Source organism: Camelus bactrianus, chromosome 1 (assembly GCF_048773025.1).
Source record: "Camelus bactrianus isolate YW-2024 breed Bactrian camel chromosome 1, ASM4877302v1, whole genome shotgun sequence".
NCBI classification, from domain to species: domain Eukaryota; kingdom Metazoa; phylum Chordata; class Mammalia; order Artiodactyla; family Camelidae; genus Camelus; species Camelus bactrianus.
Window position 1 is genome coordinate 10,980,401 of NC_133539.1, and position 142,058 is coordinate 11,122,458.

At 46.2% G+C, this 142,058-nt stretch overlaps 3 protein-coding genes and 1 pseudogene across 6 annotated transcripts; 3 read left to right on the top strand and 1 right to left on the bottom strand.

Moving 5' to 3' along the window:
- Positions 1 to 335: 335 nt before the first annotated feature.
- Positions 336 to 62,720, top strand: URB1 (URB1 ribosome biogenesis homolog). Of its 3 annotated transcripts, XM_010956838.3 has the most exons (39): positions 336 to 583; positions 3,057 to 3,196; positions 3,925 to 4,076; positions 4,971 to 5,103; positions 9,738 to 9,834; positions 11,977 to 12,062; positions 12,852 to 12,977; positions 14,897 to 15,021; positions 18,168 to 18,363; positions 19,421 to 19,558; positions 22,093 to 22,263; positions 22,863 to 22,992; positions 23,734 to 23,850; positions 25,668 to 25,780; positions 27,625 to 27,744; positions 29,218 to 29,334; positions 29,789 to 29,927; positions 30,725 to 30,895; positions 31,915 to 32,108; positions 32,435 to 32,665; positions 33,327 to 33,506; positions 34,985 to 35,837; positions 36,784 to 36,985; positions 37,648 to 37,831; positions 40,163 to 40,221; positions 41,899 to 42,092; positions 43,102 to 43,212; positions 43,373 to 43,436; positions 46,205 to 46,376; positions 46,742 to 46,844; positions 54,037 to 54,197; positions 54,592 to 54,703; positions 55,652 to 55,758; positions 56,247 to 56,390; positions 57,403 to 57,512; positions 58,986 to 59,183; positions 60,373 to 60,614; positions 60,911 to 61,510; positions 61,951 to 62,720. In XM_010956838.3, exons 1-39 carry the CDS (start codon positions 442 to 444, stop codon positions 62,178 to 62,180), a joined length of 6,864 nt encoding a protein of 2,287 aa, XP_010955140.3. In that variant the 5' UTR covers positions 336 to 441; the 3' UTR covers positions 62,181 to 62,720. The 3 variants fall into 3 exon arrangements, with proteins under 3 accessions (XP_010955140.3, XP_074216765.1, XP_074216763.1); XM_074360662.1 differs by lacking the exon at positions 336 to 583 and having other exon boundaries at positions 3,181 to 3,196; positions 3,925 to 4,048; XM_074360664.1 differs by lacking the exons at positions 60,373 to 60,614; positions 60,911 to 61,510; positions 61,951 to 62,720 and adding an exon at positions 59,312 to 60,366.
- Positions 62,721 to 63,917: 1,197 nt separating this feature from the next.
- MRAP (melanocortin 2 receptor accessory protein) lies at positions 63,918 to 79,722 on the bottom strand. The gene is given in 4 exon segments (XM_010956839.3): positions 63,918 to 64,393; positions 64,395 to 64,497; positions 66,788 to 66,887; positions 79,198 to 79,722. Coding segments are annotated over 4 exon segments (555 nt in total). The 5' UTR covers positions 79,304 to 79,722; the 3' UTR covers positions 63,918 to 64,147.
- Positions 79,723 to 85,530: 5,808 nt separating this feature from the next.
- On the top strand, positions 85,531 to 86,440 carry LOC105070410 (non-selective voltage-gated ion channel VDAC2 pseudogene; annotated as a pseudogene).
- A 9,818-nt stretch (positions 86,441 to 96,258) lies between these two features.
- Positions 96,259 to 107,756, top strand: MIS18A (MIS18 kinetochore protein A). 2 transcript variants are annotated; one of them, XM_045517836.2, is made up of 5 exons: positions 96,259 to 96,677; positions 99,308 to 99,374; positions 103,705 to 103,866; positions 106,200 to 106,296; positions 106,906 to 107,756. In XM_045517836.2, the coding sequence occupies exons 1-5, from the start codon at positions 96,335 to 96,337 to the stop codon at positions 106,984 to 106,986; spliced, it is 750 nt and encodes a 249-aa protein (XP_045373792.1). In that variant the 5' UTR covers positions 96,259 to 96,334; the 3' UTR covers positions 106,987 to 107,756. The 2 variants fall into 2 exon arrangements, with proteins under 2 accessions (XP_045373792.1, XP_010954894.1); XM_010956592.3 differs by having other exon boundaries at positions 96,263 to 96,677; positions 103,744 to 103,866.
- The last annotated feature ends 34,302 nt before the right edge of the window (positions 107,757 to 142,058 follow it).

The window sequence follows — 142,058 nt, forward strand, 5'->3', positions numbered from 1 at the left end:
GGCCTCTCCCAGCTGAAAACAGAGCTGACAGCCACGGTAGCAGAAAACCGGCTCACTGAACAGCCCCGAGCTGACTCACATTTGGGACTCGATAAATACTTGTTGTGTGCATGAGCAGTACACTTATTTACTTCCTTGAAATTTCAATAAAGAGGTTAAGTGTCGGTCGCCTCCGGCCGCGAGCGAGCCAGCTGCGACCGCAGCATCAAGGCGGAACCGGGGACTCCGAGTTCCCGCATCCTCACTACCTGCTTCGCGACGGACCGCCCTTCCCACAGGCCCCGCCCCTTCCGCCGACCTCCCTCACGAGTCCCCGCCTCTTCCGCCAGCCCCGCCCCTTTCAGCCCACGTGTGGGTCCGAGACGTGCGTACGCTGTCTCTGCGTGTCCTCCAGCCAAGTCTCCAGTGTGTGGATCTCGGCGCGCCCCCTCCCTCTCGGCCATGGGGGTCCCCAAGAGGAAGGCCCCAGGCGGCCAGGACGGCGCGACTCCCCGCGCGGGCGCAGCCAAACGGGCCCGCACCGAAGAGCTTACTGGCGTCCGCTTCAAGGCTCAGCTGAGGGACCCGCAGGGCGCGGGGCCAGGTGAGTGCGGGGGCCCGGGGCGGCGAACGCTTGCGGGCGAGGCGGCCTCTCGGCCTCTATCTGAATGGCTTCCGTGTGCAGACACAGCCGCTTCTTTCTGCAGCTTTTCTTACTGAGCGTCAGAGCCTAGCCTCCCGATTTGCTGTCGGGAAACCGAGGCCCGGGTGCTTGGGAGTCCAGGGCCCCGACTTGCTGGATTGTGACAGCTCTATGCGAACACACACCTCCTTTGCCCGCGCAGCAACCCTCAGCAAGCTCTAAAACCTCTTTATTGCAATTTCAAGAGAATAAATAAGGGTACTACACATGCACACAACAAATATTTATCGAGTCCCAACTGTGAGTCAGCTCGGGGCTGCTGAGTGAGCCGGTTTGCTGCTACCGAGGCTGTCAGCTCTGTTTTCACTAGCTTTAATCCTCCTTCCAGTAGTCACCCTGACCTGGTAACATGTAATAAGCTACCACACGAAGCCACCACGGGACTTGTCAGTTGACCAAGATTAGTTGACTAATACGGAGAAGATTTTCTAATTTCACTTTTTGAAAAGTGTGACCATCCTTCACAACTCCTTGTAACCCATTAAAAAGTATAAAGGTTATGAAGACAAAACACAATTGAATATACCAGTATGTGGAAACACTAGCACTGTGTCAAAGTTAAAAAAAAAACAATGAATGTTTACTCTCAAGTGAAAAGTTAAGTTAATGGTCAGAATATCCTCAATTTCTAGGTTGTCTTCCACAGATTTTGTTTTTATTTCTGTTAATTCTTAAATTTTTAATTAATTAATTAATATTAAATGGAAGCACAGCCACAATGTGTCAATTTTTGGTGTACAACAGATTTTGTTTTTAAACATTTGATACCTGCAACTGTCTGCAACTGCCAGCTAGTGCTGGGAAGATAGTATCTGCATTAGCACAGAACTATACATTTCATTCATTCATTCATTCATTCGTTTATTATTTACAAGGGGCTGTTATTTGCTAGAGTAGGGATAAAATGGTGAGTAAGAATCAGATACAGGCCTGCCATTGTGAGCTTATGAATAGTCAGTTGAGAAGGCAGATGTAAATCAGTAAAGTTGCACACAAACTGTTTTCAGCACAAATCCTCTGAAAGATAGGAATAGGAATCTTTCTGGTAGAAGAAAGAGTATATTTAATTATTTGAAAGGTTGTATCCATAGGCATATTCATGGTTTTGCCCAGAGAGTTCCATTTCTTTTGGGCCCTGCATTTGAACAGGTTTCAGAAGAAAACCAGGGCTGATGGGTAGTGGGCGCAGGTGAAGGAGCTGGGAGATGAGGTGGAGCTGAAGTTAGTGGGTCAAAGTGGGAATCCCTTTAGGAGGCTCTGTTGGATTTGTGTTTGAATCTGGTCTCTATCTTGGATTCTCTCTCCATTTTGTTTCGTTCTCATAACTCTGTGTGGTAGGCTCACCTGACTGAAGATCGGGGAAGTGGAATTGGTAAGTGTTAGGGGGTTTCGTTTTCATCTAGATATTTGGGAAGGTTTTTTTTCTGTTGTGTTTTGTTTGTCCAGCTTTATTGAGATATTATTGACATATAATGTATGTAAGTTTAAGATGTACAGTGTGATGATGTGATACATATAGATAGTATGAAACAATTACAATAAGGTTAGTTAACGCTGCCATCCCCTTATATAACTACCACTTTTTTTTGTGGTGATAATGTTTAAGATCTACTCTCTTAATAACTTTCAAGTATATGATACAGTATTGTAACTGTAGTCACCACGCTGTACATTAGATCCTCAGAACTTACACATCTTAGAGCTGTATGTTTACACCCTTTGACCAACATCTCCCTATATCACCGCCCCCCCCCCCAGCCCCAGGCAACCTCCACTCCACTCTCTGTTTCAATGAGTTCGGAGTTTTTAGATTCTACATGTGAGTGAGAACGTGCAGTATTTGTCTTTCCCTGTCGCACTTTTTTCACTTAATGCCCTCAAGATCCACATATGTTGTCGCAAGAAGCAAGGTTTCCTTCTTTTTTAAGGCTGAATATTTTATTGTGTAGATTTCTGAATATAGATATAGATATACCACATTTTCTTTATCAGTTCTCTGATTATACCCCCTTTGTGGTAGGGGTGGGGGGCAGGTAAGCAGGGTTAGATTGATAAAGACCCAGAGGGTGCTTGGGGGTGGATCAGCGTCAGCACCGGGGAGGACCCCTGGATCAAGAACGGTTCTGCTCTGGGCCAGTTCCTTTTAAAATTGTTGCCCATGACTTAACTGGTGACAGAGAAGAAGCCGTGTCCTAACCCTCGGTCTCCCCGTCTTCACACTGCTGCTCTTTTCTCCAGCTCAGAAAGTGGCAAGTCCCATCACCTGGACGTTCCTGCCAGGACTGTCACTCTGTGACAGTAGCAGCTGGGTTTTGTTTTTTTTTTTTTAAAAGAGACTGTCTTTGTTAACATCTGATCATAACTCTTCTTTCAGCCTTGGAAGCATTTGTTTCTGCTGCCAAGAAGCTACCACGAGAAGACGTGTACGACGTCGTGGAGGGGTACATAAAGATTTCTGTTGAGTGTGCGGAGATCTTCCAGCTCCTGAGTGGGGACAAGCGCCCTGAAAGTGAAGTATGTTACTCCTTACCTGGCCTGACGGAGAGAAGAACATGCCAATGCCACTGTTGTGTTAGGTTGATGAAGAGAAATGTGATACACATTTCTAAGACGTTACCCCCTTCCTACAGAAAGTGATGCCTTGTCCCTGTGCTGTAGGAATACATTCATTTTGACATCATGACCTTTGAAAGCATTTTAGTGAGAAGTCCTAACTTCTTATTGGTGAATAATACTGGATGGAATGATTATAGATTCTTAATCTAAACGCACTTGTTTCACTGCGGTTTGCTCTGACAAAAGGGAAAAAGGTAAAAACTGTCACACAGTTTTTATGTCAACCAATGCAGACTTATATTGAGTTGACATATATATTACTGTTTTCTGGTTCCAAAGAGGTTCAGAATTTGGGACATTTATGAACCTGTTGAAGTCTCAGGATTATTGCTGTAAGGCTGTAGACCTGCGCATGCCCCAAAGTAGTGAGGCCCAAGCATTCATATAAATTTCTCTTTTCATTTCACTTTGTTTAATTGTCAAGCAAGCTGTTCTCTGTTTAGCTAAACTGTGGGCACAGGACTAAGCTGTCAGCTTCCTGCGTTTGGCTCAGAATGTGGGTAGGCCCAGGCCTGCCAGTGGAAGGTTTGACACCTGCGAGTGACTGCGGCTAAGACAAGAGGATGACGTATGTAGAGGAGGGAAAGAAATGAGATGACTCGTCAGCCTTTCCATTCTCTTTACAGATGCTTTCAATATTTCAAGTTTTCGAGGCCATATTGTTGCGGACAGCCGGTGATCTTTCCCATTTTCACGTTGTGGGAACCAACATTGTGAAAAAGCTAATGAACAATCACATGAAGCTCATCTGTGAGTCCCTGTATGCCTCGGGTTACAAGTAAGTTGCCTGCCTTTACGTGGCAGGACTGGCCTTGGGCTTGGTCTGCACTCAGCTCCCCACGAGCGCACTTGCCCTTTCCTCCACCTGCAGATAGAGCGGAGCCAGTTCCAAGGCCTTGACTGTGGCTCTAACCCCCCCTTCCTCTGTTGACCGGCCCGTCACTGTCACTGACTCCTCTCCTCCCACGTGTCCCTCTGCTCCCATCTGCTGCTCTCCTCACTGTCTTGGGAACACTCCAGACTTCCTTTATGCCGCCTGTCCTTTTGCCCCAAGGGCTCTTCTCCTTCAGGGCTTTGCAGAGGTGTCATCTCAAGGAGGCCTCCTCTGACCACCCCATCCATCTACAGTTTTATGTGTGATGTGACAGTCCATGTCAGTCTGTTGACTCTGTCTCCCTCCTCTTAAGTGCAAGGTGCATGTGGGTGGGGGCCTTGACCATCTTATAAAATGCTGTCTTCCCAGCTCCTAAACAGTGTCTAGTACGTAGTAGGTGCTCAGCAACCACAGATTATGAGTACTTGCAGGATGGAAAGGCAGCCCAGAGCTTGCTTTTGGAGATGCCCACCACGCGGAAGTCTTCTTCTGTGCCGTATAAAGGCAGGGGTGATGGGGGTCTCCCAGCTATGTGAGGATTTCCTGGAGACGGAAATTGCCATCTTCTTTGTGTCTTGTGTCTTGTGTTCTTGGATCCTCCTCAGACTCAGTTTTTTAGCTTTCGTTGAAGATCTTGTTAGGATATTTTAAAGAAAGCGTGTCTTCATGTCTCCTCCATTCTGTTTTCTGCTTTGGGGATAGCAGAGCACACAGCCAGGTGTGCAGTTGGCTCGTGGTGAGGTGGCTGTGTGCTCCTGCTGTCCTGACGTGCCTGATTTCCCTGTTGTCCCTGAACAGGATGGCCCGAGCCTGCCTGAACCTGATGGCCGCCATGGTGACCCAGGGTCCGGAGGCTGCCAGAGACGTCTGCAGCCATTTTGATTTGAATAAAAAGACCTTGTACACCCTGGTGACCAAGAGGGATTCAAAGGTGAGAGGCCAAGTGTCTTGTACCCCTTGAGTGTTTCCGTTGCCTTTGTGTGTCCTCTTCCCTCTGGCCTCGGTCCTCATGTGGATGGAAGGGAGGCTTCCCCGTGGAGAGTCCGGGGCCTTGGCAGCCTCTGGGGTCCATGAGGAAGGGAGGCCTCTCTCGTGGCCGGTGGTGGGGCCCGGCTGCCTACAGAGCCTGAGTGACAGGGTCACCCGAGGACGGCTCTCTCGGGGCTCAGCATCGCCGGGCCTTCCTGGCCCGTGAGGACGGCTGAGCTTGTGAGATGGCCTCCAGGTGCCTCGTGGTGTGAACCTCGTAGTGTCCTGGCCGCCTGCGCGGGTTCCATCCACTCTGCAGAAATCTGCTGCAAGGCTCAGCCAGTGACATCACCAAAGAGGACACTTACTGGCTTTTTAGTATATTTCTTGCGCCTTCCAATTATAAGTCTTCTAATGAGTAGGGGCTGCTTTGTGCCAAAGAGAATGGAAGTGTGAATGGCTGGTTTTCAGAAGAACTGTCGGAAAAAGAAAAGTTTCCTGGTGGCTCCAGAAGTTTCACTTGGGTTTGGTTCTTGAGGAAGAAGCACAAGCTTCAGGACTCCTGAGCTGGTGGAGGGGTGGCCTCTCGCCCACGTGCTGGCTGCAGGCTGTCCAGGCCTCTTTCCACGGGCCGGGCCGGGCCGGCCCTCCTTGCCGTCGCCCCGGTGCTATGGCAGCCCTGGCCTCATCCTCCACACCCTCCTCCTGAGCAGAAGGACCAGGCCGCCCGATGGCCGCCTGTCCGCCCAGGCAGAGAGCCATGTTGGAGTGGTGGACTTCTGCAGCCACGTGACCTTGCTCTCTGACTCTTCTTGGGAGTTGAGAGCTTCTGCGTGGCAGGGAGGGTATAGCTCAGTGGTAGAGCTTAGCATACACAAAGTCCTGGATTCAATCCCTGGTCCTGCCTCTAAAAATAAATAAACAAGTAAACCTAATTACATCCTCCCCCGAAAAAATTAATTAATTAAAAAAAAAGTTTCTATGTTGCCGAGTTGTAGACTAAGTTAATCATCCAGGTAACAGCAGGTAATCTTACAGCCCAGTGTTGAGAGTTTTCCTGGAATTACGAATAAGGTTTTCTCTGAGGAGGACATTTCCAGGTCCTAGTGTTTCATGGATACCGTTCTTTATTAATGTGTCAAAGGTTCCGTTTAATGAGTAATGGCTCCTGGCATTTAAATGCGTTATCTAACGAAAAGAATGTGCGTGCTGTTTGCACACTAGGGCCAGTATCTTGGCTCTTTGGTCTCACCTGGCTGTCAGCCTAGCAGTAATGACCTATCAGAATCCCTTCTCCTTCCCCCTGTCTCACCCCCAACCGGCCCCCAGCCAGTAAGTAAAACATCCGGCAGTAGATAGGCCACCCGCCAGGGCACAGCCAAGGCACAGCGTGGGAAAGCCCGGCCTGGACCCCGGCCCGGCCCCGGCTGCCGCTTCCTCTCATTATTTTACATCTTTCTTGATCTGTCAAACAGGGGTCATGGTCAAAATGAAAGCGCTTTTATTTTCTTTCATTCATCGTTTGTATCAAGTATCTTAAATACTCTGTAGACTGTAGGAAATGGTTTCTAGATGTTATAAAACAATTTTTTTTGCATATAGGAAATGTGAGGGACCTTGAGAAATAGCAGCACAATGAATCCCCACGTACCTGACATCCAGCTTCACAGGCTGTCAGCTCTCCCACATTTTGGTTTGTTGTGGGGCAGCCAGCCTAGCACAGCATATCCCACATGTGTATCGTATTTCACTGTGAATGTTTCCATGTGCATCTCTGATAGTGCCATCATTGTACCTAACACCTTGAATAGTTTCTCAGTACCACCTAGTGCCCAGCTCAGGCTCTGCTTTTCCCCGACTGTCTCAAAAATGTCTTTATACCTCCTGGTTCACATCAAGATCCAAATATGGGCCCCACATTGCCTTTGATTGATACCCTTCTTAAATCTCTTCTTATCTTTGAGTCTTCTGCCGCTCCCTCACCTTTTTTTTTTATTAATGCCACTTAGTTATCCAAGAAGCTGGGAGATATGTTTTTTTTTTTTTTATGAGTGTGTTTTTCACATTTTGAAAGGAGTTATTAAAGCCTCATGAAGAAAGAGGATTATGGATATTTTTTCATCCAAAGAAAGCATTGTTAAAAGTCTTGTGTCCAAGAGCAGTTTTACCAAATATGTTTTGGTCTATTTTAGACAGTGTTTTGCAGAACAAGCCATAGAGATCAGGACACTTTCTTCCTGGGATAATAACCCTGTGTCGTAACAGGGTAGGAATGAGGAGTAGGCGTGCAGCCTTCTTGCCTTTGATGGAGTTGCTGCAGCCGGGGGCGGAGGGTCGAGGGTAGTGAGGGACTGTGGTCAGGTGGCCGAGGCCTGGCGGTGGCTGCGTGAAGGAGGAGCAAAGGCTGTGTCTTGGGGGTTTTGTTCTCTACAATGTCAGGAGCCAGAAATTCGGGCTTCTCTGGGATACAAGATGGATGCTAGGAGGGGAGAACTAAATTCCACTTCAATTCAAAATTTGTTGCTAGAGGCACTTTTAAGAGGATCTGATCCAACCCTGCTGTGTGCACACAGGATAGAAAGACCCGGAATGGCAGGTCGGGACCAGCATCCCAGGGGCCTGACCCCCAGTACTTCAATGAAACCAAAAAAAAACCAAAACTGTGGAGCCTTTCCAACTCACTGGGAAAGGATAAAACGTAATTTAATTTTACTAGACAAGTTTTAGCATTTTGCCAGAATTCTTTTGCAGTACAGAGACCAAGGTAACAAGCTAACTGTGCTTGAATTAGGTGGCACATTTATCTGAAAGATGAGGTGTCTGGATAGTCTGGGAGCAGTGGTTACTCGAAGCTTCCTGAGGACAGGGACAATGTAGTAGTCATCTTTTGCATCCTCTCTATCTGGGGTTATGGCGTCTTGAGTGTAATTGCTGTTTTATTAACATTAAGTTGGTGCATGACGGCACCAGAGCACTGCTGAAAGTGCAGCTCATTTTCAAGACTTGAGCGATCGTTGTCCCTAAACTCCATAGTGTGAAGAGGACCACAGGCTGGTCCCCAGACAAGAGGATAGTGTGCAGCTCTTAGCGTATCTGGAGTAAAGCAGCGTCAGTCTCACAAGGTCTTGCTGAAGGGCCCATGGTTTGGCTGGAAGGAGACTCAGAAAGTACAATGAATGTGCAAGGCCCCACCAGGTGTTACAGAGCATGGGTCAGGTGTTCGTTCTCTTCTCCAGAAGAAACATACTCAAAACAAGACAGAACTAAAGACTCATGTAGATGCCTAAATGGTGCCAAGTGTGGTCCTTGCACCCTGAGAAGTGGTGGAGTGAAGATGCCGTGGGAGCCCTGAGAGGAAGGAGCTACTCTCTAGGCAGACATGTGGTCCAGAGTGAAGCAGTGTGTTTGTACAGTGACTTCTTACGTCCCAATCCCAGTGCTTACTCACTTAGTAGTTGTGTAACCTTAAGCCTAGAGTTTTCTAAACCTCGGTTTCCTCATCTGTAAAATGGGTATGGTGGGCATCTGTACCTCAGGTTGCTGTAAGGAGTGGCCGAGATAACAAATGTGCAGCATTTGACAGTGTCTGGCACGTGGTAAGTGCTCAATGAATGCTTTTAATGTCATCGTCACTCCTGCCACCATCTCTGCTGCTCCTCCTGAGTGGAGTGGGACTCTCTGGAAGGCAGAGTCTCCTTCATCTTTTCAGGCATTCAGGGCAATAGTTCTCTGTAGTATCAACTTATTTCTTGTCAGAAAATTAAAGTGTCTTCGGAATGACTGTGACATAGGAAGTTTTCGGTTTAAGCAGTGGAAGATCGAAGTGTATGTGCTGGTTCTGGTCCAGCTGACAAGAGACCTGCATGACCACATGCCGTGGGTTCTTTGGGTGGAAAACAGGAATGTTGAAGACACAGGTTTGTCTTAAAGTTACTGGGAGGGGAAACTGATCAGGTGGCCCAGGTGGCTTCCCCTGAAGTGTTGGCTGCTGGTCATGGCCTTTGGGCCCTGGTTGAGGATGCCCGCTGTCCTGGGTCACGGCTGATGCCTGTGGGACAGCGCAGACTGCAGCCCTGGGAGGGCTATGCCAGCTTTGTCACATGACAGCGTCTGTGCGTTGGTGTCAGGTGTAGATTTAGAATATCTAACAAAGACCAGACATCACGTCATTGGTGTTTCATCAAAAGCAGCACTAGACTTTCCATTATCTCTGGATTTTATAAAAGACAGATACATTGTTTCATTAAGTGAGAGTACATGGTATCTAGACAGGTATTAGGCACTTTACAGAAGTGGTCTGTGAGCTAAAAATGTGTATTACTACAGTTGGCGGAGGGGACACCTCTACTTATGTATTTAGAAAGAGCTTGAAAGAGAAGGAGAAATAGAGCAGGAGACTGAGGGGGAAGGAGCAAAGGAGAAACCCCTTTGTTTCTGTAAAGAGCTGAGAGTGGTGTTAGACTTAGACCCTCCAGTGGCACAAGCCCGGGAGGCCTCTGTGACGTTGGGATGGGACGGGTGTGCCTTCCCCCATGGTCCTGCTTCCTCGGGTTGTGTTTGGATACATCTGTGACACGTGTCTCCTTCGTCCCGCAGGGAGTGCCCGACGTCCGGCTGGCCTACATTCAGTTTGCCCTTTCCTTTTTGATCGCCGGCGATGACAGCACAGTTGGGCAAGTGCTGGAGTTGAAAGGTAGGTGTGCCTCTTGGTCTCGGGGTGAAGCCAGCTCATGGTTTTGAAAAACCTACTGCAAAGCATTTTGCAGGTTAAAAGAAGCCTGCAGCCTTGGTGGCTGCAGAGTGCGCCAGGACCAGGGGTGCGTGTGCGGCGGGCCGTGGTCAGTGTGGTCTTGATACCGCCGCTCAGCGTGGACGCAGGTGTCCCTGCTCTGCTCTCTGCGGTGCTGAGCCGCATCCTCACCGAGGAGAAACCCAAACCTCAGGGACTCATGCAAACACAGGAGGCTTTGTGTCTCCAGAACATACATGGATTCCTAGCCTGGCTACCTGGCTTTCCTTAGTAGTTGTGTTTTTAAAAAATAAAGTTTAACAACTTTGATGGCTTTGCCCAGTGTTACGAGAATGTCAGTAGTAGAGCTTCAAAGGTTTCCAACTGGACCGCCTCCTGGTGCCTGTCTCACTAGGGCAAGCTGGGCATGGCGTGGTTTAATCTGTTGGGGCCGCTTGCATTTTAGCAAGAAATTCAGGATGACAGTAAGTGGCAGCGCATAGACGGTGCTTAGCATGTGCAGTCATTCACTGAGGTCCCCCAGGGTCATACCCTGTCTGCAGGTGGGGAGGGGCTGGTGTCCTGGCTGTGCTCTGGGCCTCATGGGAGGAGGAACAACGTGGTGCTGCGATTCGGTCTCCAGCCTCCCCTTGCCTCCCCCAGCGTGGGAGACCCAAGCCCCCTCCACAGCCAGCTGCCAAGACCCTTTATGAGCAGGTGCGGGTGGCAGTTCCCCACATGTTGTCGGTCCTGATCCGCACAGGTTGCCCTGTTGCTGTCGGGGCGATGCTGCCTTTGCAGGTGCAGCTGACAGGTCTTCCCTGATGATTGCCTGGTCGGGGTGCCCTCTGCTGCCAGGGCTGGGTCTTTCTGCAGAATCCCCTTGGGTCTTCTCAGCATCTGGCCTTTTATTCAAGGAGAGTGGTTTGGGGTTTTCCGTCCACCCTGCTGCAGGGCAGGGATGCACTTCAGTCAGTGTTCCTGCCAGGCAGTTTGGCCAAAGGCATCTAAACATGTACAGTGTCTGATCCAGCCACTCCGCGCCTAGTCATTTATCCTAAGGAAATAATTAAGGATGTGAATAGAGGTTTTGTTAGGGGATATTTTTTCATATTAGCTGAAAATTGGACTCCTAACTACCCACCAGCAAGGGATTGATTAAGTAAATTGAGTGCTGGTCATAAGGAGTGATGCAGTTCTTAAAAATGATGTAGAAATGTACTTACTGATATCAGATTTTTAAAGGATGTATGATTGGGTGTAAACTCACTTATAAAACTGTAAAGTATGACCCCATTTTACTAAAAGTTAAATTTAGCAGAATATGGATCTATCAGAAGGTTGATGGTCAGCCGGTAACCCAGATAGTAACAGTGTTAACCTCCAGGTAGTGGAGGAATGGTTTATTTTAAGTTTCTTTCTTTCTTTCTTTTTTTTCTTTGATATTTTCTCATTTTTCTTTTTCTTTCCTTCTTTTCTTTTTTTTTTTTTTTTTTAAGAATAATGAACTTGCTTTTATAGAAATTATGTGTGCCTGTTAAGCATGTGTGGAGCAAGAGAAATTGTAATTGCTGTGACGCTGTTGACCAGTGTCACCAGCACATTAGTAGTGACGCAGTGCCAAGCCATGGTGACCGACTCCCCCGGGGTTGGGAGGTGAAAGCTAAGCAAACAAATCAGCCCAGATTCTCCTGCCGATCAATAAAGTGAAAACCATCCTTTTAAATACATCTCTGAGCAGGTCTAAGCAGAGAGAGAAACATGAGAAAACTGTAACCATACCATACATTCTCTTTCACACCGTGAATGTTATATTAATTTTACTTAAGTTAGTGTGAAAACAGGAAAGTAAAACAGAACTAAAGCACTGTTGAACTTTAATAATAGTTCAGTCATTGTTTTGCCTTTAAATATTGACTTCCTGTGTCACAGAAAACATTTTTCCTACTGTGAACTTGTATAATTAAAAAGAAAAAAACTTAAAAAAAAAGCAAGTAAATGGCATTGTTTGCTGTACTGTTGTACTGTTTAAAAAGTGATGTTCTCTTGTCTGTTCTCGTATTTGAAGTAATGTTGAGTTTAATGCTTTGAAACTTTTACTTTCAGAATTTATTCCTTGCATTTTTAGTTCAGGCATAAAGGAGGACAGGATCTCTACCATCAATATTTTGTTATCCACACTGAAAACAAAGGTACGTGTGTGGTGATGAAGGCTCCTCTCATTTGTTTGCTCTGACGTTTTGCAGGACTGTAGAGCCATGGGTTATGCAGGTTGCTTGGGAAGCCGGTCTGGCAGTGTGTGTCAGAGGTCTTAAAAATGTTAGTACACCCAGGTGGAGGGTGGGAGGTTGCCTCAGAATCCCCAGGGAACGTACTTGAAATACATAAACCCTCTCAGAGGTTCGGAGTTTGAGGGGTAAGTTTGGGTGGAGCTGAGAATTTGTGCCGTAATTCTGAGTCCATAGTCAGGGATGCAGTGTGGACTTTGTATAAGGATTCTGTCATAGCCAGAGTTTGGAAGGCACCTAACTGTACACACCCAGGGAATAATGGTTAAATAAGTTATGGTCACTCATAGGCTGAAGGATATCCAGCCACCGAATGAGGCTCTAGAGGAATTTTAATGATGTGGAGACAGCTCATGCTGTAAGTAAAAATAGGCACAAAACTATATGAAAGTATAATCCCAAAGAGACCAAAAAAAACCCACCCCAGCAAAAACTTAATACTACACACACATGTGTATTTTATGTGTGGTTAGGGGACAGGGAGGCTGAAAGGAAATATACCAAAAGGTGAACTGTGGGTGTTTTAGGATGGTGGTAATATTGGTGAGTTTTATTTTCCTTTTTATGTTTTATTTTGTTTTTGGCTAAGTATTTTGCCATAGAGCTATGTTATTTTTATAATGGCCAAAAAAATAAACACTATTTGAAAAATCAAATTCCTTGCAATTCATTTTTTTTTCCTGTTATTTTCAGGTAGTTCACAATAAAAACATCACAAAAACCCAGAAGGTGCGTTTCTTTTCCGGGCAAGTGCTGAACCACATAGCATCTCTCTACAGCTGGAACGGGATTGTCGACGTGAGCCTGGAAAGTATCGAGGTACGGTCGCCTCTGGTTTCACTTGGCCTCGCTGTTAGTGTGTGGTACCCACAGCTGGGAGACTGAAGAATCTGAACATACACCTGCCTTTAAAAAAGTCTCCGCATTTAATCTGTTTCTTTTTGGCTTGTGGTTACATTAATTCTCTGCCTAGATGCAATATGATTTTCAAATTTTGTTTTTTTACAGTAAGATTTTTTTTTCTATCTCTGAGGTTTCATGATAGTAAATTTTTTTCTTTTTTCTAAATGAGAACACTGTTATTCCCTTTGGCTGAGTGACGTCTTAATTTTCCCTGCCAGCGTGCCCAGTAGACTGACAGGGGTGATCCTGTCTCCCTCCTCCTCCTCGCTTTCCTCTTCTCCTCCTCACTTTCCTCTTCTCCTCCTCACTTTCCTCTCCTCCTCCTTCCATTCTTTTCACATCCAGCCGTTGGCATTTCAAGGCCTGTTGCTTTTGTTTCAGGATCCTAGGGAACCTCAATTTCCTCACCTACTGACATGTGTAGTTTGTTTTGTAACAAGTGCTAAATTGTGACAGTTGCTCTCACATTGACCCAAAGCCAGTGTACCTTTTAATTCTCCTTGTTTTGATTTTCCTCGGGTGTTTCTCAACATGGACTTGGCCGGAGTTGTGAAGGCTCAGACTTCTTGCTGATTTCATAGTAATTCACCTCTCAAGAGCTCACTATTTTACTCCCTTTTATCTTCATGCCTTGCCCACGTCCTCTTGTTTTGAACACATTTTGTTCGTTCTATAACCAGGAGGCCTCAGGGGCTTAATAAAAACACTCCCAAAGGTGGAATTTTATTCAAAAGAGCAAGAGAAATTAAGTCATTCATAAGCTTGTTTAAAAATACAGGTTTAAACCTGTTTAAAAATACAGGTTTAAACCTGCCCCTCTTAGGAGTATTTTTTTAATCTTTATTTTTTAATGATTCTATTTAATAGGTGATGACATTCAGATTCAGGGGGTTAAGTGATGCTCTCATTCCTGGTTACGTTGTGATGCCCAGACCCCATCCTGAAGCTCTGCAGGAGCCCCTTTAGAGTTGCCTCATTAGAACGAAAGATACTTGTGTCATCTGGGAAATCCCGAGGGATTTAGAGCTCCGTGTGAGACATGACTCTCATCCCATCACTCAGAAAATTATAAGGGTTTTAAGAGCTCTGTGCCAGGAACTGGGGACAACAACCAAATATTTATTTTTTAATTATGTCACAGTATCACAATGCAAAAGCAAGAAAAAGCTTAGAAAAACATTTTCTATTTAACGCATATGCTGTGGCCACTAATACTGATCTGCTCTGTACTTCCTAGCGCAGTGATGACTTAGCTGCCTGATCCAGTTTGCTCATATGTAAAATGGGTGTAATCGTGTCTGCGCTGCCAGACTCACAGGGCTGCCGTAAGACTTAAATGAGAACCCTTATTGTGAAGTGCTGGGAAACAAGAAATGACATAAAATCTCAAGTTACCTGTAGTTTCTTGTTGTTCCAGCAACTCCCTCTTTATTCAACTTTAAAAAGAAAAAAATTTTAATTAAGTTTGTTTGAACTAAAAAAGAAATAAACAAATAATCAAAAAACCCCAGTTGACTCATTCCCCTGCCCCTCTGACCCCCACCTCTGACAACCACCAATCTTCTCTCTGTATCTCTGAGCTTTTTTAAAAAAATTATTATTTTATTTATTTATTTGTTTCAGATTCCACATATAAGGGAGTGTTTTTTAAGTTTGATTGGTGTTTCTCTTTTGGCAGGCGGTGGGGAGTTGTTTGGTTTTGAATTAGAGCAAGTGTTTAAAATGTTGTGTGAGTTGCCATTAGGTGTGTGATTTTGTCTAGTTTTTACTCTGGATCTGTTGCTAAGGCTTATGAACTTGGGGTTTTCATTGAATTTTTTTTTTAACCCTCATAGACTTCTGCTGAAGACGCAGGGAAAGCCATGGTGCGGGAGCTCGTGCATAACTTCCTGACGGACCTCTGCTGTTCACTCAAGCACGGGATTAACTTCTATGACGCGTCTCTCGGTACCTTCGGCAGGTAAGTCCTGAGTGTGTGTTCCTTCTAGGGGAAATCTGTCAGATGATGGATTTGAAGTGGGTTAGAACTAGAATTTTAGACAGTAAGTCTAGTGAACCTTTGGGGACCCAGAGGACTGCTGTTCACTTTGTGCCCTCAGGGCAGAGTCTCAGGATAGCAGCTGACTTAGACACACAGTATGTGGTGTGTCACCCAGGGAGGTGCTGTGTGTGTTCACCTGGGGACAGTGGCGTCCACTGGATCTGCGAATAAGTCTGTTATGTCCACCTTCCCAGAGACGGTGGGCCCCACCATGGGCCTCACCACAGTCCTGAGGTGGGAACCACTGTTACCCCAGTTTTGCAGATGAGGGAACTGGGCACAGAGCAGTCAGGTCACTCGCCCTGTAGGTGGCAGAGCTCAGACTGGAACCTAAGAAATCTGGTTCCAAGTCCATGTTCATGATAGCTAGTCAGTCCTCCCTGTCCCCAGGGATGGCTGCTGAAGAATTAGAATTTCAAAGTTTTGTTTTTACATTTTGTTTCATACTTTACCATTATGGTAACATTTCGTCAGTAAGGAAACATTAAGTCTACAGCTAATGGTTTAGATTCTGTTCTTCCAGGCTTTCTCTTTAGAGCCATAGATCTATAATACATACCGTGTCATTATCTTTTAAACCAAAAAGGCCTCCAGTTGGATATATTGTTCATCAGCCTGCTTTTTTCCATTTGACAATAAGAAATATTGGACTTATTTCCTGGTCATTGTAAATGACCCTTAGTTTTAACCCCTTGACATTTTAAGGACAGAGATGGTTTGATTTCAGCCAGTCAGGAACCGGCTGATTCCTTCATCGTGGGGTTAATGTGGTGGGAACTTTTCTCTTTGCTTTTGTGGCTTTGAACTTGGTTCTGTGACTGTTGTGAATTAACTTGCCTCATCACTTCTTTTTCTTGTAACTTTGTTTTGGTCGTAGTGTAGCTTTTCTCCCGGTAAGAATAAGCTCATTTTCTTGCTAAAATGAATCCGCAGGCTTTGACGGTCTAGTGTACTGTAACACCATGCTTCAAACACATTTTTCCTGTTAAATAAACCCATATTGAATCAACTTGTGGGTGTGGGTCGTTGGAAATAAGCTGTGGTTTATGTAAAATTTTTCAGCCATGGGCAAAAAACAAATGTTTGTGCTGATGGGGGACGGAGGGCATTTTGTTTGTGGAGTGTTAATGGAAAGCTTTGAGACGATTGAAATGCGTGGTTTCCCAGCGGTTGTAAAGCTCCTTCCTTTCCTTCAGGTTTCTAGGTAAATGTCGCCTTCCCTGGCAGCCCTCTTCGGAGATAGTCCTTCCACTGTCACTGTCCTTTGGCCTGACCCTTGCTTCTGACAGGGACTTACCACCGCCTTGCGTATTTGTTCGTCCTTTCGTTCATTACCCAATAGGCAGGAGTCGGTGAGAACAAAGGCTGGTCTGTTTTGAATCCGCAGTGCGTAGGACAGTGCTTGGCACGTAGTAGGTGTTGAAAGTGAGGCATTAGTGTGTGGGCAAGGGTTGGCAAATCTTTTCCGTTTGGGGCCAGATGGTAAGTATTTTAGTCATGGTGAGCCATGTGGTCCCTGCTGTGACCACCCAGCTGGGCCATTGTAGGACCAAAGCAGCCGTGACATAAGTGAGTGATGTAACTGGTTCCAGAGAAGCTGTATTGACAGAGGAGGCTGGTGGCCAGAGCTTGCAGCCCGCCGTTTGGAGGTTCAGAGAGCAGTTTTTGGAGTGGCTGTGAGACCTCAGCAGGTTACTCCTCTCTGGCAGTGTCGCCTCGTCTGTAAAGTGGAAGTACGGTTACTGCCCACCCTAGAGAGAGGTGGTGTGTGCTCGCTGCCTCGAGCAGCGTCTGGCATGTGCTGCAAACTCTGTGGGTATAAATGCTGTTCATTTTATTAAATCATTTATTAAAATCGTGTGTGTGTATGTGATATTTTGGGCACTCTTTGCAGATTCAACATTCCATTTATTTGAAAGCAACAGGTATGTTTTGCTTATGAAATTTTCCTATTAAGAATTTTAAGCTTATTATAGAATAGCTTTCTGATCAAAATTGTGCTTTTTCTAATTCAGTTGTTGAAAACGTTTCTTATCTGTAAAGTGTCATACTGCATTTATATGAGACTACAAAACAGTGATTATCCTAGAAACCAGCAACATGACACGCCAGTGAGGCACGTTCTGAGGCTTTTCTGGATGTTACGATTTTCCAGGGACCAGCAGACAGGAAAAGGGACCTTTTCTTAAAAGGTAGCTGCGGGTAGAACCCAGAGTCCTGGGGGTTTGACCACGTAGATCCTCGGCTAGGTGCTCACTTTCTTTAAGTTGTAGTATCTGCAGGTTTTCCTGTTGTTATCATCTTATGTCTTTGAAAACTGCTCACTTTGGGACAAATTTTGACTATTTACATACAGTAGATCCCGCGTGCCTCCCTCCCATATTAGCTTCCTTCAGTGTCTAAGTGAAGGTGTAGAAATTTGAAATAAGCTAGAAACAGAGGAGGCAGAAGACCTGTGGAAAAACTGTGTGCCTTCTGGCTGAGTTCTAGAAATAATTTTGAGGCGCTCTGGACTGTGGCAATTCATCAGTACTTCATGGGAAAGAAAAACAATGTAATCTTTTCAAAAGCAAAATACATTCTCTATTTTTTTATACTTAACGCGCACATCTTTACATACTTGCTTTTTCATGTGTGGTTGGAGGAACGAGGTCAGGAAAATCACAAAAAGAAATTTTAAAATTCACGCTCGCCTTGACTTGTAGCAGACTGAAGGTGGCTGGGGAGAAGGGAGGCTGGTTTATTCCTCTTCTTTAAAAGTCAGGTGGAACTCGAGGTGGGGAAAGAGAGATGGGGAACAGGACAAAGTAGAGACTTTTCTAGCCACTCCGAGGTAGAGGAGTGAAGTTGAGGCTTTGGGGTGGAGAGCGAGAACCCCACAGACCACGAGAACATCCCACTTTCGTGCCGCGAGGGAAATTCACCGGAAATGAAACTTGCCCATCGCTGTGTTACAGCCGTGTTCACTGAGGCCAGTTCCTCAGGATGGAGCTGCCTGGCACCCTGAGCTCTCCGTGGGCCGTGAAAGCTCTCTACTCACCCTTTCTCTGCTCTCTCTCTGACAGAGGAGGGAACCTGACCCTCCTGCACTTCCTGTTGGGTTTGAAAACCGCTGCAGATGATGAGCTGGTGGCTGAGCTGGTGGTCAGCATCCTGAAGGTGTGCCCTGACCTCCTGAACAAGTATTTCAAGGAAGTGACATTTTCCTTTCTCCCAAGAGTGAAGTCTACTTGGTTAAATAATATCAAACTGCTAAACAAGGTGAAGCTCATGGGTGTTTTGAAGTCTCCTAGATGGGGTCGTGGGCGGGGTGTGTGGAGTTGGGGGTACAAGCTGGTGTGGGGGGTGACGTTCTGATAAACTCTGCGGGACGAAGACCTGGCTTCAGCCGTTCTTCAGGGGATGTGTTAGATGACACCTTTATCCTCCGAGAACGACTTGCTTTTCACTGAGCTGAATTTCGAGGTTTATGCTTTTGAGTCTGTTGAGCCAATTTCATCGTCTTCATCCAGACTTTGCTTGGAGTGAGATCTGGATGGGTTCCAGCAGTGAGGCTGGAATTAGTGAAACATCTGAACTGTAGGATGGTTTTTAAAGATTGCTATTTCAGGTACTTGCAACAGCCTGAAATAAGCTGTGAATCATTTCACAGTCTGTTTGACTGTGGTCTGTTTGTTTAAGTGGTTGTGAATTCATTTCCTTCTGATCACAGATGTCAGCCTCCCCTCATCTACCAGCTACACAAATTCTTTGGCAATACTGCCTCGATCAGTTCACACCTCTCTCTCTCCGCTCCTCTCTCTTGCCCGTTGGAGGGCTGGATGTGAGTCCTTCCACCTCTGCCTTCCAGCCTTCGGGCCCCAGGGAAATCTCTCACTCTCACTGAGGTCTAGTTTTGTCATCTGTAAACACTGTTTATTTTGAAATAAAGTTTCCCTACCCCAGAGCGTTGTCATGAAGTGTTAAAAGATGACATAATTTGTCAGGTGCCTGTCAGGGGCAGCAGCTGATGAGGGAGTAATCCGTTTGTCAGTTGTAGCAGTGACTCATTTGCCAGCAGAGGTTTTAAGAGGCTCCCGAGACCGCAGGCCAAGCTCTGCTTTGCAAGTCCTTGGGAACGCCAATCCTGTGACCTGACTTGATTTTAACAAGTGGGTTTTGGGGTTGATCTTCTGGATCCTGTTCCTTGTGGCGAGCCTTGGACCTTTATTACTATCGTTGTTTCTTCGGAGCAGCTCACTGTTGGGTGCCTACAGTTAGACTCGGGTCTGAAAGTTCACTTCCAGTGCCAACTCATTGTCTGTTCCCCTCTCCGTAGATCTATGATGCCCAGCCAGACATTTCCCGGGCATTTCAGACCAAAGAGTTCATCCCCTTGCCTCGGCTTTTGACGATGGTGATGGTGACCACCGCGCCCGTCGTGTGCAATAAGATCATGTTCACCCAGGCATTGAATGTGAGTGGGTACCCTGCTTCCAGACTCCCTCCCGCCCACCCACTGGCCGTGCTAGGGGGTGGTTCTGAAAATATCAGCCTGGATGTAATGGATCGTGTTTAGTGAGCCTCTGAGACTTTCCACATGTCCATTCATCTAAGAAAGGGGTCCGGGGGCCCGAGGCACATTCCTGCTGTGGGATGGGGGGTTAAGGGGTGTCTGCACAGCTCCAGCACGGAGCAGGACCGCTGGATCCCTGCACCTCGGCTCTGGGCCTTTCCGAGGGTAGGAGGGAGTCAGAGGAAATGTGTCCAGCTCCAGCCCAGTGTCATGCGTTAAAGTCTCATTAGGATTTCTGGACAGGATGGGACTGAAATTTACCTAGCAAATCCTTTCTTTTGTGGTTCAAATGAATAGTGTTAAGTTTTCTGGGGAACATTTACTTTGAAGACCAGCTGTTTTAGGAGTTTGAGGAAGGATGTGTTTGTGGAAAAAATGGATACCTGCATTCCATATCACTGTTTATTATAAAGGTCCCCAGGTCCCATCAGAAGGCCACTGTGAGGGACTCATGCATTTTTCACCATAGCATCCTGGCCTTAGGTGAACGGCTGTGAGGTGGGTCCTGGCCCTGCCAGCCCCTCCTAAACCCAGGTTGCCTCACTGCCTACCTGGGGGAGGCCAGGTGTGCAGAGGGATGCAGGGCCTGGGGTTTCCATGGGGCGGGTGGAGACCACATCCTGTGTTATGTGAACACAGCAGGACCAGGGTCTGCCGTGGTGGGTTGACCTTGTAGGACCTGGTGGCGATGGGGCCGTTTCTGCAAAGTGGTACACACTCCTCGGATTGTGCGGTGGGATGGAGCATATTTTTATACCTGTCCAGGGTTTGTGCTGAGAGCAGCTGGTGAGGGGGTGCAGGGTCAAGAGAAGGAGGCCTGGGTGGGACCAGGCAGGAAGGCCTTTTGTTCTGTTGCCAAACCCTAATAACCAAAGTTAGGTCCCAGGTGGCTGGACCAGCTGTTTTGTGAGAGACACCAAATATTTTATCTCAAGGGACCTGCAAGGAAGTGGAATTGAGAGGAGGTTGTCTGGTGCTGCCTCCTCCTGGGAGGAAGATAACTCCCCTGGCTGCATTCAGGGTCCCCTTCGAGCTGACGCCGGGCAATCTGGGCTAGAGAGGCTGTCTCGCCCCCTTGCACACTCCTGTTCCACGGGAGAGGGGTTGTGCCCCTAGGATGTGCTCCGTCCTCTGGGTAGAGGACACAGCCTTCTGTCCTGCGGATGCTACCATCCTGTGCAGGCCCGTGTGTGGCCATCAGAGGGGAAGCCGCAGCTCTGCCTTCCCGTCGGCGGCCCTTTCTGTGCTGACAGTGTGTTCATATGAGTGACACCAGTGACAGGTGTGTCTGGGGGTGGAGTTACGAGTGTGTGGGGTTTTTTTCTAATGACATTTTTCTTTTATTCTTTATGGTATTATCGGCAAAATTTTAATAGCATACATTTTAGAATCGGAAAGAAAAGAGTGAAGTTATTTTAGAAACAGGAAACAAGAAAGTGTTTGGAGACAGGGTCTCAGGCTGTTGGGTGAGCCTTGTGCTCTAAGCCGGTGGGTGTATGTGTGAACACCTGTTTGGGTCCTGCCTTTGAAGTGGTGATGGGTTGGGAGTCATTCCTGGTTTAGGACACTTAGCATAGTGCTTCTTTAGTGTACAGTGAACATGTGAAATGAGCCCCCAGCTAACTGGACGGCTGGAGGGATGGGTGTTATTAAACTAAAAGTACATCAGAAAACCTTATTGTTTCTACCTGGCTGTGAAGGTCCAGTATCCCAGCCGGTGCTCCCAGGACTTCCCTGCCCTAGGGAATCACCTGGAGCTGATGGTGTCGGTCTGGTTGGACCCTGAGATTGAACATGTCTCCAAATGCCCAGGAGATGCCCTCACTGCTGCTGGCCCAGGACACATTGCAACCAGCTGGGCCCAGCCTTCCCCCCTTTTGGTAGCAGCACAGGTTCTTGAACCTTATTCAGACTCTGCAGTGAGTTCAGACCTTGAAGGCCCGCCTGGCTGTCGTTCTGAATCCAGGTAGAGAGTCTGGATGTGGGAGGCCTGTGATGGGGCTGCGCTCCGAGCCTGGAGGCAGCTGTTCCTGCTCCGGTTCCTGGAGCCTCTGCCTGTCACCCTCCACCTGGTGTGAAGTGCTTCTCACAGGCTGGTCGGCTTCTGGTGGGCTCTGAATTGTTGCTGCTGCGTCGGGATAATCCGTGTGAGCTGAGCGGTTGTCAGAGGAGACTTCCCAAAACAAGCAGTGAAACAAAACTTAAGGCTGACTACTAGACTCCTGCTTTATTTAGTAACCGCCTTCAGGGTGACTGCTGAGGTCAAATCTGTAGGTCAAGGGGAAAGGGTCACCGGGCCATGTCTGCACAGTGCACAGTCCGCTGGGCTCCTGTGGCCTTCCCTGCGTGCGACCTGGGGAGGGCCAGGGCCCTGGCGACCTGTGTCCACCAGCGCGGCCGCAAGACATTGGTGGATTTAACTCTTTTTCTTCCAGTTGGACAGCAAGGCAGTGAAACACACAGCTTTATCCCTCATTTCCGTCATTTTGAAGAGAGCATTGAAAACTATTGACCACTGTTTGAATAAAGAGGCCTGGGAGTCGGGAGTGTACACAGCCGCGATGATGGAGGACTTCGTGCAGCTCTTCAGAGAAGCCCTGAGCAAGGTGGGCACGGAAGCCGGGCTTCCAGGGCTTTCCTTCCAGGGGTCCCAGCACACCAGGTGGGAAAGGTGTGCTTGGGGGCACAGAGGGTGGGTGCAAAGTGAGGTGAAGGGGTTGGGGTGCTCCTGGGACCCCGTCTCATCAGGAGCTGTTGTGCCCCTTGCTTCCCCCTACAGCTGCACACACGCGGGGCTGGGGCCGCGGTGATGGGGTGGCCTGCTCCCTCCTCCCCGGGCTCAGTCTGGTGAGCAGGAGAGGCTGGTTGTCTGCAGACTGGCTGGCTCCCCTGAAAGAGCCGAGGGCTTGCTGGCCAGGGTCCCTGTCGCCTGTCATAAGGATGAGTTTATTGGTTCCCAGTGTCTTGCTCAGGTAAACAAATGTTAAGGCATTTGTTTTAATAATCAATCCTTGTATTTTCACCAAATCTTACTGTGGTTAGTTCTAGGATTACACCCCAAACCGAGCTCCCAGAGGACCTGGGCCTCTCTCACGCCCCCACTGGCCCGCCCTTCTCCCTGTTCTGTGCTCCTCGTTCGTAGGTTCAGTCCATTTGTTTCTCTTCCTTTTAACGTGACTGATTTTCTGTTCGTTTTCCCTTTTAGATTTTACCAGACCTGAACACCATCGTCTGGGTCTGGCAGTCATTTAGAAAGCAGGAAACGAAACAGGACGACGAGAAAGGAAAGAAAAGGGACAGCGGGACCCCTGCCACCTGCGTAGCTCCCCAGAGCGGTGAGGGCTCTGTACGGCCTCTGCGGTTTGCAGACGGGGCTGACCCAGGCCGCCTGGGACGACTCTTGTCCGGAGGGGCCTGTCTAGAGGGACTTTTGAGGGCCTCACCGGCTGTGGTTGAATTTTGTGTCCTTTTTTGCTTGGCATGGCATTGTGGATAGAATTTTAACATCTGTTAGGAGTGTGCCCAAGCTTTATGCAAGCACTGTGTCTCTCTAGAAACTTGTATGATGGGTGCCATGTGCTCTGGCCTTTCAAGGAGGGTGGAGGTGGGAGGGAGGGCTCTCTGGTTCTGCAGAGAGAGGTACAGATCGAGGTGGGGTACGCGGTCTCCTCTGGTAACAAGGTGTATTGGCTCCGACCTTGTCATTGGCAAGGCACTGGGCTTTCTATCTTGTGTCTCTGTCCTACTTAATTTTTACAGCAGTCCTATGGGGGTAGGCACTGCTGTGTGTCCCCATTGTTCAGATGAGGACACTAAAGCATAGAGAGACAGAGTAGCTTTAACCTGTCCAAGGTCACAGCAGTGAAATGGGGAGTTAAACCCAGCCTGTTTGAACAGTCTTGACTTTTTCACCACGTCAACTCCTTAACTGTAGTCCCGTGGAGATCGGCCTGCAGCCCCAGTGTCCGGCACGCAGCTGACTGTGGTGGGTCATGGGTGGCTCAGCTGCCACTGATTGCTGATTGTGGCAAAGAAAACGCATGTTTCCTAATTCCGGCAGTTTTATTTTGGTTCAGATGATGCCGAAACCATCCTTCTGAAAGCTGTCCTGCTCCAGGTCATCTGCCTCTACCAGAAGGTGGTCCCGCATGTGGTCATGCAGTATAACTTTGACTTCAGCAAGCTCCTGAAAGGTGCAACTCCAGGGTTTGGTGGGCGCCCCTCTGCCGTTCCCGACAGTGGGGGTGAGGGAAACGCGGGGAAACCAGAGCAGAGTCCCCGGAGCCAAGGACTGGGAAGGCAGACGGGCAGTTTGTCTGACGTGTGTGACCCGCTAGCAGACTGATGTTCTTAAGTTGCTGCGTCCAGCGCAGTTCAGGACCATATCTGAGGACGGGCGACACAAGACTTAAGAAACAAAGAGACAAAGTGAAGAGCCAAGATGGGACCAGGGGACTCAAGATCTCATGGATCAAGTGTCCCGAAAGCCTGGTCGACATCGTATTTATTAGGAGGGTACAGCTCAGAAAAAAATGCGATCAAAGAGGTGGGGCTTTAGAAATTCCACGCCATAAGCACTAAGTTCTGCTTGCTGGTTAACTGATTAATTTCAGGCTCATCCCTTCCAGGAACAATCACCCTCCTCGGGGTATGCGAAATTTCTGTCTATTCCTGTTACTGCCTCCGGTACATCTTGAGATAGATACTTCCCTCCGGTTAAACAGCATGCTTTCATGCCAAAACAAAGTTCTGTTAATGGATGATCTGGCTTTCCAGGACCTTCCATTGTTTTACCCTAAGGAAATATCTGCCCTCCTTCATGCCCTTATGGTCAATCTCAGGATTTCTCCTTACATATTTTCTTTAGCATAATACATGTTATAGGTCATCTACTGCGTAAAACATTAAAACAAAGCAAGCATGTGCATTTTGAGCAAGTAAGTGTGAATGTAATATTTTAGGCTCATGGAAATTTAGGTGTGGCTTGTTTTCTAGTTGCTTGTTTTCCAGCAGCTTGTTTCCCAGCATTAAGTAGCCTGTCTTCCTTAAGGAAGTAATCTGATGATCACTGAACAGCATGAGGAGAGAAGGGAGAAGCCAGCCAGCTGAGTTGCCTGCCATAGGGGATCAACAAATAAGATTTTGTGACATAAATGCTAAAGCCTCTTTTTAAAGGAGGAGGGTGCAGAGGGGTGCAGAGTGAGAGGCTCTTGGAAGGATGTCATGTTCACACAGAGGCTCTTCTGACGTAGTTGCTCATATTTCACCCAGTGAGTCAAGTGCAAACCACATCTTGTAAAAGTAACATTATGCTTGTCTGGCCATGTTTCCTTGATGGAAAAATTTGTCTAATAAAATTGACTTTATAATTGGGCCTACGGAGGAAGACTTGCAGAAATATCATTCTTGGGACTTATGTAAGCCATTGAAATAATCCTATTCAAAAGATATAATTAACTTTTTGATTGTTTGGAGGCAAAAAGTTCTCTTGCTCTAAGAATATGAAATCTACTAGAATGTGGCCATTTAATATTTAGTTCTGTGTCCTTCCCAAGCAAAGGAGAAGCCTGGAAATCAGGCCAGAGGCTAAGGACCCAGTCTTGGGCTTGGGTGGCCACAGCCGCCCACCAAGTGCCTGCAGTCTGGGAACAAGGTCTGCACCCCCTCCCGGGGACAACAGTAATGAGGGGCGGTACCTGGAGGGCAGCATGTGGTGAGGGGTCAGGGTGGGCCGAGTGCAGGCCAGGCTTCCTTGGGCAAGTGCAATCCCAGCTCTCTGTTGAAGGATTTGGACAGATCTTGGGAGGGGAGGATGTGTCGGGTAAGATGGGTGGGCAGAAGAGCGGGCACAGCTCGTGATCAGGGACCACAGGTCAAGGGTGGACTGAACCCCGTGTTCTTCCTGCCTATTTCCACAGACAGTTTCTTGTTCAGACCTTGTGGCAGGGGCAGCAGTAGCTGGGCTGCCTCCTCTTAACTTCTTATCTGTTTTCCTCTTTCTTGCCCCCAGGGGTCATCTCAGAGGAGGGCCTTCGAGAGGAGGTGCCTCCAATCCTGCAGCACCACATTCTGAAGGTGGCCCTGGAACTGCCTGCCAGCAAGTTTCTGTGGCTAAAGGCACAGGTAGGAGGCCGAGACGCCGCCTTCTGTCATTAACCACCCTGCTGGCTTGTCAGCTTCTGGGCCCGGGAGTTCCTAACTGGATCAGAACCCTGACAGTTATGAAGGAAGACATTAACAGTTCTCCTTTTAGAGAGGAGCCTTTAGAGCAGAGGCCAGGTCCTGATTTATGAGCCAGGAATCTCTTTGCTTTTGCAAAGTATGGTACTTAACTGTCCCTACTGAAAATATATTATTGCTGGGTATTGGGGGTTTTAATTTTTTTTTAATCTTGATTATTTTAAGTTATTCTTATCCTTTTTCAACCTTTTTGAAAATAAACAAACTACATTCCTTTTTCTTTGTCCTCATCCTTGGAGAATTTAAGACAGAGAGGGGAATAGACACCAACCCAGGAGAGGGTCAAGGCTGGTGGAAAAATTAGTTAAAGTTGCTGGCATTGTTTTCTGTGTTTCTGATAATGTCTTCTAGGACTTTCTGGAGAACATAGTGCTTAATCATAAAGGGAACTCATGATGAGACAAGTATTTACCTGTGTATTTAAACACAGGATGCCACATTACTTCTGTCCAAAGAGGGAAAATGACCAGGCAAAACCGTGTTGTCTAAGCGTGTTTCTCCGTAGCTCAGATGGCTTATTTTCATGACTTGAACCATATGTGAGATCTTGTATGAAACCAGCAGTGTGGAGATGTACGTTGGCACTTTTGCAGGTGGTGTTTCCAGAAACATACAAGCATGCTGTGGCACTGGGATCTGTGTGCCACGTGAGTCCTCCCTCTAAGGTTCACCTACATCGTAGTTGCAGATAATTCTCATCAAGAACTTAACTGCGCACCAGGTTTAACACAAGTGTGCTAAGTGCCATCTCATTTACCAACACGTGAGGGTGAGACAGCTGGAGGGGAGAGTGGTTAGAAGGCGTCTGCAGGGTCCCAGCCACAAGTGGAGGGTCCAGGATTGGACCCAGGCTGTGTTACCCAGGGCCCTGCTCTCACCCTTTACATATCCCGTGAGGTCGCTCCCAGGATCCCAGAGAGATGACGAGTCTGAGGTGTTTGGTGTGTCACTCCAGCTGAACTGAGCCATTGGGACCTTGATGATTTGGTTGGAGAATGAACAGAGGCCTCTTACTTTGAAAGAACTGCTGTTAAGATATTAATTGATACCCCTTGTCTCACCTTCTGCTTATAAGATGGGTCTGCTGGCTTTGTGAACGCCGGCCCTTCACATGTTGGGGTCAGGGCTTTGGGGAGACACAGACACAGCGGGGTCTGGGCTGGGAATCTGGAGCTTCACACATTCTAAGCCCAGAAGCCTTTGTTAAGAGGCTTAATTACGTATAAGGGACTGATTATATCAGCAGCGGCCTCCTGCTGAAATGTGGCGAGTGCTGTGTTTGACGGAGTCAGGCCACCCTGGGGTGGTCTGTTTCTCCACAGCCACCAGCCTGGCCCCGTCTGCACCAGGACTCCTGCGGCTTGAGTCCCACCTCAGCTGTTGAACAGCCTGTTGCCTCCTTGTGCCTCAGCGTCCACACGTGTGAAATGGGGTAACAGCGCCCCCCTCAGGCTGGTTGGGAATATAGAGAAAATGTGTGAGAAGCACCTGAGGAGGCCTGTGCTTCCTGCTGGTACTCTGTTATCACTCCAGCTGCTGTCGGGGTGCTGGGTGGGCTCCCTAACTTCTGGGGTTCCTCAGTAAAATCCTGGCAGCCTTGCTGAGTTGTGGTTAAAATGAGATGAGACAGGAGGCTGGGAAGGATACCGGGCCTGCAGGACCTGTTTGCTCACCAAACAACGGCCTCTGTTACATTTATAATAAATATCCTATCATTCAAACTCCAGGAAGGCCCAGATGCAGAAATTATTGGAGGAAAACGATCCGTGTTTTACTTACTGATGAAAATGTTTGTGACCAGTAGCCATTCACAACTCAAGTCATCGACCAAACTCCTGATCGTGAAGGTGAGCGCTTTCTTCCAGTTCCTTGTTCTGAGAAGCGTTTGGCACAGTCTTCCTTATAGTGGGTGCTTAGTCAGTCACCAGTTGTTGAATTCAGGGATGGATTAGGACTGTTACAATTTAAAAATAGAAGGTTTTATGGTAATTATTACTTTTTCTGTCTTAACCTGGCTGTGTTCCCAGAGGCAGCCTGGTGAAATGGGAAAAGCATGCCCGTTGAAGTCCTGTCCCTAGGTTTGAGTCCTGGTTCTGCCACTTCTGGGTGGCACTGAACAAGTTGCTTGGCCTCTCTGAGTTTAGTTTTCTCCTGGTCAGTGGGAACAATAAAGCCGCAGGATTACAGAGGAGATTACACGTGATCAAGTAGTAGGCCACGCCTGGCGCATTCGGGGCTCAGTAAGCAGATTTCGGCCCTCGGGGAGCTGTTCTGATAGGCGGCGCCCCTTCCCTCGGCCCCAGACTCAGCCTTCTCCAGGCGTCGGCCTCTTGACCTTGCCCATCACCCACCGCATGGGTGCCACTGAAGTCGGCAGGAAGGAACGAGGACCTTGACTGTTGGCTTCGCTTCCTTCTTGCTCTTGAACTCGTTCCAGGGCTGTGTCAGTTCTTGCTGCAGCAGCAGGAAATCCAGTTCCTTGGTCTGCTGTGTAGCAGGCACCTTGGGGATGCTGCAGAAATCACATTCACCGGTTTTAAGGTGCAGACATTTTACCTCTCTTTGAGGTGCTGATAATCTTGCTACCCTTTAGCCTCACCTGACCTGTGTGGAGGATGTGAACGTCTCGGTCTTGACCTCTCTGAGTTGCCGTTTCCTTACAGGTTGTGGGTGTGAACTTGACCCCAGCCGGGCTTCGTGGTCACGTGCTACACGGGGGTGGAGTGGCACGGTCGGCTTCCCCTCGGTGCGCTCGGTGCAGGGCTCATGCCATGGGGCTGCTTGGACCCCGAGTTCTGTCATCAGGCCATTTGGGGGTGTCACTTAACCACCCCTGCCAGTGCAGGTCCAGCCTCGTAACAAGTCCTGTTCCTCTAGAGATGGCGGTGCTTCTTGCCCGAGGCTGGAGTCCTGAGGGGCCACGTTGAGATGGTGCAACGTGACCTGTTCCCTGTCTCAGACACTTTCACACTGGCCGGGGATTGAGTAGCTATGAGGAGTGAGTCATGCACATTTACCTGGGTCTTTGTGGAAATCAGACTTCTAAGCAGCAGCTGGATTCTTTCCCTTTTTATTATTTAGGGAAGTGGAAGGAAAGGGATCAGCGGCTGCAGAACAAGGGATTCTGTTCTCCTTGATCGAGCCCCGAGTGACCGCTTTTCCTTGTGTTCTCGGCCATGGCAGTATGGTTTTGAAGCCGAGCTTTAAAATTGGTTGGAACTTCGCGCCCCTCTGTGCCCCTGGGGTCTCTGCGTTGTGCTGCGGCTCCCCCAGAAGGCAGGTTCCACACTCACTTTTCACCGGTGTCTGCCTCCCGACAGATCCTGCGGGACACGGGGGTGTTTGAACACACCTGGAAGGAGCTGGAGCTGTGGCTGGAGCACTTAGATGACACCGCAGAGGAGAGAAAAGAAGCTGTGATTCAATTTTTGGAACGTGTAAGCGCGTATTTCCCTATAAAGGAGCACGTTCAGGACAGCATACTAAGTGATCCGCAGTATAACTAAGGCATTTTTCATGCACCGGAGCCAAAAGGCCTCTCTTTCTGGCTCACTTCCTAATTTTTGCTGAGATGTCAGAACCTACTTAGTTTTAGAATCTGTAAAATGGGAATATATTACTGTGTGCTGTTTAATTCCCTTTTGGGAATTTGTCTTTGCAGGCAGGAATAGTGATACGCTAAAAGTGGAATTAAAAGCAGTGGTTTAAATGAAAAAGGTATTTTTCTAAATTCTACGACAAAACGTTAAAAGAAAAAGACTTTGCAGAAGAAGTATTGTACTTATGCAGGCCTGTTAAGATTTTAGCTCTTCCCTTTATTTTACCAGTGACATTGTAGGGCATTTTTCACTTCACGTGAAAGTATTTCCCACTTGGCTCTTTAATGCTCAGGTTCTCCTGACGCTGGTGGCGAATCCCTATTCATACACAGACAAGGCTTCCGACTTTGTGCAGGAAGCCAGCACCCTGCAGGCCACCATGACGAAGCAGGACGCCGATGATGTCAGCATTCCCGTCTCCCACATTGACGGTGGGTGCCACTCCCTGCCCCTCCTTGGCTTCTGAAGAGCCAGCCAAGGTGGCATATTAGAGACAAAACAAGAATCACGCTGAAGCCTTGTGCAGAGTGCAGACATCCCATTTCTTTGTGTCAGAGATCAGCTTCCCCTGGAAACGAAAACCTTATTTGTTTATGTAACAGGAAGTGTGTGCTGGGCTTGTTGGCTGGGTTTTTATTTGTCCAGTGTTTGACCTTGCTCTGGGTGCTGGTCTAAGCCCTACAAATCTTAACTCATGTGACCTCATAAACAACCCTAAGTGGGGGATATGTCCTCATTTTATATGTCGACAAGGCAGCTGAGGCACAGAGAGGTTAAGCAATCTGCTCAACCTCACACAGCTAGTATGTAGTGAAGTCAGGATTTGACTCCAGACGCTCTGGTCCTAGTCTGCACATTAACCCTTATGCTCTTCTGCTTCTCAGATTTTGGCTCATTCCCTTGAATATCCAGGTTAAAGTTCCTGGGCTTCTCAGTGTCATCTGAGGAAACTTCAGCCTGTTATCACCTGAACTGGATAAACCTGCATTTTGTTTGGCAAAGAATATGATTTTATAGGCCATGCTCTTATCTGTTTAGAATCAAACATTACATTAAGCATTTTCCCCCAAGGGAAGTTTAGCTTTTATTTTTTCCTCTTTGGACAAGTATTCTCTTGCTCATCCTTTCCTGGGGTTCCTTCTTGCTCATCCTTCCCTGGGGGTCCTTCTTGCTCATGGGGGTCCCTGGGCAGCTTTTTCCTTGGCTGGATCCCCCCTTTCTGTCTCAGATGTTCTCGACATGGTGGACGTCCTGGTGGAGGGCAGCGAAGGCTTGGACGAGGAAATTGGATTCTCACTGAGTGAAGACATGATCCTGCTCACGTTCCCGTTCAGTGCTGTGGTCCCTGCAGCCCTGGAGGCCAGGAATAAGTTGCTCCTGGGGACAGAAAATGAAGCAGGTACCTGTGTTCAGTCAGGATGTGCTGGGTGCATCAGGCCAGCAGGGTCTCTGTGGGGTAGGAGGTGGGATTCCAGGGGCTCTGGAAATAATTGCTGGAAAACCAAGGTATCAAGGGTTCAGACTCACCCACGTGATGGCTACACAGCTGGTGGAACTAAGTGTTTAGGGGTAGGAATCTGGAGGCAGGCCAGGCTGTTGGGAAGGGGGTCATTTGACAGATGAGTCTGAAATACTGTGTTTGCGTGGCTGCACAGATACCTGCTGTAACACTGATGTTTTCTCTTCAGTATTTATTCTTGATGTCTTAATGCTAAGGTATGAGTCCTTCATCCTTACTGGGTATCCAAGCAACGCAGACCCAAGGAAGCACTCACAGATCACAGTGGTGTAATTAGTCAGGATTGCTCAGGCTTTGCTGCAGTAACAGATAAGCCCCAAAACATCGGGGGTTTAATAAGTAAAGGTCTCTTTCTTGATCTTGTCGGAGTTCCGGACAGGTTAGGTTGCTCTCCTGGGTGGCTGTCCTCCAGAAGGTAGCTCAGGGATCCAGGCTGCTCGTGTCTTGTAGCTGTGCCATCTCAACATATGGCTCGAGGGTCACTGTGGAAGGGTTGATAGTGGACAGTCAAGCAGGGTGTTCTGTCCGGGCCTGGGAGTTGCTAAACCAGTCCTGTGGTCCCAGCGTGACTGCTTGTGTTCCAAGGAAGAGGAAATAGATTGGTTGGCACTAAGCAGGTTGCAGTCCTGGGTGGCTTTGGCCTCACCTCTTCTATACCTGGGTCTCTACTTATGGGCCTCAGCATCTGAAGTCTGACTGTGTGCTGTATGTTTAATAAAATGAAGCCTGGTATGGTCTACAGTGGTCAGACCTGCCTTTCGGTGTGGTTATGTGATCCCTTGTGGAGTTAGTTGTTGGGGGTTTTTCTGGGTCTGGAATGTATGTGGGAGTTGTTACTGATGGATCACAGAAGGGCGGTCCCAGCAAGCATCTCCCCGCCGTGCCTCCCTCCCCTGCAGGAGACAGCATCGTGGCATATCTGACGGGGGTGCTGACGGATCTCCTCCACACCCAGAGAGACCCGCTGGCTCTGTGTCTTCTGCTTCAGTCTTACGACAGATTGGAGCCTCCAGTCCCACCTTGCTGCCGCCAGCTGTCCTGGTTCAGCCGATATTACAGCCGCTGGATCCCAGAGCCGGCCCGAGAGGCCTTGGTGAGCTGGGGCAGCCACCGCTTCTGGGAAAACCAGGCCTTTCTTTCCCTGGAAAACCCAGAGGTCTCTCCCTGCGGGTTGCAGCGGTGTGTGGAAACCTCCCCGATTCAGTGCCCTCACGTGAACACACACTAGGAAAATGTGTGTCACTGAAAATGTTGGGACTTGAATAAAATGCCGCAGGGTCACATATTTTTCAGCATCAGTAGGAGGTTTCTGTGAACTAGGCCTCTGTGTGTCGCCCGTCCCTGTTTCAGTGCATTGGGCCCCTTTGCCCTCTCTGCTGATCTGTTTTTCCTCTTCTCGGCCTCTGCTGTCTCCCCCAGCCGCTGCAGACGTCTGGCAGCCCTGCCCCGCCAGGACCCCCGGACCCCTCCTTTGCCGCCCTGCTGCAGGCGGCCTACATGGGTGAGGAATCGGGCCCGCTCCAGCTCCTGGACGAGGCGGTTCAGGCACAGCTGCAGGCCGCCCTCCTGCGCCTCCCAATGCACCAGGTCCTGCGCTCGGCCAAACACCTACTGCTCTACGTCAGGAGCACCGTGGAGAACTTCGGCCAGGTCAGCGCTGCCCCCGCTCCCCTGCGGCCCCCACGTGCTCCCCTGTCCCTGCCTACAGAGAACATGGCCTCTTGCAAGCGGCGGTGTTGATGGAGTCTAGGGACCCCATTGTCACCCCATTTGTTCCACACGTGGGGAGGGCGGTGGCCTGCTGCGTGGGTCCCCGGGCAGGCCTGCAGTGTAGGGGCTTGGCCACTCTGCTGGTCCAGCGCCCTTCCTTCCTGAAGCAGAAGCAGGCTGTGCACCTGCTTTCTCCAGGCCTTAGGTGCAGACCCGGCGGACCTCAGACTGGGAGTCAGGTGCGGCCGAACTCTGTCACTGGGGCAGCCGAGTCAGGATGGGGCCCTTCCCCTCTCTCCTGCAAGTTTTAATTCAGAAGTTCATTGCTGAGTCTTCTGTCCCTGGTGTGGTTTACAGAATTTTAGTTTAGGTCTTCAGGTGGGCCTTTTTCCCTTTTCCTCATTTTGGTCAAAATACACCTGTGTGTTTCATCAAGAGGACATGTCTTATTAAGAAATGACTTTGAGGTTGTTGGCATTTATGGGGAGTGGCCACTTCAGCCTATCTCCCTCCTTGATTCTCGTTTCTGGCACCTTCTGGCCCCGAGGAACCTGCTATCACTGTTCTGGTGACTGTCAGCTCTTCCGTCTCGTCCTCACAGCTGGGCAAAAGCACAGGGCCTCCCCTGCTGCAGTTCCTCCTGGATCTCCTCAGGCGCCTGGTTGTCCACTGTGAGCAGCTGGACGCCCAGAACCAGCAGAAGTGCCAGGCGGCCCAGGCCGAGTCCGACCTCTTTTTGGACATGGAGTCCATGGCCTTGCTGGAGTTGGCCAATGACAAGGTAGGGCCACCCTTCTTCCCCAGGTCTCCTTCCTGGTGGCCTTTTCCTGCAAGGTCACAGACACAGGCTTTCCCTCCATCCTGGTTAAAAACAAATGCATGTTCGTTGCAGGAAAATAGGGAGATGCAGAGAACTCTAGAGGAGACACTGAAAACCACCCGTGACTCCCCACCCCGAGATAAGCACGGTTGCCTTTGGGCATCCGTATTTGCAGGCACTTCTCTCCGCTCACACTTGCCCTCCTGCGAGCACTTCTCCCTCCCACTGTGTGCTGTGAGCATCTCGAGAACTCGGCCTGCGTGTTTTCCTTTTAAAGAGTTGCAGCCTGAGTGGAGTAAAGGCCGGGCAGTGGATGGGGCCCTCGGTTGTAAACACACACAGTGAGTGCACTGTGCGGAGAGGCGTGAGCCCTCCTCTTTGCTGTTAGTCTTGTGAGGCAGGCTCTTCAGTTGGGGCCAGGCCGAACCTTTCCCACCACTTGCCATCTGACCTGTTGTACTGGGTCCAGGAGGCAGGCATGCCCCGCATTTCACAGTGCAGTGCACGCCTCCCTCCTTTGATCTCCATGGGGGCTCCGGGGGTGTTGCTGGGGCAGGACCACCTTAACGTCGTCTGTCAGCGTGCTCCTAATGTGCGCTTTTCTGTTTTTATTTGACGAAGCTCAATTGGAAAGTGTGATATGCTTCTCTTTCCTTCCCTCGAGAGTAAACGAGGAAAGGATGGTTATTCCCATCCCTGGAGCTGGGGTGACCTCGTGGGCTAGGTGTCATGTTCAGTGAGGCTGCATCAAGTTCTGATCCAGCAAGGGCTCTCAGCCCTTTTCTGCTCAGTGGTTTAAACTAGTCTCAGGGTCAGAGCTAGTTCCTGGGGAGGGTCACTCGGTGGGGGTCACTCGGTGGGGGTCACTCGCAGCCCAGTCTTCTTCTGAAAGTGGATGCAGGATGAGCTTCAGTTCTGGATAGTGGGCATTCATAGCAGTTTAACTCCTACCCGTCTTCCCCAGCCACGGGGTCTCCTAAGCCGAGGCCGCCCTGTCCAAGTTGCCAGGTGATACCCACAACCCTCCACCAGATCTATTTAGGCTGGTAGGCCTGCTGGGGAGAAACCAGATGACTGATCTTAATCCCATATTGGTGTTTCTGCATGGCTGGAGCCTTGAACGAGTGATGGTGGAGAGCAGTTTTGCTGCACAGCAAATTCATTTGGGCTCCATTTATCAGATACCTGCTGGTCTGGGTGGGGCACTGACCAAGTCACAGTTCAGCCCTTGTGGTCATCCAGGGGAGGAGGTGCGTTACAGTTGGGTAACGGCTCTGACTGGGCTCGGGTGCCTCGTGCACCCCTAAGAGAGGCATGGAAACATGGGCTTGAGGATGCACCGGCTTAGGAAAGTTGTCTTCTGCTCTTCGTCCTGCCGCTGCCTGCTCTTAGCTGGCTGGGGCCGTGGGTGAAGTCCGGGCTTTGTCACTGTGTTTCAGACTCTGGAGGAGGTGCTCGGGGCCATCCTCAGACATCCCACACTGGAGGGCTGGTACCTGGCCCTGGAGCGGCAGGCCCTCCCTCCGCACACCCTCAGCCCCATCCTCGTGAAGCTCCTGGCAGCCCATCTCAGCAGAGGAGTCCTTCAGCTGCTGGTGGCCAGTGCCCCAATCCTCCAGGGCATCGGTCAGCTGGGCCTCCTGGCCAGGTACTCGGAAGCCATCACCCAGAGCGTCCTCAGAGAGCTGCGAAACCGGAGGGCGGGCTCAGCCTCAATGACGCCAAAGACCCTTCCTCAGCTTGAAGCCCTGCAGGGGCTGCATCCGTACATGGAGGGTAACCAGCTCCGGGAGGTCACCCTGGCCCTGCTGAGCCTGCCGGTGGCCCACCTGGTGGCCCAGCGACCTGCCAAGTCCCCCAAGGAGAGACGGCTGAGCGCTCTTGGGAGGGCGCTGGTCCAGCTGTTGACCAGCAGCCCCCGGGATCAGCTGCAGAGCAGCGAGCTCCTCTGGGCCTCCGAGTACGTGAGGGGCCTGGGGGCCCTGCTTCCCACGCTGGCCGTGGACGAGCTGGACGCTGTGCTCCTCCACGCACTGCAGAGAGAGCCCATGCTGGCCTCTGTGGTTGGAGTCGACCTGCTGGACTACTGCCTGGCCCGGCGGACGCAGGCGGCCCTGGGCGCGGCGGCCCTGCTCCTGCAGCGGAGCTGCACCCACCTGCTGCGGTTTGAGCGCTGGTGCGGGCAGCCCGGTGTGGGGCGCTGCCTGCGGGAGGCCCCGGATGACCTCCTCCCCGTCATCAACGTGTACCTCCAGTGCCGGGCTCGGGGACCCTTCACGCGCCCCGCAGGAGGTATGGGAAGGGATGGCCGGGCGGGCAGCCGGGGGACGTGAGAGCACAGGTCCAGTCTTAAGCCCGGGAACCTCACGTTCCTCACCGTGCTTTTGTTCTGTTTCCCCTCTGGTGTCTGACTCGGCTCTGGAGGTGGGGAAGGATGGGGAAATTTCAACATCCTTCCCCAGACCCCAGACTCCTGACCCTCTGGCCTGAGGTGTTGCCCCGTGCTGCCGTCTACTCGGAGTTACCCACAGGGAGCTGGGGTGGGTGGGGGGCGGGAGATGAGGGGGCAGTAGCTGCAGCCACTGGGGGCCAAGGAGGGAGCCGCCCGGGGCTGGGTCTCGTCAGGTTGAGGAGTCATTGGGTGACGGTCCTTTGAAGCGGTGGTGAGGCGGTGCTGAGCCAAGGCAGCCTGGGCCTCGCTCTCTTCTCTCTCTACCAGTCTGGTTTCAGATCGGAGGCACTTTGTGATCACCTTGAACTTGAATTGTCTTGTGTATGAATGAGTTCTCAGTCACTGCTTTGTCTCTGTGCGGCCTAGCTTTGCATGGATGACAGATGTTAAATTTTAAAAAATAAGAGCCCCCACAGAAGCAAGCCTTCCAGTGGGTTGTTCTCGGTGCCCCCTCCTGTTCCCAAGTGAGCTCAGGACTAGAAGGCTCACCGTCTGGTCATGACCTTGAGCTAGGGGCCCACTGGGTCGAACCGTCCCTGTCAGGGTTGAGTGACGAGAGGTATCAGTGGCGTGCTGGTGAATGTTTAAGACCTGGCTCTTAGGGGAGAAAGATTTGTAGCATTTACCAATTTCCATGGTGTTATTACACCTGTCATGGCCAATTTCAAGCTACTAGTGTGACATCACCCACGTGACAAGACCCCTGAAATCCAGCCACCAGCTCACATGAGCGGGTTCTAGCGCTCCGCAGTGATGGACTTCCCCTCCTGTTTGTCTCCGCCCCAGTGTCCTCTGCTGTCATTCCTGTCTTGAGGAAGGCCCTGTGGCGGCAGCTGCAGACCAGGCTGCTGAGTGCTGATGGGCCCCCAGAGTCTGGGCTGCATCAGGAGATCCTGGCCCAGCTGGTCCCATTTGCAAGAGCCAAGGACCTCCGTGTTCTCATGGACCATTTGCCCAGCTTGCTTCGGGCTCCAGGCAGTCACAAGAGGTATGAAGGCTTCGATGGTCTGGCTTTCCCATCTCAGAGTCACTTCCCCCTGTCGTGTTTATAAAGCAGTGAAAATTGCAGTGTTGCTGTTGCCTTAGTTGGTGAGAACAGTTCTGTAAGAACTCTTCCAGCATCCTGGCTAGAGTGAGTTCATCTCCGCAGGTGGATGGCTCCAATTCCCTTAGAGCCGTGATTCTCAACCAGGGGTGATTTTGCCCACTCCAGGGAACAGTTGGCAATGTCTGAAATTTTTTGTCATGATTTGGACGTAGGGGGAGGGTGTTGCTTCTGGCTTCTAGAGGGTAGAGGCCAGGGTGCGTCTAAATATCCTGTAATGCAGAGGACAGCCCTCGTCCCCCTCAAGAAAGAATCATTTGGCTCCAAATGTCAGTAGGGCCGAGGTTGTGATTGCCTGATTTAGACCAAGTTGTATCCTTTTTCTGGTGTGCTGATGTGTTTCCCCTAGTCGTAAAAATTCTGGTACGTCTTTGATGTTTGAGGAAAGGGCAGAGGAGGCCTGTGATTTCTGTGCTTGGGTAGCGTCGGTACCAGGACTCAGGGCACCTGTCTTATGTGGCCCATTGCAATGCTGGGTTATATTTCAAGCTAGAGGGGTTGAGGCCATGCCTGCCTCTAACTGTGACTGCTGTCTTCTGCTACAGTTGGATGGTGGCCGACTCCATCTCAGCCGTCCTGGAAGAGTCAGCAGAAGAGCTGTGTGCCTGGAAAAAGACTCTGCTGGAGGCCTGTGTGCAGTGGCTGGTCGAGGCCTTCGGTGGCGGCCAGCAAGACGACGGCACCCAGGACCAAGAGAAGCAGATGCTGCTGAGATTAAACGAGCTATTGGTAGGTGTCTTATCAGAGGCCCTAGTTGGATTTTTAAGGGGAAGAGTGTGCTAGAAAAACCGAGGTTTACAGGTACATTCCAAGCCAGGTGGCATGACTTGGACCTGGCGGCCAGTGGGAGGGGCTGTGTCCAGGAGGCGGAGCCGCAGGTGGAGGGCGAACTCTGAACTGACAGGCCATCGTTACCAGGGACAGATGTAGGAATTTGTCAGGACACCTTTTGTTGCCTCTCCTGAGATGGTTGTAGAGTTTTGGTTTTGTTCAGACTGTTAATGAGGTGAATTATATTAATCGATCTTTGAATGTCAAACCACCCTTGCTTTCCCTGGTTAAACCTATGTGGTCTTGATATATTATCATCTTTATATATTGTTGGATTTGATATGCTGATGTTTTATTAAGAATTTTTGTGTCTGTGTGCATGAGGGATATGAGTTTATAATTTTATATTCTTGAAATGTCCTAGTCTGGCTTTAGGACCAGGTTATACTGGCCTCAGAATGAGTTAAGAAGAGTTTCACTGGGTGTAAAATTCCAGGTTAACAGTGGTGGTTTTCTTTCGGGACCTTAAAGACATTGCTTTACTGTCTCCTGGGGCACATTGTTTCTGATAAGAAATCTCTCGTTCTTACCTGTTTCTCTGTACATCACGTCTTTTTTCTCTGGCTGCTTCCAGGGCTGTTTTTCTTTACATTGCTTAGAACAGTTGGACTGTGATGTGCCTCAGGGTGGCTTTCTTAAGGTTTCCCGTGCTTTGGGTTCAGTGAGCTTCCTGGCTCTGTGAGTTTAGTGTTTTCATAGAATTCGGAAATTATTAGCTGTTTTTGGCCTTTATTCCCTTTTATTGATGCATCCTTTTTTTTTTTATGTACAAAATACTCATGTGTTTATGAATTAATGACCAAGTTAAATATGCAACTGCATATAAAAAGGGGCGTGTGTGTGTGTGTGTGTTTCTCTCCCCCATCTGCTCACTCTCCTCTGGAGCAGCTGGGTGACGCTGGTGCAGGGGTGGGTGCCCTTGCTGGGTGACCCGCTCCTTCCTTCTCCCCTTTATGCCTGACGCATCCTTTTTTTTTTAATGTTGTATTTTTTCACGGAAATAATGAACCTCTTGAAGGCTAGAGTGCGAGTTTTTCCTCAATGCACGGTGTAAAATTGTGTTAAGAGTCATAGAGTCTGTGACTTGTATGTAAAGAAACACTGAACCCAAGACTTAAAAGGGAATCCTGAGGAAAAGGACCCCAGGTACAAGTTAATAAACGTGCGACAAATACATTTGGGTTCTAGGTCAGTTGTAGTGCCCACGTAGTTGTGTTTAGAGACTTTATAACCAGTATTTCAGACTGAATTTGTTGTGTTACAGGTTTGTGAATTTCAGGCCTGTAGGCACCCAACGCGCCAGGACCAGGGAAAAGGAGGGACAGCCCCGAGATGTGGGGAAGCCGCGCTGTGGACGAGGGGTGCCGGGCCCGGCCGGCGGGCGTGAGGGCTGGGGCGAAGGCTGTGCTGTGCTAGGCATTTGTGTTCTCAGGGCCTGCCTCCCTCCTTACCCCACTTTTCTTTTTTCTTTCTCTCTCTCTCTCTCTCGCTTCTTTTCCCTCCTTTTTAACAGTCAGTTTTTAGAGCAGGTTTGGGTTCATGGCAGAATTGAGCAGAAAGTCCCAAGCTCACATAGGCCCCCGGCCCCCATCCGTGCATAGCCTCCCCACTGCCAGCATCCCAGCAGCCCTTTTCTTCAACTAAGGTGTAATTTTCATCTTGTGAAGTGCAGGGTCTTGAGTGTATAGTTTCGTGTTGATGAATACCCCTGTGCCCACACCCCTGTCCAGAAGATTTTCGTCATCCCAGGAAGTTCTCTCATGCTTTTTCCTTGTCACCCCTTCCCTCCAGAGCAGCCCCTCTTCTGATGTAACGTATCCTGTGTTTGGAGATTCTCTCCTCATCAGAGGCTGTGGACCTCTGTCGGCCCTGTTGGTGGTGCGGTGGTCTTGCCCTGGGTAGACATGCTCTTGTGAATTTAAACAGTCATGTGTGGCTGCACATGTGTGTGTTGTAAATCAGTCAGTGTTGCTCAAAATGGTGGGCAACAAAGAAAGTTACAGGACAATTTGGAACTTCTCTTTTGGTCATTTGAGGATCGTAGGTGTGCTAACAAAATGACAGAGCTATTAGTGGAAATAAAACAATTTAAAAAATCAAAGAAACCACCACATGTTTTTGTGAATTGCTTAGGTAACTGTATTCCATGTTTACTGAGGGACATTAATTTAAATTGTATGTTTTAAGCTAATTGGGATATTCCACATACACTTCTCATTTTATTCATAGAATTCACTTAATGAAGTTGATCCTGGGGCTTGGCAGAAATTTGTGAAGACCGGACTCAAGTAAGTGGAATTTATTTTCTTGGTGTGATTCAGGCAGGCGGTGAATGCCTTCGCTGGTGCAGAGCCGGCGGGGTAGCTTGTTACTAGTGTAAAGGACGTGGTGAGCAGGTGCCACTGCTGTGTTAGAGACACTGATACTGGGGAGGTTAAATGATACCTGCCCATTGATACGTGTGTGCTTTTAACAATGATGAGGGGGCAGCCTTTAAAAAATGAAATCTTTTTTAAAAGCAGAATTGTGCAGAAAATCGTATCAGCACCCAGATTTAATACATGCTGACAGTTTTCTGTTTGTCGAAATCAATTCTCTTCCCTCTTTTCGCCCAAAAGCGTCACCTTTCTGAGCCTGAGCTTTGTCATGGCCCTGTGTGTTCTCATACTTTGGGTGCTTGTTAGTATGTCTCTAAGCAATAAATAACATTGTTTAGTGTGTCTGACGTTGTATACAGATGTGCTACTTTGTGGTCTTTGCTTTGCATTCAAATGTTTTTGAGTTACCCGTGTTGATACTGGAGATCTAAGTCACTCCTTTATGCTGTCTGATGACTGTACCAGAGTTGGTTTAGCCAGCCCCCTGCTGATGGACCGCCCCTCCCATTTCTCCCGCCCTCCTCCCGCCCTTCCACTCCTGCCATGAATGGTGCAGGTCTCTCCTGGCCCACGTGCCAGGTTTTCAGTTTACTCTCCAAGGTGTTTGAGCTCACGTGACACAGTGTGGAAGATCATTTGTTAATTCATGCTCACTAGCAGTTGATATAGTCAGACCTTTTGGCAATCAGATAGTCATGAAACATTTCATTGTGCCTCTGATATTCGTTTCTCTGATTATTCATCCATTTGAGACAGAAAAATACTCAAGAAGACGAATAACTGAAGGCGGGTCAGAGGTTAATGGCAACCAAGTATTACCATCGTGAAATGAGGCATTTCTTTCAGTCTCTGGTTAATGTGTGTTTCTAGAATGTCTGCTCTGTGCTAAGTGATTCTTAACATCGTTCGCATGTGATTAAAAACTTGTTTCCTAGAGCAGGATGCTTTCATTTCTTCAGTGGGTTCTGAAGGGAGTTAAGATGAGAAAGCTTCTGAACCATTTGATGGGAGTGGCTTTTTTTTTCCCAAATTTTTTTTGTTTGTTTATTTTGGTTTTTCTGTTGTGTTCTGGGGCAGTGGTAATTAAGTTTATTTATTTATTTTAGCGGAGGTACTGGGGATTGAACCAGGACCTCGTGCGTGCTAAGCGTGCACTCTACCACTGAGCTGTACCCTCCCTGCTTGATGGGAGCTTTGAGTAGCTGAAAGGAAGGAGGGAGGGAGGCTGGCCAGCAGGGTGGGCTGGGGGCAGTGAGCATTGTCTTTATTTAGACTTGGCTGTTATGCTGCCCCCTGGCACTTCAGAGGGCTGGAAAGTTGGTGTGGCATTTGCACTGTCGAGAACAGAAGCGGGCTGCATGCAGCCCTTGCTGTGCGAAGCGCCCCCTGTGCTGGGGGTGGCTGATGGGGGGGGTGGCGGCGGGTGAGGTGCAGTGTTGGGTGGAGTCGGGATGTGGGGTGGATAAGTGTGCACTGTAAAACCCTCGCCTGGGTGGCATGTTGGAAGTCTTCCTCAATAAAACGCTGAGAAAAAGGTTTTTTATCTTTTATGATAAGCCGTTTCCCCCTTGGGTTCTTGCCTCCCAGATACCGGTATCAGGACCACGCATTTTTAAAGGCCCTCTGTGCTGCCATAGAGATCCTGTACCTTCCAGAAAACTCCATGTGCTCAAAGCTCACCCAGCTTCCGGTGGTCCACACGATGCTTACCCAGCACTCGCTGTTCCTGCCGACCCTGCTGGAGTCCGGTGAAGAGGGAAACCCAGACAGCCACGTGAAAGGTGAGCCCTTACCCCACCTCCCATCTCAGATCTATATTTTGTTTCCTGGTTTCATTGAGCTTGCTGTGCACCTAAGCTTAGCACCCACATGTTTTCAGAGCTAAGGAAGCATTGCACAAACGGTATTCAAATATTTCACTTTTGTCAAATCAAAGCTCAGATTTAAGTGTTTCCTCTAACTTAGGGTCAAACAGCAAGTGCAGACCTCTCTTCAGAGCCTGTCCTGGCTCACAGACATCATATTTAATATCCTCTTGCCAAATTATGGGCAAGTCTTAAAACTGGAAGTTAGGAGAAAGTAGGAGCGGGGTCTGACCTGAGAAAAATTGTTCAGTTACATGAAACATCTTAACGGGGTGGGTGAAACTTATCAAGGGTGAAGTGTTCGGAGGTCCCTGTGGATGGTTCACTGCCGGGGACTCTTTTAAAGCCCAGGCCTCAGCTACATCCCTAGTTAGTTCAATAAGCTTGTGCTTAGGGGTGGGGGAAGGCCACGGAGACATCAGAGGTCTGAAGGGTCCCGCCTTCTGAAGCCATGCTCTGTTAGAAACAAAATTAACACCCTGCACTGTTGGAAATCACTGCGGAGCTGGTCTGTAACAAACTGCTGAACTGGAGAGAGCCATGACCCACATTCCTGGTCCAGGCAGTAGAAGTAAGAAGGCCCCACCGTTTCAGGCGGGAGGAGATGCTAGATTTTAGCAACACAATCGTGGGGGGAAATGCTTTGGTTTTAAACTCTTTGTTGGTTTAAAATTTGGGAGGGGGCTGGAAGAGGCTGTCCGCAGTTTTGACAAAGACCTAGGAAGAGAGACGACTGTGAAGACATGTTTATTTTTAAAAAGGAAAAAGTAGGGAAGGGATTAAGACCAATATTAGTCCAGTCCCAAGACCAGTATCATTCAGAGAGGGTATTTCAAGCATTTACGTTCCCTGAAATGCTTCCTCCTTTATTCTGAACGTGCACACCCCCCGCACTGTTGTGCATTTCAGTGTGCTTTTCTTCCAGAAGCCCTGGTGGACCTGATGTCGGTGGTGGTGAGGATGTGCCCCTCTGTTTGCAAGAACAGCCACTTTGCAGTGCTCCTCGGGGCCTACGGCGCCACGCTCAGCATCCTGGGTGAGGGTGTGGGGACCGGGTGGTGGGAGCTGGTGGTGTGGAGACTGGGCGGTGGGACCGGGGACGGTGTGGGGACCGGGTGGAGGGACCGCAAATGTGTATAAGGAATAGGATGCTGCCACCAAGAGGTTTTCTAAACTGACTCCCAACTGACTTCTAGACCAGAAGATTTTACTTCTCCTCCGGGCGTATGAGCAGAACAACCTCAGCCTCATTGACTTCAGGTGAGTGTTGGGCCTGGCGGTGTGAGCGGCAGAATTGGCCTGTGGCTCACACTCCGCACAGCGAGCGCCACACCCGGGATTGTCTCTCAGGGAAGGGTGTGCGGGGCGGACCCCTCAGCTCACACTCCAGCTCTGGCATGGGCTGCTCTGGCCTCCCACCTGAGGGTGCTCTCTGGTGGTCCGGGGCCACGCCACTGAAGGACAGGTGTGTGTCTGTTGTCAGTATGCCCCCAGACTTACTCCTGGTTCAGGTGTCATTTAGTGGGTTTTTCTGAAAACCTTTCCTTCAAGCTTTGCTTTAGGTGGGAATGACTTGTGTGGGGACATGGGAGAAGGGTGAGGAGTGCTGACCGGGTGTTAACCCACTCTTCCCCATCTGTGTGTGTGTGTGCAGTGTCTGTCCCTGGATTTGTCTCTTTCCTGTCTGTGTGTCTTTCTCTCTGTGTTCATCTTGTCTGCCTTTCTCTGTCTCTGCTGGGTTTCCGGGGCTGCTTGCTGGCCTCTGTGGTGAGCGCAGCCCTGGGCTCCACGGGCGGGCGATTCCTCTCTCCAGGGCCCTGCCCCAGCTCTGCAAGGGCCGGGGCTAAGCTGTCTGTAGACAGCATCTGAGAATCTCTTTGCTGCCCTGGTTTCTTTTCTCCTTACCCTTTGGGACCAGCACCCTAGCATTATGAGGCGCTTTGTGTGCTAAGACAGGAAGTAAGGTTTCTGGGCCAAGGAAAATAGTTCAAGAGAACTCTTCAGGGAAGAGAAAAAAAATTTCCCTTGTAGAATATTTGGGGAAAAAAAAAAGATTAAAGATGTATTAACTAGAACCCACTCCCCACCCCCCAAAACAATAGCAAAAGCAATTAAAAGAAGTCATTTTCTACCTCTTAAGAGTGCCCAGTTCATGCATGAACATTCTCCTTCCCTTCCCCTCATGGCCTCACCCTTTGGCTGCCTTGGAGCTGGTGCCACGGCCGCTGTGCCCTTTGTGGAATAAACAGCCCTGTGTGCACACGAGAGAGCAGAGGACACAGAAGCAGTTTCCCTCACGGCAAAGAGTGCACCGTCCTCCCCACCCACCTCGGCAGCAGAACGCCCTCTTGGGGTTGACAAAAGTCCCACGAGGTGGCCCCTTGCGCACAAGGGTGAGGTTGGGCCCAGCTCCCGGGAGAAGAGGGTGTGAGCAGAGGACGGGCAGCTCACGGCACCCCATGCTGCTCAGGAACAGACTCAGGGTGGACGTCGCAGCCGCACTGTTAGGCGGGGGCACAGGCCTGAGTCAGAGGCTGTGCGGGGACCACTGGGCGCTCAGGACTGTGCCAGCAGGGTGGGCTTGTCCCGCTCCCTGCCTGTTCGAAGCCAAGGCCACCAGACCCCCTAAAGAAGGGTCTTCGCTTTCTAACTTGAGTGTCGGCTGTTGACTGTTATGGAAATGAGTCTATTTAAAAGAATTCCGTTTAGAAGTAGTTAACTCAATAGATGCTTGCTGAGTACCTGCTGTTTACAAGGCCCAGTGCCCGGCACTGGTGGGAATACCAGGAGGAGTAAAACACGGTCTCGCTGTCTGTTAGGGGATCAGACTGTCCTAAACGTGACTCTTTAAATTGGCTTCTGATTCACACACATGCTGTCACCCAGCTGTTCCAGGGCACACGGGAGCATGCTGTCCCCTTGGGAGTCAGGGAAGACTCCAAGACCAGGTTGACACGGGAAGGGCAGGGAGGGACTTGACTGAGATGAGGCTGGTGGAGGAGCCTGGGGGCACTGGGTGGAGGGAGTGGCATCTTGACAGGTGGGAGGTGGGGAAGTCAGAACATCCCCGGGAATGGTGAGCAGGTCAGTTTGTCCGAATCATGGGTATGTCCTGTCTTCCCTAGAAAAGGTGGTGGGAAGGCCAGACAGGTTGGTTGGGAAGAATTTTGAGTACCAGCCTGAAATGTTCCTGTTTCCATCCAGGGGACGCCAGAGAGCTGATAGACATCTGGGGGCAGAGAAGTGGCCCTCAGCACAGCTGGGCTTTCCGGGAGCACCTCCAGTGGTGGGGAGGTCGATGAGCGGAGAGCAGGGACAGGGGTAGGGAGGAGGAGGGAGGCCTGTGTCATTTCCCAGGAGGAAGGCAAGATGGCCTCTCCAGGCAGCTGCCATGGGGGCTGGTGGTGTGAAAGGCAGTGGTGTATACGTGGGGGACTCTGGAGGTGGAGACAGCTCAAGGCCGTGCAGGCAGACCTGATCTGCTCGTGGCCACATGTTGAATGGGGAGAGGTTTGTATCAGTAAAGCATCATCGAGCTGCCAGGGTTCTGGCACAGTGGTCCAGCACAGACTCAGGAACTAGATGCCCCAGATTTGAATTCCTGCTCTGCCGCTTACCAGCTGGGCAGCTGACCAGCTGAGCTATACCTTCCAGATCCTTTCTGTGCCTCTTTTCCTGTTTTGCAAAAAGGGGATGATAATAGCACCTACTTTATGAGATTGTTGTGCAGATTAAGTGAATTATTACATCTAAAAGGCTTAGTGTCCGTACATCATAAACTCTCCTTAAGCGTTGGCTCTGTCATCATCCTCTGCGCCATCACCGCACCCTCATCGTTGTCAGCCTCTCCATCACCCCTCCTTACCCCTAAATGGCGGATTAAATGACAGAACACATGAACTGCCCTTGGTACCTGGCACGTGCTAACTTCTCAGCAAAGCTGCTGACAGTGGTCATGCCGTCGTCTCCATCATGACCTCTGCTTCTGGCGGGGCCTGTGACCAGCCTGCTCTCCCCTCCGGCTCTAGGGTGCTGCTCTGGGGCCCAGCCGCCGTGGAGCATCACAAGACGTGCCGGAGCCTGGGCAAGTCGCTGTGGCAGCAGCCGAGCGTCGGGGACATCCTCCGCCTGCTGGACCGGGACCGCGTGATGAAGACTATCCTGCACTTCCCCCAGACCCGGAGGCTGCTGCCCCGCGAGGTGCGGGGGCTCGGGGCGAGGCCATGAGGGAGCCATCACATCCCGTGGGTGCTATTCTGCCCGCCCCTCCGAGTGCTCCGATTACACCCTCCGCGTCAGCCGCTGTGAAATCCAAGCACTGTTTTTCTTGTACTTTGGTAACTTAGAAGTAAAATTCCAACCATATGCAGAGGTGCAGAGACAGGACCCCACCACCCAACCTCAGCAGTTGTCAGCACTGGCCACGCTTGTTTCATTTATAACTTCTTCCCCCAAAAGCAAATCCCAAAGACATCATTTAATGTACAAGCGCTGTTTTTTACAACATTCACGTATTACGTTTCTGAGGTTGAGCTGCACGTTCTGTTTGTTTTGGGCTATTTCAGGATGCACAGGAACTGATATTTAAAGACAAGAGCACAGCCGATCTCGATGGCCTTTATGACCCCTGCTTTCTCCTTCATCTCTTCAGTGAATTGACCCGGCCAGGTAATTGCAGCCTTGGGGGTGGGGGTTACTATTACCATAATTACCACATTAGGACCTTGATCGTGAAAATAATTCTTGAAGGAACACAGCTGCCTTCTCACTTTTCCATTCCAGTGATTTTCAGCAAAGTGATAATTCATGTTTTGAACGTACAGTAATTTTTTTTAAGGGCATGTATAATTTTAAAATCCAGAGCATCCCTATGTCTTCGATGTTTTCCTAACCCTTAATGCTAAGAGCTGTTTCTGAATTTTTGCTGGATAGTGGTCATCTACCAGCAGAAATGAGAGATTTTGTCCTTGAGAATCAGTGAGAGCCTGCCGAGGTTGGCTTTTTCTTGGTTTAAGTATATTTTTGAAATTGCATTTTGTGTCTACTAGCCTGAGGGTGGAAGTCCTTGCGGGTGAACAGATGGAGGAGAGACAGAAAGAAGAAAAAGCATTGCGTGTACCAACTGGTGAAGACCAGGGTCTGACTCCCATGCTGGTGGGATCTGTTGGTTTGGGGCATTTTGTCATCATTGGTGGGTAGTGATGTCTCAGTGTGGTTTGAATTTGCATTTTCCTCAGGGCTAATGATGTTGAAGATCTTTGGTAAAAATGTCAGTTCGTGTCTTTTGCCCAATCCTAATGGACTTGTTTCTTTGTTTTGTTCTTACTGTTGAGTTTTGAGGGTTCTTTATATATGGTAGATAGTAGTCTGTTGATACGTAGTTTGCAGGTGTTTTCTCCCAGTGTGTGGCTTATTTTTTTACCCTCTTAACAGACTTTTTCTAAGAGCAAAAGTTTTTGATTTTGATGAAGCTGAGTTTATCAGTTTTTCCTTTTATGGGTCACATTTATGGTGTCAAGTCTTAAGAAATCTTTGCCTATCCCTCGATCCCAAAGATTTTCTCCTATCTTTATTTCTGAAAGTTTTATAGTTGTAGGTTTTACATTTACATCTGAGATCTGTTTTGAATTAATTTTTGTACAAGGTGTGACCTTTAAGCCCAGTTTCATTTCTCGGCCTGTGGATGTTCTGTTCCAGCCCCATTTGTCTATCTGCCATCTCCTCATCCTTCCTCCCAGTTACAGCCGGGCGGGGCAGAGTCCCAGCTCCCTGCGCTGACGCCTCCTCCTGGGAGGGCAGGAGCAGCCCATCACTGCTCCTCATGTGGCCTCCACGGGCACCAAGCCAGGAGCCCTGTCCTTCCTCTGTACTAGGTGCCCAGTGGGGACCAGCAGAGCTGTCACTACAGGCAGGGTGCGGTGAGAGAGGCCAAGGCCTGTACCCTGCCTGTCTGCTCGTTGAATGGCCAGCGTGATGCCGGAGGAGCTCCCCGACTCCTTCCTCCCGGACGTAATGGCCACGTGGATTAGGCGCTCCGGGAGACTGCGCCACTGATCTCCTGTTTTCTCCCTCTTTAGACGTGAAGTTGTCTTTTTATACTCAAATGCTCCTCCTTTGAACAGATTTGCTGATCCTCCACCACTGCCCTTTAGTTCCCAACAGGAAGACGAGAGGGCTGTGTTCCCAGAGGCTGCCCATCAGTAGCCCCTCCACAAACGCTGGGTCCTATGGCTGAGCTAGATTTTCTTTGCAAGAGAGCAGGGGCATTTCATTTCAGGCAGATGTCAGAGGATGGTAACGGCAAGCAGATCGGATCTCTTAATAGCCTGGCGACTGTTAGCAGCGACTAAGTGAGGCACGTCTCTAAGCTCTCTGACCCCTCCATGCCTTGGCGGTGCTGGCGAAGTCTGTTTCTCATCAAACATGAAAATAGATTTCCCACAGTCTAAAAATATGCAACTTCAGTCAGTTACAACAAATCATTTAGTCTGTTGATCTATCTCTCAGTAGAGCTTTTAGGAGACAGAAGGCCAAGGTTTGGAAAACTCTTAATAGAAAAATAGAATCAAGGCAGTGTTTTTCTGAGTCTTGAATATTGCCCTTTTGGGCGGCAGTAGCGAGAGGGCAGGCAGGCTCTGGAAGGCCTTTTGTGAGGAGAGGTAAGTGGTAAATGCTCTTGCAAGTTAGGGAAATCTCTAAATACAGCCTGCTTTACGTTTTACTGGTCTAATATAGATCAGAGTTCATCATCTGATAAAAAGAAGCCCACCAGCTCACCAAGAGAGGAAGACCCGAGCAGGAAAATGAGACGTTGAACAGACCAGAGATCTGTGAACAGCTGAATGTCCAGTGTAGACCAGGTTTACTGTAGTTGAATTAAGCCACAAATCTTTTTTTATATTACTATTTTTTAAAGTTACTCCATTTACTTTTGCCCTGGTGGATGAGTAAGCATGAACAATGTCTAAAATAAACTTTTATCAAAGTGTGATAAGTAGGAACCCACACAAGTCATATACGTGTGGCTCGAGTTTTGGCCAAACCTCCAGCAGATAAAGGAACGGAACCTAATAACAGTTCCTCAGGCCCCTCCCTGGTCAGTACTCCTTCCTTCCCAGTGGGAGCCAGTGTCGTGTATTTGAACTTTATGTAAATGGCATTAAACACTATATATTTTTTGTATCAGTTCCATTTATCCACATTATATTTATGAGATTCGTCCTTGCTGTGTGTAGCAGAAGTTCTCTGTGGCATGTTTTTACTTCCTGCAGTGGCACCTGGGTCCAAGTGTTGCTAAACATTTTGCAGTCCTAAATTGAGTGTGTGATTAGTTTTTATGTGTAGAGGCCAGGCTTCGGAGAAGCTAGTCTTACTGCTCCATTTCAGCCCTTCGCTGAAAATGGGAACCTGTTTTCTTAACCCCACTGCTACCCTTCTTTGAGTCCTTGGCTGAGAGGCAGGGCCAGCCAAGGCTGGTAGCAATGGCAGTGACAGATGCTTTTCCCACAGCAGATTCTTGCCCTCAAGAGACCCGGGCTGAGAGCTTGAGCTCCTAATTCACATATGCCACGGAACAGGGAGGCCTGTGTGCGGCTCTCCGAGCCTTGTCACCAGGCCACTGGACACAGGCTCTGAGGGCCCCTCCTTGTGACGAGCCTTCTGGCCAGGCCGCCGCTTGGGAGGTTGTGTGAGAGGAGGCGTGAGGGAGAGCTCTTCATCCTCCCACGGGATCTGCACTAAAGCCCATAAAGCATGGGGTGCTTTTCATTTTAATCCTTGTAGTTGTCCTGGTTAAGCCATTTTGATCTGAAGATCTGTTATCACAAGGCCACACTGCTGTTTATGAGGCTCTTGAGACAAAGAGAATGGCATTTATAACTATTTTTAAATAGCACAATATATTTTCAATACCTGGAGGCAGTTCTTTTCCATACGTGTTACAAAGCCAAGCCTTCCGGAGAATAACAGAAATGAGCACAAAACATGAAACTGCCTTTTCCCCATGGACATGTGGAAAACCCTTTTCTCTTAGAGAATGTCAGTGATTACTAAAAATATCCCTACCAGCTGAGTACTAGCTATTTTTAGTGAATGTGATATTAAATGTTCAGAGTTCTCTTTCTCGAATATATTCTATTTGTACGTTTTTTGTTATGTAAGTATGTAGGTGTATCTTAAACACATTTCATCTTTTCCAAAACAATACAATTTTATGCCACAGTTTGATGCTTTGTAAAGTGTTCAGGTTTTTTCCTGCCCTTATCAAAGTAGTCACTTGTTAGAAATGAGAAAATTCAGTCCATAAGCTGTTAGAGCCCAGGAATCTTCTGATTGTTCTTTTTCCATCCTTTTACTTTTTTTTCCTTCCAGTTTTATTGAACTATAGTTGGCGTACAATTAAGGTGTGCAGCATAATGATTTGACTTACATACAGCATGACATGTTCACCACAGTAAGTTTAGTGAGCATCCATTATCTCATATAGATAGAAAGTAAAAGAAAGAAAAAAATTTTTTTTCTTTGTGAAGAACTCTTCGGATTTACTTTCTTAACAACTTTAACATAGAACATAAAGCAGGGTTGATTAAATTATGTTGTACGTTACATCCTTAATATTTATTTATCTTATAACTAGAAGATTATACCTTTTGACTGCCTTCATCCAATTCGCCCTCCTTCTACCCCTTGCCTCTGGTAACCACAAATCTGGTTTCTTTTTCTGTGGGTTTGTTTGTTTGTCATTTTTAAAGTATAATGGACCTAAAACACTTTGTTAGGTCCTGGTACACAAAATAGTGATTCAGTATTTCTGTATATTTCAAAATGATCACCACTTTATCCTTTTACTTAAAGTTTGCATTTGATATTAAAAGTGGTTTCTTGTAGACAGGATATGCTTGGGTTTTGCTTTTTTATCCAGTCTGACCATCTCTGCCTTTTAGTCAGAATGTGTACACCATTTACATTTAATGTGATAATTGATCTGATTCCACCTTATTGTCTTTATTGGCTTTTAGCTATAATTTGTGTGTGTGCTTGTGAGTGTGTGCATTGGTTGCTTTGGGGTTTATAGTATACATCTTCAATTTATTGTGGCTTACTTTCAAGTGAGTTTATACCACCTGATGGATAATAGAAGCACCTTACAGTAGTATCGCTCTATCTCTCCCCTCCTGGCTTTGTGCTGTAATTACCTTTATTTTCACTCCATAGTTATCATTCCTTGTTTTCTTCATTCCTTCATGTAGATCCAGATTTCCATCTTCTATAATTTTCCTTCTCCCCAAAATACATCGTTTAAGAATTCTTGTAGTTCAAAGCTGCTGGTGATAAATTCTTTCAGGTTTTTTATATCTGTAAAATCCTTTTTTCTCTCTGTGTTTCAGTTTGGATAGTTTCTGTGGCTGTCTTTAGGTTCATTGATCTTTTTTTCTGCAATGTCTAATCTGCTGATAATTCCATTCAGTGCCTTTTTCGTCTTAGACATCTTAACTTTCATCTCTAGAAGCTTGATTTGAGTTTTCATATCTTCCATGTCTCTGCTTAACATGCCCAGTCTTTCCTCTGAAAATGTAGAATTCAGTGATAATAACTGTTTAAATGTCTTTCTGTACTAATTCTGTTACCTGTATTATATCTGGGTCATTTTCAAATGGTCAATTTTTTTCTTTATAATGGGCCATATTCCTGCTTTTTTGAATGCCTGGTAATTTTTATTGGAAGCAAGACATCGTGAATTTTACTTTGGTGCTGGTTATTTTTATATCCCTGTGAGTGCTTGTAAGCTTTTTTTTTTTAAATTTATTTATTTTTTATTATTATTATTATTATTTTCGTGAGCTTTGTTCTAGGGCACACTCAGGTTACTTGGACATGGTTTCATCCTTTCCAGTGTTAAACGTCTAAGCTTGGTTAGGTGGGACCAAAGCAACATTGAATCTGGGACGAACTTTGCCCCACAACTGAGGTGAAATCCTCTGAGCACTCTGCCCTAGCCCGTGAGGATTCCGCCCTGGCTGGTGGGAACAGGAGCTATTTCTGGGCATGTGTGAGCCCAGGGTTGTCTCCGCCCATCCCTTTGGGTGCTTCTTTCCCAGCCTTGGGTGGCTTCCTCTTGCGCCCTTGCTGACTGGCACTCACTCAGCTGAAGACTGACACTCTCTCAGTGGCACGCTCTTCTCCAGGACTCTGCCTTGTCACTTCTGCCCCCTCGACCTCCCAGGTTCCCACCTCATCCACTCAGAGTTCCCCAGTCTCTGCCTCGTTTGCCTCCCAGTGCAACTCTCCAGCTGGGACGCTCAGAAGGTCGCCTTGTTTCCCATCTCGCAGGGACCGCTGTCCTTTGTTGCTTCGTGTCCAGTGTCTTGAAAGTCCTGGGTTCATTCCTTCAGTCATTTTTTCGTTGCTTGAGGTAGACAGCTGAATCTGGTTCCTATCACTCTCTCCTGGCTGGAAGTAGAAATCCTGGTTATTCTTTGATATGGTGTAAAAATTGAAAGACAGAGGAGGGGAGCTGTATGTAAGCGGCCCGCCCCCACCAGTCTGCCCTGGGTGGGATGCTGGCAGAGCTCCGAGGACCCTGCTGCTTCTGAGGGAGGGCAAACAGAGCTCGCCCAGTGGGTAGGTCCCGGTCCCCTGGCGTGCCTCAGCCTCTCAGACCTCATCACCCCCAAGCAGAGCTGCAGGCATGGCCACAGGTCTCCGCTTCATGGTTTCTAGTGACTTCTACACTTTGGGACAACCACCTATTTGGAGACCATTATGCGATTATGTAGCTTTTTGGACTAAGAAGTAGCTGATTATTATCACTTTTCTTCTTGATTTACTCTTAGTTTGTTTTTGTTTTTAACTGCAAGCATTATTCTTTTAAAAGTCTAACTTTGGAGAGAGAAGAGGAAAAAAGAGTTTGACTTTTAAAAAATATCATCAGTGGTATATGACTTATTCGGGATAGTCATTTCAGTTGGTTTATGTTTGGTTCCTAATTTAACTGGGTCACCAGTCCCTCATTCTAGGTGATTATCATGGCCAAATACTGCATAGTCATTTTTAAACTAAGTGACCTAGGTCTGTTCTGAGGTTTTTCTTGACAGTATTTATATTGTAAAAAGGCCTGCGTTTTTACTAAAGAGGATTTCAAGTGTCCTGAATTTCAGGTGTGGTCAGGTGGGTCCCCTCATGGATCTGACCTTCTCTCTTGGTCACATCCTCTCCTGGAGCGATATGAGTTTCTCAAGGCCTCACAGGTGATGAATGGATATTAGTCAGCAGGCTCTCTGGCTGCAGCTTTTGCTCAAGCTCAGTGAGCTGCTCTTCTGTATGATTTTTGTCGTTTGTTTGAAGAAAGAACTAGGGTTGCAGAGTGGATATAAGTTAATCCTTCGTCAAATTGATGGGCCAGCTCAGGCTGGTTTGCACTGGCTCAGTTTCCCAGCATCACTGCCTTATGTATTTTCCTTGGCGGCATTTGTAGTTAGGAGCTCAGAGGCAGCAGGCTGGATGAGGTAGATACCGTGAGCTGGCTTTCCTGCTGGCACCCAGTGGGACCTCACCTCTGTTCTCTGGCTCATTGAGTATTTGTGAGACGTAATGAAAGAATCCTGGTTGGGATTTACAAGCATCTTAAAAGCTGGAGGCATGGTGATGATTGCCATGGAAGGGGAGATAGTCTTTTATCCGGTGTCAGAAGAAGTGAAGGGGAGCAGGAGAGAGACTTGCATTTCTTGTATCTGGCACACACACGTAGCCAACAGTGGTAAAATGCAAAAGGAAATCGAATTCTCCGTGTTGCACAAGCATTGCGGAATCGTGTGTGTGTGTGTGTGTGTGTGTATTTAATGCTTTATTTTATTTCTCGTAGAATTTGTGGTGGATTGTCGAAAATTTGTGGATTCCAATGCTCTGGGCCTCACCGTCATGGCCCTCAGCAGCTATGACCCCCAGATGCGAGCCGCGGCCTACTCCGTCCTGGCGGCCTACTACTCGCAGCTGGAGGGGGCGCGGTTCCGGGAGCAGTCCCAGGTGAGCAGGTGGAAGGACCCCTCAGGAACACAGAGGCGTGTTGCCAGGAGACCTGAGATAAAGAACAAAAGTCTGTCCCCTCCTGGGGGATGATGCTAGAGGTGGAGAGAGGTCTCCCCTTATAAACGCTCTTCTTGCATTGTGGGTGGGCAGAGCAGTTCTCATTTCTGTCGACTGTTTCCCTGGTCTGAAATCAGAGGTTATAACAGCTGTCATGCAGGACATATGAGGCCTCAGAAGCCATGCCCTGAGCTGTAGGGAACAGGAGTCACCTTTGGTGGTCCCCCAGGTGTGAGGAGGATGCCTACAAAGCTGTGGTTTAGGCTGCTTAAGACCAGGCTGGTCACAGCTGTTCTGAAAATTCTCTTTTTTCCCCTTTTTTCTTGGTTTTAAGGTACTGTATCTCTTGGATGTTGTCCGGAATGGGATCCGAACTCAGAACATGAGACTCACCTTTATCCTGGCTCTCTTCATTGCCAAAGCAGCCCTGCAGATTTTGAAACCAGGTACCACTGATTGAAATCTGTCATAAAACTTTTTTTTGTTTTGTTTTAGTTAATGGTGAAAAGTCATAGAGTGTTGGTACTCTTAGAGACCACATTCTTTGAGCCTAACGTGGTCATTTTCAGATGAGGAGACAGCCTCCCATCCGAGGCCCCCAAGGTCAAATAGCTTGTCCAAAGCCCCACAATTAGTCTGAAGTCAAGTTGCCATTAGAATTCAGGTCTGATTTTTATCTGTTCCTATATCATTTTTATTATGTGGTTTTTTTCCTTTACTTTAGAAATTATGGGAGGAAAGAAGGTAGTTAAGCATTTGTAGACTCTAAAGAAAATCCCAGCAGAGGTCACAGTGAATGGTCTCGGCCTCCTGTCCAGTCCGTGCCACCTGGGCGAGCCGTGTCCCACCTGAGACCTCATGTTGGGGTCAGGGCGCAGGGCAGCAGTGGTCGTGGGTGGGCTCTGAGGCTGCAGGCGGTCTGCACAGATGGGAGGCAGTGATCCGAGGGTGGGACGAGGGGGAGGAGGTGTCGGCCCCGTTGCACTCTAGAGCCAAGTGTTCCAGGGCATGTCTGAGCCCTGTCTTCTCTGTGGTGGTTCCCTCAGTGAGAGGCCAATGGGTTGGGTGTTAGCTGTGCTGTCTTATGTGAGGCCAAGCCTGGCTGATTGGAGCTTAGGCAGGAGGCTGATGACTGGGCGAGGGGAGCGATGTCTCCGAAGGACCTGACATCCAGGAGTGGTTTCTGAACCACGAGGGAAGCCTGTATGCGTGCAGAACTAAGGTGTCCTACTGCATTTTAATTCTTGAGAACTAATACCCTGGACAAGGATTAGAAAGCCCCCAAGGACAGGGATTTTTGATGTTTGATGTCCAGCCCCTCACTTGCCTGCTCCAGCCGACCGCGGGGTGTCCTGCTGGCACCTCTGTGAGTGACTGTCTGCCTGTGTCCACAGAGGAGCACATGTACCTGAAGGTCAACAAGTTCCTGCTGTCCCACGAGTACCTGAACATGAGCAAAGTCCCGGGCTTCTACCAGTTCTTCTACAGCTCCGACTTTGAGGTACTGCTCCCGCAAAGTCTCCCCAGTCACTTTCCCGGCGCCCCCGTCCAGGCTGTGGGCTGTGCAGCATGGGTGGGACAGGAGGCCAGGCGGGTGGGGGCGATCGCAAGCCTGCGTGCAGAGGCACTGTCCAGCCCACGCGGTGACTCTTAGGTGGCTTCTCAGACGTCGCAGGGCCCTGTGTGTCATGGTATCTTCGTTCTATTCTTTTGGCGAATCACTGGATCGAATATTAAATGTGCTTTTAGAGGACACCCCCCTGAATTAGCACAGTTCAGTGTTTGAACTTGACCTGGTCCTTTATTCCTGACCTGAAGAAGCCAAATCAGAGAAGAGGTGGAGGACTTTTAATAGCACGTCCAGAAACAGGGGGTTGGGGCTGCGGTGCCGCCGTCTGTGCCACCACCCGAAAATCGTGGTGTTTGAAGGGTTTCCAGAGACAAGGGCCTTCACTTACTCAACTAGTGTCTTGTTTGCTTGGGTTACAGCAAAAAGCGGAACAGGAGTGGGTGTTCGGGATTCTGCGCCAGGGGCTGCGGGACAAGCACTGCTACGAGCTCTGCGCGCGGCGGGGCGTCCTGCACGTCCTGCTGGCCTTCTTCCACAGCCCACTGTGCAGCGGCCAGGCCCAGGTAGGCGGCGTCAGGGGGCCTGAGGCTCCGCCCTTCCTCCGGGTCTGTTTGCAGGTCAGGTCCGATGGATTCTAACTCCAGCCTGACCCACTAGTTTGACATGAACTTCCTGTGCCCTCGCCCGAGGGCGGGGCCTGCGAAGAGGGAGGAGCTGTTGAGTAATCACGAGGCTTTGAGAGTTCTGGAGACACGTGGCCCCCAAAAACAAGTGAGGTGCTTGGAGACACTCAAGCCGCCAGGACGTCACGTGGTGCACAGAAGCCATAAGACATCCAAACTGGGAAACTAGGGCCAGGGGTCGAGGCTGCCCGCCTCGCAGCAGCTGACGGGGGGTGGGGGGCATCGGCAGTAAGCCCCGCCCCCTGCGGCGGGAGCGCGTGCGGAGCGTGTACACGCAGGGGCCGCTGGGGGAGTGACTGGGGAGCCTGTGGCATTTTGATTAATTCCTAGTGCGGTCAGCTTTTGTTTCTGATATTATGTACAATGTGGGTAAACAGCAGTGACTCAGGACTCAGAGACACATTTGAATAAACTGAATTTAAATAGGGTAGATTCTTATTTTTTATGGTTTGTGAGCATTCTAGAGCACCCAGTTAGCAGTTCTGGGGACAGTCCCGTCTTTCTGTCCTCCTTCCCAGGTGGTAGAATTGAGGTGATGAAATGAGCCTTCAGCAGCTCATGGCTGGGCTAGAAATGGGTCCGCATTCTCTCCCCACTCAGGCTGCTGCGGATGCAGGCCGTGTGGTTTCCACACTGAGTCTTTGCTGGTGATGGATCAGCAGACGTAGCGTCCGCCCGGGCCAGTGACTGCTGTGGCGGTCTGTGTCCTCTAGCTGTCGCTGGTGGGGAGAGGGGTGCTCCCGCATGGCCACCACTCTTACAGACTTAGCAGATGTCACATGCAGCCACCACCTATCATTGTAACATACCATGCTGTGGTTTAAAGTATTCTTTTGATCAAATGAGTCAAGTTTCCCCACTGAAGAGTGACTTTTTTGTTTTGGGTTTTCAGAATTGGATTTTGGAAATACTGCAAAATGCTGCCCGGGACGCCAAATCTGCCTACGAGATCCTGCGGGACTACAGCCTCTTGACATGGATCTTACACATCTTCGAGAGCAAGTGAGCACCTTGTGTGTGAGAGACCTTGTGTGTGAGAGGTGTGTGTCAGGCAGAAGGCGGGGACGGAGACAGTGGCATCTCCCTCTGGCTCTGGTGTCAACTGGAAATATCCAGTAGCATCCATGTTCTCCGACACAGCGTCCTCTACCTACCTGTCACCAACCTCCTGGTGATGCCAATATGGCATTTCTTCACTTTAAATCTGTCTTCTGAGCATCTTGTCTGCCGTGGAGTGACAGGCGCCAGCTACTGCCTGCGTTTGGTGGAGGCTCTGCCCGCCGACCAATCTGTCCTAGCTGCGCAGCCCAGAGGCCTCCCCTGGAGTGGTGTCCTCCATCTGAGGTGTCAGGACAGCTGCCCTGCCTGAGGTAGAAACCAGGAGCCCTCAGTGTCAGGAGCACTCGTTTGGCGATGTGGGTAACAGCCCTCCACTCCCGCCCAGGGTCAAGGTGCTTGGGGAGGGGCCAGTGCCCGAGTGTGTCCAGAACCTGGTGGGCATTTGTCCTGTTATCTGGGGGGACTAACCACTAGGGTTCAGTTTCTCACTGTTCTGGAGGCCGAAAGTCTGAGATCAGGGGCCAGCATGGCCGGGTTTGGGGAGTGCTCTCTCCATGGCTGCCAGACTGCTGACAGACTGCTGACAGACTGCTGATTGCCTGCTGTTCCCTCACAGGGCGGGTTAGAGGGAACGGGGAGCTCTGGTCTCTCCCTCTCCTTACAGGACACCAGTCACATCATGGGCTCCAGCCTCGTGACCACATCTAAACCTAATGGCCTCCCAAAGGCCCCCCTCCAAATACAGTCACATTAGGGGTTAAGGGCTTTGACACCCGAGTCTAGGGAGGGGTGGGGCACATGGTTCAGTCCGTAGCCTGGTCTCTATGATTCCTGATAATCTCCTGAGTTTGAGGCTGTGTGAAAAGATGAAGACCTTGTCTCAGCAGACAACCCTTGGCTCAAACAGCTGTCCGCGATAAGCCCAGGGATATCCAGGCTCTTCTGTGCATTTTTTAAATGAATTTTTAAAATATTCTCCAAAAGAAAGTAACACCTTACATCTAGAATGGATATATGGACATCAACTTCTAGACTGTCTGAGATTTATGAAAGGCACCGTTGGCTGATCGCCTGTTCCCGGCTGTGACCTTTACGATTTAGAGCTGAGCTGTCCTCGTGGGCAGGATGGCTCTTACGGTGCTGTGGTGGCTCCAGAATATCTCTGTCAGGACTTCAGTGGTCGTCTGGTTAGAAAGGAGGGTTGGGGCCTTGCCCTGGGATGGAGCTGTGTTTCTGTGGCAGGCACCTGCTCTTACTCAGACGCTGTGCCTGTGTGGGGGCTGCGGTGGCGGGTTGAACCGCTCAGGTGGCCGCCCTGTTGTGGTCTCTTTGTGGTTCCCACCCCCGCTCCCCTGGCAGATGTCAGTGGGAGGAGAGGCTGTGACAGAGGGTGGACTTTGCCACACTTGGTTTCAGGTTTCTGGAGACTCCGCTGCTGTCCAACGTCATCTCCCTGCTGCACACGCTGTGGGTGACCAACCTGGGGGACAGAGGAGCGGAGGTGGGGGAACAGCCTCCTCGCAGCCTTGGTTCCCAGGAGCCCCCGAAGCTGCTTGCCCTGCACTTGGTCAATGAGTTCCTCTACGTTCTCCTCGTGCTCTTGAAGCACCTGAGGTGAGCCCCTCCCCGGCGGGTGGGACCCCAGGGAGGTCACCCCCAGGCATCCCCTTGGTCACGACTCCACAGGTGGGCTCTGGGCTGGGATTGCCATCATTGTGGTGACATCAGAAAACCTGTTTCAGCTCTTCCTCTCTCCACTTCGACTTTACGAGGTGCCTTTGAAGACCATGAGAACTTACACACTCAAAACACCTAAAATGTGTCGTGAGATCATTATTAGCAGACAAACCATCTATCTGGAGATCAGGATTCAGGCGCTCAAAACGATATTTTGTAGAAAGAACGTATTTTCCATGATCTTAACCCAGGGAAGTTAAGCTTTTCCCAGACTTGCCTCTACCTTCATTAGCCAGCATGGGCTCCCTTATCCATGAATTTCCTTGAAAATTTCAGTATTTTCATCTGATCCCTTAGAATTACACTCTTGGTTTCCTCAGGGGCGCTCAGTTCCTCTCAGACCCTGCTGTGTTAGAGCAAATACACTGTGCACTGGTGTTTCTGCTTTGGGAACGGGTATGCTGATGGGAACCAGAATGACAGCAAATGGATTGTTATCTCAGAATGAAAACTTTCTTGACAAAGAGCAGGCGTTTGGTTTTCTGTTCTGAATTCAATTGTTGAAGCAGTGCTGGACCACCCTTGTTTCTTATTTTGGGTTGTCCAGGACACCATGGTCTCTGAGAACTGATTGTTATTCAGAATAATAATGATTGTAATTTAAAAATTGTGTGGAGCAGATGGTTTTGAACTTTCAGTTCCTTAGAGCTCAGAGGACTGTGTGTCCTCCGGGGCCCACCGTCAGGTTTGGCCATGGAGGTGCTGTCCTGGGGCTTTTCTGAGCCTTTTCACTGGGAGCTCCTGAGACGGAAAGGCAGTCCTGGAGTTGTTCTGCGAGGCGGCAGTGCCCTGACCGCCAGGCTCCTCCGGGCCCTCCCAGTTAGCCGTGGTTTCCTGAGAGCTTTCTGTGCCTCCGGGGTGGAGGCCAGACTCTGGTTCCCTTCTTGCCTTCCCTGGAGCGGCTCGCTTTTTCCTGCTCTGTGTGCTGGGGTCCACGCTCTTGTCTGTTGAGGACGAACTGTTTGCCCTCTAGGTCTGTGGCTGGTCTGTTGTCCAGCCGCCTTGGTTATGGGCTGCGGGGTGAGGAGCTGGCTCTTGCTCAGCAGGTGACCTTGGCTCCCAACAGGCCCACCTTGGCCTCTACCCAGCTGACTAGCTTCTTTGAGACACTCGACTCCGTGCTGAGGTACCGGGCCACCGTCCTGCAGGCCTTCAAGGACCTGAACCGCTTCACCGTGAACGAGGCCGTGCTGTCCACCAGGGATGTCCTCGTTCTCCTGCACAAGTGGAGCCTCATTGGGAGGGACGTCCGGCTCCAGGAGGACCTGAGAGCAGCTGCGGAGAAACACCAAGTCAGGGAGCTGCTAAGTGAGTGTCAGACCCATGATCTGTCTTGTGCTCCCCAGAAAGGGCTGGCTTCCACCCAGAGCCGCCAGCATCTGTCCTCTGAGCAGTGTTTCCAAAGCTGATGAGGCTTGGAGACAGGGCCTGTCTGTCCTCATAGCCCTGGTCGGGGAGGAGATGGGGACCTGGCTTTGAGTTCCAGCTCTGCTGCTCACAGGTGCTCGGCACAGCTCTAAGCATGGGGCACGCCTCACCATCTGGATCTGTGTGGGGACGGGGGACACTGGTCTCACTGCCTTTCTTTTCTCTGTGTGTAACAGAAATGCTCAAAGATAAGAACAAGCCTGTCATGCCAGCGAGAGCCAAAGGCCCTCGGGGCCGGAAGAGGAGGCCTGGGGAGGCAGAGGAGATGGCCGACCCTGAGCTGCAGGTGTCCACCCTGGAGACGTGCAAGGGCCTCCTGAGGTCCATATTGACCCACTGGGGGCCGGTGTTCCCCGGGCCGGAGCCCGCTCAGGAGCCCACGGACCAGGCCACCCCCGAGAGCGAGGCCCCAGGCGCCGTACACACTGTCACCTCCCTGGTGGCCAGCTGGGCGCTGCACTCGGTGGCCGAGAGCCCACTCAGCGGGGCAGGGGCTGCCGGCCTCCTGGGCTGGCTGAAGAGTCACGTTGTGCCACAGCCGCTGGTTGTGGCCGACCTTCTTCAGGACGATGCCGTGAGGAGCAGCTTATTTCGCCTGTATGGCCGGCCCTGCGACGCCGAGGGGCTGGCGGGGCCCGAGCAGGCCGTGGCCTGCCTGCTCAACACGGTCATGCTGCGGCTGCTGGCGGCCCGGGGTCCCGCGGGGAGCGCCGTCCCGCCGGCGGTCGAGGCCCTCCACCTCTCCTCTCTGAGTGCGGAGGATGGAGCCACACAGGGTAACGCGGGGTCCTGGGCTGGGGGCTGAAGAGATGGGAGAGTGGGCTTGGGGGTGAGGAGCACCTGTTCCTTAGAGCCTGTCAGGTATTGTTGGTTAAGTATTTGGGCCCCTTATCACCACGTGAAGAATTACGTTTCTCATCGTGACCAGACGTGTGCCTTGTGTGTGTGCGGGCACGCAGGTCCCACAGTTTACATGCTTGGCGTCTAGCAGGTGCTTAGTAAAGGGGTTTGACTACACAGATGAAGAAACAGCAAAGGCCGCAGGAGGGCGAGATTAAGCCCAGAGTTAAGCAAAGGCAGAATTAATTTGTTTTATCTGCGCGTTCACCGCACGTTGCATTTAAGGGCTTGGCTGAGCCTGGGGCCCCGTGCATGTGGGCGGGTGACTTGTGGGCTGGTAGATTGCGTCCTAATGGTCCTGTTGTCCCTTCCTCAGCCACTGCCACATTCCTGGTGTCTCTGTACATTAAGGATGTCTGGCTCGGGGCCCAGCGGCCAGACACCCTCTTGACCCACATCCAGATGGTCCTCGACGCCGCAGAGGATGCGCAGGCTGGTGACGAGGAGGCCGTCGTCAGGCTCTGCAAGGACATCTCAGCCCAGTGCCCCGCTGTGGATGCCCAGCCGGCCGGTGCCTCCAGCTCCGGCTTCTGGGACTCGGGTTGAGCTGAAGGTTCCTGTGGAAGGCCTGCGAGATGACCGTGTTGTATATTGACTCGGTGTCCTGACAGGAAGTTGACTTTACTTAATTGACAAATAACAAGCTCAGGGGACTGTGTGTGCAAGGTGATCAGAGTCACAGGGGGCTTGGGGCCTTCGGGCCACGAGCAGGGAAGACCCTTCTTAGGGTTTCATTGTTCCTCAAAGAAATACCTCAAATTGAGGTAGCACTTCTGAGCACTTAAGGGATTCGTGGATGTTAGCTGAAATGTCCAAAAATAAATCAAGCTCAAGAGCATGAAGAGAGATGTTGAAGTTTCCTTTCTGTAGGAAATCATGACAACAACTTGTGTGGCTTTTTGAATAAATAATCCCTGCCAGTGTTGTGTTGATTTTTTATTAAATAAAAAGATGTCAAAGTAAATCCTTAAAGTATCAAACTGACTTGACTTCTGCTTTGGGAAGATAACCTGCATTTTTTTAAATTGTGTTTCAAAGAAGGGATTGTACTTTTTATAACTTGTTAATAAATGTCTATTTTTGTTAGGTTTCTGTGTTTTGCTTAATTGATGTTAATAAGCTACTTTTATTCCACAGAGACTTGCATTTTAGAGGTCAGATTTGACTTTTAAGATTCCTTTGTTAATTGATGTTGTAGCTGACACATGCTGAATGAGGAATGTCATGGGTTTCCCAGATAAAATTCGGTCCTGTTCATTTAAAGCTCTGCGTGTACCCACATCCCTCCTGCACACCTGGGCTCCTGGGAGTCTGCTGGGCCCTTGTCCCATGTCAGCACACAGCATCCCTGTCTGTCACCTGAGAGACGGCCGTTTATTTGCCCGGATGATACATACAGCACTGAGAATGGCTTGGTTTCAGCTTAAACACTTACCTTTCTGTTTACCTCCAGTGGTGTTTAGACTTTCTTCTGGTTTTTTTAATGACTTGGAAGATTTTTACCAAGAGTAATGCTGACCTGCACATGTCCCCTTACCACAGATAGGGCTCATTGACTAGAAAGCAAGGACCTGTTACCTGCCCTTTTCCCTCCCCCACAAACCCCCACAGTGATGTTCGTAGAATATTCTGAAGCCAGAATCCTTGGTTTCGATTCTAGTTGGAAAGGCCATGTATTCCCCTCTCCCGCTTCCACATCCCTGGGGCCCATCAATCTCCCTCCCCTCGTCTTCCCTTCCCACCACTGCCCCCAAGTCTGGCCCTCACCTCGGGGGACTTTTCTTTAGTCACCTGGGATGGGGGGGTGTTTATGGGTATGTGGCATGGTGCTGGCTCCTGGCCAGGGGCAGACTGTCAGGCACTAAAGAGCTAGGGTTTTGGGGGGTCTCACATCAGAGGTCACATGAAGTCACACCCAATATGGCACCCTCCTGCCACTTGGGCTTAGGCCCTGTCTGCCGGGCCAGGCTGCTTCCTCTGGGGAGACGCCTCCTTGGGCTCTGTCAGAAGTCTCGGGGAGGTCAGGTGTGATTCAGGTCCCTTGACCACAGTCAGTGACCCTGGCCAGGCACACACTGTTCCATTTTGGTAACAGTGACTATCAGTGGCAGATGGATGGGAAATTGGCAAGCCCTCGCTGGGCGTCCTGAAAAGAGACAGATCAGCCAAGCCAACTCAGGGCCGATATTACAGAAGTAACAGTTGAAACTGAAAAGTGGCATAAAAAGATTAGTGAGTGAAGACTTTCAAATTTTTAATTCATACATACTTTATTTCCAAATATTTCTCCCCTTCCCAAAGCAAGCATAAGCAGTAAGAAGGAGCTCAAGTAGGGTAAATAAAATGAGCAGTCTGGACTATTTCCCTCTGCTAGGTGGGTGATTGCCGGCCTTGGATAAAAGCAAACATGTGCCCACTTGTACTGTCATCTTGCCTAGGTGCACGTCCTGCCACTGTGAACGGGCTTTCAGAGGCACGTGTGTGTCCGGGTTGGCTGGAGTCCCCCGGTTCCCTCAGCAGCGGCTCCGGTCGGTTCTACGGTCAGGAGGTTGTGTCTGCAGGGGAGGCTCGCTGGGCTCGTTCCCGATGTCAGCGGATGCCGTGCGAGTCCGCGTCGAGGGCCAGTTCCCAGAGGAGAGCGGTGGGGGCCTGGGGGGTGGTGGGGGGCGAGGTGGAGGGGCTCTCCAGCTGCGGCTGCTGCTGGGCAGGGCTGGCTGCTCGGCGGCCTGATTCCTCACCCACGCTGGGTGGAGGCTGCGGGGTCCCCTGGGGGGCCCTGTGGCACAGGCAGTGCCTCCAGACGCAGAGCGGGAGGTTGAGACTGAGACTCCAGCGGCACATGGAGTGGCGCTGCGTGCTGTTCCTGTGGACAGAGCAGATGGGGGGCAGGCATCCAAGCTGCCTGAGAGCAGTCCTTCCCGGGGGCTTTCCTGCTGCACCCTCCTGCCTGTCCAGGTCCCATAGGGGAGGCTTCTGGGCAAGAAGTCCTCTGTCAGGGGAGCAGTCCCCGGGGAGGGTCAGCCCGGCTCATCCAGGTCGCCCAGGTCGCCATGGTGGAGAAATGGAAGAGAAGAGGAAGTGCTTGATGGAGACCCTGACCTTGGGGCTTCCCCTCTGACCTCTGGTCACAGCTGGGGGGGTGAGGGGGAGGGGCAGGTTGACCTTCCCTCCGTCCACGTGTTTGAGTGTAGTTCATCTCATATCCATGCCTCAAGCCTACTTGTATCTTAGCCAGAAACCCATCCTCCCTGGACGGAGCCTCCTGCACTCGAGATGCTGGGGGCAGTGGGCACGTCCCGCCTGCCCTCACTTTCATCAATGAAATGGGACTATAATTGCCTCGTGGGTATCATTAGGATGAGATGAAGCGATGTACTGATAGCTGTCTAAGCTAGAGACCTAGTTTAAACATGGTTATCAGTGAATGAAGAAGGCCAGGAAGGGAGCATGAGGGAGCAGAGTCCTCCTTTCTGATGATTCAGATGATGGTAGCATGATTTTTTCTTTTTAAGTGTGGACAGAACCTTGGGAAGCAACTTGGCATCTTCATTCCTAAATCTAACTAAGCACCCTTTTGGCTGCCCTGAGCATTCCTCATCTGTTAGAAAGTTCCTGGAGAGCATTTTCTTTAGTGAGCCATGTGGCCAGTCAGGGCAAACAGTGTCAGCATTTCGCCCTGTTGTAAAATTGTATGTAGCCCAGAAGATGCTCAAGACCCCTGTGTGCCCACAGAACCGGGGAACTTTCCACTTGCAAACTGTTGTAGCACAGGGCTTGCTCTAATTCACCTCAGAAGAGCAGAAAAGAATGGTAATTTCATTAGTTAGTCCCTCAGGGATCTCTTAGGGGTAAATATCGGCTTAGATTCGATGTGAGTTCTAAATACTGAAAGAAAAGAATGGATTTCTTCATTGCTGGAAAGCCAGTCCCTGCCTCCCACGTGTGACCCAGAGAAACCAGATAGAGAAATGACCTGTTGTGTGTAGACCTGGTGGATGAGACACTGTGGGCAGGGTGAGTGAGGGAGGGGGTAGAGGAAACAGAGGCCCCTCGAGGTGGGTCTGTCCACAGGTGCTCACAGGAACGGGCAGTGGGACCCTCTCGGGCACAGGGGCTGCCATCTCTGGATCTTTCAGGGGCTTAGAGGCTCCTCATCCCTTCCTGTCCCAGAACAGCTCTGCTCACCTCTCCCTGCTACCAGCCTCCTAGGCTGACATGGTTTCCACTCCCCAAGACTTCTTGGTCCACAATGGATTCCAGTCCTGTCTTCCTCCTGGTCCCCCAGGGCCTCCAGGTGCCAGCTTTCCTGCCAGGCCTCACGTGCCCAGGGGCATTGGCCAGCCCTGGACCAGCCATCTCCTGGTTAGCTGCCCACCCCGGTCCCATCAGCTGCGGCCGGGAGAGAGATGGTATAGGGACCCTAGTAAGCACTGTCACCGGGGCAGCGGTAGCTGCATTGGGCAGATGAAGCTACCTGGGAGAACCGGACAACTGTCTAGTAAGGAGAATTAACAAGTCCTGAGCTCGGCTCGAATCACTACTCGGAACTCATAGATTTTACCCCCAATTTAATTTACCCACTGAGGCACACAGTAGGCATTCAATGACAGACAGTGGCCATAGATGCCTCAGTGAGGGTCCCATTTTCCTGGTGAGCTGGTTGGCAAGACCTAACTAACACAGAGAGTCACCTTGGCTTCACTGTCTGCAACAGCTTAACTGAGATCTGTTTTATACACAACGAAATTCTTCCTTTTAAAATGTAAAATTCAGTCATCTTTAGTATATTACCCTGAGTTGTGTGACCACCACAATCTGTTTCAGAATATTTACACCATTCCCCCCAAAATCCCTGTACCCGTCGGCAGTCACTCCCCTTCCTCTGCCTCCCCCAGCCCTAGGCGACCGCTAGCTGTTCTCTGTCTCTACAGGTTTGCCTCTTCTAGGCACTTCACATCCCCGGAATCGCACGACGGTGGCCTTCAGTGTCTGGCTTCTCTCACGTAGCCCGATGCCTCCAAGGTTCATCCGTGTTGCAGCATGAACCGGCTTCATTCCTTTCTGTGGCCAAATAACATTCCACCCTGAGGACAGATGGTCACTCCCTACTTGGCCGGGTAAGTCACCACCGCCCCCGCGCCACCCTTACTCACCTGGTCTGCGAGGGGCCTGACCAGGACATGTAGAGCAGGATGAGGAAGAGAAACAGCACGAAAGCAGCCAGGCTCACCCAGAAGGCGATGACGATCGAGTCTGCGGGAGGGGGACACGCGTCTCCACGTCAGTGAGGGAGATACGGGCCCCCACGTGCTGTGGGAACAGGGCCCTGAGTGTAAGCGTTCCTGGCTGTGACCAGGGAGAAGATGTTTCCATTACCCTTGAGAAGGAACAGGGCAGCAGGGACCTGGCTTTTTCCCTGAGCCACTGGCCACTGGGTCAGCTTAGGGTGGACACTGAGTGGAAAAGAGTAACTGAGATTAGGTGGCATCTCATGGATTTGTTTTATCGGCTGCTCCTGCTGCTCAGAGGATGATTTCCGCTCCCGTCTCTCTCCCTGGGAGGGAGAAGAAAGATCTGTGGGAAACCTCGTGCGGCAGACTGGCCTCCCCTTCCCAGTGAGGGCTGCGGCCCCTACCAGGAGCCTTTCATGACCAGCCCATTGGGGACAGCTTCAGAGACCCCAAGATGAGAGACTTAGAGAAAGGATGTGTGCAGACAATGGTGCCAGCTGCTCCACGGAGGGCCAGGCCCTTCCCTCTGCAGAGTAGTTAACCGTGGCCCGCCCTGGCCAGCCTGCTCGGGGACGTGGGGAGAGCTGGCCCCTTTCTTGGCGGTGGACAAGGGGCCAGGGGAAACCAGAAAAGACGCTTAGACCTTTCCAGGCCCTGGGTCGAACCTCGCAGGTCAGGAGTGCCTTTTCTCTGGGGCTCCAGTTCAGGAACATTCGGCAAATTGCTAGGGAACTGCAGCCACCTGACAGTTTTTCTTGGTGGTTGTCTATGGCTGTGGGCACCAAGTACCAGCTCATAATTAGTGTCTGCAAGCATCTCATCCCAGACCCACATGCCCCAGGATGAGATGCCCCCAACCGGGATGTGCTAGGTGCCTACATGTGGGACCAAAGGAGGCTACTAAAGGATGCTAATCAGCAGGTAGGTATTAAGCACCTTTGTGAGCCAGGTCCTGCTGGAGGCTGTTAAGGATTCAGAGCGGGCCAACCTGGCACCCCAGAAACCACTGACACCTTTCCCCTGCCCCTCCTCCCGCAGCATCCTCCTCGAAACCCCTGTTGTACCAGCAGCGCTAGCCCTGCCCTGCTTTCTGTTCAAAGAGATGTTTTTGTGTTGTATTTAAAGGAAAAGATGTTTATAAATGAGTGGACAAGGGAACAACTGAATGAATGGATGAATCAGTGGAAGATAGAGATTTGTGAGTCATTTGTGGGGTAAACAATGGTATTTGAGTAAAGGGTGTTACCTCCGCCCTCCATGACCCAAGACAGGTAGAGAGAGAAACTGAGACCTTGTAAGAGTTGATCTTAGACCCTAACAGTTAGCGTCCAAGACAGGTAATAAGGAAAAGATGCAGTATTTGCGAAAAGAATCACGAGCTCCTGCCACCTTGTAATGCATCAGCAACTTGGCACTCACACTGCAGAGAGGATGGGACAGCAGAGACCCCCAGGTTGGCTCTCACATTCTCTCCATTTTGTTTCTGAGCTGAGAAGCTGCTGGTGGTGCCCTAGAGCATCGAACTGTTGAAGGGGACATACAGGCTCCTGGGACAGAGGAAATGAGGTTGTTGCTGTCTGTCCTAAGCATAAGGATTTTCAGAAGAAGCCTCTGACTTTCTTAGTCTTTCCTGCCTGCTCACTGTGCATTATTCTCCAATACCTGCTTCAGCTCAACTCCATCCCAAAGAATCATAACTCATTGTATAACCACCAAAGTATGACAGTGTGTATGTTTTCAGAAAATTTGGTTTGCGATTTCACTGGGTAAGGATGTTTCCAATTTCGGCAGACACTGACGCTCTTTTTCCTTCCTAAAAATGAAGCAGGATTTGAGGTCTTTGGCACCTAGGTAAGTTCGTCAGAGCCTTTCAGGAAGCAGCTTCAAAAACTGAGCGGTTGTGATACCCGCTCCCTGTCCCAGGCTCACACTGTCTGTCCCAGCCTTTGGCCATTATCTCCCCAGATACTGAGCTGGAAGTGAGATGATACCTCTCCCTGAGCACGGAGTCTTCAGAGAAGCAAACTTTGAATTTCATCAGACCAAAGAGATCATCAGTAGCCACTAGCTGTTTCCTGTAGTACGTTCTCCTTCATCATGTTGAAAAAGGCAGCCAAGAAAATAGTTTTTTTCCTTTTCCTCCTGAAGATTCAGCCTAAGTGCTTGGAGAGAACATTTTGTTCCAAGGGCAAGAGCTGTCATTCTCCAGTGTTGGAAGTGTTTAAACATCTGTGGGCTTGTTTTTACAACCAGGAGCACCAGGCTGGCTTGACAATGAAACTGGTCCAGCCACGGAATACTCCGCTTCCCGCGTGTCGTCTCCCCACCCCTTCTTCCTTTCTCCCCCTTCCTCTTCCCTTCCCTCTTCTCCTGAGTCCTAGTAGAAGATTCACCCCAAGAATTTCCCCTTCTTGGGGAATAATAATGGGGTTAAGGACCCTAGGCTCTGGAGGTGGATGGCTCTGAGTTCAAATTCTGACTTTTCCATTTCCTAGCTATGTGAGCTCAGGCAGTCTGGGATTTTTACATCTTTAAATCTGTTCTCCTCATCTGTTAAATGGAGATAACAGAATGTGTTATATGGGCTGTTAGGCAAGTTAAATAAAATAATATGTCTATGCAATGCACGTGGCACGAGTCCTTGTTTAATGGTTGTGAACAATATGTAAGTAGAACTAAAATTATTTCTGTTAAGAGGCTTTGTGGCCCGTGATATCATGACATCCTTCAAGCTCACTACAGTGTAGGCTATGAGTAAAGGTAACTGTGGCGTAGACTGCTGGTCTAATGTCTGCTTTCAGGTGCCTCTGTACTGACAGAAGCCTTCCTAAAGGAGGGCACATGGCTGCCTGGGGTAAAGACTACAATTCCCAGCCACCCTTTCTGCTAGGTATGATCATGTGACAAGGTTCTGGCCAATGAGATGTGAGTGGAGCAGTTACAGGACAGCTTCTAAGAGTCCGTCCTGCAGAGACTGCTGGATTTCTAATTCCTATGTCCCCTCTTACTCCCTTACTTCCTTTCGGTGCCCAGAACATGGATGTGATGGCTAGAGCAAGGCTCGGAACATGGTGATGAGGACACATCCACAAGCCGGTTCCCGAAGATTTCATGGAGTTGACCCACCACCCTACCCTGCAAACTTTTACATGAGCGAGAAACCAACTTTTAGTTTATCTGGTACTCTGTTCATTGTAACCAATTTTCTCTATTTTTAAGAAATGACTTTTTAAATGATCATACCAAAGCTGACAAGTCCAAGGAGGAGGGAAATAGCTTAGTGGTAGAGCACTTGCTTAGCATGTAGAAGTCCTGGGTTCAATCCCCAGTACCTCCATTAAAAAAAAAAAAAAAAAGGCAAATCCAAATGAATGCTAACCTTCAAAATAATCATCCTCTATCATAGCATCATCTAAATTTTCCTAAAATACATATGTTGATCAAACATTTATAAACATTTATAAATTATTCTTTTGAAATTACCTTCAAGGACACACACACACACACACACACACATCCCAATTTTGCTGCTTTATGAGAGCATAATTTATTTTTGACACCCAGGTGGTATCAATCAGCTTCTTTTCATTCACCTGATTGGTTTCTGGGTCATTTTTAACTATTTCCCAGCAGCAAATCCACCCTCAAAAGAAATACATGATTTATTACTGTGGACATTTCATAGAACATGTCAGGCCACACAAGCCAGTTCCAAAGGAAGAGATCCAAGCAGTTTTTGAGCAATGACAGACTCATTCAAGTGTAGCACCTTTTCAAGGGGCTACCTTGATGGAAATTTATTCCAAGGTAAAACATTCTCGTATCTTTGTTTAAAAATCACTTTCACTGCTTAGATCACACCCACGGCACTGACCATTTGGTGAAGACTTAGACATCATAATTAAAGTTGTAACCTGAGCTTGATCGCTCTGAACAAGAGAGAAGACTTAAATACATAGGTCCTTTGTCCAGTCTTTACACTGAAGTCTCTGTATTCAGAAGAGGTTGGTTCATGGGGTGTTTTTATTCTTTCTCTCCCAGCTGTCGGGGCAGCAGATGAGCAGACTGCCTCATTACTGAAGCTGCCAGAGGCAGTGTGTCAGCAGAAGTCAGTATGGGCTCTGACAGATTCCTCCCCATCCATAATTAAAGGAAAAAAAACATATTGACCTGAGAGGTAAATAATACAGCAGCAACACCAGGCATGGCCGGAGGGAAATCAGTCCATCTTGCTGCGCCCAGCAGTGGGGGCACTAGTGTGGTATCCAGGTACCCGTCGTATTAAAATCATGTGTATTGCCGCTGTAAGATTGGAACATAGGACTGTTTTTCTCCTAAGCTTAGCCTCTGAAAAGGGAACAGATGGAAGGTCAAACATAATTAGTCTGTTTAGCCAGGACCTCAGGAAACAGATTTGCATTTTCGACCTTCTGGATGGCAGTGGGGAGATTCTTAACCTTTTCTGTGAAACAGTAGCCACATCTGAAAATCACAGGGGTCACAATCCTTGTGAAGCCCCTGTAACAAAATCACACCAGATTCCAAGCCACCCATGGGAAAGGGCAACCCACAGCCTTCAACTCAGCACCGAACGCTCATAAAAATATATCTAAATCCCTAGATGTTTCCAATTATCTGCCCAACCGTCATGGAATAAATTCCATTGTATGGGCATGAATACAAAAATCTTAAAAATCCCTCCTGCTTGTTAGGTTAGCACATGAGCCTGGGTATTTTTACTTCTATTTTTGTCTCCTTCTTTACTCAGCACAGGAGTTGAAGCCCGCCTGGCCTTCCCTATGTCAACCAGCTGCTTCAGGTGACCTTCTAGTGAGATGATCTGAGAGCGCTTTGCCTCTTTATCTCACCCGAAAGCATTCCGAGCATCCTTCTGTCTTTGATGTGCACCTCTGCAGAGACCTAGGATGTGATGCTTTCTGATTTGTTTGACGGGTTGGACACCCAACCCAGAGGAACTGGCAAAGAGAGAAAGTCGCATTTGTCAGCGAAGAAGGTCACCTTCCTGTGGCTGACCTCTGTCCACCCTCACCTGCACTCATGCTTACCTTTCCCTACCTTCAAAGCCAAGTGACAGAGCATCCAAGACTGCCCGATGCTGCCTTTTGCTGATTAATCAGAGAAAACCAAAGGGACACAGTGATAACAGTAGCCCAGAGTGAGGATGAGGGAGGTTTCTGTTTTTGCAGATTTTTTAGCCTTTTTCTTTTTTAGTGAACTTATTTGAACTCAAATACTGAGGACAAAAGTAGGCAAGACATCTTTACTTAACACACAGCAGTGGAAGAAGTTCTTCTCTCCCCAGGTCATTACTTATAAGAGCAAAATCCTAGAAACATCCTATATATTCAGAGACACAAATTTCTAGACCACTGTGCAGCTTATTTACAAGGTTTTTGTGAAAGAATATTTAACAACATGGGAAAACAAGATATTGTGAGGTTGATAAGAGCAGAGTACAAAATAGCACATAGAGCCAGGTCCTATCTGAAATATATTTAGGAGACAGGATGTCATAGTAAACTCTCTGTGTCTGCTTCAGCTGATGTCCAAGACAAAGGTGCTGCTATGGACTGAATGTCTGGGCCCTTCCCGCTCCAATTCTCATGTGGAAGCCCTAATCCCCAGTGTGATGGTATTTGGAGGTGGGGCCATTGAGAGGTGATTAGGTTTAGAAGAGGTCATGAGGGTGGAGCCCCTTGTTGGGAATAGCGCCCTTATACTAAGAGAAAGAGATACACATACACTCTTTCTCTCTCCGTTTGCACAAAGGGAAGGCTGTGTGAGCACACAATGAGAAGGGGGCCACCTACAAGCCGGGAAGCAAGCCCTCACCAGACAGTGAGTCTGTGGCCACCTTGATCTTGGACTTCCAGCCCCCCAAAACTGTGAGAAATAAATGCTTGTTGTTTAAGCCATCCAGCCTGTGCTATCTTGTTATGGCAGCCTGAGTAGACTGAGGCGGATGTTGACTACTTAAAATCTGATTTAGTGATGCTTAACTCTAAAGAATTTTCTTTAGGGACAGTAGACAATATTCAGAGTCCACCACACCCCTCACCTTGCAGGAGAGGGCAGTTGGCGCCCTGCCCTTGAGTCAGTGGGGCTGCCCCAGGGCCTTGCCTATGTGTCTGATGCACACGTCCCAGCCTGCGGACCCGTGAGAAGTACATTTCAGCTGTTTACAATCCATCCAGTCTATGGCATTTTGTTGTAGCAGTCTGAATAGACTGACAGGCTGCTGGAACAAAATACCACGTCTGGATAATTTAAACAACAGACTTTTATTCTCTCACAGTTGTGGAATTCTGGATGCTCGAAGTCCAAGATCAGTGTCAGCAGGGTCGGTTTCTTCTGAGGCCTCCTTCCTCAGCCTGCAGATGGCGCCTTCTCGCTAGGTCCTCACGTGGTCGTCCCTCGGGGTGTGTGTCTGTGTGTGTGTGTGTTCTAAGCTCCCCTTACAAGGACACCGGTCATTTTGGGTTAAGGCCCATCCCAATGACCTCATTTTAACTTAATTACCTCTAGAAAGGCCTTGTCTCCATATACAGTCACATTCTGGAGTACTGGGGGTTAGGACTTCGACAAAGGACTGGAGGCAGGGGGACATGATTCAGCCCGTGACACCAAGGAAGAACAAAGTGGGATGGGGTTCAGACCTCCCTGGAGGAGATGTGGTCTGGCCAATGGATGGCAGAAAAGTTGGCTGGTTTAGTCAGGTCTGAGCTGGCCTGGAGCTCCTGCACAAACCACACACAAACCATGCGTACTCCAGAGCCCCAGCCTTGAGGGGAAGGGATGGAGACGTGAGGGGGGAGCTGGCTGGTGGGGGCTCTAGGAGGCGCAGCCCCTCTGTGTGTGACCCGGTCCTCAACAGGCTACAGCTGGCCCAGGGGCTTTGGTTTCTGTGTTGAGATGGCCACAGAGGGATTACCACTATGCCGAGGCTGCACGATCTTAGAGAGACCAGATTCTGCGCCAGGGCCCAGGGCTGGTTCCACCAGACGTACCCACACCCTCACTGCTGACCTCTCCCCCTCCCCGCCCATCACCCTCTTGCAGAAGGTGCCTCTCCAGAACCCTTTCCTGAGAAGGCCTAACATGTGCTCACTTTAAAGGAATTCTGTCATTGGTCACAGAGCACATTTTGAAAGGTTCATTCAGAGCCAAGAGGCAATAAATTAATAACTGATGGAAATATTCATCATAAAAATTAATGCATGCAGTAGCTGCCCACTTCACATGTACTTACTCATTCATTCATTCCACAAAGACCTATGGTGTGCCTACTGTGTGCTAGCCACTGGTCGGGAGCTGGGGAGAGAGAGAGAGATGGCCGAAGTTTCCTGCCCTGCTGGGTCTGGCATCGTGGTGAGAATCTGCCCCCAATCTGCCAAGTGTGCTGGGAAGAGTCCTGAGGCGTCGGAGCTGGAATGTAGGTCCCGGCTCTGTAAGTATCTCACGGGGTGACATTAAGCAGGTCACTCGGCCCCTCTGTGCCCTTGTTCCCCTACGTACTTCCACCTTCGCATCTGTAACACCAGGGCACAGGGGAGGGATCTGTTCAACTGCATGCTTCCAGCCCCAGCCTGTGGCCGTCTCCTGCCCAGATCTCACCACTTCCCTACCCACCCTCACATTTCTACGTTCACCAGAGTGAGACCCTTAGCAAGCAAACTGGACCTTGTGTCTTCCCTGCTTAACAATTTGAAACGACCCCCCACAGCTTCCTGGGGTCCTCAGAAGCACAGCCTCTGTCACTTTTCCCAAAACACCCTTCCGGACGCACGTCCTTTATGCACAGGAGTGTAACTGTTCTCTACCCTGCGCCCGCCCTCCGTGTAGCAGGCAAATTCAACCTTTTGGACTCAGCTTTCCCGAGTCTTCCCTGGGAAGCCTTCCTTCACCTCTTACTTCTCTCTAAGGATGTCCTTCCCTGTGCTCTGTTGGCAAATTTTGCAAATCTCCAGCCTAATGTCATGAGCTGAGTAACTGTTTATTCACGATCAGTGTGTCCCACCCGATGGGACCTTGAGGATAAACAGTGACCTGCTCGCTCGATTGCTTCCTCAAGCCAGTGTCATCTACAAAAAGGGCCTATTAGACAAAAAGACACTTCAGGGACATCACCAGATGCAGCCCATCAGCATGGAGCGGACAACAGTTCTCACACACATTTGGGGAAAATTGGAGAATTGGGTATTAGATGATACTAGGAAATAATTACTGAAATCTTTAGATGTACTGTTATGTTCTAACTTTTAATAGTTTCCTAAGTTTGGTAGAGGAATGTTATGATGTCTGTAACCTACTTGGATTATCAATTATCTATGATCACAAAATGGGTAATAATAGTAATAAAATAGCTATTGCAAAAAAATTGAGGACATGGATTTAGTCTTTTTGCTTTTGTACCGCCAGCTCCCAGTGCAGAGTCTGGCCTGTAATGGATAGTCACAGAATTTTGATTGTTTAATTATTCATGAGTAACATCCAGAAGGTGGGAAAATGTGTGGAGTGTTTCTGGTCTACTGTGGAAGTGGGTCTCATGCAACAGAAAGAAAACAAAATTGACAGTGCCTAATTTCAGAAGGACTAACAAGAGGGAAGGGGAAACTTAGACCTACTGGGAAAGGAAGGGGCAGGGAAATGAGCAAAAGGCCTGTGGTTGAGCCTGGAGTCTCTCCTATGCAGGGACGCTGTGAAAAGTTACACATGTTGTGCACTGCCTGAATGGGTTGTGATTAGCTGTGTGCCCAGAGAAGGAGCTTTTTCCTAATTTTCTCTGCCTGATGGGATAGCGCAGCCCTATTACTATGTCTGTGGGGCTTGTGGAAGAAGAGGAGAATCAAGATGACCATTTGATGTTCCTGGGTGCCCTGGTATGCATCTGTGGGACAGTCCTTGGCAAACCTAGAAGGTTGGTTACCCTAAGGGGAGTGCAACAAGGGGAAGAAAAGGTTGTGGAGCTGGAAGTGAAGATGGAGAGAGACAGAAAGCAGGGGGAAGAAGGAAGTAAACTTGTAGGTTGATGTTTTCTAAAGTTGCAAGAACATGGAGTTATTATCACCAGCTGATGACACAACTTCCAGCAAGCTCAGCATCCCGTCCTCCCTCCATTGGAGAGGATGGCCACTTGCCCACCCACTGGGTCCAGCCTGATACAATTACAGACAGGCCCAGGGAAGAGGGAGGGGACTCAAGGAAGTTCTCAGTTTGCTCACAGCAGCTCCGGGAAGGAGTTATTGCAAATACTACACAGAGTAGGAGACTAATTGTAAATGGGTGTATAGGTGTGTGTACGTGCAAAAACAGACTTACCATATGACCCAGCAATTCCACTCCTGGGCATATATCCAGAGAAAAAAATAATTTGAAAAGATACATGCACCCAATGTTTACAGCAACACTATTTACAATACCCAAGACATGGAAGCAACCTGAATGTCCATCGACTGACGACTGGATAATGAAGATGTGATACACACACACACACACACACACACACACACACACACACACACACAGAGGAATACTACTTGGCCATGAAAAAGAATGAAATAATGCCATTTGCAGCAACATGGATGGACTTGGACATCATCATACTAAATGAAGTCAGTCAGACAGAAAGACAAATATTAGGTGATATCATTTATATGTGGAATCTAAAAAATAGTACAAATGAACTTATTTACAAAACAGAAACAGACACAGACATAGAAAGAGGGGGAGGGATAAACTAGGAGTATAGGATTAACAGACATGCACTACTGTATATGAAACAAATAAACAACAAGGATTTTCTGTATGGCCCAGAGAGCTGTATTCGATGTCTTATAATAAGCTATTATGGAAAAGAATCAGAAAAAAGAATACATATATATGTATAACCAAATCACTTTGCTGTACAATCGGAACTAATACAATATTATAAAGCAACCATAGTTTAATTTTAAAAAAAAAGACTGCCTTGAATTTTTAACCCTTCTCCCATTGGAACACATCTCATTCCCTCCTCCTGAATTTGGCCCGGCCGTCCCAATTTATTTGCCCAAAGTCACAGGGCTAGTAAGTGGCTGAGCTCAGATGCGAATTACAGCCGACAGCCTCGGGAGTCCACATCCACAGCCTCTACACAGCCGCTGCCCCGGAGCCAGTCTTCCAGAATGAAACAGGCAAATGCCTATTCAGGGCGTAAACACCCTGGTTGGGGGGGGGGAGGGATTTCTGTCTAGCACCAAACATCTTTTCCAGAGACAAGAGAAATTAAATTCGGATAAGACACGAGGCCTGTGATGTGTGAGGGACAGATGGAAATAAAGGCACCCTCTCCCGTGGGTGTCGAAGATGCCTGACACCGGGGGCTGGATGTAACGTGGTATCTGAGAGCTCCTGTAATACAGTTAGAATCAACTTCCTAACACACAAAGATACTTTTGAGACACTTAAGATGGATTTCTTGATAAAGTTTAATTTATTGGAGTGGGGGGAGTTCCAAGAAGCTGGTTGAGTTTTTTAAAATTATAGATGTCACGTTTTCCATTGTCTGTATGAAAATATGGGGGAGAGCCACTTTGTGTGTCCCCTGAGATGTGTAACTTGGATAACTTCTATCAAAGCACCACTGGATGTTTACTCTTCATAGGAGGGACCCAGTGAGTGGCCCCTCCCTGTGGGTGTCAAAAGCCCCCAACATCTAGGTTGTCTGGAGGGCCAGTGACTGGCATCTGAAGCAAGCTTCCTCTCTAAAAGGGTCTTTACTGGGTTTGAGAATTTGGGGAGGAGTTTCTTATTGAACCCGATTTCTGGGCTCACCGGGTATAAACTTCCAACTCTGGTTCATGTGTGCAAGAAAGATCATCTGCAACCTCACACACAGTTTAGAGAACACAAGACATTTTTCCCAGAAATGGAAGTTGTTTAGTGGGTAAGGGAGGTGGGGGCAGAAGATTGAGATTGTTGGTCCTAAGATTCTAAAGTTGCAAAGGGACCCCCCCACCCAAAGCCTCAGGGAGGAGTTTTGAAACCCAGGTTATGGTCAGGCAGCATGTCACACAAAAGGAGGGAAGTGTCTCAAGCTGAGCCAGGATTTTATTTAATCAAGTTAATTTTTTAAAAGTCTTTCCTGACTGCAGACCTACATGTTGTTGTCCAGATCAAGACATATCCTGAAGTTCTGGACTTGTGATAATATATACATGAGAGTGGGCTTTTATTTCAAACCTGCCACTTTATGCCTGTTCCTATATGTCTTCCTTACTGTGAGCTGTATGTACAAAAATCTGCATTTTAATTTCATGATCATATACCTTGTATCAGAAAACACACGAAAACTATTGTCCCGTCCAAAAGCTCTGCTGCAGTGCTGGGACAGTAAGTCCTCAGCAAACATGGATGGGCACCTCAAGTTCTGGAAGTTGTCAATGAAACTGGAAACAGAAATACTTCCTAATCAGACGTTCTAAAAGACTTTCACGAAGGGTCCTGCCAGGGATCTGCCTCCTTTTATTAAATACTAACATCTGAGTGAACTTCAGTTCTGAGCTGGGGTGTAATAGACTATCTTTCTTTTCATACGAGAAGCATCTCATTCCTTCTAAAAACTGCGTTTATTCTTTGATGGACACATTGCATGACCGTAGTGAAATGCCCAAAGCATCCCAGACTTTGGGACAGGCAGAGAGGATGTGCTCCTGGGACTGAAACTTTGTTTCTGTTTTATTTTGTTTTGTTTTTCATGCTCATTTCCTCAGCTTACTTGTTATCTTGCCTGAGTAGCTGGAAAAATGCGAGAAGATTGCTCACGAAGTACCAAGTTACTCAAGAGATAAAGACTGAGCAGGGAAGATGAGGGAAAGGATGTTAACTCGTGCGATTGTCCGTCCCGAGACCGTGAAGAAGATTAAACATCGGTGGGTACTTTAATAGGAGTTAGTGAGTCATACATCTGAGGAGTGGACATAATGACTCTCTCTCTCTCACATGTGCACAGAGTCAATAGAAAACTCAAAATCTACAATTTGAAGAAACTTACTCAGCTCACTGGAACCCTAGAAAAATCAAACTCTATTAAGAAATCTATCTTACCGGTCTATTCTGCTCCCATAGCGTATTTTTTACTTTCTCAGGGGGTTCGTTCCAAACTTATTACTGAGGATAACAGGTGTCACCCTCCTTTCACCTGTAGCCATGAATCCGGGGGCACGTCCCGGCTTCCCCATGATGCCTGCCAGAGTTCACAAGTGAATGGAGGGAAGTTGTTTGGGCCAAACCCCAGCCTCTGCCTGGCTGGCTTCCCCAGTTCAAGGACTCACGTTTGTTGGCTTTCAGCTTCTTCTCATCCACAGGAATGAGGTCCAAGTAGTCCATGTAGTATTCGTAGCTGTAGTACGCGGCGGAGGCGTTGGTCCTGTTGGCCATGCCTGCGGCGCTGGGAGGAGGCACCTCGGAGCCGCCCCAAGCTCTACCAGGAGATCGCCCAGCGGATTTCTGTAAAAATCATCCAAGTGTGTCTGTGGGTCTCCAGGCTCAAGGCCTGCCCACTTATCGGAGCTGTTGGGCTAGGAGAAAGGTCAGGGGGGTGTGCCTGACATCTTCAGTGTGCAAGCAGAGTGTTCCATACCGCCCGGCTTGACGGGACTCCAAGACAAACAGATCTGCGAGGTGGGAGCCTGAGGTCCCAGCGCAGGTCCAGGTTGGCCCTCAGCTTTCAGATAGGAAAACAGATCCCACTGGGCCTCGTGAAAGACAAGATGTGAACTAGGGGTAGAAAGGACAATCACTTTTGGCCTTAAATACTTAATAACTTAGGAAAACCAAATCAAACGACCGGCAGTGCCCTTGACTTATATTAAGGCAGTTCTTGCTGCTATTAAGCAACCAGTACAGCTCACTGGCTTAGATTCATTATTCGAGGGCAGAAATTGAGTGATGTCGGCCCTGAACTTACAACCCCTCTCATGCAATACACATCACCAATTAATTAAACCAAAAGAACTCCCTGTTCCAATTGAGCACACCTCCCAGCTTTTATAGGATCCCCCAAGAACCAACAAGCCAGCAGCCTCTGTTCAGACTGGAGAGGCTGTTTTGCGGGCCAAGATCCCACATGGATTGCACTCTGGGGAAATAGGGCCCCAGGGTTCACCAGCCCTTGGCTGACGACAAGGACTCCAAGTCTTCTAAGAGCACAGATGCAATCAAGAGAAACATTTCAAATATTTCGAATGAGTAGGACTAAATGTGAGAGGAGCCCTAGAATTTAGCCTTTGAGAATTAGTTATGAAATATACCAATTTTCTAGAGTTCTTGATTCAGGTCTACACTACCAGAGTACAGCTGGGCACTGATAGTGTAGACGGCGAACCCAGATAACTTCAGGCCCTCTGCTGGTTTTGATCCAGTGCCCCCAAGCCTGCTGGGCCTGAGGCATTTCTTGTGGACCCCTCCCTCTGAACTGAACCAAGGTGGTTCAGTTGATTGGACAGGGAGAAATGAGCTCCAGGGTTTCCAAAGTTGGGGTGGGGTAGCGGGGGGAAGATCCACTTGAAAAGACACTCTGTACGCCATGCACATAGCTGTGCACCTCCGATGTTGCTGTAGACACAGCTGTGCACATGCCACCCAGGAGTACTTGGTTAAGGGACAGTGCAGGGGGGCGGGTATAGCTCAGTGGTAGAACAGTGCTTACCATGCATAAAGTCCTGGGTTCCATCCCCAGTACCTCCATCAAAAAAAAAAAAAAATAGGACATGGAGTGTAAGGGACATGGGGATGGATTCTGGAGCCAGACTGCCTCCTTCAAATCCTGTCTCTTCCTCTTCACAGCAGTGTGGCCATGAACAAGTGACTTAGCCTCTCTCAGTGGGTTTTTCTCAGCTGTGAGATGGGCATGACCACAGCATGTGTCTGCTGGGGAGCTGGGGAGGACAAATGGGGACAGCCAGGTACAGTACTGACAGCAGCCCTGACCGTAGGAGGTGCCCATAAATATGAGCTGTTATTGTCACCTGCCAGCAAATGTGCCTTTCCTTCCATCTCATCATCTTCTTTTCTCATTTCTCACCCTCCAACAAGCCCATCTTCTCGTCCACCTCTACTTTCACCCCATCTGTCTTAATCCATTCCATCCCTTTCTGTGCATAATGTCAACCTAGGATACATATGAATTCCTTCTATTTCTTGCCTTAACTGTTCATGTTCTCCAGCCCTCTGTTTGCCCTTATTGAAGAACCTCTAGTAAAAATCTCCCAATCTTCAGCTACCATCGTCATCTACCAGCATGCACCCACGTGCATGCACACACACAATATTTTCCAGAAAGTTGACTGGCTTATTCAGTCTTACCCATCCAATTAGTGACTGAGTCCAGATTGGAATCAAGTCTCCCAACTCCCAGTCTAATGAGTTCCCCTTGGCACCAGGCAGTCTTCAAAAATGTGGCTCATAAAAAGCAGCTGGCAAGGAACATTGCGTTCGTAAGACACAGACATGGTTACAAGGAGGGAGAAGGGACAGGGACTCTTCAACTGGGACTTGAAGGTCAAATGCATTGACCTAGACTAGACTATTAGCAGCAGAGACATGTGACCAAAGAGGGGTTCAGTTTCAAGGCTGAATGAGATCTGGTTGATAAGAAGATAGATACAGGATCTCTGACTTTTCAGGATGTGTCGAAGTAGAAACAATTATGCTACTAGCTCTCCCTTAATTGGGGTTGTATATATTTTTATACTTTTAAGCAAGTATCTGACCAAGTCACTACAATTTCTTCCTAAACTTAGAAGGTTGGAAGGTTGGAGTAACGGGGATTGGCAAAATTGGCAGGTGGAGGACAGCTGACTCAAGCGGGAAAATGGGCCCCCTCCGCCAATATCTAAATCTTCCTATTCGGCTCCTTCACGTTTAAATTCCCCATGGCCCAAGACAACTTCTCTGATCCTGCCAGGCCCCAGTGACTTACCCTCCCCTCAACTCCAATCACGCAGATTTATCACCACTACCACCCTTTAAAGAAATATTTTAAAATTGTGGTGTAACTTATAATAAATTAAACACATATGTCTTAACAGATATAGCTTGATGAATCACACATATGCGTATACACACATGTAACCATCATCTAGATCAAAATATAGAGCATTTCAGTGCCCGAGCAGGCTTCCTCAGGTCCTTCCTGGTGGAGTCCTGTCCCCCATCCCCCCATAAACATCAAAGAAACCACTTTTCTGACCTCTGTCATCACAGATTAGTTTTGCATAGTTTTAAGCCTCACTTAGATCTAATCATGCAATACAATATATACTCTTTTGTATCTTTCTTCTCTTATTCAACATGTTGCTTTTTTTTCCCTGTATGCTATTCCATTGTATGAATATTCTGTGGTTGATTGATTTATCCATTCTCCTGTTGATGAATACTTGGGTTCTTTCCAGTTTTTCACTATTATGAACATTCTTTTTCACATATATGGTGGACATAACTACTAATTTGTATATTGGTTATATATGAAGAGTAGGTTGATGAGCATAGCTTTGCTAGGTACTGCTAAACAGTTTTCAAAAATGTCAATACCAATAGATATATATGGTGTATTGGAAAAATGCCTGTAATTCTTCTCCTGGTACACCCAGTAACTTTGCATTCTCTTCACATCAAAAATTGAAGCCAATTTCTCCATGTTTTTGATTTGATGACTTGTTTTGTCTTTGACGACTTGTTTTGTCTTTGACTAATAGGTAGAACTGCTAAGTTGTGTAAGTTTCAGGCCAAGGACTTAAGAGGCCATCCGTGTGCCCACTGTCCCAGGCCCCTGCCCAGTCACTGTGTGAACAAGCACCGGCTAGCCTGCTGGGTGATCGGAGACATGCCACCCAGTCAACAGCCAGCTAACCCCTGGGAGTGGAGCGCCCTAGCTGACCAGCCGCTGACCATAGACCCGTGGGTGAGCACAGCCAAAATCCAAAGAGCACCAGCTGAGCCTGAATTAAATGGCTCATCTATAGAATCGTGAGATTTTGAGCTACTTGAATGGTTGTTCTTGTTTGTTTTTGAGTTTTTTTTTTTACATTTTCAAATTGAAGTATAGTTGATTTACTATGTTGTGTTGTTTCAGCTGTACAGCAAAGTGATTCAGTTATACATGTATGTATGCCTGTTCTTTTTCAGATTCTTTACCTTTGCAGGTTATTACAAGATATTGAATATGGTTCCCTGTGCTGTACAATAGGTCTTTGTTGTTTATCTCATTTATGCATAGTAGTGTGTATCTGCTAATCCCAAACTCCCAATTTATCCCTGCTTGCTCTTTCCCGTTCGGTAACCATAAGTGTGTTTTCTATGTCTGTGATATATAACCTTTTTAAAATTGAGGAATTATAGACAAATTTACTTTTTCTTCTTTTCTTTCCTTCCTTCTGTATTAAAGTTCTCAAGATACAGAGCCAATAGGAGGAGATATATATATGTATATACATACATACACACACGAATTCTCAGCTTTCATAATTGTATAAGCCAATTTCTTATAATCAATTTCATTGCAAATACACATACTATAATATATGTGTATATATGTGTGCGTGTATAAATATATGTACATATCTCAGTGTGTGCAAGCAGTTCAAGTCTGAGGGCTTGAGAACGAGGCAGAGAAAGACTGATATTCAGTCAGGTAGAGACAGAATTCAATTTTTTATTCTATTCAGGCTCTCAAAGGATTGAAGGGTGCCCACCAAGTTGGGGAGGGTCATCTGCTTTACTGAGTCCACTGATTCAAATGCTAATGTCTTCTGGAAACCCTCACAGACACTCCCAGAAATAGTGTTAATGAGATATCAGGGCATCTGGTGATGCAGTTAAGTTGATAACTTCACCCCTCCCTTCTTCTCTTCCCTCCCTCCCTCCCTTTCTTCCTTGATACACTTTCCAATTGAACATAATTTTAATTTCATTAGTTTGGAATTTTCACTTCTAACAAACTACTGATTGTTAAAATGAATTTTCTGCTCTGGTAATAATCTTAACTTTTAAGTACCCACAAAAGTGCCCTGGTAGAAAAACTGATTAAAAAATTATTTTCCCCCTTGACATAAGTAAGAACTAATACTTCCATCAAGGTCAACTCTCTGAGATAATAATGACATGTCTATCTTAACAAATACCTCGAAGACCTTGACGTTTGGCATTGGTTTTTGTCTCACTTTAATTTATAACCCAAAACTTGAAGGTGACGTTGTTTTTCCTTCAGTGTTTTCTTTATAGGAAATGCGCACAGTCATTAGGCTATCACTGTGACCAGAGATGGAGTACGGGGGGGGGGGGGTGGGAGACAGGAAGGGAAGAGAGGCGGGAACAAAGGTTTACTGAGCAATGGCCTGAGCTGTCCACTGTGCTCAGTGCTTTCTGTGAATCTCACAGTACTCTGCTCAGGTGTCAGGAGCCCCGTTTTCCAGGCGGAGAGCTGGGATCCAGTCAGGTGGGGCAGCCTCCGTGCTCCGCCCAGTACACCTGGGATGTGCAAACTGGGATGTATTTGTCCTATGGCTACCATAACAAATTACCACAGATTTGGTGGCTTAAAACATCACAGATGTATTATTTTACAGTCCTAGAAGTCAGAAATCCAAAATGAGTTACGCGGTGAAAATCAAGGTGTTGCCAGGATGGTTTCCTTCTGGTGGCCCTGGGGGAGAACCTGTTTCCTGGCCTTTTCCAGCTTCTGGAGGCTGTCTTCATTCCTTGGCTCCTGTTCCCACCACACTTTTTCCCCCCCTCTCAATTCCTTTGTCATATCTCCTTCTTCTGTAGTCAAATCTCTCTTCTTATTTCTTATAAAGATATTTATGATGGCATTGTGTCCACCCGGATAATCTAGGGTAATCTCACCATCTCAAAATCCTTAATTTGACATCCTTAAGGGACATCTGCAAAGTCGCTTTTGCCATAGGAAGTAATACTCACAGGTTCCCAGGATTAGGATGTGGATATTTGGAGGGAGCTATTATTCAGCCTACCACGTGGGGCAATGTCATGTTGTGGGTATACAAATCCTCAAAGTAAACACAGCAATTCTCTCTGGGGTATCCATTTTTGGCAAAGATTTTTGGTAAAAAGTTACATTTAAAAAATGTATTTATTTTTGTTATTTTTCTGGGGGGGGAGGTAATTAGGTTTATTTATTTATGTTTAGAAGAGGTAGGTACTGGGGATTGAACCCAGGATCTCATGTAGGCTTAGCATGTGCTCTACTACTTGAGCTATACTCACACCCCCCAAAAGTTACATTTTAATGTTGAAACAAGCATCGGTATATAACAGAGTATATGCAAAATTTGCATGATTCTTTTAAAATAAATTTTTATCATAGACAATTTCAAACGTTTGCCAAAGCAGCAAGAATGGTACTATAAAACTTCCTGTAACCATCATTCAACTTCAGAGGGTTGAGGTGGAGGTGGGAGTGGGGGTGGGGAGATTGTCCCCTTCCCTTAGCCCTCCAGCCATGGCAGCTGCAACCCGACCCCCCCAGTGAGCCAAGCTGTGTCAGTGTCAGCGGCGAGAGCCCCTCCCCACCACACACACACCAGAAGACCAGTAGTCACCTCTTCCCACTGTCTCGCCTTGGCGACCTACGGACAGAACTGCCGATGTGTATTCCTTCATCTTACGCTGACCTTGGCAAAGCTGCCAGAGATATTTTCAACAAACAATTTGTTCTGGGGTTGGTGAAATTGGATATGAAAAAAAAGTCAAGCAGTGGCATGGAATTCTCAACATCTGGTTCATCCAATACAGACACTGGTAAAGTTACTGGGATCTTGGAGACCAAAAATAAATGGTGGGAGTATGGCCTGACTTTCACAGAAAAGTGGAAGACTGATAACACTCAGGGAACGAAAACCACCATCAGAGACCAGATCTGCAAGGTTTGGAACCGACACTTGATACCACCTTTTCACCAAACGCGGGAAAGAAACACGATGACATCAAGTCGTCTTACAAGAGGGAGTACATAAACCTTGGTTGTGATGTTGACTTTGGCTTTGCTGGACCTGCCATCTATGGTTCAGCTGTCTTTGGTTATAAAGGCTGGCTTGCTGGGTACCAGATGACCTTGGGCAGTGCCAAATAAAAGCCGACAAGGAATCACTTTGCAGTGGGCTACAGGAGTGGGCATTTCCAGCTACACAGTAATGTCAATGGTGGGACAGGATTTGGAGGATCAGTTTATCAGAAAGTATGTCAAGATCTTGACACTTCAATAAACCCTGCTTGGACATCAGGGACCAACTGCTCTGGCTTTGGCATTGCAGCTGAGTATGAGTTGGTTCCCACTGCTTTCATTTCCGCAAAAGTCAACAACTCTAGTTTAATTGGAGTGGGCTTTGCTCAGACTCTGAGGTCTGGTGTGAAGCTGACACTGTGCTGGCAAGACGGAAGAGCCTATAAACCTGAGCTTGCCCTGGAGCTGGATCCAGCTGAAATCCAGCTGAAATAAAACCTCTGGGAATGGCTATCAGAAGATTTGGCCTTAATATATTCCAGTGTGACCAACAGGCTTCCCCCACCACACCCAAGAAGGTGATCAAAACAAAAGATGATCTAGATAAGAGCTGTATTTTAAATATTTATTTTATTTTTTATTATATATTTTGTATTGACGTGTAGTCGAAGCACAATGTTAGTTTCAGGTGTATAGCAAAGCAATTCAGTTATATATAGTATTTTAAATATTTAGATTGTTACTTGTTAGCTGGTTTCTAGTTGAATCGGTTACCTAGTTACTAACGCTACAGCCATGCAGTCACTGTACGTTGTTTAAATGTATTTAACTGTTAAATGGGCTACCCACCAATACTGAAATAGAACTTTATGAAAAATGAAAAAAAAATCACTCAACTTCAACAACCCTCAAGTTGTGAGTAATTTAATTTCATCCATACATCCATCCACTCTCCCCATTCTGGACGACTGCGAAGCAAATTCTGAATATGTCATTTCATCTGTATAAATATTTCAGTACCTATCTCTGAAGGAGGATTTTTTCAAAAATAAAACCATAATACTATTATCTCACCTAAACATTAATAATAGTTAATTGCATCAACTATCTAGTCAATGTTAAAAACTGCCCAGTTTGTCTCATAATTTCTTTTATAATGAATTTGTTCAAAGCGGGAGCAAGTAAGTTAAGTGTGTTGGCAATTGGTTGAAATGACTCTGAAGTCCTGCTAAATTTATAGGTTTCCTCCCCTTCCTACTCTTTTTTTCTTCAGTTTGGGATTTATTTATGCAGGAAATGAGTTATTCACCCTGAAGAGTCTGCCAATTGGATCCCATGTGGTGTTAGTCATGTTTCCCATTCCCTGCATTTCCAGGAAAGTGAAGTTAGATTTAGAGGCTGGATCAGATTTATATTCTTTTTTTGGGGGGGAGGGGGCAAGAATACCTCATAGGTGGTGTGGTGTCTTATCCTTAAGGGACACGTAATGTCTGGTTAGGGTTAGAGTCTCTTTTTGTGTGATGTTATCAGCCAGGGATGATCATGGCTGAGATCCTTTAATGTGTTAAGCACGGTAAAATGGTGATTTCTTTATTCCATCATTCCTTCTTCATTTATAAACTACCATCCTTCTAAAAAAAAAGGAAAAAAAATCTTTCTTCAAGAACTATTTGGTTACCTGTGGTACTGTTCATAATAAGGTGGGATAAATGTTTGATTTTCTCTTTCTTTCTTTCTTTCTTTCTTTCTTTCTTTCTTTCTTTCTTTCTTTCTTTCTTTCCTCTCTTTCTCTCTTTCTCTCTCTCTCTCTCTCTGTCTCTCTCTCTCTCTCTCTCTTTCTCTCTCTTTCTTTCTTTCTTTCTTTCTTTCTTTCTTTCTTTCTTTCTTTCTTTCTTTCTTTCTTTCTTTCCTTCCTTCCTTCCTTCCTTCCTTCCTTCCTTCTCTCTCTCTTTCTTCCTTCCTTCCTTCTTTTCTTCCTTCCTCCCTTTTCCTTTTTGCCAGTTTTCAAAATAAGAGTTGGGTTTTCTGGCATCTTCCAACAGTGGACATTGAGGGTTTTTTTTGTTTTTGTTTTTGTTTTTAATCATCATGGGCTCATGCAATTAAACCTATTTGTGTGCTCCAATCCATTGGATTATCACCACTATCTTTACTGATGCCCAGATTACCTCATATTTGGACAGTGAGAGCCTCTTCATGTTGGTTACAGTAGTAGTTGCTTTGTTTTGGTTTTTATAACTTACTTGCTTTCTAGAATGATAAGATGTTTCAGGATCATTTTGTGCATTTCTTACCGCTGATTCTGGATTCAGCCATTTCTCCAAGTACTACTGATTTCTTTAAGTAGGAAATATTTAGCTATCATAATCCGGGTGCTAATGATGCTTATTATTGCTGGGTTGGTTACAATGTTCAGGCCTATTCAATGTAGAGAGCTAGTAAATATTTATTTTTTTGAGATAAAAAACATCATAAGTTCATACTGATACTTTAAAATTCAAAATCACCTCCTTAGAAGTTTTACTTAACCTTATCTTTCTAACCTGTATCTCTTTTTTCCAAAACTTAAAATCCTATTCCCAATAATAATAATGTAATTACTCAATATATAATCCACACACAGACTCAGAATAATAATATTAATTTCAACAACAAGAACATGATTACTGAAAATCATTTAAGATCTTTTGGCGGGGAGCCAGGGTTTTTGTTTTTTTTTTTTTCCTGGTGCTGAGAATATCTCCTAGAAGATATGTATTGTCAATTTCATGTTTTAAAGTCACTTGAAATAGTTCTTCTCTAAGAAGTTTTGCCATCACTAAATATGTTAAATATTTCAGTGTTTAGAGATTGCTTTTTAAATTTTTGTAATTAATATAATATGATTTTATAATTATGTAATATTTATATGATTCCAAAGTCAAACCTACAAAATAAAGTATTAGAGCTGTAGCTTCTAATCTTCTCTCTTCCTGTCACTCTCCACCCAAGTAAGCACTTACAAGACGTTTTTGGTTTATCTTTCAATTTAAAAAATATGAGTAAATGTGTGTATATACTTAGTCTTTCCCTTTCCCTCTTTTTAGATGTGCAATAGCAAATCACATCTTTTTTCACACCTTGCTTTTTTCACTTAGTTTATTCTGGGGACCTCTCTGGGGCATGTAGAGATATTTCTGTTTCTTTTTTACAGATACACAGTGCCGCCTCTGTGTGGATATATTACAGCCCATCCATCCAGTTCCCAGCTGGCGGCTGTTTGGGTTGTTTTCAGTCTTTGCTATTGCAGACAGTGCGGCAATGCCTTGAGTTCATGTTTTTAATCTTATTTTTGGAGTTGGTTCCTGAAAGTGAGTGAGACTTCTGTGCCAAAGGATACATACGTATGTAATTGTGTTACAGACTGCCCAGTTCCTTTCTATAGAGGTTATAATGTCTTGTATTCCTATCAGCAGTGGAGGAAACTACCTGTTTTCCCCAACAATAGTCTAGGCAACAGATTACGTGGTTAAACTTCTGGATTTTATCAAACTGATAGGTGAGCTACTGGTTTTCAGTGTAGTTTAAAAATAACACTGGTAGAGAATCTTTTCACTTATTAAATATCTACTTTTCTTGAACTGTGACCTTGTATCTCACATTTCTTGTTGCAGCACATTTCTGCATAAGAAAGGATATGTTTAAGATTTTTGAAGTTTAGTTATGTCTGTAAATGTCAACTGCACATGGATCATGATTCAAGTGGATACATAATTCTAGTCTGAAAACTATTTGCCCTCTGAATTTTGAGATTTCCAGCTTCCAAAGTTGAGTGGCTGATGAGAAATCTAACATCACTCTGATTCTTGGAGTTTTTTTCTCTGAAACTTCGGGATCTTTTCTGAAGGTTGGAATTCTGGTCTTTACCATGCTAAGTCTTGCTATGAGATTATTTCATTCTTTGTGCTGGGCAAGTGGTACATCCTTTCCATATGAAGAGTCACCTCTTTCGGCTTTGAGAAATACATTGTATTATTCCTTTGATGATTTGGTCTCCTTTATTTGGTCTTTCCTGTCTGTTTGAACCACCTGTCAGACGTTGCACCTCCTGGACTGACTGCTTCTGTCCCTTATAGTTCTTCCTAATTTTTATGTTTCTTAGTTATTTTATTCTCCTTTTATGTGAATTTTCTTAAATGTTATCTTCCAATCCTTCTGCCATGGATGCAAGATTGCCTCAAATCTCTTTAAAGATACATAACTTATATCTTTGATATTTAAGATCTCTCTAGTATTATTCCAGATTCAGGAGTCACAATTTTCACTTTTGGATCAGTCTGTGTTGAGTTTAGGTGTTTGGTACAGGTGTTAAAAACTATTATTCCCTAATCAAGACCTTCCTCTGGTTATACACAAAAAAGATGGAAAGAACTAGGAAGAAACAAAGGCATGCTTGGAAAGGAAATGAAGGGCTGACTTTAGAATTTTATACTGGAAATACATTCTTCCCTTACGTCATATTGCAATTCTCTAGAGTTAGCCTCTTGAGGGACCATATTTTGAAAACTACAAGGCATTATCAAATATACGGTGTTATAGTTCAACAATTTGGTGTAGTGGTGTGACCACTGTCCTCAGGGTTGAGAGACTGAGGCTCTGGATCAGAATCTGTGTATTAGTCAGGATTCTTGCTGGTAAGTGACAGAAACCCAATTCTAACTAGCTAAACACCAGCAGTGTTTGATGGGGACATACTGTGAGGGGCACCCACAGAACTGGAGGGACTGCAGAGGGAGCAGGGATGCTGCTGTTACTCCACCTCACCTCTGGTTCTGAGGATCAGTGTCCTGCCAGGCTATTCCCCATGGCTGGGGACATGACTGATGACAGTTCTGTGGTCATGATTCAAGAGGGAAGGGTGAGCAGAGGACTCTCCCTCCAAGCTTTTTAAAAAAAATTATTTTATTTTATGGGAGGGAGGTCATTAGGTCTATTCATTTATTTATTATTCGTTTTTTTTTTAATGGAGGTACTGGGTATTGAACCCACGACCTCTGCATGCTAAGCATGTGCTCTACCACTTGAGCTATACCCTCTCCCCATTGGCCTTGAAGCTTTGACATGAAAAGTTCCAAGGATGGACCTGGATAGGCTCTCATTCTGATACCTGCTCAGCTAGAGCCAATCTCTGTGGCCAGGCAGATGGTGGCTAACACTGACCCAAGCCCACCTCTGGGATGGGGTGGCAGTGGGGAAAGTCCTTCAGGATGGGAAGCCCCACCACAGCCACATTGTTGGAGTAGGGGAGGGGGGACAGTTTTCCCAAGAAGAGGGGATGGTGCTGGACATCGAACAGCCCAGACATCCACCAGTCTCTTCCACTAAACTGGATCCTTGATTTCTGAACCAAACCAGATCTCAGCTTTTCTTTTCTATTTGTAGAGTAAGATGGGCAGGTGAAGCATCTCTGTGATTCTTTACCAGCACAAACACATGATTCTGCTGAAAAAAAATCACAAGTTCTTCTCCTATTCTTTTTAAACTTGCATGAGAATTAAATATCTCTGTTCAAGACCAGAAAATCGTGATTCCACACACTAACTAAGAGGGGGAAACAGCTATTTAAAGAGCATCCTGCCTCTGAGGATTTTTAAGAAGGTGAAGCATATTCCTGTAGTTATTGTCTCACCCCTGGACCACAGATATAAATATCAACCACACTATTCCCACACTGTGTTTTATCCCCCTGGAAAGGCTCTGGTTGTAGCAGAAGGTCTTTGGGGGCTGAGTGTGTGGCATGGCTTTCTCTTGGTACCAGCTGGTTGGGGAGGGCAGTGCAAGTGCTCTTTGGCTCCCAGACATCACTCTACCATTAAGAGTTGGACCAAAAGCTCTTCAAATGCAGCTGCAGCCAGCTCTCTAAATACTAAAGGAGTCAGCTGACTGACTCCAAGCACCTGTAATCACACCTCATTGTTATTCTGTGTGTACATGTAAGGAAGAGTGTGCAATTAACATCCAGTTCATGATTGTCATCAGAAGCTATTAATTTCTGATCTTCCCCAATCGCCAGAGCATTTTTTTAAAAAAAACTATATATTTTTTCCAGACCAAGTGTCAAGGTCTCATTCACTTCTTCTCCCATTTTTCCTGTCCCTTCTTTCCCCTAGTTTTATTTTCTTACTTTGTCTCTCTTTTTCTAATGCTAGCTATAGATATTAAATGAGATTAGCATCTGTTTGTTAATTACTCCAAGGCTTTTGAACCCAGCCAGATATGCGAGTTGAATTAGGTAGTCTGAGTAACTGGTATGTTGGGCAAGATGGGCTGAAAGACAGAATCAAAACAGAACCTTATTTTGAATTTTGCTCCCTACTGTGCCCTTAGAGCTCATTAAGTGGGGACAGCCTTTGTGTGCCCCTCGGGGAGAACAAGGACACTCTGTGTGTGGGGTCCCTTTCCTTTGCCCCTCCAGGTCCACTCTCCACCCCGATGTGTATGGATCCTATCCACATGCTTCGTGCCCTCTGCATTCCAGTTGAATTTGAGCAATGGGGAGCTCCAGCAGGAAACTGGAGGGAGGGATGAGAACAAGGTCAAGGAATTTAAACTCCAGTGTCCTTCCCTGTGAGGTCACCTCACCTGGCTGCATCCCTTGATGGAAGGGTGATCCTCTGCTGGTGCTCTGCTCTTCACAACTCTCTCTCCCTCCCAGTTCTAGTAACCTCTCTCTCCCTGTGCGTTAGGGAGGGGTGGTGTCAGCTCTGTGCTATTAACCTGGGTGCCTGTAACCTCTTGAGGCTCCCCTGTGTGCAGTCTTCACCTTCGTTATTTGACACTTTGTAAGGAAACCCTCCCCCTATTATTGGAATTTGAGTGCACCCCCTTAGGGAGTAGACAAATTGGCAGGCACTTAAGTTGTGAACAGAATTTCAATGATAAAATGACAGTATTCAGCCCAAGATATTAATCAACACTGCAATCTTCACTCCAGGATAAGAATCATCCTCCTTCCCCAGGGAGGATGTGGAGGTGGGCGCCTGCCTCTAATGGGGGCAGGACATGTGGCTGGCTCTGCTCTCTTTAACACCCCCAGCCCCCATTCCCACTCCCTGCTGATGCCATTCCTAGACTGAAATGGGGACAAAGGAGAGAGGACAGTTTCACTTGAACTGGTTCTGTCATAACCTGGTTTTGAACTCTCCTGGCATGGTTAGAACCAACTCTCTCTCCTGGCCCCTCAGAAACTTCCTGCACTCCTACCCCCAGCTGCACACCCATGACCAAGAAGGTCTCCCCTCTGACTGGTGGTCCCCTCTGCCCTGGTTTTCCAGGGTCCTTTTCACACTTGGATGCTGCCTGATAGAGAATCTTCATCCTTCTGGCCTATCTTTTTGGGCAGAACTTAAGATTCTAGGTGATCTTCCCACCATCAAAGTTCATATCTGGTTGACAATCTACCTGGCTCAGCTTTGTTGTGCCCCCTAGTTAGCTCAACAGCTTGATTCTCCTGCTGGTCACTGTGTCTGCCATCACCTGGGGACACATGGGCTCTGGAAATGGTTCCTTGAAGTCTCCTTTCAGCCAGATTGAAGCAAGGGAGCAGATACACTTCACCTTCTCTATTGGGAGGAGGACTGAAACTCACAACCCAGCCAGTCTCCAAAGAAAACCTTACGAAGTCATCCCTGACACCACTTTCTCCAGTCTCTAATATTCCTTAAATATGGGAGGAGGTTTAAGGGCAGGAGGGAATTCATTCTCCAATATCTGCTCTGCAGATTCCTCCAGGGGCAGCAGGTAGGGTAGGGGTGGGGGAAACAATTGTTCTCATACACACTTTGGTAAGTCATCCTTACCACATCTTGGAGTCTCAGTCAAAACCTCAACTGGAACAGAACTGGAACAGTGTGTTCTGTATGCTTTTCATTGCTAGTAAAAAGAAACACAACAAAACCGTTCAAACTGGCTTCCACAATAAAGAGAATTTGTGAATTCACATATGTGAAAAAAGTCCAGAGATCAGATGCTCCATTTCTCTGTAGTTCTCAGTTTTGCCCTTCTCCAGGGCAGCCCTTCTCCATGTTTATGAGGTGGCTGCCTGAAGCAGCCGGGGTATGTGCGTCCTTGTTCATATCCAGGGAACAAAGAGGATATCTCTTCTTTCAACTACTGAAAAAAACTCTTGAGATTTACTCTGACTGGATAAAATTCAACAGTTTACGTAAAGGTCTTATCCTGAGTCAATTCCCAGTGCCAGGGGAGCACCATGTGATGACTGGCTTAAGCCTGGGGTAGGAGCCATGGCTCCACCAATCACTATGGAAGAGAGGTGGGTTATCCCCATTGGGTTAAACCACTGGGGACCCATTCCTGGAACTGGTGGTGATGGTAGCGGAGGTGATGGGGGTTAGACTCAACCTGATCCATATCTCCTAGTTGTATAACTAACAGGATGGGTGGGAAGGGTTGTTTAGGAAGCATCTACAACCACCCAGTCCAAAGTCATCTTGCTCAAGCATCTCTTTTTGTCCACGTAAAATATGACTTTTTAGGTATCTAAACAGTTTATATTCATAATACAAACGTATCTGTGACTATAGGAGGAGTTCATTTTGCATTGGGGATGAGGATTTTTTAGGGCCCCATGAAAATGTCTTAATTTTGAAATCAGAAATACAGTGAGCTTTTAGGCAAAAGTAAATATTTTAATATATAACATTTGTATATTTGTCTTAATAGCAATGCCACTGTAAAACAGAATTATTATTATTGTTGTTGTTTTTAATGGAGGAACGGGCCTACTAAGGCAAAACTGCTCAGGACCGCTGAAAGTCATCAGGCAGCCTTGCTTTGCATTCCTTCCTCACTAGAATATCCCAGCACAGAGTTTAAATGTTACCAGTAGGAACCCAAAGTCTGAGGCAAAGACCTGGATTCAAGGTTTCTACCCAGTTACTTGTACCAGAGATGTTGTGCTTGAAAACAAAAGTCTGGGGAGGTCAGGTTTGCTTCCACAAAAGGAAATTCTATGGGAGAAATAAAAACTAAAATATTTGAAGCATTGTCTCCTAGTTGGAGGCTAATTAACATGGGCCCAGCGTGCTAGAGATAAAGTATCTCCATGCATATTATATCACTTGATCCCCGTTTAACAACCCCAGGTGTATTGAATAATTAAACTCAGGGAAGGCAAGTAGCCTTTCCACAGGTTCCTACAGGTTATACCTCTTGGAGGGGTAGGTCAACCCAAGGCTTTTGAGTCCAAAGCTTTTGCTTTCTGCTAGTGAGTGGCCAGAGGCAGGAAAACTGGAAGTAAATTTTTTGTAAATAGTTTATCTGAGCAAGCAAAGTGGGCACTGACTTAGGGCACACCCAAAGGGTCCTAACAGCAAGGGACTCCTTTATTCCCAGATACCTTCCCAAGTGTCTTCCCTGGGGATACCTTTCTTCCTAGATACGCTGCCAGGTTGTCTGTGAGGCAGCTGGTCCCTTCTTTACCAGCCTTTCCCGCCTCAATCTGTGGTGCTTTAAAGTCGGAAGTGGCTTTCTGGGGCAGCTGAGGAAAGCTGTCCTTACTGCCCAGAAGGGATGCTTGCTCCGTGTAAGGGCTGAATGGCTCCCAGATCCAGGCAGGGGAGGCTCTTACAAGCTTTCCGGCCACACCGCCGCTGCCTACTCCCGCTTCTCCAGCTTTTCCTTGCAGTGCTAGCCTGAGTGACCTGGGGCCTTTTCCAGAGTCTTGTTCTAGCAAAGGAACGTGTGACAGGGTGGTTCCCCAACCACCCCTGATTTCTCCAGCTCGAGGAAATCAGGCGGACGAACTAGAGCAGTGGCAACCAGAAGTGACCCCGCCGGTACCGACAGCATCTGCAGCACCCAGGAGCTTGCTAAGCAAATTCTTGAGCCCGCCCCCGACCTACTGAACCAGAATCTAAAGGTGCGACCCAAAAACCTATGTTTTAATCAGCTCCCAAGTGACTCGGGCACCTTAAATTTGAGGGGTTGTAGCATCTCGAGGAGGGACGAAAGCAGGAGTGTGCCCCAACTCCTGTCTCTGGGTGGTGTGTGGCCGGCGTATTCGCTTTAGTAACCACTGTGAAGGTCTCGGTAAGGAGCTGGTGACTTAGTTTGCGGCGCGTAATTTTCTCAAACACGCTTTCCTCCTATACAAGCGACAACTCTCCTCGCCAAATAGCCCGTCAGGCGAACCTCCAGCAGCCTCCATTTCCGTGGGATTAGAAAGCCTGACGCAGGTGCAGTGACTCCCGGCTCAGGCCCAGTTCCACGGCGAGCATGCGCGCTACCAGGCGGCCCGCGATCAGTCTTCCCTCAGGCCCCGCCCCTCAGGTTTTAGCCCCTTCTCGGCCTCCGCCGCCGCGCCCTGCCGCGCGCATGCGCAAGGTTTTTTGTTTTTTGTTTTTTTCTTTTTTCCCGCGGCTCTCCGCGGCGCGGGCAATTTGTAGGTAATGGCGGGTGCTTGGTTTCCGGGTTGTTGCAAAGGATGCTCCTCTGCTAGCTGTGCATGTGGCGACAAAGGCAAGTGGAGTGACTCCTCGCTGTTAGGCAAGCGGCTCTCCGAAGACTCGGGCCGCCACCAGCTGCTGCAGAAGTGGGCGAGCATGTGGAGCTCCGTGAGCGGGGACGCGTCGGTGGCCTGCACGGAAAGGACGCAGCGCGAGGAGGCTGCGGAGCCGGCCGAGGAGGAGGACAGGCCGCTGGTGTTTCTGTGCTCCCGCTGCCGGCGGCCTCTGGGCGATTCTCTGAGCTGGGTGACGAGCCAGGAGGACACCAACTGCATCCTGCTGCGCTGTGAGTTCCGGCCGCGGAAGCCCTAAGCCTTGGGGCCGCCTTCTTTCCAGGTGTGCCGCACCTGGGCGGCCCAGGAGGAGGCGGAGGTGGCTTTCGGGCTGCCCAGGGTCTTTAAAAGCAGAAAAACCAGAGAGGGTGAACTGTCCCAGATAAAGGGATGGAGGGTCACCCCTGCATCTTGGGCTCACGAGTCACAGGTCCTTCTCTGGGGTCCCCCATCCCAGAAAAGCAGCAGAGGAATCAGCATCGTCCTGAGCATTAGTTAGGGAACAAAGACCAATTAGGCTGAAGCATTTGGGGTGTAGCGTCTTACTCCTCATAGATATTAGCAGGCTGTTACTCGTTAAATAATATTGTTAACAGTTTATTTAGGAAATTAAGCTCAGCTACCTGCTTCCTGCAGGGGATGTCAGTGTTGATTACTCAGACCTTATTATCAACGGACGCCTTTACAGTCTGACGTGTTAAAACCATAGAGTTGACCGAACACAGTGCTATAAAAATTGTTTTTTTTAGAAAGTAGGAAACTTTCAGTGAAAGCTTTCAGTAAATAATCCCATCAAAATTTGGAGAGGAAGGAGGTTGTTGTAAAAGAGTTAAGGTCGGAGTTCTAGCTTCTAATACTGGCTCCACCAGTTATCTGTAGGTTTTTCCCAGCGTTCTTTTGCTTTGTTGTTTTCCTAGTATTTATTTAGGGGAATTTTTTTTCAGCGTTGCCACCATTAGAACAGCATGTATGTATTTCGGTTGGGATTTTTGATACAGTAGGAGAAGTTCTTTATTTTGGTGGGTGAGTTTATGTTACGACTTTTTAAGAAATAATACGTTTGGTGTTAAGTTTTCAGTTTTACCATACTTACATCTTTATCACATGGGCCCTTTCCTTTGTTTTGTTTTATCTATTAAAATAGGATTCTTTTATCCAGTTGTTCTATACTAGTAGTTTTTAAAATTTAAGTATTTTATATATTTTATGTATGTATGTGTGTATATATATATATTTTTTGTCAGCTTTAGAGAAATCAATTTAACACACCCCTTCATCTTTCCTCCCTCCCAAAGAAAGGTAAAGAAATGAACTTTTAGATTAATTTCTATTCCCGCGACCCCAATTTGAGTTAGTTTAATTATTTTTACTTTGTCAAGATTTATAACATTTCTGTAGCCATAGCCTGATCATTTGGCTTAATGTTTCTATGAACTGATTTCTCAACTCCAGGACTTTTATTAATAGGAAAGCTTATTAATAGCTGTCTCATTCCTGAGTTGTTTATTTGATTAATCGTCATCAGTGGTCTCCTCATCCCCAAGAAAACTTCAAGTTGGAGTGCTTGAAAATGTCATTATATTGTCTTTGTACATGAATGTCAGCTTGGCTGCATGTTCAGTTCTGGGGTCATGCGCGTTGCTTTTTCCAGGCACGAGGGAGCAGCTAGTGCAAAGGCCTTGAGGCTAGTGTGGCCGGATAGTAGAATAAAGATAAGATTTAAGGAGAAAGGAAGGGGCCAGAAAATTCAGGACATTGTAGGCTGTTCTGTAGAATCTATTCTAGTGAATGAGGTGTTTAAGCAGGAGGGTGAAATGACCCAGTTTTTTCTTTGGAGGACGCACTGAAGAGGAGAATAAGTGTGGAAGTGGGGAGGTCAGTCAGGAGCTAGTGCAGTCGTCCGGGCAGGGGAGGTGGGGGTGGTGTGGGGGTGGAGTGAGGGTTGTCAGGTAGTATTGATAGGGCTGATGAGTGGAGTGGATGTAGGGGAGCAGGGCCAGGGGATGAGGAATCAAGGATGACACCGGGTAGATGGAGGTGGATTTACCCAGTTAAGGTGGACTCTAGGAAGAGGTGACATCAAGAGTCTGCTCTGGCCGTTTTAGGTCTGATGTCCCTTCTTCATGTCCCTCCACTCCCTCCTCTAATGTATCCTGGACTTGGGTCCCCCGGGGATGTTTCCTGCTTTTCTAGGGTTCATCTGTGACCCCTGTCCAAGCTGTGGTCTAAAAGATTTGGGGCTGGGTTCCTGAGGACCCTCTCAATTACTTCTAGAAAAATGAGCTCTGTGTTTGAGATCTAGAGATGTGTATGCAGGCTTTTATCGTCTTCCTTGGTTTTCATCCCAATTTTACTGTCTGGTGAATATTCTTGGTAGTCTGTGGTTTGAGGTTCTGGTTGTTCCAAGTTTTATTGTCAATTGAATTTCATCCCCTAATTTTATTCATTTGGTTAAGTTCATGGGATGGGAAGGAAATAACTTCTGTTCTGCCATCTTTTTCCAGAAGACCTGTACATTTAGTTTTAAACCACCCCTGTGTGTATGTGACTTTGGACCCTTATTTTTTTTGGCCTTCTGAGTTCTAAAATGAAAATTGAATTAGAAGTTCTCTAGGGGTGGGTATAGCTCAAGTGGTAGAGTGTGTGCTTAGCATCCATGAAGTCCTGGCTTCAATCCCCAGTACCTCCATTTAAAAGATAATTAAATAAATAAACCTAATCACCTCCCCCATCCCCCCCCCAAAAGGCTTGTAACAATACCAAAAGTAAATAAATAAAATCTGTGTAGAATAGAAGTTCTCTAAATGTTTTCATATGTATCACAACAAACCGCATTAGTAAGTAGTTACTTTCTTCTTTCTAGCTGTTTCCTGTAACGTTTCTGTGGATAAGGAACAGATACTGTCCAAACGTCAAAATGAAAATGGTTGGTGAGTAAGGCTATCGGTGTGAATATATATGTTAGAGAAAATGTTTTTGAAATAAAAATCTTTAAAAAGATCATTAGCAGTAGGATTTGGGATAAAACTTTTTCATAGTGATCAGTATAAAATCAGTCGTTCTGATATATCAGTTTTTGAGTGGTGGTGGTCTACTTATAGATGAGATGGAAGGGTTTCTAAATTTCTCAAGGCACATTCTGACACTCCCTTTTTGGATCTTTGGGTTTGGTGCTGAAGAAAATTGAAAATAAAAATAGAAGAAGAAAATACCTGCATCATGAAATCTCAGAGCCAAAAGATGGTTCAGACAAATGCTCCCCACCTTCTTCATGTCATGACAATCAAAGAAAATGCTAATGTGCATTCCCACATGCACACAGACATAGGGCCTTCTGAGGTCAACAGACAAGGCTGCGGAAGGAACAGCGCGGGGCTCCAGCAATCGCAGGGCCTGTGCTGCCACCCTGAGGCGTGAAGTGTCAGTATCTGGCTCTGCCTCCCACCCACCTGCCGCAAGTGGCGTCCTCAGCGAATGGAATGGGAAGCTCTGCCTTACAGAATTGCTGCCCATTGTACGTAAATAAGTGGTACACAAGCAATTAAACAGAAATTAATAATCATAAGTATACTTTAAGTGTATTTTAAAATATTGGGTTTTCATCTTTAATAATGCTAGAGAGTCCTATTCAAATAAAGTGTATTTTAATTAAAATTACTTTACCTAAGGAGAATTAAATTCATGATAGGACAGGTACTATGTGGATGTAATAGCAGTTGTACTGCTGGCGTTCAGGTGATTTGGAAAACCCAGTGCTAGGTCATTTCTCATTTTGTAGCTGAAGAAAGTGAGGCCTGGGGAGGTTAGAACTCACTAAGGATACAGGACTAATCAGTTAAAAGCTAGGATGATGCTTTGTTATCTCTCTTTGCTTCCTGCAAAGTTTTCTCTGCTTCCCAACTCTAGTCACCTTGATGTCACCTTTACCATTTTTGCCCTATCTCTGATAGCTGTGCTATCATGTACTTAATATTTTTCATTAAATTGACACAATTTTTAAAAAAAGGAATCTTTATATTACTGTCATAAGGGTATCACTTGCTGTAACCAGAAAGTAACTGTGAAGATAATTACAGTGAAAACAAATGTTATTAAATTCTAGCTGAGATACTATTCCCTGGCTGGTTCTGAGCCTGAGGTCTGTTCTCTTACTGTTAAAAGATTTGCAGCTGTGAGATACAAGCTAAAGACATTCTAGCACCAGACTGAGACTTTTCTTCTTTTAACAATTAGGATTGATAAAGAATTGAAAAGGGAATTGACTTTCAGTCTTTGGACCAGTGTTACTTAGTCCTGTTTACTTGTATCCCCTGAACACGTCCTTTATGCCGTGTTCCATTGTCTTGAATTTCACTAGCGTCACAGGTCACTTCGGGAAATACCTTATTGCTTTAGGATGCTCATGAATTTTTTCATAGAGCTATCCTACTGAATAGCTGCCTGAGCCATTCTGCAGAAGGTCGACAGGAGTACTTGTGGGTTTTGGAATTACATTGTAAAGGTAGCAGTGCTCTCTTTCCTCTATTCACCCTGATTCTGTCATTTGCTAATTTTCCTACAAGCTAATTCATTCCTTGTCTAAAATCACCTTATGATTTCTGGCACTGCTTTCTCCATAAATGACAAGGGTGAATGCTGGCCAAATATTTGCCAGCTGTGAAAGCAGAAAGATGCTGTGATAACAGAGACTGCCATCTCTTCATTGCTTCTCAAGAAGTGAATGGGTTTGCCTGCACTCTTTAGTGGCATCAGTCTGACTTTGATAATTCAGAATAAAAGTCTTATGCATTGATCAGTCTATTTTGTGTTTTAGTTTTATCTAAGAATCCTTTCTTGTCTGATGACACCCACGTTAGATATCATTTCACAATCTTGGTAATTGTGTATAGTGGCCTGGTCTCAATCACTAGTTTTGATATGTAGCAAATTTTCCTTTCACTGTTGGTAGTATAGGTAGGATTCCTCTGTGGGGCTTATTAAAATGCTTTTCTATTTCTTATATAAAAACATAATTGACCTAAACATCCGTCAACAGATGACTGGATAAAGAAATTGTGGTATGGTTTTACAATGGAATACTACTCAGCCATAAAAAAGAATAACACAACGCCATTTGCACCAACATGGATGGACCTGGAGATCATCATTCTAAGTAAAGCAAGCCAGAAAGAGAAAGAAAAATACCATATGATATCACATATATCTGCAATCCCTCCCATCCCCACCAAAAGACACAAATGAACTTATTTATAAAATAGAAACAGACTCACAGGCATAAAAAACAGACTTATGGTTACCAGGGGAGAAAGGAGATGGGAAGGGATAAATTAGGAATTCGAGATTTACAGATACTAACTACTATGTATATAATAGATAAACAACAAGTTTATACTGTATAGCACAGGGAACTATATTCAATATCTTGTAGTAACCTATAATGAAAAAGAATATGAAAAGGAATGTATGTATGTGTATGTATGACTGAAACATTATGCTGTACACTAGAAATTGATGCAACATTGTAAACTGACTATACTTCAAGAAAAAAAAATAACAGAAGCTTATAAAAGCCCATATAAAGGCTTAATATATGATTGTGATATATTATCTAATTATACCATCAATGAGAGCTTATAATATCAGGCAGTGATCCATTTTGTTTTTTGTTCTTTTTTCTGTATGTTGCCACAGCAATTAAGACTGTCTCTTAGTATCTAGGCAAACAGTAATGCAATCTATAATATGCTGTTTGAGTCTTGGTTAGCTCCAATTTGCTTGATAGCAGAAATAGCTATTTAGTTATTAAAAGTGTCTCACATACCCAAAGGAATTATAATACTTTTGGAATAACAGCTACCTTTTGTGATATATATTGCACTATCATGATCATTACTAGATTTGAATCTCCAGTTATCAATTTGCTATGTCTTAGAACTGTAACTTTTGTATGGGTATTTCTATTTGGGTCAATTAGACAAGGCATTTGGGAGACAGAAGATTCTAAGTGCTAAAGAAGACCTGAATTGACATGAGGAAATATTTTCAATTTTGCAGAACCTGAGTTGAGAAATATTGGGAATGAAGGAACAGTGTTGTGGAGAAATAATGATGGATCAAGTGAAATATTTGTGAATTATCTCTGTGGAACATATTTGTAGTTGATAGAGAAGTATTGGTATCTGGGGGGAGGGCATAGCTCAGTAGTAGAGTGTGTGCTTAGCACGCATGAGGTCCTGGGTTCAATCCCCAGTACCTCCATTCATCAATCAATCAGTCAATCAATCAATCCCTAATTACCTCCTCCTGCAAAATGTAAAATAAAATAAAGGAAAAACTTAAAAAAAATTAGTATCAAAGAATAATTTTTAAAAAGTCATCTCTAACAAATACGTAATGAGCACATGTCAAGGTGTTTTTAACTCCTTAGTGAGGGAACCAGGATATAGCAAAGTTGGTTTAGAGGAGGATACTCTATAGGACACATGTAGTTAATGTCCTACAGGACAGTAAAACCTCAGCCTTTGGGGTTATCTTTTTTTTTTAATGGAAAACATTTGCATCTGTACCAGGCTAAAATGATTTGTAACTTATCAGTTTTCTTTCTATAAGTCATCATCTAACTTTAGAGAGTCTGGGCACCAATCAATAGTAGGTAGTAACCAAACAATGTTACCTCCATGGTAGCAAACTATGGCTCGTGGGCCAGGCACCAGTTTTTTGTGTTTTTTTTGTAAATATATTTTTACTGGAACACAGACTGTCCATTCAGGTCCATTCAGTTGTGTATTACCTGTGGTGGCTTCTGTGATGCACTGGTGGAGGCAGGTAGTTACGACAGACACCAGCTAGCCTGTGAGCCTAAAATATTTGTTCTCTGGACCATTACAGAGAAAATTTGCTTACCCTGGCCCCAGAGTGTTAATGATCCTTGGTGCACAATATAACATTAAAAGGGCATGTAGAATCTTTTTGTCTTATTTCCAGATTGTAGATAATTTTTCTTAATACCAGATTGAGGTGCTTACATTCTAGAAAAACACCGCCTTAGTGTACTCCCTTCTTGCCACTTTTGTATATGCCCCTTGTCGCTAGTGCTTAAGGCAGTGTGGCCTGGAGGTGACTCTGCATTTCCAATGTAAGCATCTTACTGTCACTTTTTCCTTCTTTATATATGTGACTTAGGAGGGTCAGGATAACATACTTCAGCAACTTAACCGTTTAGGTGTTTCTGGATCTGAACAGTGGAATCTTGTTGACCAGTTGCTGCTTTGCTGACGCTGTGGCGTTTCTGTGCTGCAGCATTCTGGAGCCTTTGTACTGCGCGGGGTGTTCGCTCAGCCTTGGCTACGTTTACAGATGCACACCCGAGGATCTAGACTACAAGAGGGACTTGTTTTGCCTCAGTGTTGAAGCCATTGAAAGGTAAGTTTGCTGTATAAGTGAATAGCTCAAAACTGAACTCTCAAAGTTCTTTGCAGAGAAACTGGTATGAAAACATTGGAATTAAATCAACACTGGTTACAATTTTTAAGTAGTAATTTCTGACAAAGCCAGTGATTTTTTTTGTTTGTTTGCACCTGATTTATTTGGTATTGGAAAAGTCTGTCATTCTAAATTGTAGGAGAAAACACTGAGAACATTTTTCAGAGTAAAAATTTGTTCAGTTTTTTTGTAATAGATATTTATTTTAATAGGATTTTTAAAAAGCAGCTGTGTGTATCAGTATATTTTGCCCATTTTATTTTTTTCTCTACTTTTTAGCCTCCTAGAATATCATGAAGAAATAGGAGTTTCAAAAATAGGTCAGGAGAGAAGTCCCTTTGGTGTTCTGGAAAAGTAGACATACACAGTCCAACTATTTCCTTGAAAGTAGTGAAGGATTGTGTGCTTTTTATTTTCTTGAGAGATGCAAGGAAGTACCTTCACTTCTCAAGATTTCTGAAAAGTGTTAGGAGACAAGGTGAATCAGGGGCTGATGACAGATGTCTTAATGGCTATCTAATTATTAGCCTTTTTAAATGGGGAACAAAATTAATCAATTGATCCCAATGTATTTTCACTTATCCTGGAGAAGATATAACCCTTAAGACTTTTAAGATATCTAAGAAATCAGAAAGAAGAACAATTTAAGAAGAAAAGAAAGTGTCCACACTTGCATTTCTCGAGGTATTTTTGTCACTCCTGTTGAATTTCTTAGTTTTTTTCTTTAAAAAATTTAAAACAGTATTTTTATTATATTATAATTTCTCATTTAATTATTCTTTGATAACTGCAGTTTTGCCACCTTCTTTGAAAGTAGATAGGTTTAGATCAAAATTATAAAATCTTCAAACTTTTTACCGTCCTTACACAAAAGAATAATACAGCAAGTACTGCTCATTATTGTAAAGCATGTAGGCTTGCCTGGAGAGAGGTCACATCTGTCTTGTTTTTTTAATATTTAAATGGAAGACCCAGGCCCAAACAAATCTTGTTTCCTTTAATCTCCATGAGAACTTTACCCGGATTTGTGAAAATGAAGTGAGTGAGAGTACAAGTATGAAAGACACGGACTCTCAGTCCAGCAGGGTTGGTACAAAACTTCGAAAAGTGATGCAGGTGTGTGTAAAAGAAAACGTGTGGGAGGTTCTCCCACAGGGGGTCATAGTATTGAAGCAGTTTTTTCCTGAACAGTTGAATTTAAGGTAGTTACCTCTTGGGGCAGAATTTTAATGTCAAGGAACCTGGTTTGTGGTAGAAGTGCATGCTGTCTGTAATGTTTATTTGCAACTTTATAAATTGCTCATTGCCATTTCATTTTTTCCCCTCATCTCATTTTTTTTCAGAATAGGATGTTAATTGCCTTCCGTAATTTTGCTTCCCATGCCATTTTTCAGAAATAGGGTTTACAAGAGAAGATCGTTCTTATTTGACAAAAGAAGTGACACACTGGAATTGTCACATGTGATGAAAGACTACTAAAGAAATGCAAATGAATCAAGTTTTCTTTTGAGAAATACTAGCACTTTCCTCCTTGCTGTTTAGATTTATTTGGTTACCGAAGCTGGGCCTATTTTCCTCCCGTTGCCAGGCCAGTTTTTCTGCTCGTGTGGCATTTTCTAAATCACAGCATCTCATCATCCCAGAGAGGGAAGCCAAACATAACTTACAAGTGTTGCAGTTGCCCAAATCTGGGAAATCAGGAGTTGATGCCACAAATTATTTACTGAAAGTCAAATTTGAAAATGCACATGTTCCTGAAAAGTTACATAAAGCAAAACAGCAGTGGCTTCTTAAGGATCTTTTTAAACTGTAAAATAGAATTTTGAACTGTAAGTGTTAATGTTTTGCCTCCCATGGAGGGGGCGCCTGTATGATTGGGGGAGGGGGAAATAGCTCGGTGGTAGAGCTCATGCTTAGCATGCACGAGGTCCTGGGTTTAACCCCAGTACCTCCGTTTACAAAACACACACACACACACACACACAGCCTTGTATGTTTTGCCGCCCAGCTTACTAAAGAGGAAGTTTATTCCCAATAATGAAATACTTACGATACTGGGAACTATGTGGGGCTGTCTGGACAAAGCTGTTACAGAGAAAAGCATGCTTTCCTGTGGTATAACTTTCTATGTAGGTTGCTATGAACAAAAGTAGTTGTTTCATGTGTTTACTTGGTACTAACATATAGTTTAATACATTTTGAGTTTTAATATTACATAAATTTTATATTTACTCCCATTTCATCTTTTAACTTTGTGTTGTACTATACTTTAGTTATGTTTTAGGGTCCTCTGAAAAGCAAATTGTGTCAGAAGATAAAGAGCTTTTTAATCTTGAAAGCAGAGTTGAAATAGAAAAATCTCTAAAGCAGGTAATTTTGTTCTGCACTTTTTGTATCTTTGTATGAACAACTTCCAGTCAGTGAACAAGAGCTTCTCCACAAATAATGCTTATAATGTCTTCTGTTTTGATCTTAGCACTTTCCTGGTGAGAGTGCTTATTTTGTTTTATTATTAATTGTTTATTTCAGTTGGTAAGGTTGATTTTTTGGGAGCCAGATTACAAATTATGCTAAAGCTTTATAAAAAAAATAATAGTAAAGAAGACATTTCATGCTAAAATCAAAGTAATATATATTCTGAAACTATTAAAATGGAAATATGTTTTAATGAAATCAATATTTCCTTTGATTCAACTCACATGGTAAAAATAACCTTGTTATTGATTGTTAACATCTCATTGCCAGATAAGCAAGAGAGTGATGAATGTATAAAAAAGCTGTAGATTAGAGGTTGAGAACTACTGTTAATAGATGTATGTCTTATATAAATAGAATTCCATTAAATAAACACTGAATATCTATGTGTAATCCATAACATTCAGAAATTATATTAATGGTATATATTTTAATCATATTTAACCAAGTATAATTTTAATCATATGTATTTTTTTTTTTTTTATTCTTTTTTCAATCCAATAGATGGAGGATGTTTTGAAAGCATTACAAACAAAGCTGTGGGAGGCTGAATCAAAATTGTCCTTTACCAGTTGCAAAAGTTGAAATCGGTTCCAAGTCCCCCTTCTGGAGTCTTCCACTGGTGGACAGTTGTTTCACACGTAGCGTTTCTTGTTATAATTTACTTCACTTCGAATGGAAAGAATTCTGAATGGGCATGTACATTGTATTCTCTTGTACTGGTCAAATGAGAAGAATCGTAAATTACTTTCCCGGCTGTACCTGATGGTAGAAGGAGGATTGTTTCCCAAATTCCAGTTTTAAAGTCGTGATACTTGCTGGAAGTGGCATTTAGGGGTTTTTGTCTGGATAACAAACTGCTGTGATTTTCTAGACTGTTTTCTCTGTACCAAATTCATTATTCTTTATTTCCTATTTCTTTAAACTTTATTTCCTATTTCTTTAAACTTTATTTCATCTTTAATACTTTGAACAATATTTAATATTGAGTGGTAAGAAAATCTTAGAGGTTTTTCTACCCACTATGTGGTTGACTCTTCTCTGAAACGAATGCGTACAGCTCTGTGGAGAAACTGATCAGCTGAGTCACTTGTCAGGACTGTTTGAAACCTTGCACAGGAGCAGAACAGCATGTATTCTAGTAGTCGCAGAATTCCACTTACCCTGTTAATTTGCTACTGTATGCCCCCCAAATCTGGCAGGATATTTACCAAAGTGGTAGTCATTTCTGAGGGTGGGATTCTGGGGATATTTTCAGCTTTCCAGTTTTCTATAATGTAGGACTTAGAGTAAGCGCATGTTATTTTTATAATCAGGGAGAAAATAAAGATTAAAGCAAAATGTTTTACAGTTGATTTTTACAAAACTGAATTATTTAACTGAGCTCAAAAATCCTGGTGCCCTGAGTTCCGCACATTCCAGGACGTGGCTGAGTGGCGGGCCTGCTCAGGCCTACAGAGTAACCCCAGGGTTCCCCAGCCCCCCCTCTGTTTTTGAGTACAGAAGAGGCCACATAACACTAGTACTCAGCGCGTGTGAGTAACTCAGCTTCTGCTCTTCCCTGATGATTTCTGAGAATACTTAAAGTTACCATAGCAAAAGGTCCTGAGTCAGATTGACTTGATCACTGACAGTTACTTAGTTCTTTTCGATAGGTCATCAGCAGCCTCTAATAATCTGAAATTAGCAAGCCCTCCAGGTCTCTCGACACCTACTGGCAACAGGACAGTCATCCTGCCTCAGCAGGCTCGATGAAGTCCCAAGGGTCTGTCCTTTTAGTGCTTCAGTGGCACTTGTGTCAAAGTTCATTTAGAGCAGATGGGAGAGCATTTTAACAATAAGATCCAGCTAACTTTGGTTGCACGGGTAACAGAATCCTCCAACGATCACTTTCAGGGCCATTCCAAAGAGGCAGGCAGTCTGGCTCCCCAGTTCCTTTTACCGTGTTCATTCTGGGCCAGGATTTCTAGCTAATCCAAACATTTTGAAAACTACTCATTTCACCAGTGAAAAATAATTTCCACAGTGCTAACCAAGCTTCTGTTGTGGATTGAGAGATAAACAGCCCAAGTGCCTTTGTGGCTCCTCTAAGTGCGGGCCTTTGATTAGCCTTTTCTGGCAAACTCACCACCCTGGAATTTTATTTCCAGGTAGGGTCAGATGAAGTTAACTAACCATCCCTGGAGTGTGGGTGGAAAGCTCACACACGCTTGTATCACATGGTCTTTGCTGAAACATCTGGAAGTAGATAAATGCCAGGAAGCAGTCGTGTCTCATAAGGCACAGCCCGCATCTTTGGCCTCTGCCTGTGATGTCACTGAAGGGGTGGCCTTGCCATCGCCGAGGGAGAGGCAGCTCTGAGGCTCCCACACTGCTCACCCCGAGGGGCCCACGTGGGACCGCTTTGTCCTCCCTGTGCGCTGCTGTGGCACTTAGAGGACAGAGGCCTTTCCCACACTGTGGGCCAGCCTCCCCTGGGGCCACCTGTTTCCCTGAAGCCTGGTAGCTTGGCTTTTCTGGCTTTGCATGGGAGCTCATTGGAATGCTGTGGGTTTTTTGTTGTTTTTTCCTACTTGCCCTGTATGTCCACATACTAAAACCTCTTCCTTGGGAAGTGGGTTCTTGCTCCCATATTCCTTATAAATGCCACATGCTGTTGTTTCTGGTTACCAAGCCCTGGCAAAGCACTGCCCATGAACAGAAATGAGGGTCCTGAAGCAAGAAACGGGCATTCCAGCCCATATTGCACAGGACCCAAAAAAGAGGCTTCAGAAAGGATCTACCCAGAATTTGTTTCTTCAGCCATCGTTGAAAAGGGGACTCCCTAGTCCTTTAGGGAGCAGTGGGAGACTGGTGTCAGGACCTGTTACGTGGCATTTACAGACTGTTGTAAATGCATGTGTGTAGAACACTGTACATGGTTTTCATCCCAGAATGTGGGTTCTGTCATGCTCAGCTAGCTCTCCTGTTACGTTCAAACATTTCCAAGCTGAAGAGCCCGCTGTGGGCAGGCTTGTGTAGCGTCAGTGCCTGGATGGAGTGTGTCCTGCCTGGGTGATTCTGGTCATGCTTGGGGCATTTAAAATGAGCAAAACCAGGAGAGTGCCTCCTCGCAGGACTGGGTCTAGGTGTTCAGTAAGAACTTGAAAGAAGGAACCATGATGAGCAAGGTGATGTGTTTTTGAGGGAAATCTCAGGGGTAGCAGGGATCCTGGGCCAGAGTCCCCGCTTCAACTGCTTTATTAGCCGGGTGACCTTGGACAGTCATTCAATCATTTTGAGCCTCTGTTTTTTAAAGTGTCACAAAAATGAATGACGAAGGGTAGTCTTGCTTAAAATGAGTCGATCTAATTCAGTCTTCTAGCCAGTCTCCCTGTAAGAGTGTATTGTATGGACATAAAAGAAAAACATCTGAAACACCATATTTAAAAAAAAAATAGTAACACTAGATTTAGTTCTCCAATTACAAATACACAGACATTGTAGAAAACTTGAAAAGTAGAACAATAGCACAAAGAACAAAATAAAATCCACAATCTCACAACCAGAGTAATGATCACTTTTTCGGAGTATATCCTTGTAGTCATTTTATATGCAAATTTACCGTTTTTACTTAAAATATTTCATAAACATTTCTGCATCATTAGACATTCTTTTATAACCGGATTTTATTCACTGCCTAGGACAAAATATCTTTTTTAAAACCTGTGTTGGGATCCTAAGGTATGAAATTCACACTTTTTAGTGGCTTAACAACTGAGTTTGGACAAATAAGAGAGAAGGCATGAAAGAACTCTTAAAGCAGCCCCCTCTGGCTCCAGGGCCTGCAGAAACTGAGTCAATTGTTCAGTTTTCAGGAATTTGTGAGCTGACTCTTAAATCTTTGGAAGCTTCAAATTGTCGGTGATTAGGAGTATTTACACCAGAGCAATCAGCAAGTGCTAAAAAATCAGGATTTCTTCTCCCCAGAGAGCTGGTTTCCCAGCATATTACTGTCTATTTTGAATTCCCCTGCTTACTGTTAACTGACTTCTCTATTCAACACCCAAAAGACTAGATCCTGATACCCTTTCATTTAATAAATCTGAAATGAAACACTGTATCTTAAGACCTTGGTGATTACAGTCACCATCTTCACCTCTTCTGGGGGAAAAGCAAAACATTTGCGAACAAATGACTTAAGATTTTATATAAAAGTTGCTGAAAGATTTGGCCCCGTCCCTGATGAGCCAAATAACTCAGAGACAGGGTCTTGGAGCTTAGAAGAAAAGAGGCAGCTTTATTACTTTGCCGGGCAAAGGAGACTCACAGCAGGGTGGTGCCTTCAGAACTGTGCACCCCCACCTTGGGGCAGGGTGATTATACAGCCAGGGCTCAAACAATAAACAACAGAATCATTTTCTGGTCATAAGACTTAGAGTGGCGTCATGATGCCTCCAGGCGACCCATTCCATAGAGGCTGGGGTTGTCACTTTTTCAATCTTTATCTCATAAGAGCCCAAGGCATGGTCTTCTTGGTATTTAGCCTGTTTTGTAAGGTTACAGTTCTGTGACTTTCTCCCTGGAGAACAACTCAGAAACCAAGCATGATTATTACTTTTGATTACTGGAATAAAGCAGAAACAGTAAAATTAATAGCTTTATTTTAACAGCGGACCTGGAGCTGTGAACAGCAACTGGTTGGTCAGTCAGGCCAGTTGACCGTTTTAAGGGCAAGCTCAAGAATAAGCAATCCATTAGCCTAAAAGTGTCATTTTATTAATTCTTCTTTATAAATAGTCTATGTTACACACACCTTTTTTGTCCTTCCTGAATACAGTAAATAACTGAGCAGTTGCTTGCCTGTGAACAAACAGAAAGTTTGTTTGCAATCACTTGTGAACTGAGAGAAGATAATTTACTCTTGAATCTAACCCAGACATGTTTTGGGTGCTAAGTGTTAATTTTGTTTAATGAGAGCTGAGTTCCATCTGCGGGGTGTTTTGTTATCCGAGCTGTCGGTCACGATGGTCCGAGTGCAGTCCAGGCCAACCTATATAATTGTAGTCTCCTCAGAATGTTTACACTCATCTAAAATTTTGAGATAATAAACAGAGGCAGCGTGAGGTGAAGGGGGCTAAGGAAGTGATGTGCTGGGGTCCAGCGTTTTATTGGCCCAAATGTGATTTCCAGTAGAACTGGCCCCACTTCATTCAAGTTGGTCTCGACCTCTGCTAGCTTGACAAAATTAAATTAACTATCACTTTTCTTCCCCCGTAAACGATTACCACCATGGTTTTTAGATCCTCTCTAATTTTAAGGCAGAGAAATGGACAAGGTAATCTCTCAAGGGCCCCTTCAACCTATGTAAGTTGAAAGGAAAACAAATAATTCAAAGGAGGAAAATGAGAATCCAGGCACCGACTTCGAAGAGTTGAGGAAATGGAATAATTTAGTTCTCTTCTTAACATTGTCACCTTTATGTTTCTCCTGGGAGCTGTAGGCTTGTAATTTTGAAGGTTTCTTGAGAATCATAGAAGTTTTGAAAAAGTAGGATGTATGTTTGATTGAATAACATTTTCCAAAGCAAATACAAGGGTGTGTAACCATTTTGAAGAGAAATCTTAAGAATTCTTTAAAGGGTTTTCCCTGAAGGGGACAGACAGCAGCTTGTGGCTGGGGGTGACCGCTCTATTCTTACCGTTTAATGATCATTAGTGTGTACCCAGCACTGTGCTTGGAGCTCCGCCAGTTCTCACAAAACCCTCTTCCGCAGAAACCCTTCTTCCCATTCTATGGATGCCCAAGTCTGGCTCTGCCAGTGAGTGGACCCAGGGCTTTTCTCCTGTGCGTTGCTGCCTCCTCTCCACGCCGAGTGCAGTCGCGGTGCCTCCTTGCGTCTTGACAGTAAAACACATGCAAGGGAGCTGGATCCGTCGCTGTAGTATTAGCAATCTTAGTGCCTAGCAGGGTTTAGAAGTCATGAACTTCTCCCTCTTTTTCTTCTGTAATTGAAGCTGATTGAGCCCCCTTGACGAGAGTTCCCTCCTCTTCCTTCATCCCTACTTTGGTTCTCTGGCTGCGGTGTCTCCCGGCCTCTCCCCTCCTCTGCCCAGAGTCGCTGGCTGGCCCGTTTCAAGCTCTCACCTCTCCGTGTATCCTGGATCTCCCTGGCAACCACCTCCCTTACATGCCATTTATTTTGCTTTACTGCAATTATCACGTTGAACATCGTAGTTTATGTTTGTGTGTTTAAATTCTGTCTCACTGCTGGAGTGTCACCTCCACGAGAGCAGCGATTATATGTCTTGTGGTTGTGCTGAAAGGAATGCAGCCACGTGGCAAATGCTCATTTAATGTTTGGTGGAATTAATGGGATTGTTGCTTCACATACCTGTTTTTTTTTGACGTCTTCAGCCTCTGTCCACTTTCCGCATTCTTGAATCTCACCCTACAAGCATGCTCAGGTCTCTTCCTGGTGACAGACATCCTTCCTGCAGCCCATACCTCCCTGAACTGCTGTCCTGCTTGTAACCGTAGCCCCTCTCCCCGCCCTGGTCTCCCACTCTGGGCATTGCTGAATCTGCTCTCTCGAGGGCCACTGAGGACTTCCTACAGAGTGCTTCTGTCTGTCTGAAATCCCTAAAATTTCCAACAACTTAAGATTGTCCTCCCCTTTAAAATTCTCCTCTCAGTTGTCCATATGTCTCAGCGAGGCGTGATAAAATGTGCAGGGGCAAGATGCTATGAGGCGTGGGATTTGCTGTAAAATGCTTCAGTGAAGTAGCCGCACAGTGAGAGGCATTGCCTGGGCATCACCTGGTCACTGATCGTCGCTGAATGGGTGTCGGGCTTCATTATATCTTTGTTAGTGTGTGTGTGAAAGTTTTCTTGTCAGACCAACAAGCAAGTGCACTCATACTCCATCTTTAATGGCATCTGCCCTGCCCTCCTCCTCCCTCGCTGCCCTTTCTGGCTGCGCTCCTTTCTCCTGCTTCCCCTGAGCTCTGCCCTTGCCCTTGTGTCTCTCTCCAGGCTCTCTTGGATACTTCCCGCCCTGCCATGACTTCAGGGACCATCCCTGGGTCTCTGACTCCCACAGCCCTGAACTGTCTCCCCGCCCCGGTTCTGATTCCCCAATGACCTGACCACACCCCCATCCCCTGCAGCCCCCATCACTGGCCCCATGTCCTCCAGGTGTGCAGAGTGTGTTCACTCTAATGGAAACTGATGGTTTTGTTCTCAAGGCCCTACACAGCCCTGTCCCCTTCCTGTGCCCCCTGAGTTCTTAGTGACATCGTCCCCCTTCTTGTGGCCTGGATGCAAAACCTAGAATCACATGAGCTCTTCACCATTCCTAGCCCTACTTCTGATCAATCGTCAGGTCCCCTCTCTTCTTTCCCAAAGCCTCTTACTCCCCACCCTGTCCATTTCTCTCTTGTCACTTGTTCTTTTCAGGCTTCGTTATCTCCTGAGTTATTGCTTAATTTGTCTTCATGCTTTAATCCCCCAATTCCACAAACTCACCATTGTCAAATGAATCTTGACTCATTCAGCATTACTCCATAGCACACAGAATACAGTTCTCTTAATCTGAGTTTCCAAGTCTCCTGATCTGGCCCCAGATGGCTTCCCAGCTGTATCTCCCACTTTTCCTATTTGGCACTTGGAGCTTCTGCAACCAGAACACTCTGACTCACAATTCTTACTTGTCCTTCAAGGTCCTGCTTGAACGTCACTTCCTCCAGGAAGTCCTTGCTGATTTCTGAGTCAAAAGTAACTTCTCCCACCTTATCATTCCTAAATTACTCCAGGATGTTCTTCTTGCCTCATTTGATTTCATATTATAGTTTTTGTGGGAACCTTTCCTGCAAGACTGATTTTTTTCCCCAGAGACCTAAGATGTGAGACCTTGTATGTTGGAGGTAATTAATACTTGTTAAATAAAGAGAATTTTCATCCCCTGTCTGCTTTGTACAGTTATGACAGTAAATGGAAAAATGTGAAAAACATCTGAGAAAAATTTTTATACCAAAGCATTCTGAATTGCTTTTAATGTTTCAGAATTGACATATAAGACTAAAAATAAACTACCCTAAAATGCAGTGGTGATGTGGGGTTAGAATTCAACGTTAACCAATGTAAATAGGAATCCGAGGGAAAATTACCAAATTGAACTCATTTACATGTGTAATTACCCACCTGTGATCATTCTACTGCCTTATCTATTCCATCTTTCTCCTCCCACACCAAGTTAAAAATACTTTGTATCATTTTTCCCCCTAACCAAATACAATGAATTCTTGGAATTGGGGGTGGGGTGTAGATGCAACTTTGCTACTTGAAGCAAGATGCAGAATTACAAGGGGCCTCAGGGTGTGGGGGAGAAGCCTAGTAGATAAACACACAAGCCACCTTCAAATATGCAAGAGGAGATTTGGAAATAAAAGAACGTTGGAAACATCCTGCTGCTTTCAACGACCAGAAAGCCAAAGAAAACCATGACTCTTATTAACATGGAAATCCACAAAGCACAGGCCTATGGCAACTCTGACAAGAAGTTCCTTGATAAGGTAAGAAGGTGTCAGGGGCTTTGCCTTCTCAAGACATTCTTTCCTGGGGAGGAAAGGCTGTCTTAGAGCTTGGGGAGAGAGGCCCTTTAGCTTGAAGAAGCGAAAGAAATGTGGTTATTTGGGTTCCCTAGTGTTTGGGTACGGGAAGGCATTGTAACCCCAGGGGATGCTCTCCAGGGTGCCTGTGGCCCCCGGAGTTAGAGGGGTCTGATGGAGCAGCCTTGGCTCATCCAAAGGCCGGCGCCTTCCTGCGAGCCCCTGGCCTCTCAAAGCGCGGGCATCTTCCCCCAGGCCCTGCCAGGCCTATGTGAATCAGAGCCGGAATCCACCAAGACCCCCAGTGGCCGCCACCCACGTTCACATCTGAGACGCGCTGTTTTCGAGGACAGAGAATAAACGCCCCTTTCGTAGGCTCATCTGTTTGCTCACGATTATTAATGACTCTGAACACTGTAGTCATTTTTTCAGCGCCTCACTTGACACCTGTAAAGTAGGTTAGTATTACTCTGGCTTTGAGTTCGACTTTTTTTTTTCCTTAATCAGACCACAAGGGGCCGCAATGCACCACGTAAACGTTCGTCGCGTCCAGCCTGGTCACCGCCGCAGCGGCGAGAGGAGCGGCAGGAGCCCCTTCCCGTCGGCTGCCCCGTCTCCACCCGGAGTTTATCCCTCTCTGCTCTCGTAACCGGGCTCCTTAATCAACTGACGGTCAAGACCTCTCCCCGCCAGCCCCCGCCAGTGCCAGGGGCTTGGGTTAGTCAGCATTCATTCCGAAACCGTCTACACCTACCCTCCCACAGGCTTTCCCCCCAAGAGATTTGCATTTTACACTGGGAAGTTAATTATGTTTTCTCTTTCAGTCATTTTTTCTGTTTCCACGACTCAGGGTCATTACTAAGCATCCCCACCCCCACACCCCCAGGACCTTCTGAGTCCTAAATGCTGCTAAATGCTTCCAGCTCCGGTTGGACTTGTCAAGAGGGTGGTGTCAGGCTTGCAGAGAAGTTCGTTTCTGATCACCTGGCTCCTAAGTCTGACTCATGGGACTTCCTGGGAATCCTCGCTGTCTCAACGCTGTCTATTCCTTTGGAAACGTTAAGGAACACTTATTTCTTTGTAGGATGAGGCATCAAAAGCATTTTATTTAAAATGATGAAAACAGTTTCCAAAACCTTAAATTCAAATAATTTCACTTTAAGTCAGACTTCCATTGACTGGAACGGAAGGTTTTATATATGTATATATGTGCATTAAATTATTTTGCTCAACAGAAAGTCGGGGCAAAGAAGCAGTGCAGTGAGGTGGGACCAGACTGGGAAGCCTGGAGCCTCAGGATCTAGGTCCTGCCTTGCCTCTAACTAGCAGAGCAGTTGGCGTCCTCGACTTCCCATCCCCCAGCCTCAGCTTCCTCATCTATACAAAGAGGAAGCTGGGCTAGAATGATCTGGAAGTTTCCTCCTCTGATTCATCTAGTAAAAGCAATCAGAAGTTTTGTTGTGTTAGTGGAACACTTATTTTTTTAACCTTTTTAAATTTATGTATTTATTTTACAGTATCATATTTTTTAATTGAAGTATAGTTGATGTACAGTGTATGTTACAAGTATACAATATAGTGATTCACAAATTTTAAAGTTTATACTCCATTTATAGTTATTATAAAATATTGCCCATGTTCCCCATGGTGTACAATATATCCTTGCATTTTATTTTATACCTGATAGTTTCTGTCTCTTAATCTTCCACCTCCATCTTGCCCCTCCTCCTTCCCTCTCCCCACTGGTAACCACTAGTTCCTTCTCTACGTCTGTGAGTCTGTTTCTTTTCTGTTATATTCACTAGTTTGTTGTATTTTTTTTTAGATTCCATATGTAAGTGGTATCTTATAGTATTTGTCTTTCTCTGTCTGACTTATTTTACTTAGCATAATGTCCTCCACATCCATCCATGCTGTACACCAGAAACTAATACAACATTTTAAATTTTAGTAGAAACTTGCTGAGATGGAGACCTTGATCAACAGCTGATAGAGGATGGTACCAACCATCTGTCATCTGGTGGATGTGGACAATATTCTGCCCTTGAGAGAGCCAAGACCATGAGAGAGACTTCGAATGGAAGCACCGCCCATGTTTGCTGCTGCTGCTTAATTAACAGTCGGAGGTGGCTGGCAGGAGGCACATCTTGAAAATATTCTTGAATCGGTTCGCGGAATCCTGAATAGAATTAACACATGGGCACGTGAACACTTAACAGCATCTCTGGTCACCAATGTTTGCTCGAGAATCATAGTTATTAAAATACATTAGTGATTTCTTTTGTCACTACTTGAGTTGCTTTCAATGAGGAAAAAAAGTCCTGCTGTAATCATTTCACTTTCGCTTGTCCTCCTGTTCTCTCCCTCCCATCCCTGTGTCCCCTTAGCAAAGCCAGAAGCAACCAGAACTTAAATTAGTCAGGGTTGGATGTCAGCCACAGAGTAGGGCGAGTGAAATCCCGTAATGTCAGCTCACCGGGCAGAGTTTCCAAGGCAACCGCTGTTGTCTGTGTCTTCACTCTGAAGGGAAACCTGGGAGAATCCAGTCCTGACGTGGCTCTGAAGAGAACCAGCCTGGGGGCAAAACGACCTGTGCATGAGGAGACTTCGGTTCCAGTCCTGTTTTTGTTTTATCTCTGTAAGGATGGGTCTTATTCACATTTATTTTCTCTCGCTCTGAAATGAGGATTTGATCTGAACTCTTTTGGGGCGGGCAGTTAAAAGCATATTTAAAATATGCACAGACTACTGGTCTGAGAATCACTGCATGATCTTCCAATGATGAAGAAGAAACAGAGCCAGATTCGTACATGAAAACAGAATGATTTTTGCCCTTAAATGAGGGAAGGATTAGCAGGGGCCAAGAAGCAAGAAAAAAAAGGCAAAGAGCAGTCCCCAATCAGAACAGCCCCCATCTTCAGGTTTTTCTCATTGTTGGTGAGATTATAAGATTTGTTCTCCAAACCCAGGCACATTAGAGGGTGCAAGGGGGAGATTTAATAATTAAGGGTCAGGCCAGGATGACAGAGGGAAACCTTCCCAGGCAGCCAGTGCCTGCATCACCCTCCCCTTTGTGCTGCATGGTAATGAGTCTTTGGAACAAAGGTCTCCCTGTTAATGGGCTTTGAGACCCGCAAGGCTCAAGTGATGAAGATTACAAGTTGTCTGATAAGATTTAGTCAGGTGGGAGCAGAAAAGAAAAATGGAGAAACATAGGAGGGTTTGACAGAGAATCAAACAGAAATGAACGAAAAAGACTTGGAGGTCTTGGTTGTCTCTGAGTAAGCACAATTTGGGGTGGCCCCAGTCAGCAGATTGGGGACTTTGTCCAGTAAAGAGTATAGTAATTATGGGAAAACTGGACAGCTACCTGTCAAAGACTGAAATTAGAACATTCTCTAACACCATATACAAAAATACACTCAAAATGGATTAAAGACAAATGTAAGACCAGATACTATAAAACTCCTAGAGGAAAACACAGGCAGAGCACTCTTGGACATAAATCACAGCAATGTTTTCTTTTGAACCAGCTCCTGGAGTAGTGGAAATAAAAGCAGAAATAAACAAATGGGATCTAATTATATTTAAAAGCTTTTGCACAGGTAAGGATACCATCAACAAAACAAAAAGACATCCTACAGAATGGGAGAAAATATTTGTAAATAATGCGACCAACAAGGGACTAATTTCTAAAATATACAAACAGCTCATATACCTTGATATCAAACAAAAACAAAAACAAAAACTAAGCAACCCAATAAAAAAAAATGGGCAGAAGACCTAAACAAGCAATACTCCAATGAAGACATACAGATGGCCAACAAGCACATTAAAAAATGCTCAACATTACTAATTTTTAGAGAAATACAAATCAAAACTACAATGAGGTATCACCTCCCACCAGTCAGAACTGCCATCATTAAAAAGTCTACAAACGATAAATGCTGGAGAGGCTGTGGAGAAAAAGGAACCCTCCTACACTGTCGGGGGAAATGTAAATTGGTGCAGCCACTATGGAGAACAGTATGAAGGTTCCTTAAAAAGCTAAGAATAGACTTACCATGTGATCCAGCAATCCCACCCCTGGGCATATACCTGGAGAAAACTATAATTCAAAAAGACTCCAACGTTCATAGCAGCACTATTTAAAATAGCCAAGACATGGAAGAAACAACCTCAATGTCCATCAACAGATGACTAGATAAAGAAGATGTGATATATATATACAATGGAATACTACTCAGCCATAAAAAGAATGAAATAAAGCCATTTGCAGCAACATGGATGGACTTGGAGATCGTCATTCTAAATGAAGTAAGCCCAAAAGAGAAAGAAAAATTCCATATGATATCGCTTATATGTGGAGTCTAAAAAAAAGACACAAATAAACTACTTATGAGTTATAACTTAGATGACTGATTTCTTGAATATATGTAAGCACATTTGCCTGTCCTTTATGAGTGGACTACTTACTGCATTCTGTTGATTTGTATTTTGTAGTTGGCTTTATTCCTTGGATAACTATGTAAGTTTAAAAAGATAAAGCTCTAAACTGTTCCTGGAAACAACTAACAGTACATATATGTACATTTTAAAAAGTAATTAATTTAAAAAAAGCATATAGTAATTATGGTTTACCTCTGAGAAGTTTTTTTGGGGAAAAAAATTCCCAACACAATAAACATGAAAACAGGGTTTATGGCTTATGATTAATCCTGTTTCCAGTGAAGAAATTCACTCAAAGTGGACATCAGTAAGCCTACAAAATATGTTTACTGTTCTCCTCAAAGGAATAAACTGAGTTTACCATACATTGTGAGTTAATGATAAGATAAACTGGGAAGGTTCCAGTCCTTTAAGGTGTTAAATCTCCTTACCTCGGATATAAACACATGTTTGTTCTTTAAGCAGTTTCCTGATGGAATCATCTTGAAAGTTTAAAAAGTATGTCTTAGCTCGGGTGGTTATAACAAAATACCAGAGGCCGAGTGGCTTGTAAACAGCAGACATTCATCTCTCACCGCTCCTGGGGCGGGAAGTCCACGGTCAGGGTGGCCCCAGGACCGGGTTCTGGTGAGGCTCCTCTTCCAGGCTGCAGGCGGCTGTTTTCTGGTCGTTTCCTCATGTGGTGGAGAGAGGGTGAGAGAGCTCTCTGAGGTCTCTGTTATAAGGGCACTAATCTCACTTTTCAGGGCTCCACCCTTATGATCAAACAGACCTCACCTCCTAACACCATCACACTGGGAGTCAAGATATCAATGTGAATTTTGAGGGGGACACAAACATTCAGTTCATTGAAAGGCAGTCAAGAAATGTACTTTTATTGTAGAAAACTTAGAAAATATCAGTAACTGAAATGACAATAAAACCATCAGTAATCTAAACACTATTAATATTTCAGTATATATCCCTCAACACTATTTCCTATGCATTTTATTTATACATATAATTATGAAAATGATAGCTATAATTATTATTTTTAAAATATTTTATTTATTTATATTTATTTATTATTTTATATATATCTTTTGGCAGGGGAATAGGTAACTAGGTTTATTTATTTTTAATGGAGGTACCGGGGAGTGAACCCAGGACCTCGTGCCTGCTAAGCATGTGCTCTATCACTTGAGCTGTACCCTCCCCTGCCTATAATAATAATAATAATTATTATTATTATATTGTGAAGTTTTCCATGTTAATAGATATACTTTTACAACCTTGTTTTAATGACTGTATTAGAGTTCACAGTATTGAATAGTTCATTTAACCAAACTCCTGACATTAGGTATGAGGTTGCTTCCAGACTTTTTGTATTATAAACAACGTGGGCCCAAACATCTTCTAGTGGAATCTTTGTGCACATGTAGTGGATGAATCTGGAGTGCATGACACAGTGGTCGGTCTGAGATCTGAGCTCTGTTAGCTCTGGGCTCTGTTTATGATTCACTTGTGGAATAAACACACAACAAGAACAAAAGAGGGGACATGGGTTCTGGTTCCCACCCAGACACATCACCTTGATCGTGTCACCTAACCTCTCCAGGTCGTAGTTTTCTTACGTGTAACATTATAAAAATTAGAGATAATGAATGAACCTGCCCCTTGAACTGGACTCCTGTGAGGAACAGACAGGGTCAAGGAGTGAAGAATCACTGAAAGTTATAAAGCAGTTTACTTTATAGTGATTTATTCTCTTCTTTTCAAAATGCTATTTTAAAATTTTAAGTCAACTAAGACTGTTTCCAATTTTTGACATCCTCCAGGAAAACTGATTTTTATGAGACAACTGATTTTTATGATTTTTATGACTTTTATGAGCCAATTTGGAAGTTGTGGTTTGTGAATGGGCACTTCCTGGGGGAAGCGGCTAGGAGTGTTTCAGGCTGATCAGACAGGCTGGTCACCTCCAGGGTTACCGCAAACCAAAGGCAGAGGGAGCAGGGCTTGCAGAGGCGGATCCCTCGCTGTGTGATCCTGAGGGGGCGGGGAGTTCGCTCCTCTGCCCCCCTCACCCTCCCTCCTGCTCCCATCAGTCAGGGGGCTGCTCTGAAGCTGGAGAGTGATTCGGGCCTGATCCTGTCCAGCCCGACAGAGACAGAGCCCAGCCTGCTGTCAGAGATAACAACGGCTGCTAGAAGGGAAGTCTGGGGAAAATATTTTTAAAAAGAATCCTGGGAATTCCAGCTCCAGTTGGGTGAGAGCCCCCAGGGGGCAAGTAGGGTGCATGAATGGAAATTTGCAGCCTGAATTAACCCCAAAGGGACAAGCCTACAGCTGGAAACTGCATGCCTCCCACGTACCTGTCACTCATCCGTAAGATGGAAAGGCAAAGGGGGCAATTCTATTCACCAAATATGAAGGGGTTTAGAGGCTTCCTTCCCTCTGACCCTTGTCCTCAGGGTGCCCAGCCCTGCCGTTGGGGCACCATTCACAGGGTGTCCTGTGAGATACTGTAGTCCCCTCGTGCTGGGGAGGCCCCAGGGGCCGCTTTGCCTCTCTCCTCCTCCTGTCTTGGGAGGTGCAGGCTCGTGGGAGATAACTCCTTGTGTACTCACCGAATGAATGAGTGAGGAGTGGAGGACGTGGCGAAGGGAGGCTGAGGACCTCCCACCCACCTATGGGAGGTCTTGGCACCACCTGCCTGCCAATGATGCAGCCTGTAGGTAACTGCACAGTAATTCGCAGGTCCCTAAAGAAAATAACTTATTCCCATCCTCATGGGAAGAGGTCTCGGGTTAGAAGGGGAGGACAACTTAAGTAAAGGAGAAAGTGAAGGCTATTTTTGGCTCTATGCTGGGGCCGACGGACAGGAGTCCCCACATTTTACTAGAGCAGTGATGGACAAGTGGTAGGTTTTTAAAAGACCTTCCTTTAGTTTGCTGTAAATCTCTCTGTTGCAAGTATTTGAAGTTCTCCTGGCTGTTTTAAGTATGATCTATAAAGCGGACCAATTAAACACACCAGCACATTTCCTCAATTCTTTTAAACTCTACTGACGACAATATGGAAGAAGGGAAGCCCTATTAGTAAAACGGATTTTTATTTTATTTGCTATTTATAAAGAAAGGCCTAAAGTACAGATAAACATAAGAGGCAGCATTCTATGATAGACCATAAATGGCGAAAACCTGAATGCTTCCATGTCATTAATTCCTTGTCCACATAGAAACAGTCTCCCGCCTTCAGGAAACAGAGTCTGGAGAAAGACATTTGTTTGGAGTAAATAGCTAACTTTTGGGGTTGCCTTCAGATCTCCAGTTTCTATTTTTGTTTGATGACTTCATTTTTTCAATTGCTGTCAAATGATAAAAGTAGAGACAGATGGTATATGGGTTTATTCTCTTAAATGTTATGTTCAAGAGATGTGCAGAAGCTCCATTTGGGGGCTGAGAGGTTCAAGGTTATGTCTCTGTTTCAAGCTTCCCAGACCCCGGCATGAGGTGCTTAAGGAGAATCATTTCTTAAAAGAAGTGATAGTGATGTAAGGATTGGGGGTTAGACAACTTGAAGAGAGGGGTGTGGGAGGAAGGGGGGGGTTAGAAAGAGAGAACAGGAACGGAAACTTGTAGCCTGAATTAAGCCCAAAGAGATAATCCTACAGCTGGATGACAGCTGGAGAGACTGAGACCCTAGGAGTGGAACTGGTACATCTCAGAGCCACAAAAATGATCCTGGAACATTGTTTCCACAAGGCTGTTTTCAAGCAGGTGAGAGAAAGACTCACTGATACTTTGCTGCCTCTTCAGAGACAGCCTTGGAGGAAATTTGCTGAAAACTTCGCCTTCCCCTTCTTCGCCACCCCCAGGACTCACAATTCTATGGGTTTTCTCCACTGAGAAAGAGGGAGGCAGGCTGTCCAAGGGTTGTAACTGGAGCAGCCGCGCCAAGGACTCTGGGTGGTTAGAGAGAAATTAGATTTCACATCCGTCCCATCAATCTACGGGCAGGGAGGCTACTTCCGGAAGCTCTGAGGGTTCCTCTGGGGCTCAGCCAGGGGAGCGAGTACTGGAGAGGCAAGGCAGGTGGCTGCCCGGGCCTTGGGGAGTGGCCTGCATGTGAGCTCTGTGGGGAGCTCCCAGGAGTCCCCAGGGGATGGGGGAGACTGGGGTCCTGCAGCAGGTGGGCAGGGCTTCGGGCTCAGGGTCCCCACAGTCTAGATGCTCAGAGCAGGGGGACCTGTTCGGAATCCTAGCCGGTCAATGTGGGAGATGGTCAACATGCTGGTCACACACGTGTCTCTACGAAGATAACTGGCCACCTTCGGGGGTCTGCTACGGGAGAGGGAGGCTTGGCTGGTACAGAACACCAACTGCGTTGTTAAAAAGATTTTTTTTTAACCAGTGTGCATTTTATAATTAGAAAAAAAATCCAGTATAGATTTTCATTTGGGGGAAAAAAAATTGGGGCAGGAATCAAGGCTCAGTTAGGTTCAGTGTGGGGGGCTGGCTGGTGGGCTCCATGCTGTCGGTTGGCTCACAGGCTGGGCCTAATGCCAGGGAAAGAGTGTCAAGTCTGAAGTGAGTGGATGGGGCTTTTGTTTCTGCCCTGCTCCCTTCTGTCAGGAAGCAGCCATTTTCTGAGCCTCAGTGTTCATCCCTGTGAAATGGGGTGGATGAAAGGCTTAAATGACACCTCACAGAATGGTTGAGGGGCTTGCCTGAAAATGCCCCATAAATATTTAAGTTCTCACCAGCCAGTTGGTGTGTTTTTCCCCCCACCTTCGCCTCTAAATGTCCACAAGACATTCTTTTTCTTCTCTAAACAGTCAGTTATGGCTGATGTGTGAGAGAAACACAAACGTGGTCAATGAGCGCCTGCTCAGCATTTTTATTGCGTATACGGTGTGTCTTTCCTCATGTGCAGCCCGGTTTCCAGGTGCGGGAGATGAGGTGATGGAGCAGGGGACCTGCAGGGCTCTGTACGCTGCCTCTCTCCTCAGGCCTGTGAAATGCCAGAGAACTGCTCCCCCAGCGCTCTGTGAGGCTGCGGTAAGAGGCCAGGGTCCCCCCAGTCCAAACTTCAGGCTTCCGTGTTGAAATACAAGATGGCGAGGCCCTACCAACCCTCACTCTGTCTGCCAGCAAACCCCGGAGTCCTGCTCAGCCTGGGAAGTTTAATGACAACGAGGCAAGTGATCTCAGATTTATTTTGGGGGCTTTCCAAAGCCAGAGGGAAAAAGTAATTTTATTTTTATAAAGAAGAAAAAAACTACCCAGAAACCCTTTGCCAGCCAAGGCCTTTCTTCATCTTTTTTTTTTTTCCCCTAGCTCCTTGAGTCCTATAGCTTCCTAAAGCAAGTTTACTGTCTTGAACAAAGAGTGGTTTATATCCTTTTGCTACAAGACAAATGGGAGAGGGGGAGGAAGTAAGTAGGAGAGACTCAGGGCTCAGACCTTTCTTTCTGGAGGAGATGAAGTTCTGCTGGGGAGGTAGCTGCCGCCATCCATAGGTTAAAAAAACATCACACATATGGGAAGAGTTAAAGAGGACTTGTGAAGTCAATGGGGCCAAAACTGTCTTCTTGTTACTGAGTGAACCAAAGAGCTCCCCTGAGAGCCTGGGGTGCAATCTCTGACCCCATTAGGTCTGAATGAAGAAGAAGAGTAAAAAGATGAATGAATTTCTGACACTGATTTTATTTCCCTTTGGCTCCAATTGTTTGAACTTGCTACGTATTTGTCTGTGTTCTGGTCGATAAGTGGAACGTAAGTCCATGTGTTCAATTCGACTTAACAAGCTTTTATTGAGCACCTACGATACGATATGCCTGACCCCTAGCTGAGTACTGTCGGGGGACAGAAGAGATGGCAAGGTCAATGACACTCAAGGACAATGTGGAGAATGGGAGGAGCATGAATCTGAATCCTAGTTCCAGCATCTGCGACCGTGGCTTTGAATCTCAGTTTCCCTGTCTGTAAGATGGGGAGAAATCAGCTAGGGGAGATATTAAACTGCACGAGGTAACACATGTGAATGTCAGAGTCAGAGTTCTTTGAGTTGCAAGGAACAAAATTAACTTAAGACAAATTTAACCAAGAAAGGGAGCTGTGTGTTAGAAGGGAGTTGGGGTCTCTCCTGGAATTCACTGAAAAGTTAAGCACAGGGGCCACAGGGAGGGCTGGGAGCGGGGCTGTTCTGGGTCTCAGCATGGGGAATGTCCTCCCCACAAAGTCTCTTCTGCTCCAGTGCTGCCCCCTGCCCCATGCCTCTCTTAGCTCTGCCCCTTGTCATGAGGAGTCTGCGTGAATTAGCTGAATCAGCTCTGCCTGAGGGGCAGGGCCCCAGTGTAGAAGCTCGGGGAGGATGGGAATGGACGCCTGTATCTGTTGATGAGGTCCGCCATAACGTGCCACAGACTGGGGGCTTAAACAGCAGGCATTTATTTCTTCCCAGTTCTGGACTCTGGAAATCTGAGATCAAGGCGCCGACGGGCGTGGTTTCTTCTGCGGCCTGTCTCCTTGGCCTGCATAAGGTCCTCATCTGGTCTTCGCTCTGTGTGGGTCCGTGTCCTCATCTCCTCTTCTCATGAGGACACCAGTCCTATTGGTTTAGGGCCCATCCTAATGGACTTATTTTAACTTAATCACCTCTTTGAAGATCCTTTATCCAAATATGGTCATATTCTGAGGTGCTGGGGTTCAGAACTTCAAGTATGAACTTTTTGTGGTACACAGTTCAGCCCATAAAATTAAACTCCAACAAAGAGGGTTGTTGGGGGCTGGGAAGACATGCCCACAGTGTCTGCTCTAGTAACAACCTGAGATCAGGGCTGGGAACATAGGAGATGCTTTTCAAATGTGGGTCCTCTCCCCTTCTCCCTGCAAAACACCATGCCTCTGTCATCCAGGGACTTACCCTTCTCCAGGGGAGATGGTGCCCAGGGCCGTGAAACAAATCTCCAGCCCTGGGAAGGACGGGGACTTGGGACTCAGGAGTTTCGGGTTCTGGTCTGGGTTGTGCCTCTGCTCACCAAGTGGGTAAGAGATGCTGCCTTTCAAGTCTGTTTCTCATGTGTAAAATGGGGAGGGTGGATAGAGGTGAGTGGGCTCAATAACCCAAGGAGTCAATGACTCCAAATCTGGCATTGGCTAAAGGCAGAGCGCCAAAGGGAAGGGCAAGTAATTGGTGTTGGCTCGAGTCACTGGGAAAGGTTTTGTGCTTGCTTAGAATGGAGTGTTTCCCATAGTCTTTGCTTGGGCTGCAGCCAATCATCCTCCAAGACTGACTTTTTTTTTAGTCAAAAGCAACTCATCTCTTTTTCTTCTGGCCAAGGGGGAAAAAAAAAACCTCCCCAAACAAACAAAAAAACCCCAAACAAAGAACTTTCTGCCCTTTGGAATCCGAGTAGCACATGTTTTGGGGGGAACCTCAGAGAAAGATGCTTTCTGCTCGTTTCTCTCAGTCAACTCCCCGTCTGCCTGGCTCCAACTGTGGCCAAAGCTGCTGGCATCTCTGCACAGCCCAATATGTGCCCTGGAAATTCTGAAGGCTGGTCACAGAAAAGGCTCTGGAAAGGGTCAGCCAGGACCCTGGTGACAAAGTGAAGGAGTTAGGACAAAGGTCATACAAACAGAAGGAAGATTTTCTCAACGCCGTGTTCTGGAGTGTTCCCACAAGGAGCCTGCCCTTGACTGACTGCTTGCTTGAATGACTAGGGGATTTTACTTTACGCAGACACCCTGGTTGGGTTTTGGGAGCTCCTACCTCACCCTCTCCTTCTTGCCTGAATCCTGCAGTAACTGATGATCAGAAAAAAGGGGCAGGAGGATGAGCCACAGGGGCATAGTCACACTCCCAACAGAAGCACACGGAGTCAGACACAGGCCTGCAGAAATGACAGTAAGAAGGAACAGACCAAGTGCTGTGTGATGAGCCAGGGAGGGAGCCGGGGACTGAGTGATGCTGCCTGGTGACTCTTTCCAACAAATGGTAGAAGAGTCACTGAGGGTCTTTCCAGAGAAACCCTGAGTGTTATGCCAATAAACATTCTCCAACAGGAAAGGAAATAGAAGAATAAGGAAGAATAGCTTCTCCTTCACACTGCTCTCTCCCCAAGACACTCAGGGGTGAGAAGTCTGATCTGACAGAGAGGGGGTCCACACTGCAGGACACCAGCAGCTTCAACACTGAAGATCAGCCAGGAGCCCTCCTTGTCTTTGGAAGGCCTTTGGCTTGACGGCCACCAGGAATTCCTCCCCGGGCTCCTCTGCCCCAAGCTGTGGCCCCGTCTTGTGTTGCAGGATCTTCTGCACCTAGAAGGGACTTCTCCTGCACAATTCCCCTGGTCTAGCTGTTCACCCCTCCTCTGGACGTCCGAGGACCACTGAGTGCCTCTGCTGCCATCCACTTCGCATTTCTCCGTTTAGCATCTCAGAAGAGCCCACAGGAACTTGGCCGTTTCTCTCTCCTTTGTCTGTGTAGGTGGAAGGGAACAATTTAGGTATTTCCTTTCCCATTGTGATGAAAGATGCCACCTCCCGTTAGAAGGCAGAAGTGACTACAATCAGTTTGGGTGTTTGGTCGAATTCATCTACAGTAGTACTCCGCCACAATGTGCTAAGTGGTTCTCTAAGCATGTCGCAGGGTAACGAAATCAGTGGAACGAGCCTTCACTGTGAGGTCAACGATCGGTTAACCAGCTAAGATTTTACTCTTTAAGAACGGTGTGAATTACGGAGCTAATGTGATTCTTTTTCTGAATGGAATCCAGATTTCAACTCGATTTATTCAATAGCGGAGTTCCTTCGCCACTAATTTCAATTGCTGACTAAATTATTTACTGGGTATGTATGTTGATCTGGTTTTGGACTCTGCTTTATGTCAGTTGATCTATTTGTCTGTTGCTGTGCCCATAGCACACTTGGAAAGTTATGATAACCTTATGGTATGTTTAGCCATTTCCTAGAGCAAATCCTTCCATGGTTGAGCCTTTTCCAAAATTTCTTGGCTTCATGTGTAGATTTTTATCTTCCGTTGATTTAAAAAAAATCAGCTTTATTGAGGTATAATTTACATATAATAACATTAGTGGAAAATAGTGTACAATTTAATGAGTTTTGACAAATGAATACAGTCATGTGACCACCATGCCATGATGATACAGAACATTTCCATCACCCTAAAAAATCCCTTTGTTCCCTTTGGCAGTCAATCTTCTTCTCACCCCTGACCCCTGGCAGCCGTTCTTTTCTCTTTTGTCACACAGGTTTCTCTTTTCTAGAGTTTTATATGCAGGGAAGCAGACAATTCGTAGTCTTCAGTGTCTGACTTTTTTCACTTAGCGTGATGCTTTTTGAGATCATCCACGTTGTTCTGGGAATCAGGAGTGTGTTCCTTTTTATTGCTGGTGGTGGTCCCCCTGCAGGGATATCCTGCAATTTGTTTGTCCAATCACCTGGTGATGGGCATTTGGGTTGTTTCCAATTTTTTGACTACTATGAATAAAACTTCAAAAGAACATTTGCTTACAAATCTTTGAGTGGACACATGCTGACATTTCTTGTGGGTAAATACTTAAGAGTGGGATGGCTGGGTCATTCATATGGTAAGTTTATATTTACTTTTATAAGAAAAGTTTAGGTGTTCTGGTTTCTCTGCACCTTCATCAACACTTGCTATTGTCAGCTTTTCAGTTTAGCTATTTGGAAGAGCCCGCGGCAACTTCGCCATTTAGATACAGTGGTACCTCATGGGCAATTTAATTTGCATTTGCCTAGGGACTAATGGTGAACACCTGTTCATATGCTTGTTTGTCACCTATTTACTTTTTAGTGAAGTGTGTCTGTTTAAGCTTTTTGATTTTTTTTAAATAAGGTTGTTTGTTTTCTTACTGCTGAGTTTTGGGAGTTCTTGATACATTCTAGATACAAGTCCGTTTTGTCAGATATGTGATTTTCGAATAGGTAGCTTATCTTTTTATTCTCTTCACAGTGTTTTCACAGAGAAAAGGTTTTTAATTGTGATGAAGTCCAATTAAACAATCTTATCTTCCTTGATGTCCCATCTGTCCTTTGCCTCTCCCAGAGCATAAAGATTTTCTGTTTTCTTCTGAAAAGATTAAGCATTTATTTTTTTACTTAGGTTTATGATCTATTTGAGTATTTTGTGTAGAAGGTGTGGAGTTTATGCTGTATTTCTTTTCTTTTCCCCTATGGATGTCCCATTGCTTCAGCACCATTTGTTGAAAAGGTCATCCTTCTTCCATTGGATCATTTCTGCACCTTTGAGAAGCATCCATTGGTCATATTTGTGTGGGTCTGTTTCTAGGTTTGCTGTTTTGTTCCACCAAAACCCTACTGTCCTGGAGAGATGGAAGAACAAACGAGAGAGCTCACTCATTTGTTAGGACCCAGCTCACACCTTTATTGGAAGAATTCTTTTAAAGTATTTCCAGGTAGAACTCTTTCCTCACCTTGAATCTTTGCTGTCCATCCCACCTATCACTTGAGGGCAGGGATGGTGACATTCCTTTCTGTAAGCCCAGCACAGGGCCTGTCACAGAGTGGGTGATCAATAATACTTGCTAAATAAAATGAGTAATCATGGACCAGCTGAATATGGTCTCTTTTCAAGAAGACAAGAAGTTATAGTTTGAGGCAGGCTTTTTGCTCACTGAATAACTTTCACAAATGAAGAGCAGATGGAGACAGTTTCCTGTGCTGCAGTGGTGAGAAACATTTTTTTTTAAAGCAGAGTTCTAATTCAGGTGAAGAAATATGTTTATGTCCTATGACACTTTCTCCCCAATCAAAATGAAATGGCTGAATCCTCTGTAACCTGGAAAAGGAGCATAAAGTCTACCAGATGTACCAATGGAAGTCCAGGCGGAAGCCAGAGAGGTGCAAAATGTGGACTGAGAATGGAAGTCATTGACCTTAGGCATCGAACTAGAAGGTTGGGTGTGGTGTCTGCTGCCTTTCAGCTCTGTATCAGGTGTGGTTGACGTTCAAACCTTACCTGGGTCTGCAGACAGCAGAGCAGACTGGACCAGTGCATATCTTCTTCCAAGGCTTTGGTTCAGAGTTTTGGCCAAGAAACTGTTAGCAATCATGGAGGAGAATAGGGAGAGCGTCTGTCTGTTCAGGGCTGCATTTCTCAGTGTCTGGGTGAGTGCCTGGCACATAATAGATGCTTACTAAACTTTTGTGTAATGAATGGTGTGTTCTATTTATATCACATTCCTGCATGATGATAATCATAATGATAGTTGTACATTATATCCAGACAATCCCTAACTGTTTATAAAGTGCTCTCTCTTGAAGTTGGCAGAATTTAGTTATTCAGGAAACAATTACTATATATGTCGTCTGGATACCAGGCACATGCTAAGTACTATGGATACAATGGTATACAAAATACAGTCTCTACTCTCAAAGAGCTCACATTCTGTAATAAACCATAATGGAAAAGAATATGAAAAATAATATGTATAACTGAGTTACTTTGCCATACACCAGAAACTAATACAACATTGTGCATCAACTATATATACTTCAATAAATTTTTTTAATGAAATGGTTATATTAAATCCTGCGGAAAAAGTTTGTTTTTATACCTAAGATTATCCATTCTGTTCAATAAAAGAATGAGAATGAAGAAGCTGGCACTGCTTGTCAACTTCTAAAACCATATTCAGGTAGATTTGAGAAGTGGCAGCCTGTGGAAGCTTTTATCATCCTTCCTCTTGAAGCGGCTCCTGGTGGGAAACCAGTCAGTCTCAGGCTATTCCTTGCTGCTGTGAAGAGTTATTTTTAGTAAGGAATCAATTGTTAAGAGATCAACAGAGCAAAGTTGCTTTGAGCCTTCAGTGAGACATGGGCATAATAAGGCAGTCATTCAAAATGGTGCTCTTGATAATAAAAATTTTCCCTGTGATGTCTCTGAGCTCTTCAGGGTTGACATGTGTCCTCTTAGGTATCTCAGGGGTGGAAGGGATGTCAAAGACCCAGCCTGAGAACCCCTAGTCCTTCTCTGATGCTCAGTTTCTCACATCCTTGCTTCAGACTGTCAGGTCTTAGCAGACAAGTGACAAGACTGGGGAAGTTAGCTGTGAGTCTCTCTAGATATTCAAAGTCTCTCTGTCTTTTCCTTCTCAAAAAGGGAAACACTCAGGATGTAATGTATCATCTTAGCACCCCATCTTCACTGATGGAGACGTGTTAGTGACCATTTTCAAGCTGCCACTTTGGCGTCACATCTATGAAAGTTGGCCACTTACCTTCTTGAATGTTTCTGATTGTTGATTAGACATTTTGCTTATTCAGATAAAGCAGTTCTCCACTGGAAGTTTGCTTGGATTTTAATTGTGTTTTCTTTGGTTGGTGAAGAATCTGAAGCTCTACTTTCATAATAAGCTCACCAAACGACTTTACTTGAATCTAACAGTGAACAGTCAGAGCTGTGAAATTGTGTACGAGAGTTATGAACGGGTAAGTACGCTCTCTACTGACTCTGAAAAACTATAAATATAAAATCACTATGGCCTTTCTAAAAACACTGAAAACCAAATACAACCTTGACATTCAAATGTGACTTTGGGGGTAAGACCACATTTCAGCAACTCAAGAGGCCTCATTTTGAGCTCCTTTCTTTAAAGAGAAATATCTAAATATTTAACCAGCATCTGTCAAGTCTTCCAGAAGTGAGCCATGAACAAGCCTTCCTGTGTTATGGGGATTGTAGTGGCTGCTAAGAACATAACTCACAAATAAATGAATCTAAGGAGGGAGTGGGTAAATGGACTGCTGTAATAGTTCACTGAGGAGTGAGCTCTGGGCAAATTTTCTTGAGTGAGTAATTAAAAAAGAAAACAAAAGACAAATCAACCAATGCTCAAAAATAGCAATAAAATTGACTTAAACGTTTTGGACACGGATGCTTGTGGCAGTTTGTGTGTGTACAAAGATGCATATGTAGAGATATGATCAGAGGGCCAACTTTTATTGTGTACTGAGTCTTATTTAATTCTGACAACAATGTCATGGGCCACTATTCTGCCCATCTTACAGATGGAGAAACTGAGGCTGGCTATATCCCTTGATTTGGCCCAGGGTCACATAACTGGTCAATTCAGGAAACAGACCAGACCCTCCCAGCACTACAACACTGATGATTGTGAATGTTCCCCTGCGTATATGGGCCAGTGAGTTTCACATGATTTCCAACAACTAAGACCCAACTCTAACATCGAAGATTCTTCTTTCTTTTGTTAGAGCTTCTTTTGTTTCCATAGTACTGCGATAGGGAAGAACAAGTCTGACTCCGTGTTAGACCTGTTCCTTTAGCTCTAACCCTGTGCTCTGTCTCCTGTGCTTAGTCATGCTGGTTCTGCACTTTTTGTAAAAGAATGTTGCCTATAGCCTGAAATATACAGGCTAGTTTATTCTCAAGGCTGTGACCTTTAAGGGACTAATACTTTCTCATTCATATAAAGACAAAAAGTTGCAGAATGAAAAATAACATTTGTCTTATTGGAGAGTTACAGGAACGTCCTGACCTGACCTAGGTGGATGGCTGCAAGAGCAAGTGATCCTGACCCCAAGACGTGTGCAACAGCCAGCCACAGCCCTGCCCCTTTTTAGTATAAAAGGAGCCTGAATTCTGACTTGGGGAAGATGGTTCTCTAGGACATTAGTCCCCCATCTTCTCAGTCTGCTAGCTTTTCAAATAAAGTCGTGATTCCTTGCTCCAGCACTGCATCTCCCGATTTATTAACCTCTCACGCAGAGAGCAGAACAAATGTGGACTTGGTGGCAGTACCAAGAAGATCCAGAAGTCTGTGGTTCAGGAAGTGTGATCAGGAATAACCAGGGAGCTCCTTGCAGTCAAATTGCACTGTCCTTTTCTTTTAAACCACTAAAAATGTCCTCCTTAGGAAATGCTCTAGGTAGGTTATTAATGTGCCAATCCCACAGGACTTTTCTTCCATGGAGGGCTAGATAGAGTAAGGTTCCTTTATTTAAGAAACAGTGAACACCAAACCTGAGGGCCAAACACAGCTGAGCCCTCCTCCCACTCTGTGGCCAGAATACCATCAGATTCTCCCAGGGCTCACACGTACCCGGCCCCTTCACCAGGGACACTTCCACGGTCAGAGTCTTGTCATAACAAAGAGGGCAGCCCAGGAAAGGGTGATGATGGGGGTTCTTTTCCTTCTTCAGCTTTCTTCTCACCATTTCTGTGTGAAAATGATTGGACTTGTATTTTCTGTCAAAACTTATCACTATCAGCTAGGCTCCAAAGATTTTTTTTCAAAGATGGGTTGGAAGATTGTTTCTGGGGACTGAAAATTGCATAGATGGCTTCAACTTTAAGTTCAGGTGAAATAACTTTCCCCCATGCCTGTCCTCCCCACCAGAAAACGATTTCCCAATAATTATAATGCTTGATATTTGTGCTGGGAATTAACGTCTCCTGGTCATCCTGAAAGCAAGAGTAGAGAAGAGATAACTTGGCGTTGAAAAAAAAAGCTTGACTTCTTTTAAAAAACCCCTCCCCTGTCCCTACTAAAAGGGTTACATTTGTGTGTTCAGAAGAAAGTAAAAATTACTTATAGCTATTGCACAGCTATAAACACCACTAATATTTTGCTGAGATTTCCTTCCAGTGCACATATATGATTTTTTTAAACAACTGAAATTAAAAAGTCAATTTTATGTCAACAGAGGAATCTGCATCTCTCATAAAGAGCTAAGAAATGTTCCCCCAACCCACCCTCCTCTACCCCCAGGAAACTAATCCTCACAGTGTGAGGTTGGAAAGATTATTTAGACATTTTGGGAAAAAGCAAACTGTACCTTGACCTTGAGGACTTCTGATATCCTTCAGCCTCTATCCACAGCCTCCAAACTCCCCCCTCCCTCTTCTTGATGGCAACAACAGGCAGAGGCAAGAATACTTTTGACTTAATAGAAGTCACAGGAGGTGGTGCACTCATTAAAATGCAGGTTTGCCTCTTGGTGGATGTTGAGCCAAGACACAACCAAGCCAAAGATGGGGAGAAGGAAGGATGTATTACTTGCAGCAAGTAAGGAGAACACTGGGGATCTTTCCCAAAGCAATGTCTCCCCGAACAGCAAAATTGGGGAAGTTTTATTCTAAAGGTACAAGCATATTCATGATTGAAGTCATGAGGGTCAGAAAAGGTCCACATCATCATCCCTTAGGTTCCAGTTGATCTGGTGGTTGAGCCCTTCAGGCTAATCTTTATCATTGACACAGAACTGGGAGTCTTTACAACTGACATACTATCTTTGCTATTGTTACATCTCTTGCCCGATAACGTCATTTGTTTCTGCATTCTTTTGTTCCCTTAAGATCATTAATTACTGAGATCTGTCCAAGGACAAACACTGTGGCCAGACTTAGATCACAAAATGGCTTAGGCCAGAAATGGCTTCTCTTCTGTCAAGAAAATCATACTTGGTTCTCTTTCTCTGGGGTCCCCCTACCCTTCCTGGTTACAGAGGAGCTTGGAACCTGAGGATCTCTGAGGAAGTGGGGGGTGACATGGGCCAGGAAAACAAGGGTGTAGTAGTGAGGATGATGTTGGGGTTGACTGAGGAAGGGGCACGGGGATAACTGAGAGGGAGTGGCGATTATGAAGTGTTGCAGAGAAAATCGCAGGCCAGAAGTGTGAAAGCCTCCACTGCCAAACCTAGATTTAACCCCTGAGCTAACTGCAGTTTTGACCTTCCCCAGGAATGTAATCCTCACAGGCCAGTCTGGAATTTTCTGGTCAGTACCAATGAGGTAATCTGCCATGAGGGCCTTCCCCATCCCCCAAAGGAAGCAGAGGTAGCCTGCCTGATAGACCCTGGCCCCCTCTACCCCCCAAAGAAGGTGACCTGGCCTGAAAATGATCCTTTTTTTTTTTCCTTTTGCTGACAGAAGTCCTTGCCCCACCTTCCTTCTGCCTATAAAAACCTATTTTTGTACAACCCCTGGGAGTATTCTATTTACTGGTTGAGATTTTGCCCAATTCATGAACCATTGAATAAAGCCAGTTGGATCTTCCAATTTACTTGGTTGAATTTCATTTTTTAAAGGGGAAAAGCCAGCATGGCAGAGACCAGGGTTTCATCTGTCTGAGAAACCTCCAGCTTGCTCATAGCAAGACAGACTCATAGGACAAGCTACAATTAAAGTAGGTGGAGAAGGGGAGGGAGGGTATAGCTCAGTGGTAGAGCGTGTACTTAGCATGCACCAGGTCCTGGGTTCAATCCTCAGCACCTCCATTTAAATAAATAAACAAACAAACAAACCTAATTGTCCACCGCCCCCCGAAAAGAGTAAGCAGAAGTAACATAAATTACTTCTAGACTGAAGTACAAAAGAGTGATATACGAGCCTCCAGCTGCCTCTTCCCCTGCTGCAGGGACCGAGGAGTCCTTACATTATAAATGGTGTGTGGACTTTCGGTAGGAGAGTGTATTAGGTCACTGAGATTTGGGGGTATTTGTTACTACAGCAGAACCTATCCCTTCTTGACTAATTTAGCCTGCACATTCCCACGATGGAGGCTGAAAGTGACAGAGCTTTGTGACTTTTGTTTTGCGCATGGCTAGGTGTGGGCAAGGCGCCCACTGGCGCAGGTGAGCTCCTACACTGGAGCTTCAGAAAATGGCTTTTCTAGCTCAGGAAAAGTGATGAGTGAGGAGACACTGCTTTTTTCCCTTTAAATTTTTTTTAAATTAAGATATAATTGACATATAGCATTAGTTTCATGTATATAAGGTAATGATTTGATATAAGTATATAGTGCGAAATGATCACCACAGTAAGTCAGGTTAACACCCATCACCTCACATAGTCACACTTTTTTCTTGTGACAAGAACTTTTAAGATCTACTCTCAGCAACTTTCAGATATACAATACAGTATTATTAACTATGGTCACCATGTTGTACATTACTTCCCTATGACTTAGTTATTTCAAAACTGGAGGTTTGTGCCTTTCTCTTTTTCTTTTGGAAAATACTGTCATATGTGGATACGGTATTTGGAGCTATGGTAGCCTCTTTGTGACCATGAGGGGAGGCATCACTAACATTCTAAGGATGGAAGAGTAGAAATATGAACAGCATCTGGGTCCTTAACACCACAGAGCCAATGAACCACCCTAGGGCCTCCCTGCCTCTTTGCTTTTGATTGAATCAGTTAAGAACTTTCTTATCATTTTAACCAGTTTTCGTTGGTCCTTCCCCTACTTGCAGTCAAAGTATCCTAGCTGTGTCTTTAATGTTAAGTAGTAAGTTAATATTAAAATCATTAACATTATCATTTTTCTAATTATTAGTAATATAGTTTTCCAGTTTTGCTATTTGTGAAATGCTACACTTAGAAAACACATTTAAGGACAGGGCTAATTCCCCAAAGGTTCTTGCTTAATGAAAAGATTCATTAGGTAGCATTTCAAATAGCAGTAACCTGTGTGCACTTCAGTGACAAATTATAAAGTGAAAGCATTCGGAGCCATCTGTAAATTGATTATAAACCCAAGTGAAGTTTTATGATAATAAAATTATTAGGGCTTAGCCTATTGTAAGTGTTCAGTAGAAGGCAGTCTTAGGTACTATTATGCTTACAGCAATGAGTTGTATTTTGGGGGGTGAAAATTAAATTGATTGCTTGATTTAATTTTAATGGAGGCACTGGGGATTGAACCCAGGACCTTGTGCATGCTAAGCGTGCTCTCAATCCACTGAGCTATACCCTCCCCCCTTGAGCTATACTTTTTTGAACAAAGATCCCATTAGGCAGCAGAATAGGAATGCTGAAACTGTAAAGCTATACACACACACACACACACACACACACACACAGAGCAACCCGACAACCTCAGTGGCTTGCAGCAATATCAAGGTTTCTTTCTCACTGATGCTACAGGCTCATTTCAGGTCAGCTGGGGCTCTACTCACATCATCTGCAGCTCAGAGGCTGATGGAGCAGCCTCTTGTCTGGAACATCACTGGTCTCGTGCAGGGGGAGAAGAGAAGCCGTGAACCATATGCTGACCTTTAAGTGACCCGAAAGCAACACACATAACTTCTGCCCACATTTCATTGGCCAAAGCAAATTGATAGTGGGGGGAGGGACAGCACAGGAGGAAGACAGAATTTGGTGAACAGTAATACAATCTACCAGAGGCACTGAATGGGGGTGTTTGAGACTTTAAAGTCAGCCCAGCATCCCTAAGAAGGACAATATCCTTCTTCTTGGACCGTTACCTGCATTCCTGGCATCTTACCTCTCCACTAGCTGTCCCCCAATATCTATTCTCTTTTCTCTCACAGAAATAGAGTGCTCAATTTTTAGCTGGACTCACGGCTCTCAGACTAAGTCCTGCCTTTCCCAGTCTCCTCTGCTGTTAGATGTGGCTGTGCATCTAACTCTTGGTCAATGGAAAGTGAACCAAAGTGACACTGGTCCAGATCATCCTCTTCAAAGGAAGGGCAGTCCCCCCTCCTCTGCCTTTCCCCACTACCAGGTAGCTGGAATTTAGAACTGGGGTGGTCCATCAGTGGACAAGAGTGGCACTCTAGGAATGACAGATCAAGGTACTAGGAATTTGTACCCCCTCGAGATCTATGCCATTGAGCCACATACCAGCCTGGGCTTTTCCACAGGAGAGAAATCGATTTTGATTTATTTTTTGCCACTGTTACTTGAGTTTTTGTTCAGCAAACTTACCCATTTCCTACTCAATACACTCCTTTATTATTATTATTATTATTATTATTATTATTATTATTATTATTATTATTACTATTATTATTATTTTATTTATTTATTTATTTTTTGGTAAAACTCAGCTGGCATTAAACAATAGCATGGAAAAAAGCAAGATTATATTTAGCAGAAAAAGAAAAAAGATGCCCAACTGGAGATAATCCCCTGATGTTACTTGGAGGGGTGCTCCTAAAGCAGTGCACCTGCTCCAAAAAGAGGGAGAAATGCCTACAGCTATTAGACATGACAGCTTCTTGGAGTAAAGATGGATTTCCTTAGCCTCACCTTTCCTCACTTTGTCTTGCAGAAATTCTTACTGTAGAAACACTTGTCCTAAATGGTGGACTGAAGAAGAAGAAATATGGACAGACAGGTCTCCAATTTGTACCTGAACCCTGTATCTCAACAAAGGAGTCATAAGGCTGTTCACCTGCCTTTACCTCTGTAGAGGCCAATAGTCCAATTGACAGGTCACCTAGGCTTCTAGCTTCTTGGTTGATGTTTCCTTTTGTGCTGGCATAATTTCTCCTATGTGTTAGTGTTATTCCCAGCAGAGATTTCAAATAGTTTTCATCTCATGTATCAACTCATATATCGGTCATGACTGCATGGCCACCATGTTGAGGAGGATTCTGCATCGCACGTCTGAGGTCGGATTCCCTAAAGCAGAACTTGAGGCAGGGGTTCTGATGCTCTGGGTCTGTTGAGGGAGGACTCCTTGGAGGAGGGAGTGAAGGAAGTCATACAGGGCAAGGGGAGGAGCTACAGAAGAATGCGGTCTCAGTGCAGCCTAGCTTCAGCCTCGTCCCACTGGGACCCTGCAGCATGAACCACATCTCAGAGTTGGTCCCACTTTGAGGCAAGAGCCCCATTCTTTTATACCCCTAATTAGTAACTTATTGGTTATAAGCTGTTTTCACTGAGAGCAGTTCTCTGGAGATGATGGCAGCTGTGAACCTCCAGCAGCTGACATTCATAGCTGGGAGATGGATAGGTGTACTTACTGATAAAGGGGATCTGGGTGGGACACGAACAGCATCTATTACTCTGCAATCATGCTCAGGAAACAAGTGTTGTGATCAATTAGCAATGTCTTCCATGGGCCTGGGCCTCGTCTCCGTAGGGATTCCTGCTGTGAGAAGATGAAGGGCTGAAATAGGGTCTGTTCTATGTCAACCTCTCTACTAAGGAGTTTGGTTAGGAAAGGTGTGAAAATTATAGAAAGAGATTTGTGTTATGGCTCAACCATTGTCTTGTAAATTGAAAGCTGGCATAACCTATTTCCCGAGGACTCAGAAGCAGAACGTGATGCTAAGATCCTTTAGCTGCAAGCAACAGAATTCACCCCTGGGTAACGTCAGTATGTTGGGACTATGGGAAGGAAATCGGGAAAGCTTATAGAATCAAAGATGGATCACAAGGCTGAACAGGAGTTAGGGCCACTCCAGGATCCCAGCAGCAGAACCATGTAGACCACTTCCTAGGGTGAGTCCATAGCAGTCAGCTCCAACCATCTTCAGTCTCTATATTTCTATTTCTCTCACTCTTTTTCAATCAGCTTGTAATTTTAGAGTAATTTCAGATTTACTGAAAAGTGGTGAAAATATTAGAAAGAATTCCCACACCCAGTTTCCCTAGGGTTAACACTGCTATGGTGCATTTATTAAAACTAGTCACTGATACTGATACCCTACTGCTAAACCAAATTCCATCACTTATTCAGATTCCCTTAGCTTTTACCCAATGTCCCTTTCTGTCCCAGAATGCCATCCGGGGAGCCATATTGCATTTAGTAGTCATGACTCCTTAGGCTCCTCTAAACAGTGCGTTCTAGACTTCCGTGTTTTTGACCTTGACAGTTTTGAAGAGTGCTGGTCAGGTATTTTGCAGATATCCTACACTTTGTATCTCTTTAATTTTGGCCCAGTTTGAGTCCAACATCTCCTTCCTTGCATCAAATTGCCATCATCATGAAGTGGGAGGAAAGGGGGCAGGGCACAATCCTTGGAGGATGGACACAGCAATTGAGGAAAGGACAGGACACACTGGTTAGAACCAAGATGGCAGAAGATCTGACTTCCAGTAGACCTTGAGCCTCATGGCACACCCACAGGCGCCCATGACAGTTTCTAGACTGACTACAAAAGGTCAAAAAGTAGGCGGGGGGAGCATTTCTTGGAAATCTTCGACCCCTTCCCCAAAGTAGTTGAAATAATCCTCCCACTCTTTCAGATATGTAATTACTGAGCCCATAATACCTAACAACTCCACGCCTCGTGGTCGCTCTCTCTCTCTCTCACCTTCTGAGACAGCCTGCACTCTGTCTATGGAGTGTGTATCTGATTTTACTTTAAACTAAACACCCCCACATCTCTTGGTCTGTCTCCCTCTCACCTTCTGAGATGGCCCACATTCTGCCTATGACGTGTGTATGTCCTAAGCTGTTTTCCCTTCTGAGTGAGACAGACTGCATGCTGTCTATGGAGTGTGTGTCTCTCTAAATAAACTTGCTTGCACTTTACCATGCCTTGCTCTTGAATTCTTTCCTCTGCAAGGCAAGGACCTGCTCTCCCACAACAGTCAGGGGCAAGGTGGAGGCAGAGCAGGGCTGTGAGGGATCATTATGAACCCCAGCCATGCCAGTTTATTCTTACAACCCCAGAGATCAAACCAGGGGCCCCTCCTTGCAAGATTAGATGACCTGAGTTACAACTCCCAGCAAGATAATTACATGTGTCCCAAATAGTAAAATAAGAAGTAGCACAGAACTGATGGCCAAGGTCAAGCAATTATAGAGAAGAAACCCAAGTGATTCTGACCAGAACCAAATATGTGACTGCTACACAATTTATTCTCTATGCCTAAGCTTTAAAAAAAAAAAAAAAGCCAGTAAGCCTGGAAGTCCTTCTCCGTTGCTAGTCATTTTGATTACAGTATCACTGCATGCAGCCATTTTTTTTCCATCAACAAAATAGCAAATCCTCAAACAATAGTTTCCTACAAGATGCAATTAACTTGTTATTTCTTTTGTTTCTCTTCCCTACCCCTACCATGAAGATTATAGCACAATTGATGTGCAAGACCCTTGGTTAAAGACAACTGCTGAGGAAAATTCAGAAATGCAATTCGTCTCTAAATAGGTCACTTGCAAAGCAAAGAATTGGAGTGCTCACTGAACTGAGCTGAGCTCGTTGGATTCATTGACTCATGCCTTTATTTAGAAAACAAAGAATTCATCTAAGAAAGCAATTAAATTCTGGCCTATTGGTCTTTTGTAAAATGGACTATTATCTGTTTGTATAAAATGTAAAGGTTAAGGGAGTGTAGGCAATTGCCCCTTTGTGGTTACATTTTGTTTTCAAATAGGAGCAATCTTGCTGTGTATGTCAAAGCTGAATAAGATAAAACGATGATTTCCAGGTTCCTGATGATTCTTCTGACCTCTGCTCACTGTCTAATAAATACCCTGTAGAGAAGGAAGGAAGAAAGGCAAATTTTTAAGGCCACTTTTTTTTGGTAATGGCTTTCTTTGAGATATAATTCACATACCATACAATTTACACATTTAAGTATATAACTTAATGATTTTGACTACATTCACAGAGTTGTGAATCCATCACCATAATTGATTTGGAAACATTCTTGTCACTTGTTCAAAAAGAAACCCCAGCCAGAGGCAACCACCAATCTACTTTCTGTCTTTATGGATTTGCTTATTCTGTACACGTCACATAAAGAAAATTGTATAATATGTGATCTTTTGTGATTGGCTTATTTCATGTAGCATGTTTTCAATTTTAATCTATCTTGTAGCATCTTTTATCCATTCATCTATTG

Bases quoted from the DNA above. Each gene is read 5' to 3' on its own strand.
- URB1 (XM_010956838.3), top strand. From the start codon at position 442: ATGGGGGTCCCCAAGAGGAAGGCCCCAGGCGGCCAGGACGGCGCGACT. The intron at 3,197-3,924 runs GTATGTTACTCC...TTCTCTTTACAG, and splicing joins ACAAGCGCCCTGAAAGTGAA to ATGCTTTCAATATTTCAAGT. The intron at 25,781-27,624 runs GTAGGAGGCCGA...TTCAAACTCCAG, and splicing joins TTCTGTGGCTAAAGGCACAG to GAAGGCCCAGATGCAGAAAT.
- MIS18A (XM_045517836.2), top strand. From the start codon at position 96,335: ATGGCGGGTGCTTGGTTTCCGGGTTGTTGCAAAGGATGCTCCTCTGCT. The intron at 96,678-99,307 runs GTGAGTTCCGGC...TCTTCTTTCTAG, and splicing joins CAACTGCATCCTGCTGCGCT to CTGTTTCCTGTAACGTTTCT. The intron at 99,375-103,704 runs GTGAGTAAGGCT...CTTGTTGACCAG, and splicing joins CGTCAAAATGAAAATGGTTG to TTGCTGCTTTGCTGACGCTG.